At 47.6% G+C, this 107578-nt stretch overlaps 1 protein-coding gene across 3 annotated transcripts; it reads right to left on the bottom strand.

Annotated features, from left to right (window-relative positions):
• Positions 1-2612: 2612 nt before the first annotated feature.
• On the bottom strand, positions 2613-93245 carry MICOS10 (mitochondrial contact site and cristae organizing system subunit 10). Of its 3 annotated transcripts, none has more exons than XM_073570332.1 (5): positions 92974-93245; positions 82539-82628; positions 4311-4358; positions 3386-3495; positions 2613-2758 (listed from the first exon to the last, which is right to left on the bottom strand). In XM_073570332.1, the coding sequence occupies exons 1-5, from the start codon at positions 93088-93090 to the stop codon at positions 2629-2631; spliced, it is 495 nt and encodes a 164-aa protein (XP_073426433.1). In that variant the 5' UTR covers positions 93091-93245; the 3' UTR covers positions 2613-2628. The 3 variants fall into 3 exon arrangements, with proteins under 3 accessions (XP_073426433.1, XP_073426435.1, XP_073426436.1); XM_073570334.1 differs by lacking the exons at positions 82539-82628; positions 92974-93245 and adding exons at positions 24374-24432; positions 34661-34882; XM_073570335.1 differs by lacking the exons at positions 82539-82628; positions 92974-93245 and adding an exon at positions 34661-34875.
• Between the last annotated feature and the right edge of the window lie 14333 nt (positions 93246-107578).

Genomic DNA, 107578 nt, shown 5'->3' with positions numbered 1-107578 from the left:
GCAGAATATATATCTGTCAGGAGGAAGAGGAGCGATGTTCTGCAGAGGTCAGTGGTGTAATAATCTGCAGGATATATCACTATGTATCTGTGAGGAGCGATGCTCTGCAGAGAGGTCAGTGGTGTAATAATCTCCAGGATATATCACTATGTATCTGTCAGGAGGTGGAGGAGCAATGCTCTGTAGAGAGGTCAGTGGTGTAATAATCTTCAGGATATATCACTGTATCTGTCAGGAGGTGGAGGAGTGACGGTGCTCTGGTCAGATGAAACCAAAATCGAACTTTTTGGCAACAATGTCAAACGATATGTTTGGCGTAAAGGCACAGTTCATCACCCTGAACACACCATCCCCACTGTGAAACATGGTGGTGGCAGCATCATGGTTTGGGCCTGCTTTTCTTCAGCAGGGACAGGGAAGATGGTTAAAATTGATGGGAAGATGGATGCAGCCAAATACAGGACCATTCTTGAAGAAAACCTGTTGGAGTCTGCAAAAGACCTGAGAATGGGATGGAAATTTGTCTTCCAACAAGACAATGATCCCAAACATAAAGCAAAATCTACAATGGAAAGGTTCACAAATAAACGTATCCAGGTGTTAGAATGGCCAAGTCAAAGTCCAGACCTGAATCCAATCGAGAATCTGTGGAAAGAGCTGAAAACTGCTGTTCACAAACGATCTCCATCAAACCTCACTGAGCTCGAGCTGTTTGCCAAGGAAGAATGGGCAAGAATTTCAGTCTCTCGATGTACAAAACTGATAGAGACATACCCCAAGCGACTTGCAGCTGTAATCGCAGCAAAAGGTGGCGCAACAAAGTATTAAGTTAAAGGGGCCGAATAATATTGCACGCCACACTTTTCAGTTTTTGTGTTTCTACAAAAATTTAAAATAACCAATAAATTTTGTACATCTTCACAATTGTGTCCCACTTGTTGCTGATTCTTCACCAAAAATGGTGTCTTTTTGTTTGAAGCATGATATGTGGAAAAGGTTGAAAAGATCCAGGGGGCCAAATACTTTCATAAGGCACTGTATCACTGTTTGTATCTGTCAGGAGGTGGTGGAGCGATGCTCTACAGAGAGGACAGTGGTGTAGTAATCTGCAGGATATATCACTATGTATCTGTCAAGAGGTGGAGGAGCGATGCTCTGCAGAGAGGACAGTGGTGTAATAATCTGCAGGATATATCATTATGTATCTGTCAAGAGGTGGAGGATCGATGCTCTGCAGAGAGGTCAGTGGTGTAATAATCTGCAGGATATATCACTATGTATCTGTCAGGAGGTGGAGGAGCAATGCTCTACAGAGGACAGTGGTGTAATAATCTGCAGGATATATCACTGTTTGTATCTGTCAGGAGGTGGTGGAGCGATGCTCTACAGAGAGGACAGTGGTGTAATAATCTGCAGGATATATCACTATGTATCTGTCAAGAGGTGGAGGAGCGATGCTCTGCAGAGAGGACAGTGGTGTAATAATCTGCAGGATATATCACTATGTATCTGTCAGGAGGTGGAGGAGCGATGCTCTGCAGAGAGGTCAGTGGTGTAATAATCTGCAGGATATATCACTATGTATCTGTCAGGAGGTGGAGGAGCGATGCTCTGCAGAGGTCAGTGGTGTAATAATCTGCAGGATATATCACTATGTATCTGTCAGGAGGTGGAGGAGCGATGCTCTACAGAGAGGACAGTGGTGTAATAATCTGCAGGATATATCACTATGTATCTGTCAGGAGGTGGAGGAGCGATGCTCTACAGAGAGGACAGTGATGTAATAATCTGCAGGATATATCACTATGTATCTGTCGAGGTGGAGGAGCGATGCTCTGCAGAGAGGTCAGTGGTGTAATAATCTGCAGGATATATCACTGTATCTGTCAGGAGGTGGAGGAGTGATGTTCCGCAGAGTGGTCAGTGGTGTAATAATCTGCAGGATATATCACTATGTATCTGTCAGGAGGTGGAGGAGCGATGCTCTGCAGAGGTCAGTGGTGTAATAATCTGCAGGATATATCACTATCTGTCAGGAGGTGGAGGAGCGATGCTCTGCAGAGAGGTCAGTGGTGTAATAATCTGCAGGATATATCACTATGTATCTGTCAGGAGGTGGAGGAGCGATGCTCTGCAGAGAGGTCAGTGGTGTTATAATCTGCAGGATATATCACTGTGTATCTGTCAGGAGGTGGAGGAGTGATGCTCTTCAGAGAGGTCAGTGGTGTAATAATCTGCAGGATATATCACTATGTATCTGGCAGGAGGTGGAGGAGCGATGCTCTGCAGAGGGGTCAGTGGTGTAATAATCTGCAGGATATATCACTATCTGTCAGGAGGTGGAGAAGTGATACTCTGCGGAGAGGTCAATGGTAATAATCTGTAGAATATATCACTATGTCAGGAGGTGGAGGAGCGATGGTGTAATAATCTGCAGGGTTGCCTGGATGTGGCAGCATTTAGAGGGTCTCTTCCCATTCATTCCATCTTTGGGGTTGTGCCTCCTACATCAGTGGAGTAGGATCTGGCAGCTGCTGGGTCACCGTCTGCACCCCCTTAAGTGTCGGTCTTTCAGGAAGCCCCCATTAGTGATATCAGACTCGGACACAGCGTCATTTCAGATTTTTTTTAATCTTTATTCCCCCAAATTGTGGAGACAGAAAATATAAAACAAACGAGGACCGCAAAAACCGGTGCGGGGTCCGGAGGCTCGAGGGTGGGGTCCAGACGTCCGACTGACCGCACGGGGTCACTGATCCTGCAACGAGAGCACATGTGGGGGTCAGCGGCAGTCAGAGGGGCCAGCACCTGCAAAGCCGTCCATGGGAGGGTCGCCGCTCCCCCCCGCTGGTTTTAATCTAAGAGATTGTTATTTAAGCAGTTGCCAACATTTGACATCATAGCGCACGGGACAGACCCGACAGCGACGATGCAGCGGGCGTCTCAGAGGGCCCCTTTAAGCGTCCCGGGTGGGATGGGGTCCCGCTTCCCAGGCTCCTTTGCTCTAATAGTTTCCACACTGTTCCCCGGCAGCTATTACATAATTAGGCCGTTAGCGGTCCTCGCGCCATTAACCACCACAACACATTTGGAGGTAATTAGGGAGTTAACTGTTCCGGGACCCCGCGTGTTCGGATGGAGGGTCCCTCTCCCAATTGTTCCAATGTTCAGAAATCTGCAATATACCCCCCAAACCCTGCACTCACTGCGAACAGTCAGGTTGTAAAAAAAAACAAAAAAAAACACCTTTATATTTTGCTGTTTTTTGACACTTTCTTATAATATTTAATGCCCTGTATTATGTGTGAGTGAGGCCCCCCAGGGTCAGAGGTCACATGGGGATTTTTCGGAGGGCGGTTCGGCCTGGGAGCCCCCCCCCACTCACTTTGACGAACTTGCCATGCAGAAGGTACGGAGACTGGAAGTCGTTCTGGCAGTTTGAGTACGCCATTCCCAAGCCGATCCCGGAGGAGAACACGATGGGCCACGTCTTTCCTGGAAACAGAGGGGTCTGCGGGTTACTTGGGTGGTCACGTGCAGACAATTAACCCTCGAGGTACAGAGCTTTAATGAGAACTTTTATGGAAAGCTACGATCATAAAACACAACAACAGAAGTGGAGGCGAAATTCACTTTAAAGTTCATTATGCGACGGCGATTCGCTGATCTGCAGCCAGAAGTCTCCTCATTGCAGAGAATCAAAGAGCGTCCCCCCCACCACCACCACAATAAATCTGATCCCCGAGTCACGATTCCGAAAGAGAAAATATTTCAGTTTTTAAAAATAAGAATTTCTGGGTATAAAAAAGGGGAAAAAAAAAAAAAACCTAAATACTTCTCTATACGCTGCCCTGTGGAATTCCTCTGCGCTCCCTCACTCCTGCCATCCTGAACCCTTCTGGGTTATGGCAGCCATGTGTGCACGCCATCAGCTTGTGAGTAGCGGCGATCCAACCTTTGGGGTCCCTAACAATCCTGGGAATTAAGTGGACCGCAGCAGGACCCTATTTAAGAGAAAGGCGCTGGGTATGCTAAATGGGGATCCCGTGATACTCCAATGCTGCATCCCTCAAAGTGTCAGCCATGACTACACCCAACATCCTGATAGGTCTGTGCTGCAAGTCCTAGAGAAATAAAAATATTGTGCCACCACCAGAGGGAGCTCTGGAGCAGCCTGAATACTGGGCAAACACTGACAGTATGCAGCCGCTCCACAGCTCCCCCATTTGGTGACTGTAGACAGGACGCACAGAGTGCAGAACGGAATACCTCGATTCCCCTACGGGACCAGAAACGGAGCTGGGACTTACTTTTAAAGAAAACAACGGAAAATACAATCCCCAGTCCCAGTCCGGCACCTGAGGAAGAGAAAATGGGAGATTTTAGCGTAAAAATAAAAATCAGAAATGACAACATCCATGTACAGACAGAAGAATGATCCATCCAGGTTCACACAACGGGCATGAGGCAGTACCATCCACCCACAATCTGGGGCATCCCAGGCTCCAGCCGTGGACCAGACAGTGGATGACATGTCTAAGAACACACATAAAAGGATGATCCTAATATGCTCCAGTCACATCCAGAGCTGCACACCTGCTGATTTCCAGGTAACAGCTGCGATAGCCAGCTGTGGGCAAACTACAACTTCCAGTATTCCCTTATAGACACAGGATAGGAGGGCATGTTGGGAGTTGTAGTTTCACAAAAGGCGAAATGTTGCAGGTCGCTGATCCCTGCACTAACCATTAGATTACATATAGACACAAGCAGGAAACAGCCAAATTGTGAGTGCAGCTCTGGAGGTGACAGCAGTACAAGATGGGATGTATTAGAAATGAGCACAAGGTAAGTAAAAAAAAAAGTATTTAAATACTGGACGGCAGAATTGTGACTACAGCTCTGGAGTAGGAGACCAGGTATACTAGAAACAAGCACAAGATTCGTTTTTACACCACTGGTCGGCAGAATTATGAATGCAGCTGTGGAGTAGGAGACCAGGAATACTAGAAAACGAGCCCAAGGAGAGGTTTTAGATGCTGTACAGTAGAATTGTGAATTCAGCTCTGGGGGGAAACTAGATAGAAACAAAAGATTAGTTTTTAGACAGGTTGGCAGAATTGTGAATGCAGCTCTGGAGTAGGTAACCAGATATAACCAGTAGATATACCAGAAGTGAGCACAAGGTGAGCAATTTAGTCTACAGTAGAATGGTGAATGCAGCTCTGGAGGCAACTAGATATAGTAGACATGAGCACAATGTATGTATTTAGATACTGCACAGCAGAATTGGGAATTCAGCTCTGGAGGCAACTAGATATAGTAGAAATGAGCACAAGGTAAGTATTTAGATAATGGACAGCAGAATTGTGCATGCAGCTCTGGAGGGGAGGGGAGTACAATGCCAGCTATATGACAGTGAATAAAGCAGCAGGTATTCGGGTAGAGGGGCGTCTCTGGTGGCACAAGGGTTAAGCAGCAGCCGTGACGCGGGGGCTGCTGGCACCTGATCCCGCTGCAGCTGTTTCCACTAAGAAGTGGCACCTCCAGGACCGCCGCGCTCATAACAATAAAACATGAAAGGCTTATCTTATAATAAAAGTGGAGCAAGAGGCCTAACAGGAGAGACTTTCCAGAGAGGGCCTGCAGGCGGCGGGGCGGGGGGCACCAGAACCGCGCCATTTACACCTTCTCTGTGACCGCTTCAAACGCTTAATTGAAAAAACAGGCAGGCGCTGCCTCATTTACTTCTCGCCATTAACCAGCCACATGCCAGGAGCCCCCTTGCCAATGAGATTAATGGTGGACGTGATGGGGTCTGGATGGAATTTCAGCGCTCGCATGTGGTGGACGCGGGCGGGGGGAGAGGGGCGACGCCTCATTTCAGGCTCTTAAAGTCTAAACCCCTTGCACGAGAAGTCCGCCAGATCAATCCCGCAGCCCATCAATCTCCAAGACTGATGGGCGCAAGAAGCGGCGGTCACAGGTTACCGACGTGGCAGCCGCTGACATCTGCCACCGCAGCGCCCGCAGGGGTTGACAACCACATCACTGTGAGTGGGGACAGGGATATGGGCGGCAAAAAGTCAGACGTGTGGGGACAAAGACACGGGCGGTGAAAAACCATAAACGTGTGTGGGGACAAGGACACGGGCATCAAAAAGTCACAGACGTGTGTGGGGACAGGGACACGGGTGGGGAAAAATCAGACGTGTGTGGGGAAAGGAAAACAGGTGGCGAAAAATCAGACGCGTGGGGATTAACAGTGCCTGTCTAGTCCGATGCCGCAGAGAAGCAAATGTGCCCCCAAATTACTGATAACGTTATTGGAAACTTATGGGAACATTGTCAAAACATGCCGCATCAGAACTGGACCACGGGGCGTTGGAAGATGGCTGCCTGGTCTGCAGAGTCCTGCATTACGTCATACACCTGAAGAAGGCTGCAAGCAGCCGAAACGTGTTGTGCATATAGTTCTTATCAGTTTGAATAAAAAATTTTTTTTACCTACAAGCAACCTGAAATTTCTGCACCTTGATTTCTCTCGGTGGCAAATACAGCGCCATTCCCTGGTCCTCCTGTCTGGTCCCGTCATCTACCTGCGGGTAGAGATGGCAGCAGGGTGCACGAGGAAGACAAAACCTACGAGAGAACACCCATGGGGTAAAGAAACTGATGGGACAGGACACCCCCCACTAGGACCCCTCACTCCATAAGAGCAGGGCGACCCCATGGGGTGTCACCTGCTTCACCGATCACCTGGACCCCATCGCAGTTATAGAACATTTCTATAAGAGTTCTGCGCCTCGCAGTGAATGATCTGGCATTCGCCGCGGCCCCATTTGCCAAATAAAGAGTAATAGTGTCTCATATTTTCCTGTTTCTAGGGTTTCTGCCCGTCCTCTCATGTCCTCGATTATGTGCAACTCGACACGAGCTCCACAAATATCGACGCTCGGCTTCTAGCAACAAGCACAGTCCCATCTGAGAAATGAAAAGAGCAGCCCCCTGGATGTCCTAACAGCATTCCACGACGGGGAGCGAGGTCTGCAGGCAGGTTTATGGGGGGAAAGAGGAACGGGTCTGGGGATGCAGAAGTCCAACACCCATGTGTGTAGGATGGGGAGCAGGGTCCGGATAGACCACAGGGAATAAGCAACAGGCGTAGTGGAACCACAAGTCTCAGCCTGCACACTGAGCTCAGCTGCATGCCCAACTCCTGTGGATTAGATCCAGTGCATTACAGCTGCAGCTCACTGCAATTTCCGTCCGTGTCTGCGGCTCATTTGCCAACAGTCATGGCGCTTTTTCAGACACGTTGCAGCACCGCTTGGTGGCACTACTACATACTCAGGGACTTCTGAGTGGCACTACTACATAGCAGGCAAGATGTCTCACCGTCCGGTCCACGTAACCCACCACCTGATTTACTAAAAATAAAGAGGCGGCAGGGTAACATTAGCCGAGTGTCCATAACACGCAGCAAGAACAGAGCGAGCTACTCGTCGTTCCACGCGGGGGCCAGGCAGGACGTTCTGCTCCGCCGGACCGGCCAGGATCACCAGGGATGTTTATTTGCCTTTGCAGCGAACAGTTCAGAAATCCTCTTGCGGTTCCAAGAGCGACATAGTCTGCCAGCTCGCCGGGGCTCAAAATACAGGACGGCTTCAACAGGGGCTGCGGCGAAACACCAGAGCCGAAGTGCAGCTGGGCAAACGTCAGGCCACTCAGGGAGAAACGATTCATATCTAACCGGTTGACTACTGCCTCCATTAGGCCGTGAAAGGGTCAATATCCCAAATAAGGGGCCAATAACCAATTATGGCCAATATCCAGCTTTACCAGAGTCCTGACTGGCAGTCACACGCTTACGGGTAAACGCCATCTTCTTTGGCAAAGTCACGGTTAAAGGTCTTACAATTCTCCGTTAGGAACCTGTTTATATGGCAAATGTCTGAATATTGGGGAATTGCACATTTAGGCAATTCCCTCACATAGAAGGATATAAGCCGCCTTCCTTTTTACCGGGCCTCCTATAGGTGACGGAGCCTCTTCCATTTCTGTCTGACCAGGATTTCAGGGTCCTTCCATTTCTTTCTGACCAGGATTTCGGGGTCTTGCAGAGGTTAAAAGAAAGAAATCTGCTCCGTGTGGAGCCGTGATGTCCGTGGGCAGGATCTCCGCTGAGGGGCTCCATCACCCCCTGCCTGAAGAGGATTAAACACGGCGGCCTTGTCCCCATCAGTCTTTTGCAAAACTTCAAACGCCGCCATCCCCGATCCTGCAGAGGATTAGATAAACTATATGAACAGCTTGCTCCATCCTATCCGCGCCGCCGCACCTTTAAACAACACAGGGGGAATATTGTGAAACCCACAGAAATGAGTACATGGCAGCAGATAATCCGTGTGGTCTGTGCGCGGCCACGCGAGACGGCGCTGCGGAGGCCGGTCAGAGACGAGGCTGAGACTTCGTCACGGCAAGTGAATGCAACCGGGCGCAAGAATGAAAGCGGGTAAGGTGTGCGGTCACCAGGACAGAACGTCGCGTCAACGGGTGGTGACAACTTTTGGGATCTCTGCAATCTGAAGGCTGCAGCACTGATTCAGAGCTGCGCTCCTTGCACAGCGGCGCCGCAGAAAGATGGAGCAAAACCTCATTCATGTGAGCAGTCCGGTGCCCAGAGGTAGGAGGGGGAAAAAAAAAGTGACAACCCTATGGGCGCTATTGGGTCATTCCAAAAACGTATTGATATTCTCCGCCCACTTTTCTTAATGGTGAGGGTCAAACTGCAGGGACCCCCACTAATCCCAACAATGGGGTTGTTAGAGAGTACACAACCATCGCTCATTCCTGCAGGATAATACAGAGCCCCCCTACTTGGGAACAGAGGGGATCTCAGTAGGCGGACCCCCATACTACAGAAACGTATTCCCTGTTCTGGGGGGGGGGGGGGCTATCCTTCAGTGCTATGAATAACCCTTTATTTGCTATCTGCAGCCAAACACAGGTCTCCATGTCATGAACCAGGTGGATCAGGATGATGAACTCAAGTCTGGTCTTTCCCATCGGTGAGGCCTCCTTGAACAGATTATCATCCACCATAATAATCAATTATGAGGGGAAATCGTTAAAAAGCACATCCAAGAAATCTGTGGGGCCGTGAAAGCGCACAAAGTGCAAGGAAGAAAGTGCCATGCCGTCCATAAAGCATGGTGGTGGAGGTAGTGAAGTACCAGAGTAGGCCGGGGGGGCAAAGAAAACGCAGAAAAAGACAGAAAAATCCTGGAGGAAAACTTGCAGCAGTTCACAAGAGCATGAACACGTCGCTGAGGAACGTCTAGGTCTGGACCTGCAGCCGACCACCAGTAGCAGGACCTACTACAGGGATCCACTTATCACCACTTGTCGGGGGGGTTGATCTGTTTTGCAAACCCGACATAGACCTCTCTACAGACAAGGGGTGTGAATAGCTAATTACAGGGAGCCTTTCTATGCTCGATGACCCAATATAGGACGTTTCTGTCCGTATTCCCTGACAATGATTCCAAGCTGCTGGCGATTCAGCGAGCGATTAAGTCTCGGCACAGAGATTTAATAATGATTACGACGAGCCACTAATCCCATTTTCGCTCTCGTGTACACAGATCTGGAGCCAGTCCGGGAAAACAATGGTAAACAGCGGCCAGGCCGGCTGCAGCTGCCGCACCTGGAGCCACGCCATACTCCGTGACAATGGCGTCATATTCAGGGCCAAACACATGGAGGTCGCCGGGCTGAACCTGCGATGGGCTCGGATCTGCTGAGAAAGTACAGATCCCACTGATGGGACGGGCATGGTCGTCCGCAGCCTCCGGCTGCAGCATCTGGAATTTATGGGATGAGAGGAGAATTGAAAGCAATGGCAGCCACATGTGTTGTGCAAACCTGGTACACGTGGAAACAGCAGACATCGCCGTGTACCCTGCGGAGGTAAAGTCCCGCCTCTTCTGCTGCAGCACCTCTTTGGAATAACGTGCATGAACAAGGCAATGAAGACCGTTATTAAGAGGTTACTGGAGACTATTGGCCCCATACAAACGACAGGACCAACCTCAACGCTGACTGTCTTATTCCGATGGCTACAAATGTCGCCACTTCTCATTTAGCACAGAGAATGTGGCAAATTCCTTTAATCTGGCATCAACGGGAACAGAAGGGCACCAGATTACTATCAACATCTCAGCCATGAAAAGCTTGGTTTAGTTATATGTGCCAGATTATCAGACGCTCCAGATTACAGGAATCCCACAGATCGTGGAGCCGCCGGCCGTAAGCGACGCGGGCAGAGGAGCCGCCGGCCGTACGCGACGCGGGCAGAGGAGCCGCCGGCCGTAAGCAAGTAGAGGTGATGGGTACAAATAGGAAAAATAAAAGAAAAAAAAACTTTTTTAAAAGGATTTTACTTTTTTTGTGGGTGCAGGACAAGTGCAGGAAAACACCGGCGGTGCCAACCGCCACAGCTCAGCTCCGGAGACGCCCAGCCCTTGTCAGGAAAAGGGGTTTAATCTGAGTCAAGAAACTATTACAGAGCGCAATGGCTGCGCAAACTTAGTCCATTGCCCTGGGACAGTGTCAACAGCGCTTCCCGCTACACCCCTTCACCGCCAGGGAAGACACTGAGTGCACAGCCCCTTTAAGAGAACATGACCGCCCGGGGCTCTTTTCAGGCATTGCGTTACAGAGCGGAGCAGACATTTTGGCAGAACACAAAGTAAGGACCATATCAAAGAATAAAAAATAAAATTGTCCGGATTCTGAGCCAGGATAACTGAATGGGACTGCACTGAATATAGGGGACATCCAGGAGGAACCAGATCTGGAGGAGTCAGGGGTGCAGATTGTTTTTCAATTCTCAGATAGATAAAGAAACTATTAGTCTGTTTGCTCACGGAGTCCAGAAGTTTATCAGGGGGGCACTACTCAATCATGGGGGGGGGGGGGGGTACATTTTTCTTCTGTTTAAGAACATGAGCAAGTGTTCGAAACAAACAAGGAATTTAGGACCCTACCTGAAAAGACCCCAGAAAAGAGAATTACTTACTCCATTGTGCCATTTCTTGCAGGGTTTCCATGTGGCCGCCATTTTCTTTTATCGTGTTTAAAGGGTTGCTCTGGAAAGTAAAAATTAGCCCTATTGATAATGTTAGTGATAACTTACAGATTAGACGAGGCCCAACCAAAGGGACCCCATAAGTCGAGGAAATGCCCCCTCAGAACTGTGCTGGGACCAGATGCGAATGACTGGAGTGTGGTGCATAACACAGTCCTAGGATCACTGGGGGTCTGACCGCGGGGGCTCTGTGGTTACATCTTGTAATGTTGGGAATATCCCTTTAAATTCATCCTTTTTGTTTCCCATTCCTGACTTTGGTTCAAAAACCAGCACCAAAAGCTACAGTGGAGTTTTTCCAAAAAGCACAGAGTGTGTGAAGCCGGCCTAACGGGATTTTTGAACCGTCCAGGACACCGGAGATTGTTGTTTCGTGGTCAGAGGAGTCACCCACAGCCGGGGCGTGGAGCGCGGCAGGGAATGTGCACGTATCAGCCTCAGATTAACACCTCACTATCAGCGAGTACAGCCTGCCAGGAAAATGCCGGGGCGAGGCGAGGAAGGATTTATCCAATATTATTCCCCATTATCAGGAAAATATTTTGTTGGAAGCCGTCCACGGATCGCTCTGCCCGGACATGATAGTTATGAAAAGTATTTTATGATGAATGTCGGTAAGGGGGGGGAACCTTTTAATAATAATCTTTATTTTTATATAGCGCTAACATATTCCGCAGCGCTTTACAGTTTGCACACATTATCATCACTGTCCCCGATGGAGCTCACAATCTAAATTTTATACTGAGGGGTCCTGACAATCATCACCGAAGAGCGGCACTGATCACCACCCGAACCCAGAGGAAAATTACCTTATTCCCTTATGTATCTCTGTATACAGGGAGCTCCCTCTAGTGGTGGCTGCAGACGGGATCATCATGTATCTCTGTATACAGGGAGCTCCCCCTAAGGGTGACTGCAGACAGGATCATATCATGTATCTCTATATACAGGGAGCTCCCCCTAGTGGTGACTGCAGACAGGAGCTTATGTATCTCTGTATACAGGGAACTCCCCCTAGTGGTGGCTGCAGACAGGATCTTTTCATGTATCTCTGTATACAGGGAGCTCACCCCTAGTGGTGGCTGCAGACAGGCAGAAGGGACTAACAGAACAGAGTTGGAGGTGGTTGGTGGGAATTAAAGAGGGGGTTCTTTTCTTTTGGATACCCCTTTAAGCCACCTTGCTTTATTTGGACAGATCCATAGTAATGTCTCTAGTCGCACCAAAAGCTGCAAAAAACACAATTCTGCTGCTTGCTGCAAGGTTCTAATCGGTCCAGAATACACTTAACCCCTGATGTGCCATCTGTTTATGCAAAACCCGATTTGCAGCAGCCCCAGACTCCATACGGGTCGAGGGAAGCTGTGGCAGTTTTGAATGCAGCTTTGGAGGTGACTTGAGTAGGAGGCCCGCAGCCAGCTGTTCTCGTGTCAGCTTACTCCAAGCTAATTCACAGGGCCAGAATGAAAAAGGAGAGAGAGAGAAAAAAAAAAAAAAAAAAGGCTTTTAATGTTCTATGAAATGGAAAAAATACTCTTTCGCCTCAGAGTACAATACTCCAGCACATTGGCACGCCGGCACAAAACTGCCCACTCTGTGCCAAGCTCTATTTTTCCATTTAATAAGTTTCATCTCACCTCCGAAGGCTTCCTGTGGAAGGGAAGTGTGCCGGGCCTGCTGGCGGGGGTCTGTTAACTGTTCTGTAACGCACGGGGATACGGCTGCTCGGGAGTGGATTTGCTCCATATGGGGAGGGAGGCCCTTGGGGCTTTGGGTATGTGTGTGGGCGCCATGTGCGGGGCACACAACTAGTATATTGTAAAGCGCAGATCCTCCACCCATACACCACCACAGCTCATGTACGCCTCCTAGTGCTGGTGCAAAAGGTGCACTACAGATACAAGCAAAACAAAAAGTCAGAAAATTACATAAAAGGATGAAAGTGAGGCGTAAATGCGACTCCAAAACGAGGAAACTGCAACGATCAGGACCTCTGAAGCGGACACCGACATCTCGGGATTGCAAATACTGCGATATTTAAAAAAAAAAGAAAAAAAAAAAAAAAAAAAGAGCTCAATGGTGGCGAACGAGCGGCAGCTGCACTGCTGGAAAATTGAGGGGGAAAATAATTGTGACTCACGAGAAGCAATTAAAGGGAGGATGTCACAAATAGACAGCAATAGATCTCAGTAAACAGGACGTCTCCTTGTGGTTTGTGGGAATCCGCCGATCTGCAAACACATTCAGAATTATGTTGTCATATGGTGGGTGGGGGGCGGCCAGGACACAGTGAGGAGCCCTGGGAACGGCACCCGGCACTGCCCCTACGGGGGAGGATTGGGCTTATCGCACGGAGCTATAAAGGCACGTCCACAAGGTGTGGATTTGTGTGAGGACGATGCTGGAGAATTAACCTTGTGCATTGCATCCAGAAAGCGACACCGACGGCTGTGTGTGCAAAACTCTCCATTCAGTAATGTGGGTGCTCTGATATCTGCAGAGTCGCAGCATGCTGCAATATCTGGAAAGTCCCTTGTACGCAAGACAACCTAGATAGAAATGATTGCTGGCGAAGGAACCTGCATCAATGGGACTTGTATGGGAATAACCCTTTAACCAGGTATATTTACAGGGATTTTATTATATCCTTCCAGTAAATAGGCAGGAGCGGGAAAATGACCGACTGATAGAGGAGCGCAAGAAAGGTCCGTGTGCCAGGAAGTTCATTTCTTGCCTTTTATAAGGTGTCAGAAGCAGAGACCTTTGAAAGCCGCTATAAGCTGTGGGGCCACAGGTCTAAAAGTTTTCAGAGTTATTAAGCTGCCAATTCTGTCAAATTCCATGCAGCTGTTTTTCCGGAATCAGCGCACAAAGAAAGGTCTTAATTCTGGCAAAACTGTCCGCTCTTCATGACCATTTATTTCCAAAAATAGGGAAGAAGATTAATGAAACTTTGGAAAATAAATTAGACCTGGAAACACTACAAAGTCTCCTGGAGTCATCCGGATCTGAGCTCTTCCCTGTTACAAGTTACAGGACACAGAAAGAAAAAGAAATAATAAAGCAGATCACTTCCAGAAATCACACATAATAAGATAATGGCACAAAGTCATCAGCACGAGGAAAGAATATAACTACTATAATACTGTCCCCTCTGTACAAGAATATAACTACTATAATACATTCTTGTACAGAGGGCGCAGTATTATAGTAGTTATATTCTTGTACATAGGGGGCAGTATTATAGTAGTTATATTCTTGTACATAGCAGTATTATAGTAGTTACATTCTTGTACAGAGGGCGCAGTAACTAACTACTGTAATACTGCCCCCTATGTACAAGAATATTACTACTATAATACTGCCCCTTATGTACAAGAACATAACTAATATAATACTGCCCCCTCTGTACAAGAATATAACTACTATAATACTGCCCCCTCTGCAAAATAACAACTACTATAATACTGCCCCGGTGTACAATAACATAACTACTATGTACAGGAATATAACTACTAAAATACTGCCCCTATGTACAAGAATATAACTACTATAATACTGCTTCTATATATAAGAATATAACTACTATAATACTGCCCCTATATACAAGAATATAACTACTATAATACTGCCCCCTATATACAAGAATATATCTACTATAATACTGCTCCTATGAACAAGAATATAACTACTATATAAAACTGCTCCCTATGTATAAGAATATAACTGCTAAAATACTGCCCTTATGTACAAGAATATATCTACTATAATACTGCCCCTATGTACAAGAACATAACTACTATAATACTGCTCCCTATGTATAAGAATATAACTACTATAGTACTGCCCCTTGTGTACAAGAATAAAGCCGAGGTGGGTGACACAGTGGCTGTGTACTATAAATCAGTGGGTTTCATAACTCCATAGTCGGCCACATACAGGACATGACTTAAGACTTCTCACAAAAAATGTAGGATGGACAAAGCCATTACAGACCTCTCCTCACATGTCTGCCAGTGGAAACAGTGCACAAGGTGGCCTTCATCATTGCCAAAACAAAATCATCTCATGGAAGGCGTTTCATTCTTTCTGGACCAATAAAGATGACACCTCGGAGCAGCATGGATTCGTACCAGAGAGAGCAGGATGTGTCCTGAGTAGAGTTGAGCGACTTTGGTCGGATCGGGTTTCATGAAACCCGAATGAAACAAAATTTGAGTTGGATAAAACTGGTCCGACTAGGGCAAAAAAAAGTAGGAGTTTCGTCCGAAACCCGACCCCAGTGCAAGTCAATGGGAAATAAGTCGGCATTGAGCGGATGACATTCATCCACTCAATGCCGACTTTTATTTCCCATTGACTTGCACTGGGGTCGGGTTTCGGACGAAACTCCGACTTTTTTTTGCACTAGTCGGACCAGTTTCATCAGACTCAAATTTTGTTTCATTCGGGTTTCACGAAACCCGATCCGACCAAAGTCGCTCAACTCTAGTCCTGAGCATCTAGGATTAAGATGTTCTCTGCACTTGGGGTTGTATCATTGTCAGCCTGGAGGGAAATACATAAAAGACTTCCTACTAAAACCATTCATGTAATCTACTACTACTTCCTACTAAATCCCGTCGGAATCCGGTGGAAGTGCTTTTTGACGAGCATTAAAGACACAAAATCGTATCTATCCCTCTTGTGTTTTGCCACGGATATGAGGTGACCACCTCGTACCGGACGCCACGGGTATGAGGTGACCACCTCGTACCGGACGCCACGGGTATGAGGTGACCACCTCGTACCGGACGCCACGGGTATGAGGTGACCACCTCGTACCGGACGCCACGGGTATGAGGTGACCACCTCGTACCGGACGCCACGGGTATGAGGTGACCACCTCGTACCGGACGCCACAGGTATAAGGTGACCACCTCGTACCGGACGCCACAGGTATGAGGACAACTCAATATTGTGTACACAAAGCAGTTTGTGCCTTGTCTAATGCTTCAGTCACTTCCAGAGCTGCTTATGCCCTGGAAAGGATCTCCAAGACACACCACAGTGGAAGCATACAATGGATGGATGGTGAAGAATCTGTGATAAACTGGGAGATATGAACTAATAAACCAAGGATAATTTTGAATGCAGCTCTGGATGCAAATGGAATAAAATTCTACAAATCCAAGAATGGACTGCGAATCCTGTAACTGGCTCGCCAGTTGGGCGCTCGCTCCAACAAGCGGTGACTCTAATCCGGACGCACCACAACGCTTTTGACATTAGTGGCTGCGTCTAATACACAGCGGCCCAATCAATCTATGTGGAAATTGTGAGGCCAGAGCTCGCTATGGCCTCTATTTGCACAGCAGTGAGTGGACAGTTGGGTGACATCACTCCCTCCTCCACATTTAGAGGGGCGGTGAAAATTTTAGGTATATGCCCAAATTATCCGGACATGACTCACTCCATTTATTACAGGGCTGGCTCCAGAACGCGACTTTGTACTCGGTCCAGTACCTGCGGATATCCACCAACCCCGCTGACATTTATTTTAAAGCCTAGCTCCACTGAAAAACATTGCCTTCACATAAAATGCTGAATTAACCTGCAAAGCTGTCAATTACTCCAATAGTATTCAGAGCGGCATTCACAATTTTGCAAGCTGGCCTTGACAATCAGGCCCCTTACCAAGCAGAAGATATGGCACCGTACTCTGCATGTACACAGGAGCAGCTTTTCTCAGGATAACCACTGATCTTTCCTTCATTTTGTTAAGGGCCATTGTCAAACTTAGCAACCACCCCCAAACACCTAAAAATCTAATGTTCACGAGTGACTTTATACAGAGCAGGAGGTCGGCCCAGGACCAAGCATAACGTAGAATTGCTTCCCATCTTGTATTCACAGCAAAACCCTGATCTCTAATAAATCTGCAGTGACTCATCCCACAGAAATGGCTCACATCTCACTTTAATCAGTGGAGGGAATGGGACGACTTGGCCACTTCTTTGAAATTAATTGAATTTGCCCTTTAATTCCTCACATGGTAAATGTACTTTCTGCAGCAGATACTCCTCAGTGGGAACAAAGCAAGGACGAGGGGCGGAGAGGGAGGATTAGATTAAAACCAAACTTTTCTTGTTTCCCTCAGTGATTCAGCCAAACAAATGAAAAAAAACAAAACTATTGTATAATCCAAATCAGTCCGAGGAGGAAGAAAGCTGAAATCCAGGTCCCCAGACTGAAAACACAGAACGTGGCCAAGACAATACTGAAAATATATTCTAAGAATATATCTACTATAATACTGCACCTATGTATAAGAATATAACTACTATAATACTGTCCCCTATATACAAGAATATAACTACTATAATACTGCCCCTATGTACAAGAATATAACTACTATAATACTGCACCTATGTATAAGAATATAACTACTATAACACTGCTGCTATGTACAAGAATATAACTACTATAATACTGCCCCTATGTACAAGAATATAACTACTATAATACTGCCCCTATATACAAGGATATAACTACTATAATACTGCCCCTATGTACAAGAATATAACTACTATAATACTGCCCCCTATATACAAGAATATAACTACTATAATACTGCCCTTATGTACAAGAATATAACTACTATAATACTGCCCCTATATGCAAGGATATAACTACTATAATACTGCCCCTATGTACAAGAATATAACTACTATAATACTGCCCCTATTTACAAGAATATAACTACTGTAATACTGCTCCCATGTACAAGAATATAGCTACTATAATACTGCCCCTATATACAAGAATATAGCTACTATAATACTGCCCCCTATGTACAAGAATATAACTACTATAATACTGTCCACTATATACAAGAATATAACTACTATATTACTGCCCCCTATGTACAAGAATATAACTACTATAATACTGCCCCCTATGTACAAGAATATAACTACTATAATACTACTCCTATGTACAAGAATATAACTACTATAATACTACTCCTATGTACAAGAATATTATGGGCAGCACGGTGGCTCAGTGGTTAGCGCTGGGGTCCTGGGTTCAAATCCCACCAAGGACAACATCTGCAAGGAGTTTGTATGTTCTCCCCGTGTTTGCGTGGGTTTCCTCCGGGTACTCCGGTTTCCTCCCACACTCCAAAGACATACTGATAGGGAATTTAGATTGTGAGCCCCATCGGGGACAGTGATGATAATGTGTGAAAACTGTAAAGCGCTGCGGAATATGTTAGCGCTATATAAAAATAAAGATTTATTATTAACTACTATAATACTACTCCTATGTACAATAATTTAGCTACTATAATACTGCCCCTATGTACAAGAATATAACTACTATAATGCCCCTATGTACAAGAATAGAACTACTATAATACTGTAGCCTATATACAAGAATATATGTACAAGAATATAACTACTATAATACTGCCCCCTATGTACAAGAATATAACTACTATAATACTGCCCCCTATGTACAAGAATATAACTACTATAATACTGCCCCCTATGTACAAGAACTACTATAATACTGCCCCCTATGTACAAGAATATAACTACTATAATACTGCCCCCTATGTACAAGAATATAACTACTATAATACTGCCCTTATATACAAGAATATAACTACTATAATACTGCCCCTATGTACAAGAATATAACTACTGTAATACTGCTCCCATGTACAAGAATATAGCTACTATAATACTGCCCCTATATACAAGAATATATGTACAAGAATATAACTACTATAATACTGCCCCCTATGTACAAGAATATAACTACTATAATACTGTCCCCTATATACAAGAATATATGTTCAAGAATATAACTATAATACTGCCCCCTATGTACAAGAATATAACTACTATAATACTGCCCCCTATGTACAAGAATACAAGAATTGTATAACTACTATAATACTACTATGTACAAGAATATAACTACTATAATACTGCCCCCTATGTACAAGAATATAACTACTATAATACTACTCCTATGTACAAGATTATAGCTACTATAATACTGCCCCTATGTACAAGAATATAACTACTATAATACTGCTGCTATGTACAAGAATAACTACTATAATACTGTAGCCTATATACAAGAATATATGTACAAGAATATAACTACTATAATACTGCCCCCTATGTACAAGAATATAACTACTATAATACTGCCCCCATTGTACAAGAATATAACTACTATAATACTGCCCCCATGTACAAGAATATACCTACTATAATACTGCCCCCTATGTACAAGAATATAACTACTATAATACTGCCCCCCATGTACAAGAATATAACTACTATAATACTGCTCCTATGTACAACATAACTACTATAATACTGTCCCCTATATACAAGAATATAAAATACTGTCCCCTATGTACAAGAATATAACTACTATAATACTGCCCCCTATGTACAAGAATATAACTACTATAATACTGTAGCCTATATACAAGAATATATGTACAAGAATATAACTACTATAATACTGCCCCCTATGTACAAGAATATAACTACTATAATACTGCCCCCTATGTACAAGAATATAACTACTATAATACTGCCCCCTATGTACAAGAACTACTATAATACTGCCCCCTATGTACAAGAATATAACTACTATAATACTGCCCCCTATGTACAAGAATATAACTACTATAATACTGCCCTTATATACAAGAATATAACTACTATAATACTGCCCCTATGTACAAGAATATAACTACTGTAATACTGCTCCCATGTACAAGAATATAGCTACTATAATACTGCCCCTATATACAAGAATATATGTACAAGAATATAACTACTATAATACTGCCCCCTATGTACAAGAATATAACTACTATAATACTGTCCCCTATATACAAGAATATATGTTCAAGAATATAACTATAATACTGCCCCCTATGTACAAGAATATAACTACTATAATACTGCCCCCTATGTACAAGAATATAACTACTATAATACTCCTATGTACAAGAATATAACTACTATAATACTACTCCTATGTACAAGATTATAGCTACTATAATACTGCCCCTATGTACAAGAATATAACTATTATAATACTGCCCCTATGTACAAGAATATAACTACTATAATACTGCTCCTATGTACAAGAATAACTACTATAATACTGTAGCCTATATACAAGAATATATGTACAAGAATATAACTACTATAATACTGCCCCCTATGTACAAGAATATAACTACTATAATACTGCCCCCATTGTACAAGAATATAACTACTATAATACTGCCCCCATGTACAAGAATATGACTACTATAATACTGCCCCCATGTACAAGAATATAACTACTATAATACTGCCCCCTATGTACAAGAATATAACTACTATAATACTGCCCCCTATGTACAAGAATATAACTACTATAATACTGCTCCTATGTACAAGAATATAACTACTATAATACTGTCCCCTATATACAAGAATATAAAATACTGTCCCCTATGTACAAGAATATAACTACTAGAATACTGCCTCCTTAGAAATGACCTTGAAGACATTGGCCAGGAACCCGGCTCTCCTTAGTATGAGAACAGCTGACATCCAGGTGACCGGTCAGTACAATCACGCAGGATCCGCTGTTCCCGGGACGTTTGTTAGTAAATCAGGGTTATAATGAAGCAGTAATTGTTATTCACTTGTCAGCGATGTGCAGCTGTTTGGCAGTGGACGGAGGAGCAGTTATATTTGGATTATTCTACACAAAAATAGCTGAGGAATGAGAGCGCTCATTTACCCTTTCATGGCCTGGATGGAGAAAACCAGATACACAGCTGCATAGCCCACAACAGGTCCAACGGGTTAAACACAAGTTGTGGAAAAAAAAAAAAAAAAAAGCAAAAACATCTGGAGAAGCGGCAGATGAGCACAAAGGAGTGCAGGCGCAAGAAGTATGGCTGCCGCATAGAGGGGCAACTACACTAAGAAAAAAAAAGTCACAATGTGGAGAAAGAGGCCGCTGACCTGTCAGGACAGTACTGGAATGCACTGTGACCGTCGTCTCCACCTCTACTACCTTTAGAAAACTTTACAAACTTTCAAAAAGTTGGAAAAATTTGTGTAAATCAGAAAAAGTTTCATCCCAGCTTCCTCCAGGTCGTGATGAGGATTGCGACACGTTTACAAAGGAAAGTAACGTGGTGTCAGAAACGTGTCACAACAAACCCCGCGGAAGTCATGCGGAATCTGCCGGAACGACGCAGCTTTGGAGAAATGTGGCGCTTATTTCTGTTACACTCACAATCCGTCTACTTGCCGTCACTGTTAGAAACAAATCTACAGACCGAATACGTGTCACAGCTGAGTGCGTGTTACCATTGTGTCACGTCTGCGGAGGACGGCAACCCGCAGCACCTGGAGACCCGCAGCACAGCATCTGGCGACCCGCAGCACCCGGAGACCCGCAGCACAGCATCTGGCGACCCGCAGCACCCGGAGACCCGCAGCACAGCATCTGGCGACCCGCAGCACCCGGCGACCCGCAGCACAGCATCTGGCGACCCGCAGCACCCGGCGACCCGCAGCACCCGGCAGAGTTTTCTCGCAATCTCCCAGCAGGAGTGATGTCCTCTGCTCTACTCTATTAGGAACAAGGGACTAAAACTTTCTAACAATCTGAAATCTGCAGCAAAACTCACATTGTGCAAGATTGATGGCAGAAATAGGAATGTCAGAGATCTGCCCCGATAACATGGCTTGTACTGAGCTCCTGTATACAAGTCAGCTGCCCTCTCTGGTTTTAGGTCTCGCTTGTCATATTGTCCTGTGCAGATCCTCTCCAGTCCCGTAATTTGGAGACCAGGAAATGAGACGTATGGAAAAGCTGACGACTTATCTCAGGAAGACTGTGCCATGATGAGGAGACATCAGCGCGGAGCAATGTGCTCCAGCAATTACAGCCGGCACGCAATCACCTACAGGGTTTACAGTCCCGTGGGTTTCGCAATGCCTGCTGCCTCACCTATAACAAACGCGCCCTCTGTTTCCCATTTGAGGATGGAGTACATAAAGGGAAAGTGCATTACTATAAGACCTGATAAGAATATTAGAGAGAAATTTGTGTTTTATTAACAGGAGCGGCTCGTAGATATAAGGATCACTGGGAAAATGGAGTGACCACCCACACTATTACATTACTGATCCGGAGTTAACTCCAGTATTGTACCTCAGAGCTGCACTCATTATTTTGCTGGTGCAGTCACTGTATAGGGGAGTTGGGTCAAAAATTTAGGTAGCAAATCAAAATACACCAAATACAATGTATAACAACTAATGATAAAGTGCCAAAAAATGAACATAAGGGTTAGTACAATACCGTGAAATCAGAAAAGAAATAATGTACACAAGAACCAATCATAATAAAAAGTACAACATTTTATTGACAAAAAGAGCCAAAAAGACAGACAAGGTAATTAAAAAGTGGGAAACCAAAATGTTGGCACCAAAACCCCTCATATGTTATGCAGAGGTTGTACATAAAGATTAATAAACTAACACACTCCACAGGATAATGCATCCAAGAAGGAGCCAAAAATTCCTAGTGAAAACAACTTTTCTCCTAAACGCACCAGCACCCATCAGAGGAAACCTTTGTACTATCTTTATTTTTTCATTGTGGACCTTCACACTCCTATAGGAGAAATGTTTTCACAAGGAATTTTTGGCTCCTTCTTGGATGCATTATCCTGTGGAGTGTGTTAGTTTATTAATATTTATGTACAACATGTGGGGGGGTTTGGTGCCAACATTTTGGTTTCCCACTTTTTAATTACCTTGTCTGTCTTTTGGTCAATAAAATTTTGCACTTTTTATTACGACTGGTTCTTGTGTACATTTTTTTCTTTTCTGGTGCAGTTACTGTGTACGTACATTACATTACTGATCTTGAGTTACATCCTGTATTATACCCCAGAGCTGCACTCACTATTCTGCTGGTGCAGTCACTGTGTACATACATTATATTACTAATCCTGAGTTACATCCTGTATTATACCCCAGAGCTGCACTGACTATTCTGCTGGTGCAGTCACTGTGTACATACATTATATTACTAATCCTGAGTTACATCCTGTATTATACCCCAGAGCTGCACTCACTATTCTGCTGGTGCAGTCACTGTGTACATACATTATATTACTAATCCTGAGTTACATCCTGTATTATACCCCAGAGCTGCGCTCACTATTCTGCTGGTGGAGTCAGTGTGTACATACATTACTGATCCTGAGTTATATCCAGTATTATACTCCAGAGCTGCACTCACTATTCTGCTGGTGCAGTCACTGTGCACATACATTACATTACTGATCCTGAGTTACATCCTGTATTATATTATAAAGCTGCACTCACTATTCTGCTGGTGCTGTAACTGTGTACATATAGTGCCTTGTGAAAGTATTCGGCCCCCTAGAACTTTTCAAACTTTTTCCACATAACATGCTTCAAACATAATGATACCAAATGTAAATTTTTGGTGAAGAATCAACAAGTGGGACACAATTGTGAAGTTGAATGAAATTTATTGGTTATTTTAAATTTTTGTGGAAAGTCAAAAACTGAAAAGTGGGGCTTGCAATATTATTCAGCACCTTTACTTTCAGTGCAGAAAACTCACTCCAGAAGTTCATTGTGGATCTCTGAATATTCCAATGTTGTCCTAAATGACTAATGATGATAAATATAATCCACCTGTGTGTAATCAAGTCTCCGTATAAATGAACCTGCTCTGTCATAGTCTCAGGGTTCTGTTTGATGCACAGAGAGCATCATGAAAACCAAGGAACACAACAGGCAGGTCCGTGATACTGTTGTGGAGAAGTTTAAAGCCGGATTTGGATACAAAATAATTTCCAAAACTTTAAACATCCCGAGGAGCACTATGCAAGTGATCATATTGAAATGGAAGGAGTATCATACCACTGCAAATCTACCAAGACCCGGCCGTCCCTCTAAACTTTCATCTCAAACAAAGAGAAGACTGATCAGAGATGCAACCAAGAGGCCCATGATCACTCTGGATGAGCTGCAGAGCTCTACAGCTGAGGTGGGACAGTCTGTCCATAGGACAGACAACAATCAGTCATACACTGCACAAATCTGGCCTTTAAGGAAGAGTGGCAAGTGTAGAAAATAAAATTAGACTTACCGGTAATTCGGTTTCTAGGAACCTTCCACGACAGTCACCTTGGAGGTGGTCTCCCTGTCCTAATGGGGGACAGGAAACACAAAGAAGTTAAATAACCCTCCCCTTCCTGCTACCTCCAGTGTTTTTTCTGGACATACTAGCATGAATAGTTACCGCCAAAGTGCAGGAATCATCCCATAAAGGTATTTAGATAGGGAGGGAAATTAGTTCTGTTGTGGAAGGTTCCTAGAAACCGAATTACCGGTAAGTCTAATTCTATTTTCTACAGTCACCTTCCACGACGGTCACCTTGGAGTTATACCAACACTAATTTTTTACGGAGGGACCACGGCTTGCAGAACGCGTCTGCCAAATGTTAGATCCCTATTAAAATTCAGTCTGTAGTGTCTGCTAAAGGTGTGTACAGAGGACCAGGTGGCATCTCTGCATATCTGCTCCGATGACGCGTGCCCTCTTGCTGCCCATGATGTAGCGACTGATCGAGTGGAGTGGGCCTTTAGCATCTTGGGAGGAGAGAGATCTCTTGATGAATATGTCAGGGAGATGGACTGCTTGATCCAACTTGCTATTGTGTTTTTTGCCGCCGTCTTTCCCTTATTACGTCCTGAATATTGAATAAACAGGTTCTGGTCGATTCTCCAATCCTTGGTTAGTTCAAGGTAATGGAGAACCACCCTGCGAACATTAAGGGTGTGGAACTTTTCTTCCTTTGTATTAGAAGGATTTGGACAAAATGAGGGCAACACAATATCCTGACCTCTATGGAAGTCTGACACCACTTTGGGCATAAAGGAGGGGTCTAGGCGCAGTACTATACTGTCCGAGTTGATCAGGAGGTAGGGTTCTTGTACCAATAGGGCCTGTAATTCCCCTACTCGTCTAGCCATGGTGATTGCTACGAGAAAGACTGTTTTGAGTGTGAGGATCCTTAATGAAATTTCTGACGGGCTCAAAAGGGAACTGTGTTAGGCTATTCGGCACTATATTAAGATACTAGGGGGGAACCCGATTAGGGAGTGTAGGCCGAATTCTGCTTGCAGCGGTCATGAATCGTTTAACCCAACGGTGTCTGGCTAGGTCCTGGTCAAAAAAAGAACTAAGGGCAGATACTTGTACCTTTAGTGTGCTTGAAGAAAGTCCTAGCTCTAACCCTTTTTGTAGGAAATCTAGGACTTGGGCAATATTGGGATGGAAGGGGTCAGGGACCTTAGGAAGACACCAGGAAGAGAATTTCCTCCATATTTTGCCGTATATGGCATTTGTTACCGGCTTTCTACTTTTTTGAAGGGTCCGGATTACTTCATCCAATAGCCTTTTGGCCTTCAGAATGTTGGCCTCAATAACCAAGCTACTAGACTCAATTTGCTGGGGTTTGGGTGCAGTAAGGGCCCCTGGAAAAGGAGGTCGTTTTTTGGGGGTAGAAGCAAGGGACCTTCCAGGGCCATGTCCAACAGAGCGCTGTACCAGCTTCGTCCTGGCCACATTGGAGCCACCAGGATTGTCGTGACCATGTCTGACCGGATTTTCTGCAGCGTTATTGCCAGCATAGGGATCGGTGGAAAGGCGTAGGCCAGCCTGAATACCCATGGATGGGCGAACGCCTCCGTCCCCCGGGCTCCGTATGTGGGACCGAGGGAGAAATAGGTTGTTGTTCTTGCATTTTGAGCATTCGCAAATAGGGAGATCCAGAAGTCGACCTCCCCATCTCGAGGTCAGAGACTGGAAGACCTCCTGATACAGACACCACTCTCTCGGATGGACGTCCTTCCTGCTTAGGAAGTCCGCCTGGATGTTTTCCGACCCCTTCAGGTGTACTGCAGAGATGGATAATAGGTGCTTTTCTGCCCAGAGGAAAATTCTTGTTGCCACTGTCTTCAGACTGGCATACTTCGTGCCCCCCCCTGGTGTCTGAGATATGCTACCGTGGTTACGTTGTCGGAGTAGATCCGAACGTGATGGTTCTGGATAAGGGATGAAGCGGCTTTTAGTGCTTCTTCCACTGCCTTCAATTCCTTTAGATTTGAGGATCTGGTTCTTATGTTCTGGGACCATCATCCTTGGAAGTAAGACTCCTCCACCACGGCTCCCCTACCTCTCAGACTGGCATCGATTCGGTACAAAGTATTTTCAGAGGAAGCTGGTCCCAGTTTATTCCCCGTCTCAAGTTCCAGTAACTCAGCCACCACAAGAGGGACGATTTTACGAGTCCTGGAAGTGGAATCCTTTTTGACAGATTGTTTGGATACTTCCTTGCGTTTACCAGGACGTATGACTGGAGGATTTCTCGTATGTGCCTGTGCCCAGGATACCGCCTGAATACACGATGTCAGGGACCCCATGATAGACATGGCGTCCCTCAGAGTCGGTGCCCTTTGCTCTCTGAACCGGATAATTCTCTGACGAAGGTCTGATTGACGATCCTCGGGAAGAAAAGACGTCCTCTTTTCCGAATCTAAGAGAATCCTCAGGAATTTTTTCCTTGGGGAAGGATGAAGGTCCGACTTCTGGAGAGTCGGGATTCAACCTAGGAATTCGAGCATCTGCAGGGTCTTTGATACATCCTGGTTCAGCCGGGATACCAATGGAGCAGATCGTCTAAATAAGGAACAATGCATATTCCCTGAAGACGGATAGAAAGGACTGCTTCCCTCATAATTTTCGTAAATACTCTTGGTGCCGGGGATACGCCAAATGGGAGGGCGTTGAACTGGAGATGGCTGATCCCCTGGTCGTGGGAGACCGCGAACCTCAGGAACTTCCGGTGATCCGGATGAACTGGGACATGGTAATAAGCGTCCCTTAGGTCTATCGTAGCCATCAGCCAGCCCTGCCCAATAAGAGGGATTGCCGATTTTACTGACTCCATCTTGAACCTGCGGTATCTGATGTAGTGATTCAGGGGGTTCAGGTTTATGATAAGCCTGTGCTTTCCGGAGGGCTTCTTCACCAGAAATAGGCAGGAGTAATGTCCTCTGCCAATTTCCTGTTGGGGCAGGTACGAGATTACGCCTTCCCGTAATAGATCTATCTGAAGAAGTAGAATCCTTTGGAGACTTGGAGACTGTGCAGGGGTGACTCTTAAACAGTGGGGGGGGGGGTTCGAACTCCAGTTTCAGGCCAAATTGTATAGTATGCAGGATCCACTGGTTCGAGGTCGTGGCCTGCCATTGGGCGAAAAACTGAGTGAGTCGACCCCCACCGGGGAGTCACTGTGTCCAGGGGTTGCTGTTGCTGAGGGACAAGGATGTTCTTCCCTCTACCCCCCTGTGGGTAGCTCCATCGTCCCTTCTTGCCTTTCCCTCTGAACTCCTTCTGGGAGGACTGCTCTCGTGGGAGACGAAAAAACTGTCTCTTGGCGACTCTCTGCTCGGGTAGCGATTTCTTTTTGTCGGAAGCCTTTTCGAGGATGTCATCCAAGACTGGCCCGAACACGTGGTGCTCCTGGAAGGGGATGGCACAGAGCTTTGTCTTAGAGGTGATATCACCTCCCCATGACTTCAGCCAAAGGGCTCTTCTAGCCGAATTTGAAAGGACTAAGGACCTTGCTGCTACCCGCACCGTTTCTGCCGAAGCATCGGCTAAAAAGCCCGTTGCTTTTTGGAGGAGCGGAAGGGAATCTAATTTTTCTTCTCTGGGAGTACCTCCCGAGAGGTGTTCCTCTAACGTACGAAGCCAGAAGAACAATGATCTGGCGACGCAAATGGAGGCTACATTTGCTTTAAGCAAGTTCATAGATGCTTCCCAGGATTTTTTAAGGAGACTTTCTTTTTTTGCGATCCATTGGATCCTTCAACTGGGAAGAGTCCTCAAAAGGGAGGGACGTCTTTCTAAACACTTTAGAGTTGTCACCATTGAGGGGAAAGCAGTTTTTTTAGTTCTGAGGGTACACCAAGTGCTTTCTCAGGGAAGGACCACTCCTGAACTATCAGATTTTGGATGTTCTCGTGAACTGGAAAACCCTTCCTACCTCTGGGTTTCAGCCCCCCAAACATCTCATCTTGGACTGAGAGCTTCACTTCCTCCTCCTCAACCCCCATGGAATTTCTCACCGTGGAGACCAACTACTCCATATCCTCAAGAGGATAAATAGTATTTTTTGCATCGTGTTTGGAGGTGGATGCGGAGCCCTCATTTTCCCAAATGTCCTCTGACCCTGAGGAACGGACTTCTCCCGAATCTGAATCGACTTCCGTAGGTGCCCTTTTCCTCTTTTTTGGGGGAGGGCCCTGGGTCACCGGGGTCTGGGCCGCCATGGAGGTCTGAACCTCCTGTTTAATGAGAGTTTTTATGCTGTCAAACAGGGAGGGCTGTTCAGTGCGCAGAATGTTTTGCGTACTAGGTTGGCACAGCTTTTTATAATCAGAAGGGAACCTGGCACCACAGATGCCACATTTGCGGGGCCTTCTTGGGGCAGAGGCCTTCTCTTCCTGCAAGGTGAGAGAGAAGGTTTACTCAGACCCGTGCCACCAAAGTTTGACAGTTAAGGGACCGGCCCCACTACTTACAGTAGGAGGGGGAACGCTGGGCTCCGCAGTTGCAGCAGTCGAGGACTTGTCACTGTCCATGTCAGCACCAGTCACAGTACAGACACTCTGCGTTTACCTGGAGTCTGTGGCCCCATTATATGGGCATTGCAGCGTTGGTCGTTTCGTGCCCCTCCTTCCTCCTGGTCAGGAACCTGTGGCCCGAACCCTGCTGCTATCGGGTTCCCCGGCGTGCGTCCCCATCCCGGGAAACGCCGGAGAACGCGAACCGGAAGTGCGCGCTAACGTCACTTCCGGTTGGAAGCATACCCCTCCAACGCGCTCGCGGCCCCGGTACAGCAGCGCTAGGAGGAAGGAGGAAGCCGGGGAGCTAACAGGAGGACCCCGGCCGCACTACACCGCCCCGCTTTACCCCAGAGGGCACGGGAGGGGCAGACAAGTCCCGAGTAACACCGGGAGGTGGAGACAGGAGCAGCGACATGGAGGAGTAGAGGCGAACCCCCCGACCTCGGCTGCCCAGCGCTGTAATTATCTAGGAGCTCCGCTCGCTGGCCACGGCAGCCCCTCTGTATCCTCTTCATGCCCCACTGGGTGACAGGAAAAACACTGGAGGTAGCAGGAAGGGGAGGGTTATTTAACCTCTTTGTGTTACCTGTCCCCCATTAGCGCGGGGAGACATCCTCCAAGGTGACTGTCGTGGAAGGTGACTGGAGAAGAAAGCCATTTCTCAAAGATATCCATAAAAAGTGTTGTTTAAAGTTTTCAACAAGCCACCTGGGAGACACACCAAACATGTGTAAGAAGGTGCTCTGGTCAGATGAAACCAAAATTGATCTTTTTGGCAACAATGGCAAACGATATGTTTGGCGTAAAGGCAACACAGCTCATCACCCTGAACACACCATCCCCACTGCCAATCATGGTGGTCGCAGCATCATGGTTTGGGCCTGCTTTTCTTCAGCAGGGACAGAGAAGATGGTTAAAATTGATGGGAAGATGGATGGAGCCAAATACAGGACTATTCTTGAAGAAAACCTGTTGGAGTCTGCAAAAGACCTGAGACTGGGACGGAGATTTGTCTTCCAACAAGACAATGATCCCAAACATAAAGCAAAATCTACAATGGAATGGTTCACAAATAAACGTATCCAGGTGTTAGAATGGCCAAGTCAAAGTCCAGACCTGAATGCAATTGAGAATCTGTGGAAAGAGCTGAAAACTGCTGTTCACAAACGATCTCCATCAAACCTCACTGAGCTCGAGCTGTTTGCCAAGGAAGAATGGGCAAGAATTTCAGTCTCTCAATGTACAAAACTGATAGAGACATACCCCAAGCGACTTGCAGCTGTAATCGCAGCAAAAGGTGGCGCAACAAAGCAATAAGTTAAAGGGGCCGAATAATATTGCACGCCCCACTTTTCAGTTTTTGAATTTACACAAAAATTTAAAATAACCAATAAATTTAGTTCAATGTCACAATTGTGTCCCACTTGTTGTTGATTCTTCACCAAAAATTTACATTTGGTATCTTTAGGTTTGAAGCATGATATGTTGGAAAAGGTTGAAAAGTTCCAGGGGGCCGAATACTTTCGCAAGGCACTCTACATTACACTGCTCAGACCCAGTTTCTCATTTGTTTCATTGTGCATTCTGTGCATATAAGGGTATGACCGCCCTGTTTCTGAGTTGGAAAATCCATCCTGTCTGGCCTATACTATTACTGGTGGTTCAGTCCCTCTGTCCTTGTTCACATTTACGTCACTTGACAAGTGAAAAGGTTTTAAATACAAGAGTTAGGACTGTCCCACAAGGGTTGCCGTGACGTGGCGGGATGGCTTCTACATTATTTTGATCAAAATTATGTTAACTAAATACCCTTATTATCACTATTATTACTACCTTCATGCAATTTTTGCAATATATTTTTTTACTTTTTTATTCCAGGATATTTGTTTTGCTTTTGGTTTTCTCTGTGTAAAGGTCATGTGTTCATATGCAATTACATTTTGCATGCACATTAATTTACTTTTTCTGCTCAGACCCAGTTTCTCATTTGTTTCATTGTGCATTCTGTGCATATAAGGGTGTGACCGCCCTGTTTCTGAGTTGGAAAATCCATCCTGTCTGGCCTATACTATTACTGGTGGTTCAGTCCCTCTGTCCTTGTTCACATTTACGTCACTTGACAAGTGGAAAGGTTTTAAATACAAGAGTTAGGACTGTCCCACAAGGGTTGCCGTGACGTGGCGGGATGGCTTCTACATTATTTTGATCAAAAATATGTTAACTAAATACCCTTATTATCACTATTATTACTACCTTCATGCAATTTTTGCAATATATTTTTTTACTTTTTTATTCCAGGATATTTGTTTTGTGTTTTGCTTTTGGTTTTTTCCCCATTATGTAGACAGGGGCAAAATTGTTTGGTGAATTGGAACACGCGGGGTTAAAATTTCGCCTCACAACATAGCCTAGGACGCTCTCAGGGTCCATACGTGTGACTGTGCCAAATTTTGTGGCTGTAGCTGCGACGGTGCAGATGCCTATCCCGGACATACACACACACACATATACACACTTGAGCTTTATATATTACATTATACTCCAGAGCTGCACTCACTAGTCTGCTGGCGTAGTCCTGTGTGTGTACATACATTACATTACTGATCCTGAGTTACATCCTGTATTATACCCCAGAGCTGCACTCACTATTCTGCAGGTGGAGTCACTGTGTACATACATTACTAATCCTGTACTGATCCTGAGTTACATCCAGTATTATACCCCAGATCTGCACTCACTATTCTGCTGGTGCAGTCACTGTGTACATACATTACTGATCCTGAGTTACATCCTGTATTATACCCCAGAGCTGCACTCACTATTCTGCTGGTGCAGTCACTGTGTACATACATTACTGATCCTGAGTTACCTCCTGTATTATACTCCAGAGCTGCACTCACTATTCTGCTGGTGCAGTCACCCTGTACATACATTACTGATCCTGAGATACCTCCTGTATTATACTCCAGAGCTGCACTCACTATTCTGCTGGTGCAGTCACCCTGTACATACATTACTGATCCTGAGTTACCTCCTGTATTATACTCCAGAGCTGCACTCACTATTCTGCTGGTGCAGTCACCCTGTACATACATTACATCACTGATCCTGAGTTACCTCCTGTATTATACCCCAGAGCTGCACTCACTATTCTGCTGGTGCAGTCACCCTGTACATACAATACATTACTGATCCTGAGTTACCTCCTGTATTATACTCCAGAGCTGCACTCACTATTCTGCTGGTGCAGTCACCCTGTACATACATTACATTACTGATCCTGAGTTACCTCCTGTATTATACCCCAGAGCTGCACTCACTATTCTGCTGGTGCAGTCACCCTGTACCTACATTACATTACTGATCCTGAGTTACCTCCTGTATTATACCCCAGAGCTGCACTCACTATTCTGCTGGTGCAGTCACCCTGTACATACATTACTGATCCTGAGTTACATCCTGTATTATACCCCAGAGCTGCACTCACTATTCTGCTGGTGCAGTCACTGTGTACATACATTACTGATCCGGAGTTACCGCCTGTATTATACCCCAGAGCTGCACTCACTATTCTGCTGGTGCAGTCACTGTGTACATACATTACTGATCCGGAGTTACCGCCTGTATTATACCCCAGAGCTGCACTCACTATTCTGCTGGTGCAGTCACCCTGTACATACATTACTGATCCTGAGTTACATCCTGTATTATACCCCAGAGCTGCACTCACTATTCTGCTGGTGCAGTCACTGTGTACGTGCATTACATTACTAATCCTCAGTTACATCCTGTATTATACTCCAGAGCTGCACTCACTATTCTGCTGGTGCAGTCACTGTGTACATACATTACATTACTGATCCTGAGTTACATCCTGTATTATACTCCAGAGCTGCACGCACTATTCTGCTGGTGCAGTCACTGTGTACATACATTACTGATCCTGAGTTACCTCCTGTACTATACTCCAGAGCTGCGCTCACTATTCTGCTGGTGCAGTCACTGTGTACATATATTACATTACTGATCCTGAGTTACATCCTGTATTATACTCCAGAGCTGCACTCACTATTCTGCTGGTGCAGTCACTGTGTACATACATTACATTACTGATCCTGAGTTACATCCTGTATTATACTCCAGAGCTGCACGCACTATTCTGCTGGTGCAGTCACTGTGTACATACATTACTGATCCTGAGTTACCTCCTGTACTATACTCCAGAGCTGCGCTCACTATTCTGCTGGTGCAGTCACTGTGTACATACATCACATTACTGATCCTGAGTTACCTCTTGTATTACACCCCACAGCTGCACTCACTATTCTGCTGGTGCAGTCACTGTGTACATACATTACATATCCTGAGTTACCTCCTGTACTATACTCCAGAGCTGCGCTCACTATTCTGCTGGTGCAGTCACTGTGTACATACATCACATTACTGATCCTGAGTTACCTCTTGTATTACACCCCACAGCTGCACTCACTATTCTGCTGGTGCAGTCACTGTGTACATACATTACATTACTGATCCAGAGTTACATCCTGTATTATTCCCCAGAGCTGCACTCACTATTCTGCTGGTGCAGTCACTGTGTACATACATTACATTACTGATCCTGAGTTACATCCTGTATTATACCTCAGAGCTGCACTCACTAGTCTGCTGGTGCAGTCACTGTGTACATACATTACTGATCCTGAGTTACATCCTGTATTATACCCCAGAGCTGCACTCACTATTCTGCTGGTGCAGTCACTGTGTACATACATTACATTACTGATCCTGAGTTACATCCTGTATTATACCCCAGAGCTGTGCTCACTAGTCTGCTGGTGCAGTCACTGTGTACATACATTACATTACTGATCCTGAGTTACATCCTGTATTATACCCCAGAGCTGCGCTCACTAGTCTGCTGGTGCAGTCACTGTGTACATACATACATTACTGATCCTGAGTTACATCCTGTATTATACCCCAGAGCTGCGCTCACTAGTCTGCTGGTGCAGTCACTGTGTACATACATTACTGATCCTGAGTTACATCCTGTATTATACCCCAGAGCTGCACTCACTATTCTGCTGGTGCAGTCACTGTGTACATACATTACATTACTGATCCTGAGTTACATCCTGTATTATACCTCAGAGCTGCACTCACTAGTCTGCTGGTGCAGTCACTGTGTACATACATTACTGATCCTGAGTTACATCCTGTATTATACCCCAGAGCTGCACTCACTATTCTGCTGGTGCAGTCACTGTGTACATACATTACATTACTGATCCTGAGTTACATCCTGTATTATACCTCAGAGCTGCACTCACTAGTCTGCTGGTGCAGTCACTGTGTACATACATTACTGATCCTGAGTTACATCCTGTATTATACCCCAGAGCTGCACTCACTATTCTGCTGGTGCAGTCACTGTGTACATACATTACTGATCCTGAGTTACATCCTGTATTATACCTCAGAGCTGCACTCACTAGTCTGCTGGTGCAGTCACTGTGTACATACATTACATTACTGATCCTGAGTTACATCCTGTATTATACCCCAGAGCTGCGCTCACTAGTCTGCTGGTGCACTTTCTGTGTAAACACGTGCCCTGTGTAGTATATACCAGAGCGGACATGACAGGTCGGCCAGTGCTCGCACACAGGTCACAGATGGTCTGGGCCTCTGGCCGTTATGTTCGCCCTTGCAGCACTCCCGCAAGCAACATTACCGAATTTGACAGCCGCGTCCGCCAGACACCGGTCCCACTTCCTCCCGAGCTCGGACTCCGACATTTTGACCTAGCAAACAGTGCAGAGCAGACAGCAGGGAGACGACAAGTCTCGCGAGGACTCCTGTGTGCCGCCCTAGTAAACGACGTGGGATGTCGCGAGATCAGGCCTCCGCCTGTCGCTTCTCTGTAGTCAAGGTTACCCACTGTCTGACTTATCACGTGCTCCTGACCTTGGACGTTTGAATAACTTTATTGCTAGTCACACAACGTTGTGCGTTCTGTGGTCACATGCTGCTCCTGGCTTTAGGGGAAGGGGAAGGGGAAGGGACCTGTTTCCCTGTCAGCACACGGGACGTTTTCGTTTGCCCCGTATTTTCCTGCTCCCGGACGCTTCCTTGTTTTCTGCTGGATGAGTTATTGTTATTTTCCCACACATTATGACGAGGCTGAAGTTGGTTTATTATTCGTCAGTTTCTTATTCGGCAATTTTTTCCTTTCTTGTTTTTACAGGTTAACAACAAAAAATAAGCAACACAATAGTAAAAAAAAACAATGCAGTGAGGTGCCATGATGTGGATACACTTAAAATCAGCTAAAAAATTATAAAACTGGCAATAAAATAGGCATCAAAGTGTGCACCAAAGGGCGTTAATGAAAGGGTTACATGACTTTGGGACACCGATGTCACACTATGAATACACAGAGAGTGATGCCCTGCTCCAAACCCAGGTCCCTCCAGCCTGGCCCAAATGGGTTCTTGGCACCAGAACTGGCATCAAAGTGGGCACACAGTCGATTTTCACAGATTTGAATAAGTAACTGATGTTTTTAAGGGGTTAAATCACTTTAGGCCACTGATGTCACACTATGAATACACAGACAGTGATGCCTCGCATCAAACCCACGTTCTTATAGCCTGGCCCAAATGGGTTATTGGCACCAGAACTGGCATCAAAGAGGGCACACAGTCGATTTTCACAGGATTGAATAAGTAACTGATGTTTTTAAGGAGTTAAATGACTTTGGGCCTCTGATGTCACACTATAAATACACAGATAGTGATGCCCTGTATCAAATCCAAGTCCCTCCAGCCTGGCTCAAATGGGTTCTTGGCATCAGAATTGGCATCAAAGTGGGCACACAGCCAATTTTCACAGATTTGAATAAGTAGCTGATGTTTGTAAGGGGTTAAATGGCTTTGGGCCACTGATGTCATACTATGAATTCACAGATAGTGATGCCCTGCATCAAAACCAGGTCCCTTCAACCTGGCCCAAATGGGTTACTGGCACCGGAACTGGCATCAAAGTGGGCACACAGTCGATTTTCGCAGGTTTGAATAAGTAACTGATGTTTTCAAGGGGTTAAATGACTTTGGGCCACTGATTTCACACTATAAATACACAGATAGTGATGCCCTGCATCAAACCCAGGTCCCTCCAGCCTGGCCCAAATGGGTTATTGACACTAGAACTGACATCAAAGTGGGCACACAGTCAGTTTTCACAGATTTAAATAAGTAACTGATGTTTTTAAGGGGTTAAATCACTTTAGGCCACTGATGTCACACTATGAATACACAGACAGTGATGCCTCGCATCAAACCCACGCTCTTATAGCCTGGCCCAAATGGGTTATTGCCACCAGAACTGGCATCAAAGAGGGCACACAGTCGATTTTCACAGGTTTGAATAAGTAACTGATGTTTTTAAGGGGTTAAATGACTTTGGGCCACTGATGTCACACTATAAATACACAGATAGTGATCCCCTGCATCAAACCCAGGTCCATCCAGCCTGGCCCAAATGGGTTCTTGGCACCAGAACTGGCATCAAAGTGGGCAGTCGATTTTCAAAGAATTGAATAAGTAACTGATGTTTTTAAGGGGTTAAATCACTTTGGGCCACTGATGTCACACTATGAATACACAGACAGTGATGCCCCGCATCAAACCCACATTCTTATAGCCTGGCCCAAATGGGTTATTGGCACCAGAACTGGCATCAAAGTGGGCACACAGTCGATTTTCACAGGTTTGAATAAGTAACTGATGTTTTTAAGGAGTTAAATGACTTTGGGTCACTGATGTCACACTATAAATACACAGATAGTGATGCCCTGCATCAAACCCAGGTCCCTCCAGCCTGGCGCACATGGGTTCTGGGCATCAGAATTGGCATCAAAGTGGGCACACAGCCAATTTCACAGATTTGAATAAGTAACTGGTGTTTTTAAGGGGTTAAATAACTTTGGGCCACTGATGTAACACTAAGAACACACAGATAGTGATGCCCTGCATCAAACCAGGTCCCTCCAGCCTGGCCCAAATGGGTTCTGGGCATCAGAATTGGCATCAACGTGGGCACACAGCTAATTTTCACAGATTTTAATAAGTCACTAATGTATTTAAGGGGTTAAATGACCTTGGGCCACTGATGTCATACTATGAATTCACAGATAGTGATGCCCTGCATCAAAACCAGGTCCCTTCAACCTGGCCCAAATGGGTTATTGGCACCGGAACTGGCTTGAAAGTGGGCACACAGTCGATTTTCACAGGTTTGAATAAGTAACTGATGTTTTTTAGGGGTTAAATGACTTTGGGCCACTGATGTCACACTATAAATACACAGATAGTGATGCCCTGCATCAAACCCAGGTCTCTCCAGCCTGGCCCAATTCGGTTCTGGGCATCAGAATTGGCATCAAAGTGGGCACACAGCCAATTTTCACAGATTTGAATAAGTAACTGATGTTTTTAAGGGGTTAAATGACTTTGGGCCACTGAAATTACACTAAGGACATACAGATAGTGATGCCCTGCATCAAATCCAGCTCCCTCCAGCCTGGTGTAAATGGGTTATAAGCACCAGAACTGGCATCAAAGTGGGCACACAGTCGATTTTCACAGGTTTGAATAAGTAACTGATGTTTTTAAGGGGTTAAATGACTTTGGGACACTGATGTCACACTAAGAATACACAGATAGTGATGCCCTGCTTCAAACCCAGGTCCCTCCAGCCTGGCCCAAATGGGTTATTGGCACTAGAACTGGCATCAAAGTGGGCACACAGTCAGTTTTCACAGATTTGAATAAGTAACTGATATTTTTAAGGGGTTAAACGACTTTGGGCCACTGATGTCACACTATAAATACACAGATAGTGATGCCCTGCATCAAATCCAGCTCCCTCCAGCCTGGCCCAAATGGGTTCTGGGCATCAGAACTGGCATCAAAGTGGACAAAGAGCCGAATGCTAGTTTATTTTCCCATGCTGCAGAGTTCATCGCAGGTCATGCCGGCAGGGAGGGCAGACTCAGTGACGTCACCGCTAGTCTCTGGAGCTGTGCTGGCATCATCTCATTCATTCACCAGTAGTTTGCAGCCGGGGCGGTCGCGTCTTAGCACCGCTCCTGGTTGCAAACTGTATTTTCCCGATATGGATTACTGCATGGGACAGAACAACGGACAGGTATGGTATATTGTTTTTTTTTTTTTTTTAGTTATTACAGGAGAACGAGGGCGTCACATGGATTAGCTGGATAATAAAGATGAAAAACTGTGTTGTGTTTTATTTCATTAAAAGACTTTATTCTGGCTGTGTCTTTATTGAACCTGTAATGACTATAGGATTAGTAATGGATAAGTGTCTTATTGACCACCACTCCATTAGTAAACCAGGCTTGATGTGACCTTACAATACAAAGGTTACATCAACCCCCAAACAATTACCCCATATGCCACCACTACAGGGCAGTGGGAAGAGAAAGGCTAAGTGCCGGAATTGGCTCATCTTACAGATGCGCCATTTCTGGGGGGCTGTGAGCTGGTATTTGTGGCTAGGGGGGGTCAATATCCATGGCCCTTTCTAGGCTATGAATATCAGCTGTCTGCATAGCCTTTTCTGGCTATTAATTAAAAGGGGAGCCCACGTCATTTTTTTGGGGGCCCCCCTATTTTAATAGCCAGTAAACGCTAAATACAGTGTGTCCGTAAAGTCGTGGTGCACTTTTGACCAGTCACTGGAAAGCAACAAAAAAACAATAGAAATGTGAAATCTGCTCCAAATAAAAGAAAAACTCTCCCAGTTTAAGGCTATGTGCACACATAGTTTTTTGGGTGTGCAGATTTTGGAGAGAAAACCGCAGGTAAATCCGCAGGACTTGCGGTTTTACCCTGCAGTTTGACACCTCATAATGGATGAGGTGTAAAACTGCAGCGTTTCTGCACCAAACAATTGACATGCTGGGGATTGTAAACCGCAGCAAAACCGCGCAGAAAAATCTGAAGCATGTGCACAGCGGTTTTTGTTTTCCATTGAATATAAAGGTACTGTACAACACAGCAGAATTTGCTGCGTTTCCGCAGAGCCAAAACCGCTGCGGAAACGCAGCAGATTTCACTACGTGTGCCCATACCCTCATGCCTATTCAGTGAAGTTAGATGTGGGCGCCATTTGCCGCCCTACATACATCCAAACGAAAGCTTATGGTTGCATGATGTCACAGATCTGGGAGACAGCTTAAATGAGTTTGTGTTGTTTGTTTCTTGTTATCTCTCCTCATGAACAGGTCTGATATGATTGGGCCAGAGAAAGGGCGCCAAAAGTGCACCATGACTTTACGGACACACTGTATACATGTCATGATCTCAGTGCGGGTTTGACTCGCACACATGGGGTTAATGTCTGGAACCAGTGCTGATGACTGGCATTTCTGGGGTTAAAGGTTGTGATCTCAGTGCAGACTCTTACCTGCACACCTGGGGCTATGATTGTGGCCTCTCCCTGGTTCTGGGAGAGGCTTCTTATAGCCTCAGGACGCTCTCATCCCTGTCAGTTACACTTTCGCCCTTGGCATTGTGTGGTGACCCCTGAGTGTGTTTGTGCTGTGTTCTGGTTGCTTGATAATCTGTGTATGACTCGGTCTGTTCTCTGGATATTGCTTTGGATTCTGCTTGGTACCTTCTATGTCTGTTTGGTTTTGACTTCTGCTTGGCCCTGACTATCCGTTCTGTCTCATCCCTGGTACTTTACTGATATCTCTGTGTATGACCTCCATTTTGCCTGACTCTGAGTATTTCTTTATAGTGTCCTGCGATCTCTGAAAGCAGGACGCTAAGCCCCGCCCCCTTGCAGTCACATGACCGTAGGTCCTGTGACTGCTTGCTAAACTTCAGCATCCACAGGTCCTTTGTATCTGTACTTTCCGGCTGTACCTGACCCCGGGCCCCCCTACAGTGCGGGTGAGTCCCTGCTCAGCGGAGGCTGCACGCCGGCGCTGACAGGATCCTGACATTATAACTGACCGTTAAGTTTTTGGGTTTTTTTTTTTCTTTCTCTGCTGATAAATATGGATCCCATACAATCTCTTGCTGAGCAAATGAAAAATCTGAGTCAGATGTTTCAGGGTTTATCTCTGGAGCAGCAAGCTCTGGCTCGTTCTCAGCAGCAGGTTTCTGAGACAGTGCGGGGAGCTTTAGCTGCTGGGTCTCTGGGGGCTGGGGCGAGTGATGTTGTTTTGGTGTCCCCAGAACCACCTGTTAAACTGCCTGATTTCTTTTCTGGGAACAAAAAGGAGTTCAGGGTCTTCATGGAGGGGTGCAAACTCTTCTTTAGTTTGAGGCCACGTTCCTCAGGGGACGAAAGGCAGAAGGTTGGGGTCATTATGTCTCTATTAAGAGGGTCCCCACAAGCTTGGGCTTTCTCCCTTCCTCCCACTGCACCTGAGAGAGTGTCTGTGAATGCGTTTTTTGAGGCCCTCAGGCACATATATGATGAGCCGGACCGAGTGCGATTGGCAGAGGACATGGTGATGAGTGTCTGTCAGGGGAAACACTCGGCTGAGTGGTTTTGTACAGAATTCCGCTGCTGGGCCGCAGAGGTATCTTGGGACCACGACGCACTCCGAGGACTCTTTCACAGAGGCTTGTCCGAGCGGTTACAGGATGCCTTGGCATTAAATTGGAAAAGGGAGTGTTCTGATTGTCCATCCTCAACACGGTCGACGGGAAACGACTAGGTCTGGGTAGTCAGCGGGGAGACTACTCAGACCCTCAGGTACCCTTTTCCTCATTTTCTAAGGTGTTTCTTCATGTGGAACTGTTAGTGGACGATTGTTGTTTTCCCTCTACAGCTTTCGTGGACTGCGGATCATCCATAAATCTCATTGACTCCCAATTGGTCACACGCTGTAAGATAGGGACAGTTAGACTTAAGGTTCCGATCAAAGTGGTGGCCATTGACTCCTCCCCCCTCACTAAAGAGGGAATTCTCTTTATGTCTGACTTGTTTTTGCTCAAAGTGGGCGCTACCCATGTGGAAAAATTAAGTTGCTTGGTTCTGGACAATCTATCAGCAGGATTGGTGTTGGGCATGCCCTGGTTACAACGCCATAACCCAGTCATTAACTGGAAAACGGGGGAGATTGTTCAGTGGGGGTTTAATGATTCAATGTTATGTGATAAGTCTGCACTATTGGTTGAACCTGTTAAATCTGTGTCATCTGTCGAGCTGAAAGGTATTCCAGAGTATCTGAAAGAATTCGAAGATGTGTTCTCTGAAAGCGAGGCCGAGACGTTGCCGCCACATAGACCCTTTGACTGCGCTATCGAGTTAGTCCCGGGGCTAAATTGCCTAAAGCCCGTCTGTTTAATTTATCTGACCCTGAGCGCTTGGCCATGAAAGATTACATTGCTGAGAGTCTTCGCAAAGGACACATACGTCCCTCAGTCTCACCTGTGGCAGCAGGGGTTTTTTTTGTAAAGATAAAAGATGGTGGTTTACGTCCCTGCCTCGATTTTCGTGAGCTCAACAAGATTACTGTACGAAATACGTACTCCCTTCCGTTGATTCCCGATTTGTGTAACCAACTTTCAGGGGCAAAATGGTTCTCCAAACTGGATCTTCGGGGGGCATATAATTTGATAAGGGTCCGGGAGGGGGATGAATGGAAAACCGCGTTCCTCACGTAGGGACTGTTTGAAAATTTAGTCATGCCGTTTGGTCTTACCAATGCCCCAGCCATATTTCAGAATTTCATCAACGTGGTATTCTCGGATCTCATTGGTCGTTTTGTTGTTATTTACTTAGACGATATTCTGATATACTCTCCCGACAGTCAATCTCATCTGAATCATGTACGAACCGCTCTCCAAAGACTGAGGGAAAATCATCTATATGCCAAATTGGAGAAATGTGTGTTTTTTGTTCAAGAATTGTCTTTTTTGGGATTAATTGTGTCATGTGAGGGTTTTCGCATGGACCCCAAGAAGGTGCAGGCCATTGCAGATTGGGTGCAACCCCGAAACCTTAAGGGTCTTCAGTGCTTCTTGGGGTTCGCCAATTATTACTGCAAATTTATTCGGGGGTTTTCACAGGTAGTCAAACCACTCACAGATCTTACTTGTAAAGGTGCGGATGTGAGAAACTGGTCCTCGCTCGCAAAAGAGGCCTTTGCGACCCTGAAAAGAAGCTTTATGTCTGCTCCCGTGTTAGTACAGCCAGATCCGTCCAAACCATTCGTCGTGGAAGTGGACGCCTCTGAGGTGGGGGTGGGGGCGATGTTGTCTCAAGGGCCTGCCACTCTAACCAACCTCAGGCCATGTGCTTTCTTTTCCAAGAAGTTCTCTGCTGCGGAAAGAAATTACGACGTAGGCAATAGAGAGCTTCTTGCGGTCAAATTGGCGTTTGAAGAATGGAGGCACTTTTTGGAGGGGGCCAGTCACCCGGTTACAGTGATCACCGATCACAAAAATTTGTCATACATTGAGTCTGCTAAAAGACTAACGCCCTGACAGGCCCGTTGGTCACTTTTTTTTTCCTGTTTTCAGTTTACGATTACATTTCATCCAGGGTCTAAGAATGTCAAGGCTGACGCCTTATCGCACAGTTTTCAGCCGGTGTCGCCCCCTGAGGCACCGTCCTCCATTCTTCACCCTGGGGTTGTGATAGCAGAGGTCTCGTCTGAATTGGAACGGGAGATTCAGGGGGCCCAGTCGCGGGCCCCGGCGGCCAAGCCGGAGGGGAAGTTGTTTGTCCCAGCACAACTTCGCCTGAAACTCTTGCAGGAGTTCCATGAATCCAAGCTGAGTGCTCACCCTGGTATTTCAGCCACGCGTCTGGCGGTGGCTAGGATCTTTTGGTGGCCTACCCTTGGTTCGGACATAAAAAAATTAATTGCTGGTTGTGGGGTCTGCGCTCATTCTAAAAGCTCTCATAGCCGGCCGGCAGGGGAGCTGATGCCCTTCGCAGTGCCCGAAAGACCATGGACTCACTTACACATGGATTTTGTTACCAATCTCCCTCCATCTAAGGGTAATACAGTGGTATGGGTAGTGGTGGACAGGTTTTCTAAGCAGGCACATTTTGTAGCCCTGTCGCACTACCGTCAACTGAGACGTTGTCCAGGTTGTTTGTGCAGCACGTGATCCGGTTGCATGGGGTACCCCTGAATGTGGTGTCTGATTGTGGTGTGCAGTTTGTGGCTAAGTTTTGGCGTGCTTTCTGCAAAAAATTAGGGATGTCTCTGTCCTTTTCATCTGCATACCATCTTGAGAGCAATGGTCAGACGGAGCGCACTAACCAGTCCCTGGAACAGATCCTCTGGTGTCTAACCTCTGCTAGCCAGAATGACTGGTGCGATGCACTGCCGTTGGCTGAATTTGCCTTCAATAGTCGGGTGAGTCAATCCACGGGTATGACTCCTTTTTTGATCAATTATGGGTTCAGTCCTCATTTTGGTGAGTTTTCTTGTCTGGACTCGGGGTGTCCCGGGGCTGAGGGCTCTGTTCAGCGATTACAGAATACGTGGGCCGAAGTTCAGCGGAGTATATCTAGGTCTCAGGGCAGGTATAAGATTTTTGCGGACAGGAAACGAACACCAGGGACCATGTTTCAGGTTGGAGACAAGGTTTGGCTCTCCACGCGAAACATTAAGCTGAAGGTTGCTTCAGCCAAGTTGGGGCCCAAGTTCATTGGCCCATACAAGATTGTGGAAAAAATCAGTCCAGTGGCGTATACGCTGTGCCTTCCACCCTCTTTCAAGATCCCTAACGTCTTCCACAAATCTCTACTAAAACCTTTTGAAGCAGGCCAGGGAGACTCCGAGTCCGCTGCTCCTCCTGTTTTGGTCGAGGGGCAGGTGGAGTATGAGGTTGGTCATATCGTAGATTCCAGGTTGGTACGGTGGTCGGTACAGTACCTGGTTCATTGGAAGGGGTATGGACCGGAAGACAGGTCCTGGGTACTGGCCCGGTTGATGCATGCTGATCGCCTGGTGCGGGCTTTCCATGCTAAGTACCCGGGCAAGCCTGGGGGTCCAGAGGCCCCCCGTTGAGAGGGGGATACTGTCATGATCTCAGTGCGGGTTTGACTGGCACACGTGGGGTTAATGTCTGGAACCAGTGCTGATGACTGGCATTTCTGGGGTTAAAGGTTGTGATCCCAGTGCAGGCTTACCTGCACACCTGGGGCTATGATTGTGGCCTCTCCCTGGTTCTGGGAGAGGCTTCTTATAGCCTCAGGATGCTCCCATCCCCGTCAGTTATACTTTCGTCCTTGGCATTGTGTGGTGACCCCTGAGTGTGTTTGTGCTGTGTTCTGGTTGCTTGATTCTCTGTGTACGACTCGGTCTGTTATCTGGATATTGCTTTGGATTCTGCTTGGTACCTTCTATGTCTGTTTGGTTTTGACTTCTGCTTGGCCCTGACTATCCGTCCTGTCTCATCCCTGGTACTTTACTGATATCTCTGTGTATGACCTCCATTTTGCCTGACTGAGTATTTCTGTATAGTGTCCTGCCATCTCTGAAAGCAGGCGCTAAGCCCCGCCCCCTTGCAGTCACAGGACGGTAGGTCCTGTGACTGCTTGCTAAACTTTAACGTCCACAGGTCCTGTGTATCTGTACTTTCCGGCTGTACCTGACCCCGGGCCCCCCTACAGTCCGGTTGAGTCCCTGCTCAGCGGAGGCTGCACGCCGGCGCTGACAGGATCCTGACAATACAGCCGCGGGCTGGTATTCATAGCCTGGGTAGATCCATAGGTATTAACCCCTTCCTAGGCTATAAACATTGGCCCCCAGTCGCTGGCTTTCCCTCTCTGGATTGGAAAATTGCGCGGGAGCCCACGCCATTTATTCCCCCCAAAAGAATCTTTTATTAATTACATACATGTCCCCTAATTTGCACACACACTATACTAATTGTATTGGTCACTGACATCTATATATCTAACTATTCTGCATCTATTTAGTGTATGTAAACCATGTCTTCTATCCTGTCGGCTCCTGCAGTGATTTTACAGAAGCTGACAAATGAATTACCGGCTATTCTTCTATATATCTCTCTCTGCAATATAAAAATTAGTGATGAGCGAGCACTAAAATGCTCGGGTGCTCGTTGCTCGGGTCGAGCAAATTGGAATACTCAGGTACTCGGACAGAACAGCGAGCCCAATGTAAGTCTATGGGAGACCCGAGCATTTTTACCACGATCCCTCCCAGGTGTCCTTTCAAGATCTAAAAACGTCTGAAAATGGTGGAAACACTGCTCAAATAACAAGGGAACATCATGGGGATCGCCCCTGGAAGCATTCCTGACTCCTAGGTCACGGCTTTAAACAATGTTGTCAGAGTTTCATGCCATTTTTACCAGTGCACCAAAAAACATACCAAAACGGATTTTGCTGAGAAATATGTTAAATTACATCCTTTCCAGGTTAATGACTTGTATATAAGGCAAAATAAATAACCCCAGACCAAAATGTTACTCCTCCACTTGGGCTATGTTCAGACGCAGCGTTTTTCAACTTTAACATTGCTTTCAACCAATACAAATGCATTCACTGGGAAATGTCATTGTAACATTTACCAACCCTAGCTGGCCATGTGGTGTGTGACACATAAGCAGACCAATCTTGTTTCATTTATGAATGAGGGACTCAAAGTCACAGAGCCTATTTTAACTGGGGCATCAGGCGGCATTAATCTTCTTAAAGGGCCATTATTAAACTGTTATTGCCTATGCAGTGAGTGGATGGGCTGCCAAGAATTGCGACGCACCCCAATACCCCTTTCACAAGAGGTTCAGGAGGGCTTCCAGAAAAAATGTCGCATTGAATGCAATGCCCCAAAGTTACATGCACCCCAAATTAGATTTTCAAGCCACGTACTGGATGTCCACCGGAAAATCCACTTCACATTATTCATTTCGTAATCCCAAACTCTTTTCTTATGCATTGTCTGCAAGGATTGCCCTGCTACCAAGTCATATACACCCCAATAAGCCTTTGAACCGTACTGGATGGGCACAGGAAAATCCACTTCACATTATTCATTTTGTACTCCCATTCTTCACCCCAATAACCCCAATCCCCCTTGGAAGAAACATGGAGGAGGGCCTCTTAACCAAAAATGTCCCATTAAAAGGAGCTTGTCTCCTAGACTTGTAATGCCCATACACTAAGTGTATGGGCTGGCAAACATTTCCCCTGTGGGGTACACCTCAACCTTATCCATAACAAGTATTTTATGCCCAGCAAAACCACACACCCTTGTTTGGAATTCGACACTGGCTGCAGCTACACCATACACGTAAACCCTTTTGATCTAGTGGCGGTGAATGATGAGACTTGGAGGAATGCCTGATTAAAAAATAGGCCTGGGTCTCATAGACTTGGAATGCCCATACGCTTAGTGTATGGTCTGTCAAACATTTCCCCTGTGTAGTGTACATATTTTTTGTATTTTGGTGACAGGTATCATAACACCCTTGCCTAAAAATAGAGTGGCTGGAGCATGCCGGAACACATTCACCCTGGTGTTCGAGTGGTGGTGGACAGTGAGGATGAGGAGAAGGAGGAGGAGGACACCAAATAGCCAAAAGAAGGAAGCGTATACCCATGTGTGGGTGTGAAGAGGTGTTTCGCTGTCATCATTTGGTGGTGTCGAGAAGTCAGGCCCAATCCATCCCTTGTTCATTTTTATAAGAGTCAGCCTGTCTGCATTTTCCGCTGAAAGGCGAATGCGCTTATCTGTGATAATTCCTCCAGCGACGTTAAAAACCCTCTCTGACAAAAAGCTAGCGGCAGGGCAGGCCAGGACCTCCAAGGCGTAGAGGGCCAGTTCATGCCACGTGTCCAGCTTGGATACCCAATAATTAAAAGGCACAGAGGAATCACGGAGGATGTAGGTATGGTCAGCAAGGTACTCCCTCAGCATCTTAGAAAACATTGCTGTTATGAATGAGTCACCGTAGGAGGCAAAAACTAAAATACAAGCTAAGTCCAGAAAACCAGAGAAGTTGGCAACTATCAGATTGCAGACCCCTGAACCTATCAACACAACTAGCAGTAGCCGTGGGGGGTTCCTACGATGCCCTAGACCCCTCGATCACAGCCGGAGAATTAAATAGGCCTAAAGAAAGAAAGGGGAAATCTAAACTGCCCCAGAGCAGACCCCAAAGCAATAGGCAGCCCCCAACATATAATGACGGTGAAGCAAGATGAAAACACTAACACAGACAGAAAGATAGACTGAGCAAAGACGGGGCCCAAAACTACCTAGATAGGAAAGGACAGGAAGGCTGCTGTCTGCAATCTGCCAAAACCCTATCAAAGACATAAGCCAACAAGCTGATATGAAAAAGGCCCTGAAGCAGCTAGGCTTCAAAAACTAAATCAGCACTCAGGTATTTTCAGAAGACAGAGCTAAAGGAATTCAGCACACCCCAGCAGGGAATGGCAGAAATCCAGAAAAACAAAGCAAACAAAGTCAAAGCACAAATGCAAAAGGCTGAGCAGCAAACTTAGCTTTAGAGGAGCAGGAATTCAGACTGGTCTCCAAGGATCCCACAGAGAAATCACCCGCAGGGCAGAAGGGCGTCGGCAGCCTTATATCCAGTCAGTAACTCCACTCAGCCAGTCATCATCATCAGCCTCAGGTGTATGATAATCAGGCTCACTACCTTTCTTTACCAGAAGAGGGAGTTCCTTGGGCCTCAGTAATGAAGGGGAAAATGAACTCACAACAGTACCTCCCCCTTGAGGAGGGGTCACCGAACCCTCAACTACGCCACCAGGGCGATCAGGGTGAGCCCGATGAAAGGCACGCACCAATCTTTTGGCATGAATATCAGAGGCAGAGACCCAGGAATTATCCTCCTGACCATAACCCTTCCACTTAACCAAATACTGGAGTCTCCGTCTAGCCAGACGGGAATCCAGTACTTTCTCTACCTCATATTCCATGTTGCCTTCAACCAATACAGGGTCTGGAGGTGCCACCCCCGGAACAACAGGTTCAACAAACCTCTTCAACAAAGATTTATGGAACACATTATGGATCTTAAATGTGACAGGAAGAGCCAAACGAAAAGAGACCGGATTAATAATCTCCACAATCTTGTAAGGTCCAATAAATCTAGGCTTAAACTTAGGAGAAGCCACCTTCATAGCAATATTTTTTGATGATAACCACACCATATCACCAACCTTAAACTGGGGACCAATGGTCCTATGTCGGTTGGAAAACCGCTGGGCCTTTTCCTGGGAGAGAGATAACTTATCCACCACTTGGTCCCAGATCTGGTGCATTCTCTCCACCACAGTGTCAACACCTGGGGAGGCAGAGGGCTCCACCTGCCCTGAAGAAAATCGAGGATGAAACCCAAAGTTACAAAAAAAAGGTGACATCAAAGTGGCAGAACTAACTCTATTATTTAAAGCAAATTCGGCCAAGGGCAAAAATGAAACCCAATCATCCTGATCAGCAGAAATAAAACATCTCAAATATGACTCCAAGGTCTGGTTTGTTCTCTCTGTCTGCCCATTGGTCTGAGGGTGAAAAGCAGAGGAGAAGGACAACTGAATTCCCAGCCTGGAACAGAAAGTTCTCCAAAATCTAGACACAAACTGGACTCCTCTGTCAGATACAATGTTCTCAGGAATCCCGTGCAAACGAACCACCTGTTGTAAAAACAGGGGCACCAACTCAGAGGAAGACGGCAACTTAGGGAGTGGTACAAGATGAACCATCTTAGAGAACCTATCACAAATCACCCAAATAACAGTCATCCCTTGAGAGACAGGCATATCAGAGATGAAATCCATTGAAATATGGGTCCATGGCCTCTTGGGGACAGGCAAAGGCATCAACAACCCACTAGAGCGAGAACACGATTTAGACCGGGAGCACGTCCCACAGGACTGCACAAAATTCCTGACATCACGAGACAAGGAGGGCCACCAAAAAAACCGACTCACCAGATCTCTAGTACCAAAAATACCTGGATGACCAGCCAAAGCAGAGCAATGAACTTCAGACATCACTCTCTTCTTCCACTGGTCAGGAACATACAACTTTCCACTGGGACAACGCTCAGGTTTGTCCTCCTGGAACTCTTCCAGAGCACGTCTCAAATCGGGCGAGATGGCAGAAAGAACTACCCCTTCGCCTAAGATGGTAGCAGGCTTGGTCACCACAGGAGAATCAGCAAAGAAGCTCCTAGAGAGGGCGTCTGCCGTGACATTCTTTGTTCCAGGAAGAAAAGAAACCACAAAATCAAAACGTGTAAAAAAACAAGGCCCACCTAGCCTGTCTAGGGTTCAAGCGCTTAGCCGACTCTAGGTAAATCAAATTCTTGTGGTCAGTGAGGACCACGACTTGATGCTTAGCTCCCTCCAACCAATGTCTCCACTCCTCAAATGCCCATTTCATGGCCAACAGTTCCCTATTTCCCACATCATAGTTACGTTCAGATGGAGAGAACTTTCGGGAAAAGAAAGCACAGGGATTCATTTTAGATGTTACAGGATCCTTTTGGGACAAAACAGCTCCTGCACCAATCTCAGAAGCATCCACCTCTACCTGGAATGGAAGTGAGACATCAGGTTGCCGCAAAACCGGGGCGGAGGTGAATCTTCGCTTCAGCTCCTGAAAGGAAGAAACAGCCTCCGGAGACCAATTTAACACATCAGCACCCTTCTTAGTCAAATCAGTCAATGGCTTGGCAATACTAGAAAATTTTGCTATAAATTTCCGATAAAAATTAGCAAAACCCAAAAACTTCTGGAGGGCCTTCAAAGAAGTGGGCTGAACCCAATCGTAAATGGCCTGTACCTTGGCCGGGTCCATTTCAATAGTTGACGGGGACAAAATAAATCCCAAAAAAGAAATGCTCTGTACTCCAAAACGGCATTTAGATCCTTTGACATACAGGGAATTCTCCCTCAAGATCCGGAACACAGTCCGAATATGTTCCACATGAGAATCCCAATCCTTGGAGAAGATCAAAATATTATCCAGATAGATAATCAAAAATTTATCGACAAAATCTCGGAAAATATGGTTCATGAAGCACTGGAAGACAGAAGGGGCATTAGTGAGCCCAAAAGGCATCACCAGGTACTCAAAATGTCCCTCCGGAGTATTAAATGCCGTCTTCCATTCATCCCCATGCTTAATGCGAATAAGATTATACGCCCCCCTGAGGTCAAGCTTGGTAAACCAGCAAGCACCTTTAGCTCTGGAGAATAGATCAGAAATCAGGGGTAACGGATACTGATATTTAACAGTAATTTTGTTGAGGGCACTATAATCAATACAAGGTCTTAATGATCCATCCTTTTTGGCTACAAAAAAAAAAACGGCACCTAAGGGTGACAAGGATGGTCTAATATGACCCTTCTCCAACGCCTCCTTAATATAGGATCGCATAGCCTCGTGCTCGGGTACAGATAAATTGACGAGCCGACCCTTGGGAAATTTACACCCCGGGCTCAGTTCAATTGCACAGTCATAACTCCTATGAGGAGGCAGAGACGCAGACTCATTCTCACTAAATACATCATAAAAGTCAGCCAAATAATCAGGAACATCATGCGACTGAGGAGAGGTGAAAAACACCGGAGCCTCACTAAAGGCACACCGACAACCCCAACTCACCACAGACACAGATTTCCAATCCAAAACTGGATTGGAAAATTTGTAACCAGGGAAACCCCAGAACAATAGTATCATGCAGATTATGCAACACCAAAAATCTGCAATTTTCTTGATGGTCTGGGGCGACCCGCATTACCACCTGGGTCCAAAACTGAGGTTTATTTTTAGCCAAAGGAGTAGCATCAATCCCCCTCAAAGGGATAGGCGTCTGCAGAGGTGTCATCGGAAATCCACAACATTTAGCAAAATCCAAGTCCATTAGGTTTAGGGCTGCTCCCGAATCCACAAAAGCCTTGGCGGAAAATGAGGACAGGGAGCAGATCAGAGTAATAGCCAGAAGAAACTTAGGTTGAACACCCCCAACAGAAAACGTGTGTGCAAAGCGTTTCTCTCGTTTAGGACAGACAGAAATAATATGCGAGGCATCTCCACAGAAAAAACACAACTTATTACGTCTTCTGAACTCCTGACGCTGCCCTCTGGAGAAAACTCTATCACATTGCATAGGTTCAGACATTTGTTCAGCAGGTGGCAACACCTCTCGTGCAGCTTTGCGTTCGCGCAAACGCCGATCAACCTGAATGGCTAATGACATAGAATCGTCAAGACCAGAGGGAACAGGAAATCCCACCATAGTATCTTTTACGGCTTCTGACAACCCCTTCCGAAAGAGATCAGCCAAGGCATTATCATTCCAGGTAGTAAGTACTGCCCACTTTCGGAATTTTTGACAGTACAATTCTGCAGAATCACGACCCTGGTTCAATGCCAGCAGGGTCTTTTCAGCCTGATCAATGGCATGAGGTTCGTCATACAACAACCCCAAGGCCTGAAAAAATGCGTTCACATTAGTCAGAATAGGATCATCTGGTTTCAAAGAAAACGCCCAATCCTGGGGATCGCCACGCAGCAAAGAGATGACAATTTTAACCTGCTGCGCAGAGCTCCCTGACGAGTTAGGCTTCAAGGCAAAAAATAATTTACAATTATTTTTGAAATTCAAAAATTTAGACCGATCCCCAAAAAATACATCAGGTGTAGGAATCTTTGGTTCAGCAGCATGTGAATGAGCAAGGTAGGCGGAAATTCCCCGCACTTCCGCAGCGAGCTGCTCCACACGATCAGACAATTGCTTTATCTCCATTGAGAGAAAAAAAAATTCCCCCTACGGCCTCAGAGATATAGAGGAAAAAATATACACACCTTTTTTTTTTTTTTTTTTTTTTTTTTACAATTCTTTCCTGCTATTGAGTACCCTAGGATCTGCGGTATGGCGGGTGATTCTGTTATGAATGAGTCACCGTAGGAGGCAAAAACAGAAATACAAGCTAAGTCCAGAAAACCAGAGAAGTTGGCAACTATCAGATTGCAGACCCCTGAGCCTATCAACACAACTAGCTGTAGCCATGGGGGGTTCCTACGATGCCCTAGACCCCTCGATCACAGCCGGAGAATTAAATAGGCCTAAAGAAAGAAAGGGGAAATCTAAACTGCCCCAGAGCAGACCCCAAAGCAATAGGCAGCCCCCAACATATAATGACGGTGAAGCAAGATGAAAACACTAACACAGACAGAAAGATAGACTGAGCAAAGACGGGGCCCAAAACTACCTAGATAGGAAAGGACAGGAAGGCTGCTGTCTGCAATCTGCCAAAACCCTATCAAAGACATAAGCCAACAAGCTGATATGAAAAAGGCCCTGAAGCAGCTAGGCTTCAAAAACTAAATCAGCACTCAGGTATTTTCAGAAGGCAGAGCTAAAGGAATTCAGCACACCCCAGCAGGGAATGGCAGAAATCCAGAAAAACAAAGCAAACAAAGTCAAAGCACAAATGCAAAAGGCTGAGCAGCAAACTTAGCTTTAGAGGAGAAGGAATTCAGACTGGTCTCCAAGGATCCCACAGAGAAATCACCCGCAGGGCAGAAGGGCGTCGGCAGCCTTATATCCAGTCAGTACCTCCACTCAGCCAGTCATCATCATCAGCCTCAGGTGTATGATAATCAGGCTCACTACCTTTCTTTACCAGAAGAGGGAGTTCCTTGGGCCTCAGTAATGAAGGGGAAAATGAACTCACAACACATTGCATTCCTTGTGAGATTACCCCGAGCCTCAGTGCCAGGGCAATGGGAGGGTCTTAGAAAACTGTCCCAGAACTTTGCCAGTGTTCCCCTGCCTCTGCTGGATTGGAGTTGTGTCTCTCTAGCCTGTCCTCCTTGGTTGGCCAACGAACTGTTATCTCTGCTGCCAGCATTTTGAGATGGGAATTTTTTAAAGCATTCAGCAACAATGGCCCTTTGGTACTGCACCATTTTGGTACACCTGTCTGCCTCTGTAACAGGAGATTGAAAGTTCTTCTTGTTGCGTGGGTATAAAAGTGTCAATAGCCAGTAATGACTGTTACCCAATATTTTCACAATACGGGGGTCACAGGAAAGGCAGCGCAATATAAAGTCAGCCATGCGTGCCAGACTGGTAACAGGCAAGCCTTCCGTGTCCTCACCAACAGGATCACTGACCAAGGTGTCCTCCTCCTCCTCTTCCTCTTCTTCCCTGTCCTCAGGCCATCAACGCTGAACAGATGGTATGACAATTGTGGTTGTAGTCCAGTCTATAGCGCATGAAAGTAGCTCCTGTTCTTCCTCCTCCTCCTCTTCCTCATTGTCAACCAATCCACGTTGGGATGACATGAGGCTGGCCTGTGTGTAATCACCCTGTATGGTTCCTTGATACATGTCCTCGTGCTCCGCCTGCATTGCATCCTCTTTCATTGTGAGCAGAGAGCTTTTCAGAATGCAGATGAGCGGGATGGTGACGCAAATTATGGCATCATCGCCGCTCACCATCTTAGTGGACTCCTCAAAGTTTTGGAGGATGTTACATATGTCTGACATCCATGTCCACTCCTGAGGTCTTATGTGTGGAGTCAAACCTGAAAAACGACGGCCTTGTTGCTGGTATTCAACAGCTGCCCACTTCTGCTCACAAATCCTTTCATATGCAGTGTAGAGTTCCAACGCGTGGGGACATCACACACCAGTCCGTGATCCGGAATCTACAATTGCTACTGAAGCACGGCAAGGGCGGCTGAAGCTGTAGCTGACTTTCCAAAATGGGCACTCAGGTGACGTACTTTCACCAGCAGGTCCGGGTATCTTTTTAGAAAATGTTGAACGAGGTTAAGCACGTGGGCCAGGCATGTTACGTGTGTCAGTTTGCCTCGCCTCAGAGCCGCCACCAGGTTCCTGCCATTGTCACACTCAACCATGCTTGGCTGGAGATTCAGCGGTGTCAGCCACACATCTGCCTGCTCTTTCAGAACTGTCACCAACTCTTCAGCATTGTGCGGTTTGTCACCTAAGCAAATTAGCTTCAGAAAAGCCTGTTGCCACTTGGCTTTGGAAGTGCTGCAGTGCTTCCAGCTTGTGACTGATGTGCTCATTTCGGAGATGGAGGCTGAAGAGGAGGAGGAGGTGCAGGAGCTGTACACAGTGGGTGCAAACCTGATTGATGTAGGGCCCACAATCCTTGGCGTCGGGAGGACGTGTTCCATCTCAAGGTCTGACTGGGTCCCGGCTTCCACTGTGTTAACCCATTGTGCCGTCAGCGATATGTACCGTCCCTGGCCACAAGCACTTGTCCACGTGTCCTTGGTTAGGTGTACTTTCCCAGTAGCTGCATTGTTGAGGGCACGGGTAATGTTGTGGGACACATGTTTGTGTAATGCCGAGACAGCAAAGCGGGAGAAATAGTGGTGGCTGGGGACCGAGAATCTTGGGACGGCCGCCGCCATCAGGTTGCGGAAAGCTTCCATCTCCACGAGCCTAAAAGGCAACATTTCAAGCGCAAGCAGACGAGAAATATGAGAATTGAGTACTGTGGCCTTTGGGGATTGGCTGCGTATTTATGCTTACGCTCCAATGATTGGGGTATGGACAACTGAAGGCTGCGCTGGGACAAGGACGTGAACGTGCTTGATGATGGGGCTATTTGACTGTGGGCAACGGCAGGTGCAGGGCAGGAGGCATCTTCGCATGCACCATGGACAGGGGATTGGTGTTAGGAACAGCGGAACGCACTAAAATAAAAAACTAATGTGTGTTCGCCGCTCGGGGTCCACTGTGCAGTAGGTGATATAACCGCTGCTAAGTGGTGGCAGAAGCAATATGGCGGTATTGTGCACAGGGTTAACCGTCACCCAAGTGCACAGAGCAATCTCTGTTAAATCACAGAGATGCCTATGAACATAAACAAAAGAGCTGAGCCTGTTAAGGTCACAAGTACTCAGAGTAGTTACACACACGGTATAAGGTCACAGGAATAGCCAAAGATGGCGGTACTAAGTCCTTCTAGACCTACCGTGTGTGTAGCGTCGCAGCCGCGAACGCTTAAGTGGGCTGCTACTGCAGCGTGGCGTAGGACACTGCCGCTAAATGACAATGCTAGACGCAAGCGCAATGTCGGACGCTAGCAGCTGTGGATAATGAAGCAGAGGCGCGCTGGCGCTGAACTCAATCCCTCACACAAGCGTAATATCAAAGGGTAGGGGTTTCAAATGAGTCATTCACCAGAATCATGCATTCATAGTCATTCAGACAGCAGCAAGTATGGTCTATACTAGCGCATGGCGGAACAGCCATGCGCGCCTTTTATAGCAGCCAGGACCTTCCGCACGCCTCCAGATCTCTGAGATGGACAAATGAGATTTGGAGCAAGACCTGAGCACATGACTCCCGATCTCCAATGGGAGATCGTCCCATGAGCATGCTCAGTAAGAGGACAGAAGGACTGAGCCTCAGGAGAGATTTGCTGTAAGGTAATCTCCTCTGCAATCTCTTCTGCAGTGGATAAATTGCAGGAGACTGCAGAATGTGAGGGTCTGGATTCCTGCATAGCGACAGCAGAAACCTGATTCCTAACATTACCCCCCTCCTAGGGCCCCCCTTCCTGAGACTTCCGACCCGCCAACTTGTGCCTATTAATGGCGTACGCCTCAGACTTGTCCGAAGGCAAGTCTGATGTCCGGGTAGGTGACAAGGAAACCCGGGACACGCGGAAGGCATCAGGGATGGCTGGATCGCCAGGTTTGAGAAGGGACACATGGGAGACAACGGGAGCGGAAGTTAAAGTGGGATGCCGCCGTGTGTCGGCGGGCGTCGCCACTCTCCATTTGGAGAGGCTATCCCGTGAACAAAAGGCACAGGCCCGAATATATTTTTTTACATCCCGAGCCCCGTGCGGCCACCAATAAGACCTAGCCAGGAGTTTTGTGGTCTGCATATAGCCGCAGTGACCACCCCTCCTGGAAGCGTGTGCCCACGCGAGAACCCTCGGCCGAAGGTGATGAGGGACAAAGGTCTTACCCGGCAGCACAGAGTTTGGCCACTGCGGGGCGCTGTTGTCAGGAGCAACAGCATGTTGACAACGGTAACCGCAAATGGAGTCTTGTGCCGGACACGCCTCGAGAACGGCGTGAGACACCTCCATGGGCTCAGGGGGTGGCATCTCTGGCTTGGGTGGTTCCAGAGGCTCAAAAAAGTTGGGAGCTGAGGTAACCTTCCGCTTGGATTGAGCACGCTCCATACTGCGCTCTGAAAAACGGAGGTCAATGCGGGTGGAGATGGCAATCAGCTCCTCCAAAGTTGCGGGTACCTCTCTGGTAGAGAGTGTATCTTTGACGTGCTCCGCCAAACCTCTCCAAAACACAGGGATAAGGGCTTTGTCGGACCACTCCAGCTCGGAAGCCAGTATCTGAAAACGAACGGCATACTGACTAACCGAGAGGGATCCCTGGGTCAAAGCCAGAAGCTGAAGAGAGGTGTCGTGCGTGACCCGTGGACCGAGGAATACCTGCTTAATATCTGTTAAAAACTGAGCAGCAGTTCGAACCTCTGGGTCACCACGCTCCCATAGTGGCGTAGCCCACTCCAATGCCTTGCCCGACAGAAGGGAGACAATAAACCCCACCTTGGCCCGCTCTGTACGGAATCGCGCAGCCAGTAGCTCCAGCTGGATAGAGCACTGGCTGATGTGAAACCCCTACAGGAGGCGCCATCGGCAGAAAATTTATCGGGCAACGGGAGGCGGGTAACTGTCGGCACGTGGGAGGACGTGGACACACGCGTAACCGCGTCAGTGATTGCTTGCACAGCGGCTTCGGTGGATTGCGCATCTGAGAGAGCCCTCTCAAAAGTGGCCAACCGGCCCTCAAGCTGCCGAATGCACTGCAAGAGTTGCTGCTGTTCTGCCATCACTAGCCAGACCCTAGCGCTAGTATAATGTTAGGAACGGCGGAACGCACTAAAATAAAAAACTAATAAAGTGCGTTCGCCGCTCGGGGTCCACCGTGCAGTAGGTGATATAACCGCTGCTAAGTGGTGGCAGAAGCAATATGGCGGTATTGTGCACAGTGTTAATCATCACCCAAGTGCACAGAGCAATCTCTGTTAAATCACAGAGATGCCTATGAACATAAACAAAAGAGCTGAGCCAGTTAAGGTCACAAGTACTCAGAGTAGTTACACACACGGTATAAGGTCACAGGAATAGCCAAAGATGGCGGTACTAAGTCCTTCTAGACCTACCGTGTGTGTAGCGTCGCAGCTGCAAACGCTTAAGTGGGCTGCTACTGCAGCGCGGCGTAGGACACTGCCGCTAAACGACAATGCTAGACGCAAGCACAATGTCGGACGCTAGCAGCTGTGGATAATGAAGCAGAGGCGCGCTGGCGCTGAACTCAATCCCTCACACAAGCGTAATTTCAAAGGGTAGGGGTTTCAAATGAGTCATTCACCAGAATCATGCATTCATAGTCATTCAGACAGCAGCAAGTATGGTCTATACTAGCGCATGGCGGAACAGCCATGCGCGCCTTTTATAGCAGCCAGGACCTTCCGCACGCCTCCAGATCTCTGAGATGGACAAATGAGATTTGGAGCAGAACCTGAGCACATGACTCCCGATCTCCAATGGGAGATCGTCCCATGAGCATGCTCAGTAAGAGGACAGAAGGATGGCACTCACTGTTCTCTTGAAATGATTCACTTTATTTCATGTTAATAAAGCATAGGCAATGGCACGGGAGAAATGCAAAAAGACGGACGACAGCCGTTTCGTGGGACCTGTTGAAGTGCATTGTGCACGAATCATTTCAAGAGAACGGTGAGTGCCATCCTGCTGTCTTTTTCTACTATGATAGTTCATGTTTTTTCTTCACATGGATAGAGCACCCGTTCAGTAAGGGTTACAGGTGTCACACTGATAGCGGTTACAAGCAGCTTTGTGGGTATTTCTTCCTCAGGGACAGTGCCGGATGTTTCTTTTTTCTTTGACTGACTATAAGAGGACAGAAGGACTTAGCCTCTGAAGAGGAAAGAGAACTCCCGTCCAGAGGACAAATACAGGTGGGCTGCACAGGAAAACTGCATCGTGTGAGTACGTGAATCCGGAGTCTGCAGTGACAGGAGAGGTGTGTCCTGACCCCAGTGTAGAGACTGTGGCCTGTGCAGAGACTTTGACCCCCGCGCAAAGCCCTGGTACCCGAGGTGTTAGTGCAGAGCCCCTGATTCAGGTGGAGGGACTCAATTGTAGACAGAGCTTCACCTCTCCAGGAGAGACTGTAGTGTTGGAGCAAAGAACCCAGAGCGGAGAGGACCCCGTTTGCCTAGTATCCCCTCTGACTCTCACAGTAACCCCTGAGACCCCGGCTGGGGATTGTTAAAGACCTCAGAGTTCACAGAGACTATAGACGACAAGTGCCGCTGTTGTTCGGCGCTTACATGGGAGAAGTTCGACCCTGCAAGCAAGTCCCCTTCAGACTGTTAAGTTCATTTCTGGAAATACCGTTTATTGCTGTTTATACTGTTTGCCTGTCTGAGAACTTGTTTCACATTACTAATACTTGCATTGTTATATTGCCAGTGTTAATCCCTGTAAATAAACCTCCCTTTAACTGTTGGTCCGTCTGCTCCGTGGTGGCATACCCAACACCTGCACTTTGTTACATATGCATGGTCCCCTCACCCCCCTATCCTGGTATGCATGGTCCTCTCACCCCCCCTATCCTGGTATGCATGGTCCTCTCACCCCCCCCACTATCCTGGTATGCATGGTCCACTCACCCCCCTATCCTGGTATGCATGGTCCCCTCACTCACCTATCCTGGTATGCATGGTCCACTCACCCCCCCCATCCTAGTATGCATAGTCCCCTGACCCCCCAATTCTGGTAAGCATGGTCCTCTCACCCCCAGTCCTGGTATGCATGGTCCTCTCACCCCCCCATCCTGGCATGCATGTTCCTTTCACCTTAGACAAGGAAAGAAGAAAGGTTCCAACTTCCAGGATAATAAGTTTTTATTCCAAAATAAAGATAAAAAATTCCATACACAGCTTTCTCCCCATATAAAAAATGGATGTGTGTCGGGCACTGAATCAGCTACGCGTTTCGATCCTTGGTGGATGTTTATCACAGCTGACCTCTATACAGAGTATTTTGCTGTGTTCCGGGGCTTAGTGAACCGGCGCATGCGCAGTCCGGCTTTTCAGCTTTGCTCGCAGTTGGGCAAAGCATACTGCGCGTGCGCTAGCTATGAATGCTTAGCACACGTGCAAAAAATGGCGTACACCTACTCCAATTCAGCAATAACCTGCGGACGACAGGCAAGGATGGGGAGGCGGCACACATCGGGAACACCGCCCATCGGACCGGACCAACCTCGTTTTCATCGCCCGCCAAAGGGTAGGTGACAGATTCCCTTTAAATCGCTAGTGTGTCTCCAGCCTTACTGTGTATTTAATGGTTTCGTGAGATCAGCGGCCCAAGGTCATTTAACCCCTTAAAAACACCAGTTACTTATTCAAACCTGTGAAAATCAACTGTGTGCCCACTTTGATGCCAATTCTGATGCCCAGAACCCATTTGGGCCAGGCTGGAGGGACCTGGGTTTGATGCAGGGCATCACTATCTGTGTGTTCTTAGTGTGACATCAGTGGCCCAAAGTCATTTAACCCTTTCATTAACGCCCTTTGGTGCCCACTTTGATGCCCATTTTTGTGCCAGTTTTATAATTTTTGATGCTGATTTTAAGTGTATTCACATCAGGGCACCTCACTGCATTGTTTTTTTTATTATTGTGTTGCTTATTTTTTGTTCTTAACCTGTACAAACAAGAAAAGAAAAAATTGCCGAATAAGAAACTGGACGAATAAGAAACCAACTTCAGCCTCGTCACAATGTGCGTAAAAATGGGATAAAAGTCATAATGGAGTGAAATGTTGAAAATAAGGCAGGTCACAAGAATGTGCACGTAACAGGGGTCCTGCGGGAGCTCCTGACCTACGGGAGCTCGTGACCTGTGAGGACCTGTGACGTGTGGGGGCCGGTGACCTACGGGGGCATGTGATCTGCGGGGGCTTGTGACCTACGGGGACTTGTAATGTGCGACCTGGGGTGGCTGCTGTCCTTCCGTGATGATCGTGACCTACGGGGGCTTATGATCTGCAGGGGATCATGACCTAAAGGGCTTATGATCTGCAGGGGCTCATGACGTGTGGGGCCCCATTACGTGCAGGGGCCAGTGACCAACAGGAACTTGTGACCTGTGGGAGCTCAGAACCTGTGGGGGCTCGGGACCTGCATGGGCCCGTGACCTGCGGCGGTTCGTGACCTGTGGGGGCTTTTGACGTGCTGTGCCTAGTGACCTGTGGGGGCTCATGACCTGCTGGGGTTGGTGACCTGTGGGGGCTTGTGACGTGTGTGGCCCCATGACCTGCGAGGGCTCGTGACGTGTGGGGGATCGCAACCTGAAGGGGCCAGTGACGTTCAATGACCCGTGACCTGCAGGGGCTCATGGCATTCTGTGAGGCTTTACTCACAGGACCCGTTACATGCAGGGATGCTTTATAGTGACTTGTGTGGTCGTCTCATGACATGTGGAGACCCATGACTTGCGGAGACCTGTGACGTGCGAGGGCATGTGACGTGCGCGGACCCGTGACCTGTGGGGTATCATGACTTGCAGTGACCCGTGACCTAGAGGGCCTTGTGACTTGCGGTGGGGGGCCGTGACCTTGGAGGCGCATGATGTCTGGGGGTCATGACATTCGGTGAGTCATTACACACAGGAATCGTTACATGCAGGGATGCTTTACATGTGGGCAATGGTTCATGTACGGGGGGGCTCGTTACATGGGGGGACTTATTACATGCGGCAGTTTATTATGTGCAGGTGTTTGCAATGTGTGGCGACTCGTTATATGAGGAAGAGCTTTTCATGTGTAGACTCGTTATATGAGGGAATGCTTTACGTGTGGGGACTTGTTACATGAGGGAGCTCTTTACATGTGGGGACTAATTACATGACAGAGTGCTTTACTTGTGGGGACTCTTGATATGAAAGAGCACTTTACTTGTGGAGACTCATTACATGAGGGAACGCTTAACGTTTGGGGACTCGTTACATGAGAGCGCTCTTTACGTTTGGGAACTCGTTATATGAGGGAGCATTTTACGTGTGGGGACTCGTGACATGAGGGAGCACTTTACCTCTGGCGACTCGTTACATGAGGGAGTGCTTTATATGTGGGAACTCCTTACATGAGGGAGTGCTTAACATGTGGAGACTCGTTACATGAGGGAGCGCTTTACATGTAGGGACTCTTTATATGAAGGAGCGCTTAACTTGTGGGGACTTGTTACATGAGAGAGCGCATTACCTCTGGGGACTCGTTACATGAGGGAATGCTTTACATGTGGGGACTCGTTACATGAGGGAGCGCTTTACCTGTGGGGACTCGTTACATGAGGGAACGCTTTACCTCTGGGAACTCGTTACATGAGGGAATGCTTTACATGTGGGGACTCATTACATGAGGGATTGATTTACTTGTGGGGACTCTATATGAAGGAGCACTTAACTTGTGGGTACTTGTTACATGATGGAGAGCTTTACCTCTGGGGACTCATTACATAAGGGAATGCTTTACGTGAGGGGACTCATTATATGAGGAAGCGCTTTACATGAGGGGATTCATTACATGAGGGAGCACTTTATGTGTGGGACTCGTTACGTAAGGGAGCGCTTTACTTGAGGGGACTCATTACATAAGGGAGCGCTTTACTTGAGGGGACTCGTTACATGAGGGAGCACTTTACGTGTTAGGACTCGATACATGAGGAAGCGCTTTACACGAGGGGACTTGTTACATGTGGGAGTGCTTTACGTATGGGTACTCGTTATATGAGGGAGCGCTTTACACGAGGGGACTCGTTATATGAGGGAGTGCTTTACGTGTGGGGGATTCTTTATGTGGGGGAGCTCTTAACATGAGGGGACTTGTTACATGAGGGAGCGATTTAGAAGTGGGGATTCATTACAAGTGGGGACCCTGATTGTTTGGCTCAGCTCACCTGTGTTGCCTCACACCAGTGGAGCTCTGCAGACCTTTCTCCTCTGCACTCTTACAAACACCAAACTGACACTGACCTAGGCACACTCAAACCTTTTACTGCAGAGCTTGTGACTGGAATCTGTGGCCGTACGCCACATGGAAAACCTGGGATGGGAATTAAATGGACTGCACCACTACCATTCTGTAGTTTGTTTCAAAACACAAAAGTCCAGAGCAGGTTTTACATAAATCTGCCTTGGACAACTAGCATGTCCAAGACCTATACTCACTTTTACTCTGCATTGCAATCACAGCTATGTCTGTGACTGCAATGCACTCTCATGGCCTCAATACGCCTCCGTGCGCATCCTGGGGGGAACACAAAGCTTCCCCTACATGTGACACCGGTTACTGCCCCAAAGAACTCATTACACGAGGGAGTGCTTTACATATGGTGACTCAATATAAAAGGGAGCGCTTAATGTGTGGGGACTCGTTACACGATGGAGCGCTTTACATCTGGGTATTCGCTACATGAGAGAGCACTTTACGTGTGGGGACTTGTTACATGAGGGAGCACTTTACGTGTGAGGACTCGTTACATGAGGGAGCACTTTACGTGTGGGGACTCGTTACATGAGGGAGCACTTTACGTGTGGGGACTGTCACACTGCAGCACTACAGGTAAATGCAGAGTAATGCAAACTCCATTAGATGGCAGCAGAGTGGATAAGAGGGCTGAAATCCTGCTCAGAGCAGACCAGCAGAACTGCAGGGAGGCTAGCACCAGGTGGCAGCAGTAAAGTCAGACAAGCCGGGTCAAAACCAGAGAGTAGAGTAGTACCAAGGGGAATTCCAAACACAGAGTCAGAGGAGCGCCAAAAGTTCAGTACCGATCCATAACATCACAAATCATTCATAAAGCCTCAAAGAGCCTATCCACAGACACACGTTCAGGGGCAGTAGCAGGTAAAGAAAAAGCCCACTTTGAGGACCCTCCCAGAGTAAAGAAATAATTATCCCCACCCGTTGACTCTCATCACCTGAGGATCTGGATCTAAGGGAGAAAAGCAGCTTACAACTCTCCCTGAATGTACAGAACTTCTCTCCGGAGAAAGAATCTGGGAGCCTGACAGCAGGTTTAGGAGAGTGTAAAAAGACATCCATAGGGTCTGAGTGCTTACAGGCTGATTGGTACTGAAAATACTTAACTGTCTCAGTTCCCTCTGGTGTTGATTATGGGAAGTGGCCAGGGCTCTACGTTCCACAGACAAATTCTGCATCACTTGAGTCAAATTAGACATCTGATCCGCAATGGTACAAAGCAGATCCATAAAGAGGAACAAGGGGAAAAAAACTGTCTAGGGCCAGTTATAATGTCACGCTGCAGCACTGCAGGTAAGTGCAGAGTAATGCAAACTCCACTAGATGGTAGCAGAGTGGAGAGAGGGCTGAACTCCTGCTCAGAGCAGATCAGCAGAACTGCAGAGAGGGTACCACCCATCAGGTGGCAGCAGAAAAGTCAGACAAGTCTGGTCGATACCAGAGAGCAGCATAGTACCAAAGGGGAATCCCAAACACAGAGTCAGAGGAGCACCAAAAGGTCAGTACCGGTCCGTAACAGAAGTACCAGAAGGAAGAGACAAAATCAGCCAAAGCAGAGTCGAGTACCGGGGAATCCAAACACACAGGGAGACACAGAGCGGAGGGCACAGACACGGGCAAGGTCAGCTAAACGCAGCAGGACAAATCAGGGTTTCACCAGAGCCACTTACACGCGCCATAGGCAGGAAATATATCTGGCACTGCCTGCAGGATGCAGCGCAGAGAAATAGCAGACCTGTACTTGTTACATGATGGAGCACTGTACTTATCGGGACATTACATGAGGGAGTGCTTTACCTGTGGGGACTCATTACAAGAGGGAGTCCTTTACCTGTGGGGACTCTTCATATGCAGGAGCGTTTTACTTGTGGGGACTCGATACATGAGGGAGTGCATTACCTCTGGGGACTTGTTACATGAGGGAGCGCTTTACATGTGGGGAATCGTTGCATGAAGGAGCTCTTTACATAAGGAGACTCGTTACATGAGGGAGCAGTTTGTGTGGGGACTCGTTACATGAGACAGCGATTTACTTGTGGGGACTCATTACATGAATGGGCGCTTTACATGAGGGGAATCGTTATAGGAGGGAGCACATTAATGAGGGGACGCGTTACATGAGGGAGCGCTTTACATGAAGGGACTCGTTACATAAGGGAGCGCTTTATATGGGCAGACTCATTACATGAGGGAGCTCTTTACAGGAGGGGACGCGTTACGTAAGGGAGCGCTTTAACTGTGCGTACTCGTTATATGAGGGAGCGCTTTATGCCTGGGGTCTCATTACATAAATGGGCGCTTTACATGAGGTGGATTTGTTACATGAGGGAGTGCTTTACGTTTGGGCACTCATTACATGGGGGTGCGCTTTACATGTGGGGACTTGTTACAGGTGGGAGTGCTTTACATGAGGGGATTCATTACATGAGGGAGCGCTTTACAGGAGGGGACTCATTACGAGAGGGAGCACTTAACCTGTGCGTACTCGTTATATGAGGGAGCGCTTTACGTGTGGGGACTAGTTATATGAGGGAGAGCTTTACATGAGGGGACTTGTTACATGAGGGAACGCTTTACAAGAGGGGACTCGTTACATGAGAGAGCGCTTTACGCCTGGGGACTCGTTACATGAGGGAGGGTTCTACATGTGGGGACTCGTTATATGAGGGAGCCCTTAAAATGAGAGGACTTGTAACATGAGGAAGCGCTTTACATGTGGGGACTCGTTACATAAGGGAGCTCTTTACGTGTGGGGACTCGTTACAGTATGTGAGGGAGCTCTTTACATGTGGGAACTCGCTACATGAGGGAGCGCTTTATATGTGGGGAGTCGTTACATTTGGAAGCCCTTAAAATTAGAGGACTTGTTACATGAGGGAGCTCTTTACGTGTGGGGAATAGATACTTGAGGGAACGCTTTACGTGTGGGGATTCGTTACATGAGGGAGAGCTCTATATGTGGAGAATCGTTATATGAGGGAGCACTTTAAATGAGGGGGCTTTTTACATGAGGAAGCGCTTTTCATTTGGGGACTCATTACTAGAGGGAGCACTTTACGTGTGAGGTCTTGTTACGTGAGGGAGTGCTTTACATGAGGGGGCACGTTACATGAGGGAACGCTTTACGTGTGGGTACTCGTTATATGAGGGAGCGTTTTACACGACGGGACTCGTTATATGAGGGAGCGCTTTACTTGTGGGGACTCATTACATCAATGGGTGATTTACATGAGGGGACTTGTTACATGAGGGAGCACTTTCCATGTGGGGACTCGAGATCTGAATGTTTTACGTGAGGTGACTTGTTACATGAGGGAGCACTTTACGTGTGGGCACTCATTACATGAGGGTGCGCTTTACATGTGGAGACTCGTTATATGAGGGAGTGCTTTAAATGAGGGGACTTTTTGCATGAGAAAACGTTTTACATGTTGGTACTCGCTACATGAGCGAGCTCTTTACGTGTGAGAACTCGTTACATGAGGGAGCGTTTTACATGAGGAGACTCGTTACATGAGGGAGCACTTTATGTGTGGGGACTTGTTACATGAGGGAGCGCTTTACATGAGGGGACTTGTTACATGAGGCGCGCTTTACATGAGGGAATTCGTTATGTGAGGGAACGCTTTACGCGTGGGTACTCGTTATATGAGGGAGCGCTTACACGAGGGGACTATATTTGAGGGAACGCTTTAGCAGTGGGAAATCGTTATATGAAAAAACGCTTTACCTGTGGGACTCGTTACATGAGGGAGCGGTTTACGTGTGGGGACTGGTTACATGAAGGAGTGCTTTACGTGTGGGGACTCGGTACATGAGGGAGTGCATTACGTGTGGGGACTCGTTACATGTGGGACCGCTTTACGTGTGGGGACTCGCTACATGTGGGACCGCTTTACGTGTGGAGACTCGTTACATGAGGGAGCGATTTACATGTGAGGACTCGTTGCATCTGAGACTGCTTTACGTGTGGGGATTCGTTCCATGAGGGAGCGCTTTACACATGCGGACTCGTTACATGAGGGAGCGCTTTACCTCTGGGGACTCTTTACATGTGGGAGCGCTCTACATGTGGGGGCTCGTTATATGAGGGAGCCCTTAAAATGAGGGGACTTGTTACATGAGGAAGCACTTTACTTATGGGGACTCATTACATGAGGGAGCGCTTTGTGTGGGAACTTGTTACAGTATGTGAGGGAGCTCTTAACATGTGGGAACTCGTTACATGAGGGAGTGCTTTACATGTGGGGAGTCATTACATAAGGGAGCGCTTTACATAAGGGGACTCATTACTTGAGGGAGCGCTTTACGTGTGGGAAATAGTTATGAGGGAGCACTTTACTTGTGGGAACTCATTACATGAGGGAGTGCTTTACATTTGGGGACTCAAGATATGAGGGAATGTTTTACGTGAGGCGACTTGTTACATGAGCGCTTTACATGTGGGCATTCATTACATGAGGGTGCGCTTTACATTTGGAGACTTGTTACATGAGGGAGCGCTTTACATGAGGGGACTCGTTACATAAGGGAGAGCTCTAATAATAATAATATATTTTATTTTTATAGCGCCGACATATTCCGCAGCACTTTACATTTCAGTGGGGATTTGTACAGACAATAGACATTACAGCATAACAATAATCACATACAGTGGATTATAACAAATACCAAGAGGAAAGAGGGCCCTGCTCGCAAGCTTACAGTCTATGAGGAAAGAGGTAGACACGAAAGGTGGGTGGTAACAGTTGCCCTGATTGTATGGACCAGCCATAATGTTAAGTGTGTAACAGTACAAACACAGAGGGCTAATGGATGCATAAAGCATGTGGGAACATGATGCGGGAAATCTGGTTATGGTAAAACTTTTGGCTGTGCCACACAGGGATAGATTAGGTTAATGTGTTGAGGCGATAGGCCAGTCTGAATAAATGCGTTTTCAGGGCACGCTTAAAATTGTGGGGATTGGGGACTAATCGTATTGACCTGGGAAGTGCATACCAAAGAATTGGCGCGGCACGTGTAAAGTCTTGGAGACGGGAGTGGGAGGTTCTGACTATTGAGGATGCTAACCTCAGGTCATCAGCAGAACAGAGGGCGCGGGTAGGGTGGTATACTGAAACAAGGGAGATGTAAGGTGGTGCTGAGCTATGGAGGGCTTTGTGGGTGAGGGTAATAAGTTTATACTGAATTCTGGAGTGGATGGGTAGCCAGTGTAATGACTGGCACAAGGTAGAGGCATCAGTGTAACGATTGGTGGGGAATATGATCCTGGTTGCAGCATTCAAGACAGATTGGAAAGGGGAGAGTTTGGTAAGAGAGAGACCGTTACAATAGTCGAGACGAGAATGAATAAGGCTACTTTCACACATCAGGTTTACGGCGTCAGGCGCGTTCCGGCGTCGTGCCGGAGCGCCGGATCCGGCAAATGTTTTGTAAAACCGGATGTGACGGATCCGGTTTTCTGCCGGATCCGTCTTGCACTTGACAGCCAAAACCGGATCCGTCTCATCCGGTTTTCGATCCGTTTTTCGACGGATTACGCCGGATCCGGTTTTTAAAATCGCCCCTTGTGGCCTTCCGAAAGGGATTGGCTACTGAAAAACTATATATAGCGTGTTCCTACAGCCCTTCTTTGACAGGTTGTAGAGGAGAAAGTGCAGGTTGGAGAGAAGAGCAAGTTACTGGCGAAGATGGATGTTGTGATTGGAAATATTTTGAAGAATTTGGCGGATTTTACAGCGAAGGTGAATCGTTTGAGGGTGATTGTTCTGGAGAAGAAGAGAGCGAGACAGCAGCGCATCAGGCATCGTAGACGACGTTTGTGGATCCACCCCATCACAGCCAAGAGAATGACGCGTGGGATCTATTCTACACTCTGCATGGACCTTAGATGAAACCCGGATACATTTTTTGGATATGTTCGGATGAAAATGGAGAATTTTGATTACTTGGTGGAGCGCATTGCACACCTCATAAGAAAATCGGACACCTATTGCCGCTTCTCTGTTTCACCCGCAGAGCGTCTGATGGTGACTTTAAGGTAAGCCACATTTATTGGATATGCTCGCATCAGAGCACACTTTCACTGCAATCTTGTTGGTGGTAGTTTGCATCTCCAAGTGTTATAGCTGAGTTTTGGTATGTAATGCTGTGATTTTAAACTAATTGATTGTTTTTTAATTCCCCACAGATTTCTTGCAACTGGAGAATCCCTTTCGTCACTGCATTTCCAGTACAGACTCGGGATTTCCACCATATCTGGAATAGTGAAGTACACATGCCATGCACTGTGGGACTCCTTAGCTGAAGAGTTTTTACCAGAGCCCACAACAGAGAGGTGGATTGAAATTTCAGAAAAATTTCAACAGATATGTCAGTTTCCGAACTGCTTGGGCGCTGTTGATGGGAAACATATCCGCATTGTAAAGCCAGCAGGATCGGGATCGGAATATTTCAATTACAAGAAATATTTTTCAATTGTCCTCATGGCCATCGCTGACGCGGAATACAAATTTATTGTTGATATTGGGGCCTATGGCCGCTCCAATGACTCTCAAGTTTTCAAACTGTCTGCCATGGGGCGTAAACTGTATGGGAACACCTTCCAGTTCCCACCCCCTAGACCGCTGCCGCAAACATCTGGTCCACCTATGCCATTTGTCTGTGTAGGGGATGAAGCCTTCCAGCTGTCAGAACACCTTTTGAAACCGTACAGTAGCAGAGGATTGTCAAGAACAAAACGCATTTTTAATTACCGCCTCACAAGAGCAAGAAGAATGGTTGAATGTACCTTTGGTATTCTGACAGCCAAATGGCGGGTCCTATTGACTGCGATCAACCTCAAGACAGAAACTGTGGACGAGGTGATCAAAGCTTGCGTGGTACTCCACAATTTTGTTATCTGCAAGGAACCCATTTCCATTGAGGACACCTCTGAAGAAACCACCTTGCAAGATTACCATGACATTACCACTAGAAGTTCTCTGACGGTTTCAGTAATGAGGGACAATTTTGCACAATACTTTATGTCGCCTCAAGGCAGAATAGACTGGCAGGATGACAGAGTGTGAAAGATTTGTGCCCTTAACCAAACTTGTGTACCTTCTGTACCAACAGTATATACCTTTGCCAACCAAAGTTGGCTATCTTGTCATGGTCTTAATATTTTTACCTTTAGGCCACAGGTGTGTACCTGGTTGTGTTTTATGCAAAGTATTTCACCTTTTAACAAAAGTTGTGTACATTGTTAGGAAATCACCAACAATAAACACAACTTTTTAGGTGAAATACTTTGCTTCAAAACACAACCAGGAACACAACTGTGGCAAAAAGGTAAAATTTACCCACAGTTATATACCTGGTTTTGAATACCTTTTTACCTTTGAAATACCCTGTATTTAACCTTTTTTTTTAAACATAGTTCGCCGCAGAAAGAAATGACAGACAACCATTGTAAAACGATAATTTAACTTTTATTTAAAATATTTTTTTTTTTGTAAAATGTTTTTAAAGTTTAAAAAACTTTTTTAATAAATGTTTGAAACCAACCAAATGGGCATTTTTATTACAACAAAAAACATTATAACTCGGTGTAGTGTGGGGTGGAAATACTGCTGGAGGGGCTGCGGGACACTTCGACACTGGGAGTGTGGAGAGAGGACTGGGATCGTGGTGGGGAAGGAACAGTTAGAGATGAAGGTGTGGAAAAAGCTACAGAATGGGTGGACATGTAGGAGGCAGAAGAGGTGGTGGGCGGTGGAGTGGAGGGTTGGGCAGGGACTGTAGGAGCAGATGATGTTGATGGAAAGTTGTATGGGGAAGGAGTTTGGTACGGGGAAGGAGTTTGGTACGGGGCAGGTTGCTGGATGTGGGGAGATGTCTGGTACTGGGGAGGTTGCTGGTACTGGGGAGGTTGCTGGTACTGGGGAGGTTGCTGGTACTGGGGAGGTGGCTGGTATGTAATAGGAGGGGGAGGATGGAAAGTGGCTGGAGGGGGTGCAGGTGGAGGAACTACTGGGGTGGGAGGAGGAGGTTGGGAGGTAACGTGCTGGAGAGCACCGTGGCATGAATGCATTACATGCATCTGCTGGGTAGGAGAGAACGTTTCCATGCGCTCCACAACAGACCTGAAAAAGGTGTGGTTTGGCGAAGATCTTGCTTCTGAATGCATGGTTTGCAGAAGTGTCTTCACCTCCAGAATGCTGGAGTTGATCTGCTGAAAGCCTGCGGAGATTTGCTCTGACAAGACTTTTAGACAGTTCTGGAAAGATGCATTCAGATGGAAGAACTCTGGCGCATAAGTCTTTTCCTGACCCCTCTGCCGCTGCCGCCCTGTACCAGTGGGGTAAAGGGAAAGCGATCTCCTCACCAGCAGCTTCATGTAATGTAGGCGGCCACGATGCTCCTGTGCTGGTGGATGGGACAGATGGGTCGAATGTGTGGGAAGGCTGGGAAGGTGCAGAAGTACCGGGGCGGTCGAAGTGTCCCTCGGTGCCGGTCTCCTCAGGGATCGCCTCAGAAGGGTCCAATCGTGCATTCTCCCGAGTGCTGCTCACCGTGCTGTGGAATAAAGAGAAAAAAAAAACAATTAAAATAGTGACATGGCATGGCCCTGGCTGAAAAAAAATTGTTACATCTAAACATTTTTTTTTCACATGTGGTGTGTAATATTTACCTTCTGGTGACCATTGTATCCCGGAGGAACGACAGGGCTCGTGCGTACTTGTACTTGCTCCTGCGTCCTCCAGATCCACTCGGGGCCCGCATCTCTTTATTGAACTCCTTCTTGAAACGGTCCCTCACAGACCGCCACCGCTTCACAATTCTGTCCCCTGAAACGAGAAAGGACAAAGTGGTTAGTATACAACATCAGTGTTTCCCAAACTCCAGTCCTCATGGTCCCCAGGGGTCATGTTTTCAGGATTTCCATAGTAAATAGAAATCCTGAACACATGATCCGTGGGGACCACGAGGACTGGAGTTCGGGAAACACTGGTTTACATCAAGCAACCGGTACTGTATATACTTACGCTCTTTAATCTGGGCCCGAGCATCGAGGTCCTCCCAGCGGCCCACAAGGAGCGAACAGATTTCCTCCCAGAGTCGTCGGGTAACAATCAGGTCAGCATGGCGGCGGTCAGCCATATTCCATAGCGGCTCCCTTTCTCTGACGAGATCGATGAGGTGGTCAACATCAATTCCTCCATCCTCACCGTCTGAGTCGGGAGCACGCTGTGAAAGCTGTTAAAGTAAAATAGAAAAATAGCAAAATTAGTCACCACACTTAAGACATGAAATAAAAAGTGTACCAAAATTTAACTTAAATATTATACTTACATGCTGGTGACCGCCGCATTGCTGTCGCCGACGACCCTGGGAGGCACTGCGAGGACCTCTTGGCCGAGCATCAGATTGGGAAGACTAGAGAAGAAAAGAAAAAAATTTATGTGTTTGGATGTTGGCATTTGTTTGCTGTGTGTGGTCTGCGGTACATTGTTTTCTATGTGTTGTGTGTAGTGTGATGTTGTGTTTCTGCGTTTGATGCAAAAAACTTACCAATTCTGAGCCCACTCCAGGTGTCTGTCCACCCCTTCCTTCTTCTTCTGAGAGCTCCTCTTCAGCTTGTGATTCCTGTTTTGAAATAAAAGCCAATGAATAGACATATATTACAGAGATGATGGATTTTGGAAATAAAAACTTACCGTCAAACGCTGACGATGCGAGGGAGGGCTCCCAGAAGAAGATGTGCTGTCATGTTGCTGGCCAGACTCCATGGCTGTGGGTGGTGCTGCTGCTGTTGCTGCTGCCAGTGCTGCCGCTGCTGCTGCTGCATCTCTTGGGCGGCTGTTGAATAAAGAGAAACAAAGGGCCAATGAATATCTTGATATTCCATGGCCCTAGTTTTGAGGAATGGGGGATTTGATAATTACCGTCTCTCATCTGCTGCTGGACTCCCCTCCCGTTGTTCAGCATGTTCCCTTTGCTGCTCCATTTGGGGTGGTGGTGGTGCTGATGGTGCTGCGGTGGTCTCCTGCCTTCTCCTGCGCCTGGTTGCTGTCTTTGGTGGCATGTTGGGTGTGGCTGAGGGTCCCACTGTCATGCTTTTATATATGTGTGCTGTGGGCAGAGCTACTGAGCATGCTCAGACCCAAAAAACCGGATCCGGCCACCGGCGTGTCCGGCTTTTTCGCTGGAGACAAAAAACGTTACAGTAGCCGTTTTTTCCAGACGCCGGATTGCGACACATTGCCGGATCCGGCGAAAACCGGATGAAACGCATGGCCATCCGGCGCAAATGCAAGTCAATCGGGGGGGAACCAGATCCGGCATTGCATTTCGCCGGATCCGGTTTTTGTCAAAAGTGCCGGATCGCGCCTGACGGCGAAAACCTGATGTGTGAAAGAGGCCTAAGAGAAACAGTAAGAGTTTTTGCAGAGTCAAAAGTAAGAAAAGGTCGAATTTTAGAAATGTTTTTGAGGTGCAGATGACAAGAGCGAGCCAGTGATCGAATGTGGGGGGCAAAGGAAAGCTCGGAATCAAGTATGACCCCAAGACAGCGGGCCTGTTGCTGGGGAGTAATAGTGGAACCACACACAGAAATGGCAATGTCGGGTATAGGTACATTAGTAGAGGGAGGAAACACCAGGAGTTCAGTCTTTGACAGGTTCAGTTTCAGATATAGTGAGGACATGATATTAGACACAGCGTTTAGACAATCGCCGGTGTTTTCTAGAAAGGCTGGCGTGATGTCAGGAGAAGAAGCGTATAATTGGGTGTCATCAGCATAGAGATGGTACTGGAAACCAAATCTACTGATTGTTTGACCAATAGGGGCAGTGTACAAGGAGAAGAGGATGGGGCCTAGAACCGATTCTTGAGGGACCCCAACAGTAAGGGGAAGGTGAGAGAAGGAGGAACAGGCAAAAGATACAGTAAAGGAGCGGTCGGAGAGATAGGAGGAGAACCATGAGAGAACGGTGTCCTTGAGGCCAATGGAACGGAGCATAGTGAGGAGGAGCTGATGATCCACAGTGTCGAATGCTGCAGAGAGATCCAAGAGAATTAGCATGGAGTAATGACCATTTGATTTAGCTGTTAGCAGATCATTAGAGACTTTTGTGAGGGCAGTTTCAGTGGAGTGTAAAGAGCGGAAACCGGATTGGAGAGGGTCGAGAACAGAGTTTTCTGAGAGATAGTGGATAAGATGGGAGTGGACCAGGTGTTCCAGAAGTTTAGAGATGAAGGTAAGATTAGAGACAGGTCTATAGTTAGTGGCACAGTTTTGGTCGAGGGATGGTTTTTTAAGTAGTGGATGTATGATGGCATGCTTAAATGAGGAAGGAAAAGTACCAGAAGAGAGAGAGAGGTTACATTTTTTAGTTAGGTGAGGGGTCACAGCAGGGGAAAGGGACTGGAGGAGATGTGACGGAAATGGGTCACTGGTGCAAGTGGTTGGGCGAGAAGATGCAAGGAGCCTGCTTACTTCTTCTTCTGTGACTGGTTCAAAATCAGAGAGTGAGCTAGATGCAGTGGGGGAGGGAGGACAGTGCATGGTATGAGGTGATTGGGAGATAATTTCCTGTTGAATCTGGTCAATTTTTTCTTTGAAGTAATTGGCCAGATCATTAGCTCGGAGCTCCGTGGTTGGGGCCTGTACTCTTGGATTGAGTAGAGAATGAAAAGTGTCAAAGAGACATTTCAGGTTATTGGACAGTGAGGTGATGAGGGTGTTGAAATAGGTTTGTTTGGAGAGGTGAAGGGCAGTGTTGTGTGTTCTAAGCATAAACTTAAAATGGATGAAATCTTCGTGTAGATTGGATTTTCTCCACAGACGTTCGGCGCACCTGGAGCACCGCTGCAGGAAACGTGTTTGCACCGTGTGCCAGGGTTGTCGCCGTCTGCGTTGTGGTATTCTATTTATAGGGGGTGCAAATGCATCCAGGGCTCTTTGACGTGTTTCATTGTAATGCTTCAATGCAGAATCAGGACAGGAGAGGGAGGAGATGGGGGCCAATGAAGAATGCAAGTTCTTCATAAGTTTCTGGGTGTTAATGGCCTGTATGTTTCTATAAGTCTGGACAGTGGGGGTGACCTGAGCAGCCTGGCAGTTCTTGATAGAGAATGAAAGAAGATTGTGGTCAGAGAGCGGGAGAGGGGAGTTTGCAAAATCATCCACTGCACAAAGCCGAGAGAAGACCAAGTCGAGGGAGTTTCCGTCTTCATGCGTTGGAGAATTAGTAAGCTGCGAAAGGCCAAATGAGGAGGTTAAAGATAAAAGGTGAGTAGCAGATGGTGAGAGGGGAAGAGCAATGGGGATGTTGAAATCTCCCATGATGAGGGTAGGGATGTCACAGGAGAGAAAATATGGAAGTCAAGTGGCAAAATGATCCAGGAACTGATGGGAGGGGCCAGGAGGATGATATACCACCGCCACATGGAGAAGGGGGTGTAGACTCTGACGGCATGGACCTCTACATGTGGAGACTCGTTATATGAGGGAGTGCATTAAATGAGGGGACTTATTACATGAGGAAACATTTTACATATGGGTACTCGTTACATGAGCGAGCTCTTTCTGTGTGAGAACTCGTTAAATGAGGGAGCGCTTTACATGAGGGGACTCGTTATTAGAGGGAGCGCTTTATGTGTAGGGACTTGATACATGAGTGAGCGCTTTATATTTGGGGACTCATTACATGAGGGAGTGCTTTACATGTGCGGACTTGTCACTTGAGGGAGCGCTCTACATGTGGAGACTCGTTACATGAGGAAGCACTTTACATGTGGGGACTCTTTACTTGAGGGGGCACTTTACGTGTGAGGACTTGTTACATGAGGGAGCGCTTTACATGAGGGGAGTCGTTACATGAGGGAGTGGGTCGCCCTCGTCCCAGGGCTGTGGGGTACTCGGTACCGGGCCGGTGTCAGGGGGATGAGGTGTCACAGAAGCGGCGACCCGTTCCGTGGCCCTGGGCGCCCAATATCAATGGTGGTTGTTTTTGTGGTTTAATGTAATAGTAGTTCGTGACGCCACCCGTGGTGTTTTGCAAGTAAGATGGTAAGCCAACGCTGCTTGTAGATCCACTGGGACTGATGGTGTGATGCAGCAAAGATGGTGTAGCTCCCCACAGGTGGAGCTGTAGTCCCAGGGCAGTGTAGGTGCAATGGATGAGGAGAGGCCCAAGATGGTGTAGACGCGGATACCCAGATGTAGCGGTGCTGATGCGGGAATGAATGGAGGACACCAGGGCTTGCAGTTTCAAAGCTTTACTCACAGTTTGTAGTGCACACAGGTGTGTTGCGAGTTCATTTTCCCATTCACCGTCGATGTCTGATGAACTCCCTCTTCTGGTGAAGGAAGGTAGTGAGGCTGATTACCAAACACCTGATCTGGTAGATGATGACTGGGTAACAGGAAATTCTGACTGGATATAAGGCAGCCGACGCCCTTCTGAGTCGCTGGTGATTTCTCTGCTGGATTCTTGGAGACCAGTCTGATTCCTGCTTCCCAAAGATAAGTTTTTGTTCTGCTATTGAACTTATTAGTTTTGTTTTGTTTACCTTGTTTTTTGGAGTTCAGCCATCCCCGGTCGGGGGTGTGCTGAGTTCCATTTTTGTCTGTGATCAGTTTGTCTCTTTGCTCTGTCTTCAGAATTTACCTGAGTGCTGATATAGTCTTTTTGAAGTCCTAGCAACTTCAGGGCCTGTTTTTCCTGTCAGACGGTAGGGATATTTTTTGGTAGGGTTTTTTACGGATTGCAGACAGCAGCTTTTCTATCCTATCCTTTTTAGTTAGGTTGAGCAAACGATGGGGCCCAAGCTATCTTTCTATCTGTGTTAGTGTTTTCATCTTGCTTCACCGTCATTATATGTTGGGGGCTGCCTATTGCTTTGGGGTCTGCTCTGGGGCAGTTTAGATTTCCCCTTTCTTTCTTTAGGCCTATTTAGTTTTCCGGCTGTGTTCGAGGGGTCTAGGGCATCGTAGGAACCCCCCACGACTACTGTTAGTTGTTGTGGATTGGATCAGGGGTCTGCAATCCGATAGCTACCAACCTCTCCGGTTTTCTGGACTTAGCTTGTATTTTTGTTTTTTCCTCCTTCGGTGACTCATTCATAACACAGGTGCCCGCTTCAGTACCGTGTCCTCCGGGGCAGAGGCCCAACCAACCTCCAGGCGAGATAGGACTCTCCCTGCCAGCACCCCGCCAACATGTGCCTTTCCTGTACGACTCCTCTATTGCGCCTTTTAGTGTGAAGAACTCCAGTACCGTGGTCCCCTGAAGTTCCTCCTGTCAGATGTTCCTAACAACTCCCTTCTCCTGAATCCCGGCTCTCTATTCGTTTGCTGTTGTGTCCCAAGTCTTTGATGGGAGTAGTGCATTTACAGCCAACTACTCCACCGGTGTTTGCTGCAGAACCATAAGTGTCCATACAACCTCGGGGACCGGGATCTGGGAGAACCTATAGGCAGGGTTCCTATCCAACCCACTCCTCCTCTCTGTTCTCTCTCCTCTTCGTTCTGTACTTGTCTTTCTCTCTCTTATGGAAATGCAGTTTACAGTTCTACTTCTCTCCTTCTCTTTCCTTTCCCGTGCCAGCTGGCTCAGGTCACTGAGGCAGCTGCAGCACTCCTTCCTCCATCCCTTCTTCCAGGGATCCCCCACTCCTCACTGAGTGGCTTCCTACTCCGCCGACCTTCTGTCAGACTGAACTAAGACTCAAATGAACTCTAAATCCTATCTTTCCCCTTTTTTTATACTAACTCCACCCACCTCCCAGCACATCTCGTGTTACAAAGCAAGGATCCACGAAAGGTGCTGTGCTACCCACTAAGCACTGAGCTGCAATCTGGTCCTCTGCTGAACTATCCTGTGTGTGGGATGCAGGTGTTGGAGTGTGGTAAGGAGTTCCCACCTTACCTGGATGGTGGGGCACTACACCTTAGGAGGTGCAGTACCTCTGTGGCGACTGAGCCTCAGGGGCGCCACAGGAGCGCTTTACATGTGGGGACTGTTTACATGAGGAATTGCTTTATGTGTGGGTACTCGTTATATGAGGGAGCGATTTACTTGTGGGTAATAGTTATATGAGGGAGTGCTTTACATGAGGGGACTCGTTACATGAGGGAGCTGTCATGGTTTTGGACAGGGTTCATGCCCTGTCCTCTCAGGATTAATTCTATGTGGCCTCCTTTTGGATCTGGGAGGGGTATATATACCCACTCTGGACTAGGATTCTCTGTCAGATATACTTTTGTTCTGTCTGTGTGTCTGACCCCCTGGTGTGCGTGTGCATACTGTGTTGTTTGACTGCTTTCCGTGTTTGACCTGGTCTGTTTACTCTTTTGGTTTCTCAGCTTGGCTTCCCTAGTTGTTTTGCTCCTCCAGTTCTGACCTTCTGGCCCATCTGTCTTGACTCTGCTATCTCGCGTCTCTTTTGTAACTCATTGCTACGCTCGGTTTTCTGACCTTTGGCTTCCACCTGACTATTCTTCCGTCTCATTCCCCCCCAGTACCTCTTTGACCTCCTGGTTTTGACCTCGGAACGTTTGGATTCCCCTTTGGTGCCTCTTGTCTCCTCCATACTCCGGCACCTAACTCCGACCTCGTCCACTCCCCATGGGTCACGTCACGTGGTTAACGTCCTGCTTGCAGCTCGGTTAGTTCACGGTCGCTTTGCGCTCTTCTCCCTCGCAGCGGCGTGTAGCTCTCCCTGCAGCAGTTACACCTGGGGTCGTGACAATATAACTGACCACACAGTCTATTCCCCTCTGGTCGGGTGGTGGGGTGCTAGTTTATTATGGACCCTGTACGGTCACTCTCGGATCAAGTGAATGAGCTCTCCCAGTTAATGCAGAAGCTGTCCATGGATCAGAAAGCCCTGGTTCACTCGCACTAACAGGTGCAAAGAGATGTGGCGGACGCCCTATAGGATCCTGTTCCGTCGGGCACTCGGGATGGGGGCCCCACTGATGTGTCTCTAGTGGACCCTGAACCACCGGTAAAGTTACCTGACAATTTTTCCGGGGATAAAAATTTGTTTAGAGTTTTAAAGAGGGATGCAAGTTGTTCTTTGAGTTACGTCCCCGCACTTCTGGAAATGAAAGGCAGAGGGTGGGGATCGTTACGTTCTTGTTAAGGGGAGCTCCATAGACATGGGCTTTATCTTTCCCTCTCCGTAACAGAACGTATGTTGGTGAATTGGTTCTTTGAGGCTCTGGGGCACATTTATGATGAGCCTGATAGAGTGCATCTGGCTGAGGATATGGTGATGAGTGTGACACAGGGGAAGCACTCAGCAGAACGGTTCTGTTCGGAGTTTAGACACTGGGCCGTTGAGGTATCATGGAACGACACCACCCTGAGAGGGTTTTTCTGCAGGAGCCTGTCCAACCATCTACAGGACACTCTGGAATTACATCCCCCCCGATTCTCTGGAGGACCCCATGACTCAGACGGTTCATTTGGACCGGAGGCTCCATGCTAGAGGAGTGATGCAGCAGGAGACCCCGTTATACTCCGACCTGGGTGATACCGCGTCCCCTCCTGAGCCCATGGAGGTTGGTGCTATCTCGTTGAAGGAAAGAGAGAGAAGACGCCGCAGAGACAACCAACTATGCTTTTACTGTGGAGCCTCTGGACATTGGAAAAGGGACTGTCCCTCTTGTCCTTCTTCAGCTAAGATGTCAGGAAACGCTTAAGTCTGGGTAACGGTCGAGGAGGTTGCCCAGACTATCAGGTACATTTTGCTCACATGCTAAAATTCTTCTTCAGGTGAAACTGAAACTTGCTGACGGTCCTGTTGAGACCACCACTTTAGTTGACTGCGGTTCTACCATTAACCTGATTGATGCTCGGGTGGTACTCTTAATAAGATAGGGACAGTCAGGTTTAAAGCTCCAGCTAAAATCGTGGCTATTGACTCCTCTCCTCTCACCCGTGATGGAATTTGTTTCATGTCTGCAGTTTTTTCTCTGAGAGTGGGTCCTACTCATGTGGAAAAAATAAGTTGTTTTGTTCTGCATAATTTGCCTACAGGTCTGGTACTAGGAAGGAATACCTAGTACCAGACCTGCAGGCAAACGCTTCAACGCCACAACCCCATTATCGATTGGGTTATGGGGGAGATCATTCAGTGAGGATGTAAGGCTAATGGTCTTTGTTGTAACGTGGTACCACTTGTCACCCCTATAAAATCTGTATCAGTGTCGTCTGTCGGTCTGGAGGGTATTCCGGAGTACCTGAAGGACTTTGAAGACGTGTTATCCGAAAATGAGGCTGAGGCACTTCTACCACATAGCCCTTTTGATTGTGCCATTGATTTAGTCTCGGTATAACAGGCCAGATTAACCCCCCCACCCAGAATATACCCGGGGTATAAATTTGCCTAGGCCAGTTTATACCCCTCTGGGCCAGAATATACCCCAGCTGCTGTAGATCAGATTTTTCACTCTTTTGAGAACCATCAAAAATGGGGCCCAAGGCAGCACTTGGGGCCCCAGGCAGCACATGGGGGGGCAGAGGCAGCACATGGGATGCCAGCCAGCGCACAGGGCCCTAGGCAACATACAGGAGGCAGAGACAGCGAACGTGACCCCAGGCAGCACACGGGGCCCCAGGCAGCACACGGGGCCCCAGGAAGCACACGGGGCCCCAGGCAGCACACGGGGCCCCAGGCAGAACACAGGAGGGCAGAGACAGTGAATGGGGTCCCAGGCAGCACACGGGGTCCCAGGCAGCACCCGGGGGCCCCAGGCAGCGCACATGGCCCCAGGCAGCACACAGGGGCCCCAGACCTTGTACAGGGGCCCTAGACATCGCACATTGCACAGGGGCCCTAGACATCGCACAGGATTGAGTGATATACTCAAGAATGGGGCCCCAGACATTGCACAGGGGGTCCCAGACAGCACACAGGGGGACAGAAACAGCACACAGGGAGGCAAAATATGCCCGAGGTTAAAGTGGCCTAGGCCAGATTATACCCCGGGTATATTCTGGCCTAGGCCAAACTATACCCCAGGGTATAAATTGGCCTAGGCCAGTTTATACCCCTCTGGGCCAAAATATACCCCGGGTATATAATGGCCTAGGCCAAACTATAGCCCGCGGTTAAAGTGGCCGAGCCCAGATTATACCCCTCTGGGTCAGAATATACCCCAGCTGCTGTAGATCAGATTTTTCATGCTTTTGAGAACCATCAAAAACAGGGCCCAGGCAGCACACTGGGCCCAAAGGCAACACACAGGGAGGGGGGGCAGACACAGCAAATGGGGTCCCAGGCAGCACACGGGGGTCCCAGCTCAATCTGGCCTGTTACACCAGGAGCCAATTTACCCAAGCCTCGTTTGCTTATTTTGTCCAGGCCCGAGCATTAAACCATGAAGGAGTACATCTCCGAGAGACTCCGCAAGGGCATATTTGGCCTTCTATCTCACCTTTGGCAGCAGGGTTCTTTTTTGTAAAAAAAAAAAGGATGGTGGTTTGCGGCCGTGCCTCGACTTTCGGGAACTGAACAAAATTACTGTGAAAAACACGTACCCTCTTCTCCTTATCCCCAATCAATGTAACCAACTCACTGAGACCTAATGGTTCTCTAAGTTTGATTTACAAGGGGCTTATAACCTTATAAGGGTTCAGGAAGGGGATGAGTGGAAAACGACGTTTCTGACGACTGAGGGGCTGTTAGAAAACTTAGTTATGCCCTTTGGTCTCACTAACGCTCGGCCTGCTGTTTTTCAGAATTTCATTAATGTAATGTTCTCTGACCTAATTGGACGTTATGTGGTTATCTATTTGGATGACATTTTAGTATACTCTGCGGCAGGGGCTGGCTGACACTTTTCAGCCTGGGGGGCAATCACAAGGCAGTGGCCCTCGAGTTGCGGTGGCCCTCATTTTCCCTGCTTATCTCTGGCCATTCAATTAAAGCAGCATAGATAACAGGCTTTAAAAATAGGCTGGTATGTAAATATGGGAACAGATGGGAGCAAGCTGCATAGATATGGGAGCAGAACCGAGCTTATTCCAGAGATATGGGAGCAGAACCGAGCTTACTACAGAAATATGGGAGCAGAACTGAGCTTACTCCAGAGATATAGGAGCAGAACAGAGCTTACTCCAGAGATATGGGCGCAGAACGGAGCTTACTCCAGAGATATGGGAGCAGAACGGGGCTTACTCCAGAGATATGGGAGCAGAGCCAAACTTACTCCAGAGTTATGGGAGCAGAACAGAGCTTACTCCAAACATTTGGGAGCAGAACGGAGCTTACTCCAGAGATATGGGAGCAGAACGGAGCTTAGTACAGAGATATGGGTGAAAAACCGAGCTTACTACAGAGATATGAGAGCAGAACCGAGCTTACTACAGCGGTATGGGAGCACAACCGAGCTTACTACAAAGATAAGGTAGCAGAACCAAGCTTACTACAGAGATATAGGAGCAGAACCGAGCTTACTATAGAGATACAGGATATATATAGTATATATAATGCGATGGTCCCAGTTCTCACTATAAATATAGTGCGATGGCCCCAGTTGCCTAAATATATAGTATGATGGCCCCAGTTCTCCCCTTATATATAATATGACGGCCCCAGTTCTCTCTCTCTCTCTCTCTCTATATATATATATATATATATATATATAGTAGAATAGACCCCAGTTCTCTCATATATATATATAGAAGGATGGCCCCAGTTCTCCCTATTAAAAATAAAGAAGTTTATACTCACCTCTTTCGCCGGGGCCCTACTCTACTCTAAACTATTAAAAATAAATATATATTTATGTATTTTTCTTTAATGGAATGAGTCACCTACATTTACGTTTTTTTTTTTAAACAACCATTAATACCACATACAAGGGACAAATATTGTCACACCATGACCAGAGCACATATTACCAGCACATAGTAACCAAATAATACCACATACAAAGAACAAATACTGCCACACCTTGGCCAGACCACATATTACCACCACATAGTGACCAAATAATACCACATACAAGGAACAAATAGCGCCACACCATGACCAGACCACATATTACCACCACATAGTGACTGAATATTACAATACTGATCATTAATAAAAAAAAAACACAATACTAAGTGCCATTGTATACAGGAATTCTGTATTTACTGTCAGTGTACAGGTGATACAGTGATCACTGGTGACATTATACACAACAGCTCTGTTTATAGTGTCAGTGTACAGGTAATACAGCGATAACCAGTGAAATTATGCACAGGAGCTTTGTATAAAGTGTCAGTGTACAGGTAATACAGTGATCACCGATGATAATGTACACAGGAGCTCTGTATATAGCGTCAGTGTACAAGTAATACAGTGATCACTACTGCCAGTGACATTATACACAGGAGCTCTGTATATATTATACAGTGTATAGTGTCAGTGTACAGGTAACACACTGACTCACCAGTGACGTCTCTAGCTGAAGTCCCTCATCTTTGGTTTTCTTTTTCATCAAGCATAGACCGCCATCGCTTCTTCCATCCAGGACTCGACCCTGCGTAAAATAACACAGTTACTAGAGCACCACTTCCAGAGCACATTCCCCACTTTTTCAGTTTCTTCTACACTACACATCTGAAAACAGACGTGCACCCACAATCAATATATAATTGGTTATTATGCTACCTATCATTCCAAATATAAATTATAATCCGCCACTGTGCACCCACTAACTATAAAGCCCCCGTTACACACTGCGATATAGCTAGCAATATCGCTGTAAAGTCACCGATTTTGTGACGTAGCAGCGATATTGCTAGCGATATCTCTACATGTGATACTTACCTCCGACCGGCTCCCCCCGCTGGTTATCGCTGGTCGCTGGTGGGCTTCCTGCTGTGACGACGAGCGACGCGTGGACGCGGGCGGGAGGACGTCAGGATCGCCGCGTCTGACAGGTAAGTAGCGACCCCCGACCCCTGCGATGTCGCTGGTGAGATCTGCCTGTGTGGCAGCTCACTAGCGACCACTTAGCGATGCACCAGCGATCCATATCGTTGTCGGGATCGCTAGTGCATCGCTATGTGTAACGGTACCCTAAATAGCCACTTTCCCCATTTAATATATAAATTAATTAGCACCTATACCCTTTCCCCCAATTCATTACCTGGCACTTCATCCTCAACGTCCCCCACTATGTACCTCCTGCTCTAACCCTTACCCCGATTCATTATATTTACATGCCCCTCCCACCTCAATTCATTGTCATGTCTTTCTCTCCCACCCTCTATTCATCATCAACTGCTCTACCCCACATTCAATACATCATTTACTCCCCCCACACTCAAAATTCACTTTGTTCTCCCCATAGATCATCATTTGCTCTCCCCAGCCCCCACCTTCAATTCATCATTTGCTCTCCTCACCCCCCACCTTTAATGAAATTGCTGTGCCCCGTCACTCGCACTGAATTCATCATTTGCAGTCCCCCCCACTTTAATTTGAAGTCCCCTTACTTCATCCATTGCAGTCCCCTATCACCCCCTCACTTCATCTGCAGTGCCCCTTCATCATTTGCAATCCCCTATCCCCTTTCCATTTCATCATGTGCAGTCCCCCCTCAGACACACTTCATAATGTGCAGTCCCCTTCCCCCCAACTTCACCATGTGCAGTCCCCCTTACCCCACTTCATCATGTGCACTCCCCCTTACCCCCTCATAATGTGCCGCCCCACTCCCCCTGTCATCATGTGCAGTCCCCCTTACCCACCAATTCATCATGTACAGTCCCCCTTACCCCCAATTCATCATGTGCAGTTCCCCTTAACCCCCAATTCATCATGTACATTCCCACTTACCCCTAATTCATCCTGTGCAGTCCTGTTGTGAATTCACTTTCTGGCCTACCTCTGGTTGCTAGTGAAGGTAGTGGAGCTGGTTGTATTGACAGAGGAGTCGCAAGTTCTCTTTCCGGGCTCCCTCTGGTGGTTACAGGAGGTAATGGAGCTGATCTAATTGACAGAGGCCTGCCACCTGATAATGAGGACGACGATTGGACATCTGGAGTCTCTGACTGGATTTAAGACAGCCAACTCCCTCTATCCCTGCTGGTGATTTTTCCTGCCTCCTGAGGTCTTAGTTTCCAGTTCAGTCCCTGCATGCTCAAGCTAAGTGTTCTTTGCTATTCACATTTGATTTGGCTTTGTCTATTCAGTTTTGTGTGGTCAGTCAGCCCCGGCTGGGGCTGTGCTGAATTTCCATCCTTATGTTACTGTTTGTGCCAGTTTGTTTTTTGTCACTTATTAGATTGGCCTCTTTTTGCTCTGCTTTCAGAATATGCCAGAGTGCTAATATAGTGGGTGAAGTCTAGTGACTTCAGAGTTTTTTGCTATCAGAAGTTTTGGACATTTTTGCAGGGTTTTTTTGCGTGATTGCAGACAGAGTCTTTCCTTTCCTGTCCTTTCTAGTTAGTGTGGGCCTCATCATTTGCTCAGCCTATTTTCCTACCTGTGTTTGTGTTTTAATCTTGTCTCACCGACAATATATGTTTGGGGGCTATCTATTCCTTTGGGGTCTGCTCTGGGGCAGTTTAGATTTCCCCTTTTCTTGCTTTAGGCTTATTTAGTTCTCCGGCTGTGTCGAGGCGTCTAGAATCATCGTAGGTACGCTCCACGGCTACTGCTAGTTGTGTGGATAGGATCAGGGGTCTGCAATCCGCTTAGTTACCAACCTCTCTGGTTTTCTGCGGCTTAGCTTGGTCTTGTTTTCCTCCTCGGTGACCCAATCATAACAGAATCACCAGCCATACCGCAGATTCTAGGGTATTCAAAAGCAGGAGAGAATTGTAAAAAAAAAAAAAAGTGTCAGATTTTTTTTTTTATATATTTTCTCCTCTTTTTCTCTGGGGCCGTAGTAGGATTTTTTCTTTAATGGAGATTAAGCAATTGTCTGATCGTGTTGAGCAGCTCGCTGCTGAAATGCGGGGAATTTCCGCCTATCTCACTCAATCACCTGCTGTTGAACCAAAAATCCCTACTCCTGATGAGTTTTCTGGGGATCGGTCTAAATTTTTGAATTTTAAGAATAATTGTAAATTATTTCTTGCCTTGAAGCCTAACTCATCGGGGAACTCTGTGCAGCAGGTTAAAATTGTCATCTCCTTGCTGCGCGGCGATCCCCAGGATTGGACTTTTTCTCTGACACCTGGAAATCCTATTCTGACTAACGTGGACGCATTTTTTTCAAGCCTTGGGGTTGTTGCATGATGAACCTAATGCTATTGATCAAGCTGAGAAAACCCTATTGGCATTGAACCAGGGTTAAGATTCTGCAGAGTTATACTGTCAAAAATTCCGAAAGTGGGCGGTTCTTACTACATGGAATGACGGTGCCTTAGCAGCTCTCTTTTGGAAGGGTTTATCAGAGACCGTAAAAGATGTTATGGTGGGATTTCCTGTTCCCTCGGGTCTTGATGATTCTATGTCATTAGCCATTCAAGTTGATCGGCGTTTACGTGAACGTAAAACTACACAAGAGGCGTTGCCGCCTTTTGATCACACGTCTGAACCCATGCAATGTGATAGGGTTTTGTCTAGGGCGCAACGTCAGGAGTTTAGAAGGCGTAATAAAAGTTGTGTTTTTTCTGTGGAGACGCCTCTCATACTATTTCTGTCTGCCCTAAATGAGAGAAACGTTTTGCACACACATTTGCTGTGGGCAGTGTACAACCTAAGTTCCTTTTGGCAATTACTCTGATCTGCTCCTTATCCACATTTTCCGCTAAGGCTTTTGTGGATTCAGGAGCAGCTTTGAATCTGATAGATTTGGACTTTGCTGAACATTGTGGTTTTCCCATGATACCCCTGCGGACACCTATTCCGTTGAGGGATATTGATGCTACTCCTTTGGCGGAGAATAAACCCCAGTTTTGGACCCAGGTGATAATGCGGGTCGCCCCGGACTACCAAGAAAATTATACATTTTTGGTGCTGCACAATTTGCATGATACTATTGTTCTGGGTTTTCACTAGTTGCAAACTCATAATCCTGTTTTGGATTGGAAATCTGTGTCTGTGGTGAGTTGGGGTTGTCAGTGTGTTCTTATTGACACTCCTGTTTTCTCCACCTCTCCCCAGTCTCATGATATTCCTGATTATTTGGCTGATTTTTCTGATGTATTTAGTGAGAGTAAGTCTGCATCTTTGCCTCCTCATAGGAGTTATGACTGTGCAATTGAGTTGATGCCCGGGTGTAAATTTCCCAAGGGTCGGCTTTTTACCCAACAGGGAACCCGGCTGAACTCACACCAGCAGAGCAAAAATCAGAGAACAGTAAAAATGAATCAAAATGCAAAAAGATTCAAGAAGACAAATAACTTCTTGAAAGTTGCAGGACGGAGTAGGAGGAAAGCAGACTTCCAAAATGCTCAGGAAGCAACCCAAATCACCGGCAACAACTGAGGGAAGGTTGCTCACTTAAATCTCTCCAGTCTATAACACCTGACCTCCAATCATCCTCCTCAGGTGATTGACTCCTGTCAGCCAGACCAGCTCCATTACCAGCAGCAACCACCAGAGGGAGCCCACACTCAGAAGCCAGGTCAAAGGTGTTCACAACAGGCCTCGTTATTTGAGGGAGCGCTTTACATGTGGATACTCATTATATGAGGGTGCGCTTTACATGTGAGGACTCATTACAAGAGGGAGAGCTTTACATGAGGGGACTTGCTACAGGAGGGAGTGCTTTACATGAGGGAACTCGTTACATGAGGCAGCGCTTTACATAAAGGGGCTTTGTTACATGAGGGAGCGCTTTAAGATAAGATAATCAGATAAGATAATCCTTTAATCGTCCCACCATGGGGAAATTCAGAGCATTACAGCAGCAAAGCAGGAACAAGTACAGATACAGATGCATAAAGGCATTACATTGACAGTAGGTAGGTACATATACGGAAAAAAAAGATATAACCGGACTATCACAACTTTGGATCTATCAGTTCACTGGGTCGTTCTCCGTTTTGGACAATGCTGGTTATACAGCCTAACTGCAGCAGGAAGGAAGGACTTTCGATAGCGCTCCCTCTCACATTTAGGATGAAGTAGCCGGTCACTGACAGTACTGCACATCTTTGTCACGGTCTCATGCATGGGATGGGAATCATTCTGCACCATGTAGCTCACCTTGGCCTGTATCCTCCTGTCGCCTACTTCTTGAACTGGATCAAGGGGGCATCCCAGGACAGAGCTGGCCCTTCTAATCAGTTTGTCCAGCCTATTCCTGTCCCTGGTTGATATGCCACTACCCCAGCACGCCACACCAAAGAAGATGACTGATGCCACAACAGAGTTGAAGAAGGATGCAAGGAGTGCCCCCCTAACTCCGAAGGCTCTCAGCCTTCTGAGCAGATAAAGCCTACTGTGGCCCTTCCTGTACACTGCAACTGTAACAACCCTGCTGGCATCACTGCATGGCCTCCCCTCCCCCGCACACCAACTTACTTTCTGTTTCAAGCCATGCTGTGAAATCTGTCTGTTGCCAGTCCTGTGCTCTGTGCCTCTGCTCTATGCTTCCAAGCTATGTGTGTATAGGGGGGGCGGCGCCAGAACTCTCTGGTTCTTATGCAGTCAGGGTGCACCTGTGTGGTATGTCCCTGGCCAATCGCCTAGAGCCCTTGACTATTTAGTTTCGCCACACCCACTGACCTTTGCCTGTGCAATGTCTAATCTCAGTTAGTATCTTGCTGCTGAGGAAGCCAGGCCCTGTTCTGTGTATCTCCTTCTCTGGAGGTTTACTCTTAGTTTTACTTTTTACCTTGTCTGCCTGCCAGGAGGCTGTATATCCTGGCCCTTGAGTCTTGTTCCCAGTGCCTTGTCTGTTCTCTGCCCGCCTGCCAGGAGGCTGAATATCCTGGTCCTTGTGTCTTTGTCCCTGTCTCTCTGTCTGAACTCAGTCTTACTTTTGTCTATCAGTCTCCCTTTCTCCTTGTCCGTGGCTCCCTTCCTTGCTGTGTCTTTCCTTGTGTCCTCCCTGTCTGTGTATCTGCACCCTCGCAGCTTTATCTGGGCATCTGCACCCTCGCAGCTTTATCTGGGCATCTGCACCCTCGCAGCTTTATCTGGGCATCTGCACCCTCGCAGCTTTATCTGGGCATCTGCACCCTCGCAGCTTTATCTGGGCATCTGCACCCTCGCAGCTTTATCTGGGCATCTGCACCCTCGCAGCTTTATCTGGGCATCTGCACCCTCGCAGCTTTATCTGTGCATCTGCACCCTCGCAGCTCTGTCTGCACGGCCCCTTAGCCGCTCTGCCTGCTCCGCTCTCTTGCGGCTCTGCCTGCTCCGTACTCCTGCGGCTCTGCCTGCTCCATACTCCTGCGGCTCTGCCTACCTGCATCTCCTGTGTGAACAGGTTCAAACCTGTTCTCTCCTATAACACTCCTTCCTGCCTATATCCATACCTGCACCTCCTGTGTGAACAGGTCCAGATCCTGTCCCAGCATACACCACTCCCTCCTGCCTACACCTGCTGTGTGAACAGGTCCCTACCTGCTCCTTCTCATACCACGCCAATCTGTCCTGTGCCTCCAAGCCGTGCCCGCCTGTCCTGTGTCTCCAAGCCGTGCCCGCCTGTCCTGTGTCTCCAAGCCGTGCCCGCCTGTCCTGTGTCTCCAAGCCGTGCCCGCCTGTCCTGTGTCTCCAAGCCGTGCCCGCCTGTCCTGTGTCTCCAAGCCGTGCCCGTCTGCCCTGTGTCTCCAAGCCGTGCCCGCCTGCCCTGTGTCTCCAAGCCGTGCCCGCCTGCCCTGTGTTTCCGCTGTGCCTGTCGTGTCTACCTGCCTGCCTATCTATAGCCTCTGTCAAAGTGACTTGTCCCCGAGTGGGACCAGCAGCCACAGCCAGACACCACCCTGGAGTGGCACCCGACAGCCATCTGCCGCACAAGCCTGACCTCACCATCAGAGGCTCCAGTGAAGACCGAGGTAGCTGTCGTAGTCACGCCCCTTCCAGGGTAGTCTGGTTTGTGGCACAGTGGGACCACAAACCCCCGGCTCGCGCCATTCAGCCAAGGCGCGAGCGTGACAATTTGCACAGGCCATGGTCCCCGCTGAGTCCCATGTCCTTCAGCTTGCAGAGCATGAGCGACTTTCTCTCTGCCAGTATGAGCATCTGGAAGAATTTGTTCCGCCCTGTGTGGTTCCGATTGTTGAGACTTCTGAACCCATCATTGTCTCCAATGCCATCTACAACCAGCTCCTGGCTTATGAGAGGCTTGACCCTGAAGATCCTCCAAGGTTCTATGGAGATCCTAAGGAGTGCCAAGGGTTCCTGGAGCAGTGCCTGCGGTACATTGAGTGGAATTCAGCCTGTTTCCCCTCTGATTGGGTCAAAGTGGGATATATAATGTCCTACTTAGCAGGAGAAGCTTTGATGTGGATCTGTGCCCTCTGGAAAGCAGGGGATCCTATCATCACGGACCTAGAGGCCTTCCTAGTGGCCTTCCGTAAAGCCTTCGAAGTACCTAGTCCAGCTACGTCTGCCAAGTCTTCCCTTTCCAGATCTGAGAGGCGCGCCAGACGGGTGAAACCAGTGAAGAAACCGCCTCGTCAGACCGCGACCACCGTCCGAAACCCTCTAGTTCCTCCACCTGTTAAAGCAGCTACTCGAGTTGAACCCAAGAAGACTGTTAAGAGTGGGCTGGCAAAGCAGCAGCCTGAAACCAGTCGTAAGATGGGCATACAGTATTGCTGCGGTTGTGTGGAACACTCGGACGGCTTCTGTCCGAAGGAGCGCAAGCTCCAAAACCTTGGGTCAGTGGGAGAGGCTGCCCTTGGTAAGAGTCCCTCCTCCTCACTGAGATCGGTGACTGTTCGTGTGCCTTGTGGGAGCTTCGGCCCTGCAGATGTGTTAAAGCTGCAAGCCAGACGGAGTCTGTGTAGGGTTCCTCTTCCACAGCTCCAGAATCCGGTGACGGTGTTTGGTGACGGTCATGCCCTACTTATGAACAGTCGAGTGTCGAAGGGACAACTACAGCTCCAAATCGGAGCATTATATTTGGAGAAGTTCATTTTATACTTGATGACCAGTTTGCCCATCGGTCCTTCTGAGCCGGATACTCTACTGCCCGTTCCGGTCCGAAGACCCAGCGTGGTGCCACACTTGGAGCTACCTAGTCACCAAAGGTATCTAGTTCCAATGTTACAAGGTCAGGCTACAGTGTTACCTTCCCCATCTGTTCTGCTGGCTATTGGGTCATGGTGTGCTGATGTCACTGAAGAAAAGGAAGCAGTGACGCCCTCTCCACACACCTCCTGTGACCAGTTCCCAGAAGCATCCCTGTCGCTTGAAAATTTTTCTTCAGGCCATGGGCAGAAGATAGATCCTGTACGGATGCCTTCAGATTCTATGTGGCAGGTGGATGAAGAAGTTGGAGCAGAAGCTCTTGTACGTCTGCTTTTTACCAACCCAGAGGAACAGGTCCAGTTCTCTTCTGATAACGGGCGAAGGATGGTTCCAGTGTGGGTACCCTCAACTTCTAGTTGGCAGGCTAATGAAGATACTAAGGAGGAGGTCCAATTTACTTGGGATATCAGGTTGAAGTTGGACTCAGTGAAGGTCTCTTCTGTTTCCAGCTGGCCGGCTGATGTAGGGGTCAAGTCTGAGGCTTCCAGGTCCCTGCTTTCTGCTACCCAGGAGGAAGAAATCCAAGTCCTTATACCCTCTGTGTTGGAAGATGACTCCATCAGGCACCAAGAAGCTTGGCACTCTGGGATTCCTGATGGCACACTTATTCCACCCTACCAGAAGGATGTCGTGTCAACCTGGACTGTGTGTGGTCCCATACTCCTTTTATTGGTCATTCTGGCAGGCTTGAGGAAGAGGGGCCGTAAAGGGGGGGGTACTGTAACAACCCTGCTGGCATCACTGCATGGCCTCCCCTCCCCCGCACACCAACTTACTTTCTGCTTCAAGCCATGCTGTGAAATCTGTCTGTTGCCAGTCCTGTGCTCTGTGCCTCTGCTCTATGCTTCCAAGCTATGTGTGTATAGTGGGGCGGCACCAGAACTCTCTGGTTCTTATGCAGTCAGGGTGCACCTGTGTGGTATGTCCCTGGCCAATCGCCTAGAGCCCTTGACTAGTTTTGCCACACCCACTGACCTTTGCCTGTGCAATGTCTAATCTCAGTTAGTATCTTGCTGCTGAGGAAGCCAGGCCCTGTTCTGTGTATCTCCTTCTCTGGAGGTTTACTCTTTTAATTTTACTTTTTACCTTGTCTGCCTGCCAGGAGGCTGTATATCCTGGCCCTTGAGTCTTGTTCCCAGTGCCTTGTCTGTTCTCTGCCCGCCTGCCAGGAGGCTGAATATCCTGGTCCTTGTGTCTTTGTCCCTGTCTCTCTGTCTGAACTCAGTCTTACCTTTGTCTATCATTCTCCCTTTCTCCTTGTCCGTGGCTCCCTTCCTTGCTGTGTCTTTCCTTGTGTCCTCCCTATCTGTGCATCTGCACCCTCGCAGCTTTATCTGTGCATCTGCACCCTCGCAGCTTTATCTGTGCATCTGCACCTTCGCAGCTTTATCTGTGCATCTGCACCCTCGCAGCTTTATCTGTGCATCTGCACCCTCGCAGCTTTATCTGTGCATCTGCACCCTCGCAGCTTTATCTGTGCATCTGCACCCTCGCAGCTTTATCTGTGCATCTGCACCCTCGCAGCTCTGTCTGCACGGCCCCTTAGCCGCTCTGCCTGCTCCGCACTCCTGCGGCTCTGCCTGCTCCGCACTCCTGCGGCTCTGCCTACCTGCATCTCCTGTGTGAACAGGTTCAAACCTGTTCTCTCCTATACCACTCCTTCCTGCCTATATCCATACCTGCACCTCCTGTGTGAACAGGTCCAAACCTGTTCTCTCATATACCACTCCTTCCTGCCTATATCCATACCTGCACCTCCTGTGTGAACAGGTCCAGATCCTGTTCCAGCATACACCCAGGGCCGGATTAAGGTTGGTGGGGGCCCCTGGGCAGAAAATCTGGTGGGGGCCCCCATATCATTAACATTTTAGCCATAACAGTAGAGCGCGAACTGTAGCACTCAGATGTACAATCTAATCTTATCCTCTTGTTCTGCCACATTCAGATTTACAGTACTACAATAGAGATACAGTCCAGGATAACTCAAAGCAGTCCAATTATAGACAGAAAGAGTTACTCACATTTTTTTTATTGAACCCAATGTTAAGACAGCCAAGGAATAATAAAAATGCAGAAAGGGAAAGTTTTCACCGGCAGCAATTGTTGCTAACTACTGTATAACAATATGCTCTCTATTGTATTATCTCCGGAGTACAGCTCCCCCCCCCCCACGCAAGGGTATACAGCTCTTGCCCCCTACAAGGGTATACAGGCAGCTTTCCCCCCCATGGGAATACAACTCCCCCCCAACGGGTATACAGCTCTTGCCCCCTACAAGGGTATACAGGCAGCTGTCCCCCCCCCCCCCAAGGTTATACAGTTCTCCAATGTTTCGTCTTTATACCGTTCCCTCCTCCAGGTATACAGGCCCAAATGTACAGCTCCCCTCTCGCGCATACAGCTCCCCCGATCAATATATAGCTAGCTGGAGCCTGGAGGCAAGGGGGTTAATCACCGTGGCGCTGCAGAGTTGATTGGCGGGTACACAGCAGGCAGTGGGCGCACGATGCTCGTGAATGCGGCGAGCAGGCAGAGGAGATCCACAGGACAGGAGGCGTGACAGGAGAGGAGGTGTGACAGAAAGAAAGAACAGAGAAAGAAAGAAGAAAGAACAGAGAGAGAGAGAGAGAGAAAAATGAAAGATGAGAGAGATAAAGAAACAGAGATAGAAAGATTCTATAAAGATACTATAGCAGCCCGGCTCCCACTGTAGTGCCCACCTGAGCCTCCCGATGCAGGAAATATAACGATCCGCTCACATGGCCGACATCCCCAAGTTCAAGGCGATCCTGCTGTCCGCGCTGTTGGAGGAGGACATGGTGATGGATCTGAAGCATTCCCTAAAGTGCCTCCATGGTTCCGTCACAATCTCCTCCCGAAATTACCTAATTTCCGGTCAGCTTCTAGCACGTCACTTCCGGTGGAACGTCACATGCGAATTTTAAAGTGCTCCTCGGGGCTCCGCCGTGTACTCCTGTGTCCGCACGAAAAGTAAGCTCCCAGCCGGGGCAGTATCTCTCTCAAAATCGGGACTGTCTCGCTGGGAGGTATGAATGGTCCCCACCATACACCTTGAACACGTATGGCACCGCATACATCATACACACACGGTTCCGCTTTTTATGCCTCATACACACGGCTCCGTTCTGTACACCTTGCACACACACACTGCTCAACTCAGTACACACATGGCTCCACTCCGCAAACCTCGTACACATGCGGTTCCGCTCCACACACCTTGCACACACGCAGCTCCGCTCCATACACACACGTGGGGCTCAGCTCCGTACACGTGCGGCTCCGCTCAGTACACCTCACACACTCGCGGCTCTGCTCCGTACACCTCATACACACACACGGCTCCGCTCCGTACACCTTGTACACACACATCTCTGCTATATCCACCCTGTAAACCCTCCCTGACCCCACACAAACTTCACCTCATCCAGGACGATGAGAACCAGCACAGACAGCAAAGTCCTGCATAAACCAAGGGCTGATACTGGGTACTGGGGGAACATTATACTGTGTATGGGGGGGATGGCGGTACTGGGGGAACATTATACTGTGTGGGGGATGGCAGTACTGTGGGAATATTATACTGTGTGAATATTATACTGTGTGGGGGTGACGGTAGTGGGGAACATTATACTGTATGTGGGGGGATGGTGATACTGTGGGAACATTAAACTGTATGTGGGGACGTGATACTGTGGGAAAATTATACTGTATGTGGGGACAGGAAAGGGACATTGCAATATGTGTTTTGTTACTTCCTGTTTTCCATACTTGGGTCACATGTACAAGGAACAAAATGCTATGATTCTTAGAAAGTGACAACAAAAAAGCACCAAGATAGTCTCAGCTCTGAAAAGGTTACTGCCCCCTCTGCCCAGTAATGGGGAATCTCCAGCACCTACCTCCACATGCAGAGCCACACTCCACATAGAGAATAATGGAGCCTCCAGCACCGACCTCCACCCGCAGAGCCACACTCCACATAGAGAATAATGGAGCCTCCAGCACCGACCTCCACCCGCAGAGCCGCACTCCACATAGAGAATAATGGAGCCTCCAGCACCGACCTCCACCCGCAGAGCCGCACTCCACATCGAGAATAATGGAGCCTCCGGCACCGACCTCCACCCGCAGAGCCGCACTCCACATAGAGAATAATAGGGCCTCCAGCACCGACCTCCACCCGCAGAGCCGCACTCCACATAGAGAATAATGGAGCCTCCAGCACCGACCTCCCCCGCAGAGCCACACTCCACATAGAGAATAATGGAGCCTCCAGCACCGACCTCCACCCGCAGAGCCGCACTCCACATAGAGAATAATGGAGCCTCCGGCACCGACCTCCACCCGCAGAGCCGCACTCCACATCGAGAATAATGGAGCCTCCGGCACCGACCTCCACCCGCAGAGCCACACTCCACATAGAGAATAATGGAGCCTCCGGCACCGACCTCCACCCGCAGAGCAGCACTCCACATAGAGAATAATGGAGCCTCCAGCACCGACCTCCACCCGCAGAGCCGCACTCCACATAGAGAATAATGGAGCCTCCAGCACCGACCTCCACCCGCAGAGCCGCACTCCACATAGAGAATAATGGAGCCTCCAGCACCGACCTCCACCCGCAGAGCCGCACTCCACATTGAGAATAATGGAGCCTCCGGCACCGACCTCCACCCGCAGAGCCACACTCCACATAGAGAATAATGGAGCCTCCAGCACCGACCTCCACCCGCAGAGCCGCACTCCACATAGAGAATAATGGAGCCTCCAGCACCGACCTCCACCCGCAGAGCCACACTCCACATAGAGAATAATGGAGCCTCCAGCACCGACCTCCACCCGCAGAGCCGCACTCCACATAGAGAATAATGGAGCCTCCAGCACCGACCTCCACCCGCAGAGCCGCACTCCACATAGAGAATAATGGGGCCTCCAGCACCGACCTCCACCCGCAGAGCCGCACTCCACATAGAGAATAATGGAGCCTCCAGCACCGACCTCCACCCGCAGAGCCGCACTCCACATAGAGAATAATGGAGCCTCCGGCACCGACCTCCACCCGCAGAGCCGCACTCCACATAGAGAATAATGGGGCCTCCAGCACGGACCTCCACCCGCAGAGCCGCACTCCACATAGAGAATAATGGGGCCTCCGGCACCGACCTCCACCCGCAGAGCCGCACTCCACATACATGGCTGCTCTCAGTGCTCAGTGCTCTGTGCGCACAGGACCAGTGATGAGGTCACAGGAGGGGAGGAGACAGGGGTCACATGATCGGGGGCCCTGACACCTTACCTCCTGTGATCTCATCACAAGCCTTTGCACGCTACCAGCAGCATCAGCGTTCACGCTACTTGTAGATGCTGCTGGTAGCAGAGCACATAATGCCGCCCCCACGGTCACTCACTTTTAGGTGGGGAGAAGATGGAGTGCCATTGCAGCAGCCAGCAGGAATGTGGTGGGGGCCCCCTTTGAAGCTCTTGTGGTGGGGGCCCCGGGGCTGAAGCCCCGCCTGCCCTGCCTATAATCCGGCCCTGCATACACCACTCCCTCCTGCCTATACCTGCTGTGTGAACAGGTCCCTACCTTCTCCTTCTCATACCACGCCAATCTGTCCTGTGTCTCCAAGCCGTGCCCGCCTGTCCTGTGTCTCCAAGCCGTGCCCGCCTGTCCTGTGTCTCCAAGCCGTGCCCGCCTGTCCTGTGTCTCCAAGCCGTGCCGGCCTGTCCTGTGTCTCCAAGCCGTGCCCGCCTGTCCTGTGTCTCCAAGCCGTGCCCGCCTGCCCTGTGTCTCCGCTGTGCCTGTCGTGTCTACCTGCCTGCCTGTCTATAGCCTCTGTCAAAGTGACTTGTCCCCGAGTGGGACCAGCAGCCACAGCCAGACACCACCCTGGAGTGGCACCCGACAGCTATCTGCCGCACAAGCCTGACCTCACCATCAGAGGCTCCAGTGAAGACCGAGGTAGCTGTCGTAGTCACGCCCCTTCCAGGGTAGTCTGGTTTGTGGCACAGTGGGACCACAAACCCCCGGCTCGTGCCATTCAGCCAAGGCGCGAGCGTTACAGCATCCAAGTGATGGGCCCAGTCAAGCTTATTATTGAGGATCATACCAAGGTACTTATAGGTGTCGACTATCTCAATGTCATTTCCCTGAATGTTCACCACTACTGGTGGATTTTTTCCCTTGCGAAAGTCCACCACCAATTCCTTGGTCTTCCCGGAATTAATCCTAAGGTGGTTCCTCTGACACCACTCCACAAAAGCTTGGTTAGTATCTCTGTACTCTCTTTCATCTCCTCCTGTGATGAGGCCTACTATTGCAGAGTCATCAGAATACTTCTGCAAGTAGCAGCTAGATGAGTTGCACTTAAAATCCGCAGTGTACAGTGTGAAGAGAAAAGGGGCAAGAACTGTACCTTGAGGTGCCCCTGTATTGCAGATCACCGTGTCTGACACACTGTCCCGAACCTTTACAAACTGAGGTCGGTTCGTGAGGTAGTTAAGGATCCAGGTGGAGAGTTGGAGGTCCACGCCAACAAGACCCAGCTTGTCTCTCAGTAGACCTGGCTGTATGGTATTAAAAGCACTAGAGAAATCGAAGAACATTGTTCTCAGTGTTCCCAGGTTTCTCCAGGTGAGAGAGAGTCCTATCTAGAAGGTGGATAATGGCATCATCCACACCAATTCCGGGCCTGTAGGCAAACTGGAGCGGGTCCATATCCGAGCTCACTAGAGGACGGAGACGTGTGAGAACCAATCTCTCTAGTACCTTCATCAGGTGTGATGTCAATGCTACAGGTCTATAGTCATTAAGGTCTTTCGGATAAGGTTTCTTCGGAACTGGTACCACACACGATAATTTCCACAGCTGTGGTACTATACCTATTCTCAGGCTCATATTGAACAGATATGTAATGATCTCACTCAGCTGGTGCCCGCAGGTTTTGATTAGCCTTGCACTGATGCCGTCAGGACCTGCAGCCTTCAAAACTTTGATCTTATCCAGTTCTTTTGCAACCTGGGTACTTGTGAAGAACAGACCCTGGCTCAGTTGACAAGTTGCAGCAGGGGGTGAGGTTATTGTAGCAGAGAGGTGTGAATGGTATGCAGGGGCAGGAGCAGCCAGTGTGTGATTAAATCGGTTAAAGAATAGATTAAGTTCATTTACGTGTGGGGATTAGTTATATGAGGGAGCTCTGTACATGAGGGGTCTCGTTCCATGAGGAGTGCTTTACATGAGGGGACTCATTACCTGAGGGAACGCTTTACATGAGGGGACTTGTTACATGAGGCAGCACTTTACATAAAGGGTCTTTGTTACATGAGGGTGCGCTTTACATGTTGGGACTCGTTACATGAGAGGATTCGTTACTTGAAGCAGCGCTTTACTTGAAGGGACTCGTTACATGAGGGAGAGCTTTACTTGTGGGGACTAGCTATATGAGGGAGCTCTTTACATGAGGGGACTCATTACGTATGTGGACTAGTTACCTGAGGGAGCACGTTAAATGAGAGGACTTGTTTCATGAGGGAGCACTTTCACACGAGGGGACTCGTTATTTGAGGGAATGCTTTACGTGTGGGAACTCGTTACGTGTGGGGACTTGTTAAATGTGGGACCGCTTTGTATGTGGAGACTGGTTACATGAGGGAGCGCTTCACGTGTGGGACTCGTTACATGTGTGACTGCTTTACGTGTGAGGATTCGTTACATGTGAGACCGCTTTACGTGTGGGAACTCGTTACATGAGGGAGCGATTTACTTGTGAGGACTCATTACATCATGTGAGACTGCTTTACATGTGGGGATTCGTTACATGGGAAAGTTCTTTACGTGTGGGGACTTGTTACATGAGGGAGCGCTTTACATGTGGGGACTCATTACATGAGGGAGCGATTTATGTGTGGGGACTAGTTACATGAAGAATCGCTTTACGTCTGGGGACTCGTTACATGAGGGAGTGCTCTGGCCTCCAGGCTCACCCACCCACTTCCTTGACCACTTCTCAGCCTGGCTGCCGCACTTCATGTCCTCAAAACTAGCAACCCTTATCCTGGGAGACTTCAACATCCCCATTAACAGCCCCACTTCCACATCTGCATCCCAGCTTCTAACACTAACCACTTTTCTTGGCCTCCCTCTCACAGCTCTCAGCCTCTGAGACACACAAAGACGGTAACACCCTTGACCTGGTCTTTGTCCGGCTCTGCTCAATCTCCTACCTAAATAACTCACAGCTTCCCCACTCGGACGCAACATTCTCTCCTTCATACTCACAAATCCTCGCCCACCCCAGCACACTCCTACCTATCATACATTCAGAAATCTACAAGCCATTAACCTTCAGACACTTTCAGACTCCCTACAATCTTCCCTGTCCCCAATCTCCTCTTTTTCCTGTCCTGTTCATCACTACTACGACACTCTTAGAAGCACCCTTGTCCAGGTAGCGCCCCTCACCCTCAGAACCTTCAAACACAGAGTAAAACAGCCCTGGCTTACATCGCAAACTCAACTTCTCCAGCGATGCTCTAGGAGTGCTGAATGCTTACGGTGGAAAACCCGCCGACCAGAAGATTTCATCTACTTCAAATTTATGTTAAGAAACTATATAACTCTGCCCTTCACCTCGCCAAACAGACCTACTTCACCACCCTGATCTCCTCACTAGCCAACAACCCCAAGAAACTTTTTGACACCTTTCACTCCCTCCTCAGACCAAAAGCACAAGCCCCTATCACAGACATTTGTGCGGATGACCTGGCCTCCCACGTAATAGAGAAAATAGATAATATCCATCAGGAAATCCGCTCCCAACCATCAAGTGCTGTGACTCCCATTCCTCCCTGCATTTCCCCTGGCTCACTTTCCACATTTGATCCCATCACAGAAGAAGAAGTCTCCAGACTCCTCTCTTCTTCTCGTCCGACTGCATGCACTACCGACCCCATTCCCCCACATCTCCTCCAGTCATCACTATTCACCTAACTACAATGTTTAATCTCTCCCTCTCCTCGGGCATTTTCCCATCCTCCTTTAACCACTCTATTGTTACTCCATTACTAAAAAAATCCGCTCTCGACCCATCTTGCACAAACAACTACAGACCAGTCTCCAATCTCTCCTTCATGTCTAAACTTTTGGAGCGCCTAATCTACTCCCGCCTTACCCGTTACCTCTCCACTCACTCCCTCCTAGACCGTTCACAGTCCAGCTTCCGCCCACTACATTCGACTGAAACTGCACTCATCAATGTTACCAATGACCTTCTGACAGCAAAATGTAATGGTGAACACTCTCTGCTCATTCTTCTAGACCTTTTTGCAGCTTTCGACACTGTTGACCATTGTCTCATGCTCCAGTCACTAGGCATTAAGAACACTGCTCTCTCCTGGTTCTCTTCCTATCTTTCTGACCGCTCCTTCAGTGTTTTGTTCTCTGGCTCCACGTCATCGCCTTTTCCTCTCGCTGTCGGGGTACCTCATGGCTCAGTCCTTGGCCCCCTTCTCTCTCTACACGGCCCCAATTGGACAGACCATCAGCAGATTTGGCTTTCAGTACCATCTTTATGCTGATGACACACATCTATACAAGGCATCCCCCGACCCAGTGGCGTAGCGTGGGGGGGGCGGTCCGCCCCAGGCGGCACATGTGTGGGGGCGGCGCGGCAGCAGCAATTTCTCTCTGTGGGAGAAGCGCAGAGGCAGTGAGGCACAGCGCAGTGGAGCAGCGGGCAGGGAGCAATCACAGCAGCTCCGCTGCCTGCAAGCGGGAATAGCAGGAGCGGAGCTGCAAGGGTCCGTCCTGCTTCCTGCCCGCCGCCCGCGCTTCCTGTTTGACACAGAGAAGCGCCGCTGAATGACGTCATCATTCAGCGGCCGCTGCTGTGTGAGCGAGGAAGCACGGGCGATGTTGCGGACAGGTGAGAGGAGAGAGGTGGTGTCTGTGTGTGTATGTATGTCTGTGTGTATGTATGTCTGTGTGTATGTATGTATGTCTGTCTGTGTGTATGTCTGTGTGTGTGCCTTTGTGTGTGTAGGTTAGCCTGGCCCTGGAGGAGATGGGGACATGAGAAGACTGTGATGGGGAGAGAAGGCCATAATGCCTGGGCCTGGGGTGATGGGAGAAGGCCATGAGGGGGTAATGGGAGAAGGCCATGATGGGGGTGATGCAGAGGAGGCAATGATGGGGAGAAGACAATGATGGGGTGATGGAGCAAGCAATGATGGTAAGGGGAGAAGGCAGTGATGGGGTGAAGGAGAAGGCAATGATGGGAGTGATGGAGCAGGCAATGATGGGGGTATTGGAGCAGACAATGATGGGAGTGATGGAGCAGCCAATGATGGGAGTGATGGGGAGAAGGCAGTGATAGGGTGAAGGAGAAGGCAAGGGTGGGGGTGATGGGGAGAAGGCAATGATGGGGGTGATGGAGAGGGCAATGATGGGGTGGTGGGGGAAAAATAAATGATGATGGGGTGGTGGGGGAGAATGCAATGACGGTGGTGGTGGAAAGTGCAATAAATGGGGGTGGTGGAGGAGGAGGAAATGATGGAGGTGGTGGAATGGGCAATGATGGGAGTGGTGGGGGAGAAAGCAAAGATAGTGGTGGGGAGGGCAATGATGGGGTAGAGGAGAGGACAATAATGGGATGCGAGGGGAGGAGGATAATGAGGGGTGTGGGGGATTGGGATGGGAGGAAGGGGGACTTATAATGGCCTTAGGAACAGGGGGAGGTGGAGGAAGACATTATTGTTTATTATGTCTAACACAGTCCCTTAGTATATAGTGTACTCACTATGTCTAACACAGTCCCTTAGTATATAGTGTACTCACTAATTCTGTATAACACCATCCTTAGTTACATAGTTTCCTCTTTTATTATGTATAACACCATCCCTTATTACGTACCATCCTCTCTAGTTATATATGATGCCGTCCCTTATTATATAGCTTCCTCTGCTGTTATGTATAGTGCTGTCTCTTACATAGTGTATTCTTGTTAATTTTGTTATTTACAGTGCCCTCTTTTATTACATAGTCCCCTCTCTTTTCAGATATAAAATGACTGCTGATCGAGGAGACGGTGACCAAACTACCAGTCCATCAGCTCCTCCATTAGAAAGGAAGCTTTCCCATGCTCCATCAGCCATCATTGCATTATACAGCTAACAAGACAGGACGGTATGTAATAAAAAACAGGGCTCTATATAATCCAATATGTAAGGTCTGTCACATTATTAAAAATTATTATTAAAAAAGCCATTAGGTCTTCATCCAGCATCATCAAGCTAATACATACATACATATAGAGAACTGCAAGAAGATGAAAGTCTAGAAATAATAACAGCAGAGTTAGTAGCAGACTAAAAATTAGATCTTTGAGTGTAGTGTGGGCTCTTCGGATGCTTCTGGATTATCAACGACCAAAGGGGCGGCAAATTTTTCGACCGCCCCGGGCGCCACAAACAGTTGCTACGCCACTGCCAGACCTCACCCCCGCGGTCCTACAGAACGCCATTGACTGTCTGTCCGCAGTCTCCAACATCATGTCCACTCTCTATCTGAAACGTAACCTCTGAAAAACTGAACTTCTGCTCCTGCAGTCTACGGTACTAACCTCCCTAAATCTGACATTTCCCTCTCCGTGGGTGGCACCATAATAACACCCTGCAGGCGCACTGTCTGGGTGTTATGTTTGACACCAATCTCCTCTTCACATCCCATATACAATCTCTTGCCCGCTCTTGCCGCTTACACCTAAAGAACATCTCCAGAATCCGCCCTTTTCTCACCATGGAAACAACAAAAATCCTCACTTTCACATTGATCCACACCCTCCTGGACTACTGCAACGTTCTATTAATTGGCCTCCCCGTTACACGAGTTTCCCCTCTACAGTCCATACTTAATGCAGCAGCCAGGGTCATCCATCTGGCTAATAGGTACACTGACGCGTTCGCTCTTTGCCAATCGATACACTGGCTGCCCATTCCTTATAGGATCCAATTCAAAATACTTGTTCTCACCCACTAAGCTCTCCACAGTGCGGCACCCCCCTACATCTCCTCCCTCATTTCTATCTATCGGCCTAACCGACCGCTGCGCTCTGCAAAGACTTTCGACTAACCTCTGCACTAATCCGCACCTCCCACTCCCGACTCCAAGACTTCTCTCGTGTTGCGCCGATCCTCTAGAATGCTCTACCTCAAGAAATTAGGACTATCCACAATTTGCACAGTTTTAGGCGCGCCCTCAAAACGCATCTGTTCAGAGCGGCCTATCACGTTCACTAATCAAAGTAATTTTATGTGTATGGGTGCATGTGTAGCCCATTCACCAGCTCCATCTATCCCCCACTCCCTCAAGATGGCTGGACCATCATTGTAAATACATCACTGTAAATACACACCTGTACTCTGTATCTCCCCCACCTCATTGTAGATTGTAAGCTCTCACAAGCAGGGTCGTCTTATTTTGCTTGAATTATTGTATTGTTAACATTGTTACTTATGACTTGTGTTTTGAAACTGTTAAACTGTAAAGCGCTGCGGAATATGTTGGCGCTATATAAATAAAGATTATTATTATTATTACATGTGGGGACTCGCAATATGAGGGAGCCCTTTAAATGAGGGAACTTGTTACATGAGGAAGCGCTTTATATGTGGGGACTCACTACATGAAGGAGCGCTTTACGTGTGGGGACGCGTTACAGCATATGAGTGAGCTCTTTACATGTGGGAACTTGTTACATGAGGGAGCCATTTAGGTTATGTACCCACGTATGCAGAAAATTACTGACTGAAAACCGGACTCCTTCCCAGAAAACGCGTGTCGTTTTTTATGCGTTTTTTTTCCGGAGCATCCCCAGTCTCATAGAAAATAGTTAGAAATGCGGATTTTTCCTCGAAATTAATGAGCATGCTGTGTTTTTTACCGTGATGCGTTTTTTTTCGAGGAAAAAAACGCATCAATATGCACAAAAAGTGCAGAATTCATTAAAAATAATTGGATGCTTCTTTTAAGTGTTTTTAAAGCGTTTTTGCTGGTAAAAAAACGCTTAAAAATGCGAAAAAACGCTTACGTGGGAACACAGCCTTACATGTGGGGAGTCGTTACATGAGGGAGCGCTTTATGTGTGGGGACTCATTACATGAAGGAGCACTTTAAGTGTGTCGACTAGTTACCTGAGGGAGAGCTTTAAATGAGGGGACTTGTTTCATGAGGGAGCGCTTTATGTGTGGGGACTCATTACATGAAGGAGCACTTTAAATGTGTCAACTAGTTACCTGAGGGAGAGCTTTAAATGAGGGGACTTGTTTCATGAGGGAACGCTTTATGTGTGGGGACTCGTTATATGAGGGAAAGATTTACTTGTGGGGACTCGTTACATGATGGAGCACTTTACACGAGGGGACTCATTGTATGAGGGAGCACTTTACGAGCGGGGACTTGTTATATGAGGGAACGCTTTACATGTGGGAACTTGTTACATGAGGGAGCGCTTTACGTGTGGGGACTCGTTACATCTGGGACCGCTTTACATGTGGGGACTTGTTACATGAGGGAGTGCTTTACGTGTGGGGCCTTGTTACATGAGGGAGTGCTTTACATAGTAGCATAGTTTTGAAGGCTGAAGGAAGAACTTATGTCCATCTAGTTCAGCCTATTTTTAGTGCAGCTGTTCTGTGTTGTGAGTTCATTTTCCCCTTCATTACTGAGGCCCGAGGAACTCCCTCTTCTGGTAAAGAAAGGTAGTGAGCCTGATTATCAAACACCTGAGGCTGATGATGATGACTGGCTGAGTGGAGTTACTGACTGGATATAAGGCTGCCGACGCCCTTCTGCCCTGCGGGTGATTTCTCTGTGGGATCCTTGGAGACCAGTCTGAATTCCTGCTCCTCTAAAGCTAAGTTTGCTGCTCGGCCTTTTGCTTTGGTGCTTTGACTTTGTTTTGCTTTGTTTTTCTGGATTTCTGCCATTCCCTGCTGGGGTGTGCTGAATTCATTTAGCTCTGTCTTCTGAAAATACCTGAGTGCTGATTTAGTTTTTGAAGCCTAGCTGCTTCAGGGCCTTTTTCATATCAGCTTGTTGGCTTATGTCTTTGATAGGGTTTTGGCAGATTGCAGACAGCAGCCTTCCTGTCCTTTCCTATCTAGGTAGTTTTGGGCCCCGTCTTTGCTCAGTCTATCTTTCTGTCTGTGTTAGTATTTTCATCTTGCTTCACCGTCATTATATGTTGGGGGCTGCCTATTGCTTTGGGGTCTGCTCTGGGGCAGTTTAGATTTCCCCTTTCTTTCTTTAGGCCTATGTAATTCTCCGGCTGTGATCGAGGGGTCTAGGGCATTGTAGGAACCCCCCACGGCTACTGCTAGTTGTGTTGATAGGCTCAGGGGTCTGCAATCTGATAGTTGCCAACTTCTCTGGTTTTCTGGACTTAGCTTGTATTTCTGCTTTTGCCTCCTACGGTGACTCATTCATAACAGAATCACCCGCCATACCGCTGATCCTAGGGTACTCAATAGCAGGAAAGAATTGTAGAAAAAAAAAAAAAAAAAGTGTGTATATTTTTTCCTCTATATCTCTGAGGCCGTAGGGGGAATTTTTTTTTCTCTCAATGGAGATAAAGCAATTGTCTGATCGTGTGGAGCAGCTCGCTGCGGAAGTGCGGGGAATTTCCGCCTACCTTGCTCATTCACATGCTGCTGAACCAAAGATTCCTACACCTGATGTATTTTTTGGGGATCTGTCTAAATTTTTGAATTTCAAAAATAATTGTTAATTATTTTTTGCCTTGAAGCCTAACTCGTCAGGGAGCTCCGCGCAGCAGGTTAAAATTGTCATCTCTTTGCTGCGTGGCGATCCCCAGGATTGGGCGTTTTCTTTGAAACCAGATGATCCTATTCTGACTAATGTGAACGCATTCTTTCAAGCTTTGGGGTTGTTGTATGACGAACCTAATGCCATTGATCAGGCTGAAAAGACCCTGCTGGCATTGAGCCAGGGTCGTGATTCTGCAGAATTGTACTGTCAAAAATTCCGAAAGTGGGCAGTACTTACTACCTGGAATGATAATGCCTTGGCTGCTCTCTTTCGGAAGGGGTTGTCAGAAGCCGTAAAAGATACTATGGTGGGATTTCCTGTTCCCTCTGGTCTTGACGATTCTATGTCATTAGCCATTCAGGTTGATCGGCGTTTTCGCGAACGCAAAGCTGCACGAGAGGTGTTGCCACCTGTTGAACAAATGTCTGAACCTATGCAATGTGATAGAGTTTTTTCCAGAGAGCAGCGTCAGGAGTTGTGTTTTTTCTGTGGAGATGCCTCGCATATTATTTCTGTCTGTCCTAAATGAGAAAAACGCTTTGCACACACGTTTTCTGTTGGGGGTGTTCAACCTAAGTTCCTTCTGGCTATTACTCTGATCTGCTCCCTGTCCACATTTTCCGCCAAGGCTTTTGTGGATTCTGGAGCAGCCCTAAACCTAATGGACTTGGATTTTGCTAAACGTTGTGGATTTCCGATGACACCTCTGCAGACGCCTATCCCTTTGAGGGGGATTGATGCTACTCCTTTGGCTAAAAATAAACCCCAGTTTTGGACCCAGGTGGTAATGCGGGTCGCTCCAGACCATCAAGAAAATTGCAGATTTTTGGTGTTGCATAATCTGCATGATACTATTGTTCTGGGGTTTCCCTGGTTACAGATTCATAATCCAGTTTTGGATTGGAAATCTGTGTCTGTGGTGAGTTGGGGTTGTCGGTGTGCCTTTAGTGAGGCTCCGCTGTTTTCCACCTCTCCTCAGTCGCATGATGTTCCTGATTATTTGGCGGACTTTTATGATGTATTTAGTGAGAATGAGTCTGCGTCTCTGCCTCCTCATAGGAGTTATGACTGTGCAATTGAACTGAGCCCGGGGTGTAAATTTCCCAAGGGTCGGCTCTTCAATTTATCTGTACCCGAGCACGAGGCTATGCGATCCTATATTAAGGTGGCGTTGGAGAAGGGTCATATTAGACCATCCTCGTCACCCTTAGGTGCTGTTTTTTTTTTTGTAGCCAAAAAGGATGGATCATTAAGACCTTGTATTGATTATCGTGCCCTCAACAAAATTACTGTTAAATAACAGTATCCGTTACCCCTGATTTCTGATCTATTCTCCAGAGTTAAACGTGCTTGCTGGTTTACCAAGCTTGACCTCAGGGGGGCGTATAATCTTATTCGCATTAAGCATGGGGATGAATGGAAGACGGCGTTTAATACTCCGGAGGGACATTTTGAGTACCTGGTGATGCCTTTTGGGCTCACTAATGCCCCTTCTGTCTTCCAGTGCTTCATGAGCGATATTTTTCGAGATTTTGTCGATAAATTTTTAATTATCTATCTGGATGATATTTTGATCTTCTCCAAGGATTGGGATTCTCATGTGGAACATATTCGGACTGTGTTCCGGATCTTGAGGGAGAATTCCCTGTATGTCAAAGGATCTAAATGCCTTTTTGGAGTACAGAGGATTTCTTTTTTGGGATTTATTTTGTCCCCGTCAACTATTGAAATGGACCCGGCCAAGGTACAGGCCATTCACGATTGGGTTCAGCCCACTTCTTTGAAGGCCCTCCAGAAGTTTTTGGGTTTTGCTAATTTTTATCGGAAATTTATAGCAAAATTTTCTAGTATTGCCAAGCCATTGACTGATTTGACTAAGAAGGGTGCTGATGTGTTAAATTGGTCTCCAGAGGCTGTTTCTTCCTTTCAGGAGCTGAAGCGAAGATTCACCTCCGCCCCGGTTTTGCGGCAACCTGATGTCTCACTTCCATTCCAGGTAGAGGTGGATGCTTCTGAGATTGGTGCAGGAGCTGTTTTGTCCCAAAAGGATCCTGTAACATCTAAAATGAATCCCTGTGCTTTCTTTTCCCGAAAGTTCTCTCCATCTGAACGTAACTATGATGTGGGGAATAGGGAACTGTTGGCCATGAAATGGGCATTTGAGGAGTGGAGACATTGGTTGGAGGGAGCTAAGCATCAAGTCGTGGTCCTCACTGACCACAAGAATTTGATTTACCTAGAGTCGGCTAAGCGCTTGAACCCTAGACAGGCTAGGTGGGCCTTGTTTTTTACACGTTTTGATTTTGTGGTTTCTTTTCTTCCTGGAACAAAGAATGTCAAGGCAGACGCCCTCTCTAGGAGCTTCTTTGCTGATTCTCCTGTGGTGACCAAGCCTGCTACCATCTTAGGCGAAGGGGTAGTTCTTTCTGCCATCTCGCCCGATTTGAGACGTGCTCTGGAAGAGTTCCAGGAGGACAAAC

Source organism: Dendrobates tinctorius, unplaced genomic scaffold, assembly GCF_039654945.1.
Source record: "Dendrobates tinctorius isolate UK_male_01 unplaced genomic scaffold, ASM3965494v1 ptg000028l, whole genome shotgun sequence".
Lineage (NCBI taxonomy): Eukaryota > Metazoa > Chordata > Amphibia > Anura > Dendrobatidae > Dendrobates > Dendrobates tinctorius.
Note: the sequence above shows the minus strand (reverse complement) of the source record. Positions and strands in the feature narration are given on the sequence as shown.

What these genes read in the sequence shown, in the direction of transcription:
- MICOS10 (XM_073570332.1), bottom strand. Translation starts at nt 93,090, where the DNA reads ATGCTTCAGATCCATCACCATGTCCTCCTCCAACAGCGCGGACAGCAG. An exon ending in TTCAGCTAGAGACGTCACTG is followed by an intron (nt 4,359 to 82,538) that starts GTGAGTCAGTGT and finishes TCTCTTCCTCAG; the next exon opens with GTGCCGGACTGGGACTGGGG. An exon ending in TTCCGTTGTTTTCTTTAAAA is followed by an intron (nt 3,496 to 4,310) that starts GTAAGTCCCAGC and finishes CTCTGTTTCCAG; the next exon opens with GAAAGACGTGGCCCATCGTG.